Consider the following 144,179-nt stretch of genomic DNA (forward strand, 5'->3'; position numbering starts at 1 on the left):
CTCTAAAATCTTGTGTTGTGGCTCGCTTGAGTTTTGGAATGGCATGATAATCTAGGGATTTATTTATCCAGGTTGGACACATCTTATGAATAGATTAGATGGCATATACAAAGGGTGAGCCCCACATACAATTTGAAAGGTTTTTAAATCCCATCCGTTCCTGTGGGGTGGCTTACTTGAGTTTTGGGTCTGCAGGATTTTTAGGTGGCAAGAGAATATTGGGGGAACATATATGATGGATGGATTGGATGTCATTAAAATATTATGGTAGGCCCCACACGTCAGTTTGCACGTTTGCATTGGATCCGGCCTGGAAACGGAAACCTACCGTAGGTAAAGATTCCATCTTTTGTGTGAACATTTGTCTTATTATTGTTAATGGAATTTTACATATAAAAATATTACCTAATTAGTATGAAATTTATATTTCAGTACCATTTTAAAAATGTTTTTCAAAAAACTACCTCAATAAATGAAATTATCATTCCCCTACAAGCCGTCACTGCCACAAGTACTCGGCTAGGCTCTATTGTGATGTTGATGTGAAATTCACCTAAAATACCAAGTGTGTCACTCCATTTTAGGCCAATGGCTAAAAAATCAACTCTATCTATGATTAAGGTGGACCACCTAACTGGAAAGAGTGTATATGGCAACACTTAACCTCCAAATAATTTCCATTAGTGTGGCCCATGTGAATCACATATGGGTATGGTTTTTGGTGACAGATCTAAATGTTTGTGTGGAATCTAATAGTTGAAGTAGATTTTATATAATTGTCACAGTGGGCTTGTAAAAATCAAGTTTAGACATCTCTTACTCAACTGTTTAGACACCTTGGTGTGTATGCTACATCCACTTTAACCATTAAATAAGTAATTATAATTTAGGGCTAGAGCTAAAAACATGACTGACTTGTGATTCAGGTGGGCCAGACCAAAGAAAACTGTTGGAAGAAAGGCTTGCACCCTTGATTTTTACATGTCCCACCATAATAATAACATTAAATCCACTCCAACCATTAGTTTCCTTGCCCTATTTACACATGAGGCAAAAAAAAAAGGTCAATCCGTGATTTAGATGGGCCATACCAAGAGGGCCATCATTGCTCTGTACACTATTTCCAATCATATAGTCCGCTAGAATCACACGGGTGCAGTTAATTTTTAGACCTTTGGCCTAACATGAGGTGATGATCCAAGTGGCCAGGCGGACTCTACATCAAAATCATAATGGGCCCAACCAAGCAGTTAACCCAATTGCTAGGGCACCCCAAAGGCAGCTAAAAGTTAAAACCTCGTGGAAGGAGGCCGTGAAATGATACTTATTTTATTAATGAGGTAGTTTTTTGAAAACCTTTAAAAAAAGACACCTAAATGTAAATTCAATATTAATGAAGTAGTTATTTATAAAATTCCTTATTAAATTCTTGGGGTGCTCCCTAGTTGCATTGGACACTTAGAAAGTCCAATCCATTGATGTAGACTGTTCATTAGGTCCAGCGTACATTTCATGGGCGACCAAACAAACATGATACTGACCTGACAAATATTAACAATTCATCACAGTCCTCTAATATGGATGGTCAAGATCAGTTACACAAACATAGGTCCAATCAACAATTGAGCAGTCTATTTGTTAGGATCCATCATGGATTGCTTATGATTCAGAAGAACCACTTTCATCAGGCAACTAACCATCCCATCCATGGCATGGAAAGAGGACGGTATAGAGAATATGCCAAATTAAGGAAATATTGGACCGTCCAATTGGTGCCATTTTTTTGTAGTCGTTCATGACATGTGTTTTGGACTTAATGGACCGTTCAGATCAATAGATTGGACTGTTTAAGAGAATGTTCTCCCAAGGAGAGATTAAAAGAGGTGTGTCAGATGACACTCACCAATGTGGTGCACTTGTGAGAGATCTGGCCATTTACAAAGTGGGCCTCTACGTTAACATGGCGTGTCCCAAACCCAGGCTAGGGATGGGGGTATGTCCAGGTGGTGATTCTTTCTGACCATCCATTTTAGTCATCCAAATAGTGCCAACTTGATGAGTGGTGATTGACCATTAAAAACTTCTCCGGGCCACAAAAGTTCTGGATCAAGATGATAATTGATCAACAGGTTGGATGGCAAACAAACATTACGGTGGGCCCCAGGAAGTTTTTTAATGATGGGTGTTCAATCACCACTGTTTCCTGCGGTGTGGCCCACTTGAGATTGGGATCTGCTTAATTTTTGTGTTAATGCCCTAAAATGAGCTAAAAAAATGGATGGACGCCATGGATATACAACACATACATCAAGGTGGGCCCCACAGTCACAGCCTGACCGAATTCGCTCCCTGCACATGTGCCCCTTTGGCGCATTCGTAGTGATCCATTTGAGTAGATGCATTAGATGCTGGACTAGTTCTACCAATTCCATTTTGAATGATTTCAAACATTCAATTAGTGGACTTTTGCATGATGTGTAGGATATTGCTCATTCCTAGTGGATGGTGGGCCAGTCTAGCCCATTCTAAAAAGTTAGAAGGATTGGGTGACAATGCCTTTCCATAAACAGATTAAGGCCATTTTTGGGTAAGAGAAATACTCGATGTGAGAATGGAAAATTCAACTACATGATCTAAAGATGTAATGATAGGAATGAAATGGGTCATCAACACTGGAGTCCACCACATCCAAAGGGTCTAGATGACCGAACCATGGGCCCCACTTGTTCACCAAAGAAGAAATTGCATCGATATAAAAACATGGGGCCCACTTGTACGACTACGACTATCGAGACCGCAGGTTGCATAAGATGAACGGTATTTTTATTTTTATTTTCATACGCACACACTTTCCCACCCACTCACGCTGTAGTGGGATTTCACCGCCTATGGATACTCGAACCCTTGACTGGTTGTTGAAACTCCTGAGAGTCTACCACTCGGGCAATAGTAAGGATCCATAATATGAGCGGTCTAAATTTGTGCTATGTTGTCGGTGTCATGTGCTCTGGAAAGTGAATGGTAATGGCGATGGCTATGATCATGTATGCTAATGACCACTTGTGTTTGGTTTAAACAATGGATGCCACAATTAATATGAGAAATTATTTTATCAACCATGATTTTACGGATGATGAGGGATTTTGATGCAGGTGTATCTCTATTTGGGGTGGGGTGGCCTATGAGGTAGGGTCGGTGAGATGTAGAATGGCCATAGGGTGGGTCCCATTGTGGGGCTTGTGAGATGTGGGGTAGTCCACGGGGAGATCTTAGTCAGTTTACTTGAGAGGACCTAGATATATATAGGGATGATCTGATACTTCTCTAATAGCTCTGGAGCTTTTGGTGCATTGGCTGATACTCCCTACATCAAATTCATCCCGTTCTCCTAGGAAAAGGTTGTTGTATTTTGTTTCAAAATAAACATTAAAATTTGATTTTTATATTTTTCGATTTCTCTCCACATTTGAAATTTTTGGTGCTTTTGAGTTGTGGGTTTTGTCCCACATCGAATTTGATGAAGAAAAACATTTTGTATATAAGATATGCTTTTTGCCTTGGGGGAGAGGGCATGTGAATTTGGTCCTTTGGGGGGGGGCGCACTCTAATATATGTCATTGACCACACATGCACGCTCACGTGCTGAGTTGAGTTTGAGTCCGAGTCTGAGTCCGTGTGCGTGTACTTGACATGTCGGGACGCGACGCCATGGGACGGGACGGGACGGGCTGGGTACGGGTGCGAGTGCGGGTGGGGGTGCGGTGTGAGTGTACTCACGTGAGTGTGTGTGTATAGGTACTCACGAGACTTTATTTGCGAGAGTGCACTCGCACTTGCGCCTTTTCGTTTTAAACCAGAGAGATGTGACCGTTCCTGTTAGTCGCATCTGTAGGGTTTAAACCCAACGGACCTAACTTTTTCTAAAGGGTGCTCATGCACCACTTCGAAGTCTATATAAAGACTTCCGATTCATATTTCAAACATAAGAAAATCCTTTCCTCTCTTATAAAACTCTCTCTGCTATTCCAGTTTAAGAAATTTTGATGAGTTCATTGCTGAGTCAACTCAGCACTTTCAAGTTAAACTGCAAGTGGTTCGAGCTCGTGTACAGTGAATGCACCATTGGGATCGGATCATAGTCGTTGTATCTTGGAGGTCGATTGCTCTGGAAACCTGTTGCACTTGGGACGCTGTCCAAGGGGAGCAAATTCGATTTCAAGCCGAGTGACTCACGCCACGCCTCGACTCAGTTCAATAAGTCTTCTTTCTCAGATTTTATTTCCTTTTTTTGTTCTCGATTTTTTTATATAGTCTATTTAATTCAACATATATTCCAACAATCTTGAAATCGAATTTGTTGAATTACATATACTATGGCTACTGTAACAGTAAATGCTTCTGCTGAGTTAGCCAAAATCGAATCGTTCGCTGGACAATGCTTTAAACGGTGGAAATAGAAACTGATGTTCGCACTGACCGCCCTTAAAGTTTCATACATTTTGTCTGAATCATTCACTATAGATCCAGCAAATCAAACTAAAGTAGCAGATGAAAATAATTATAAAAATTATATTCTAAACTCTTTATCCAACGAACTATATAACGTGTATGCTTCTTACGAATTTGCTAAAGATATATGAATTGCTTTAGAAAGGAAGTACATATTGGAAGATGCAGGTGCAAAGAAACATGCAATTGCTAATTTCCTTCATTATGAAATGACAGACGATAAACCTGTCACTAATTAGATTCATGATTTTCAAAATCTAGTTTATGAACTGTTGACTGAAGGAATTAAGTTGGATGAAGTGTTTCTGTCAAGAGCACTGATAGAAAAGCTACCACCCTCGTAGAAAGAATATAAAAATAAAATGAAACATAAAAAGAATGGTGTTTTTTTGAAAACTATTATCGTACACATGAATAGAAGAGGCCAATAGAATCAGGAATCAAAAAGAAAATGGAAATGAAATTAATTCAAAGGCGAATATTGTGGAATTAAGTCAGAAAAATAATAAGAAAAAGAGAAAATGTCATATTTGTGGCGAACCTAAACATAATGCAAATGAATGTAGGTTCAAAAAGAAGAATGCAAATAATCAATTCAAGAAAAAGATAAATTGCTACAACTGTGGAAAGCCTGAGCATCACATTAAAACTTGCAGGCTTAAAAAAAACAAAGATAAACCGCATGCTAGACACTGGTGCGGGTAATGAGTGTGGTGTCAAAAGTCTTCCTTGTAAACAACTTGGAGTGAGTACTAGACACTGGTGCAACTAGACACGTGTGAAAGGATCGTAGCATGTTTATCTCCTACCAAGTATCAGGAGATAACGAACATGTGTTCATGGGTAATGCTAGAACATCTCCAGTTGTAGGAAAAAGAAAAGTACTTCTGAAACTCACTTATGGAAAGACTCTACTGTTGAATGATGTCCTACATGTGCATGACATTAGGAAAAACTTGGTCTTTGTTCGCTCCTCAATAAGGCTGGTGTCAAGTTAGTATTTATTTCAGATAAGCTTGTAATGACTATAATGAAACTTTTGTTAGCAAGACATACTGTACTGATGGTCTATTCATTGTAAATGTATCCAATGATAATAATAAGATGACATCCAGTTTTATTTATATCATTGAACCATTTTATCTATAGCATACTAAATTAGGTTATGTGAATGTATTATCTTTGAAGAAAATGAAAAGATTAGGTTTATTACCAATATATCTAATGAAGAATTTAAAAAATATGAAACATGTGTAAAATCAAAATTTATTAAAAAACCTTTTAAACGAATAGAACGATCTTCTGTTTTATTAAAGCTGATATACGGTGATTTAGGTGATTTTAAAAATCACATGTCTAGAGGTGAAAAAAGATATTACATCACTTTTGTAGATAACTACTCTAGGTTCACTAGAGTCAATCTGTTAAGGAACAAAGATGAAGCTTTAGATGTTTTTTTTAAGTATAAAATAGAAGTTGAAAATCATTAAATATAAAAATTAAAAGACTTAGAACGGATAGAGGAGGTAAATATGAATCTTCTCAATTTAAAGAATTATGTGAAAAAAGTGAAATAGTTTACGAAACTACAACTCCTTATTCATCAGAACAAGACGGAATAGCAGAACGTAAGAATATAACTCTTAAGGAGATGATGAATGCTATGTTAAATAGTTCAGGCTTACTCTCAAATATGTGAGGAGAAGCAATTCTATTTGTTTGTTATATTCTAAATAGGATTCCTTCTAAATCTTCTTAACAAACACCTTATGAACTTTGGAAGAATCATGTTCCTAGTTATAAATATATTAAAGTGTGGAGTATATTGCTAAAGTAGGATTGCCTGAAACTAAGAAAAGAAAGTTAGGCCTTAAAACGACCGACTGTGTATTTATAAGTTACGCATAAAACAGTGTAGCGTACAGGTTTCTAGTTTTAAAAACTAAAGATAATATTCTATATCCTAATACAATTATAAAAGCTAGGGATGCAGAGTTATTTGAGAATGTATTCCCTATGAAATCTAAATTTATAAGAATAGAGGAAGTTAATGAATCAGATATCGCGTTTACAAGTAAAAGTACTTACGAGTAGGTAGTAGAAGAGATATAACCAAGAAAAAGTACTAGAGTTAAAAGAGAAACTAACCTAGGAGATGATTTTTTCACCTTCTTAGCAGAAGACGATCTTGCAACTTATAGAGAAGCAATTAACTCTCCAGATGCAATATTTTGGAAGGAAGCAATAAATGATGCGTTAGAATCTATTATATCTAATAACACTTGGGAACTTGTAGACCTACCACCTGGAATCAAACCAATAGGCTGTAAATGAGTGTTTATAAAGAAACTAAAATCAAATGAGACTATTGATAAGTTTAAGAATAGGTTGGTAGCGAAAAACTTTAAACAAAAGGAAGGAATAGATTATTTAGATAAATATTTTTTAAACTAGAATTACAACTATTAGGGTTTCAATAGCGATATCCTCCATATATAAACTGGTGGTACACCAAATGGACGTTAAGACAACTTTTCTAGATGGAGATTTAGAAGAAGAAGTATATATGAAACAACATGAGCGTTATAAAATATCAGGTAAAGAAAATAAAGTATGTGGACTAATTAAATCACTATATGGTCTAAAACAGACTCCTAAACAATTATATGAAAAATTTGATGGTGCTTTAAAATCAAGTGGTTATCATATAAATGATGTAAATAGATGTGTATATAGTAAAATTTCTGAAAATGATTATTTTATTATATGCCTTTATGTTGATGACATGCTTATTTTTGGAACTAATATTAAATTAGTTATTACGACTAAGAAATTCTTGTCATATAAATTTAACATGAAAGATTTAGGAGATGTTAGTGTAATCTTGGGTATTGAAGTAACTAGGAAAGATGGTGTTATTGTATTATCACAATCTCATTACGTTAAGGAATTATTGAGAAGGTTTAACCATTTTGACTGTTTTTCTGTCAGCACACCTTATGATTACAGTGTGATTCTCATGAAGAATACAGGTAGTAATATATCTCGATTGGAGTATTCTAAAATAATTGGTAGCCTTATGTATCTAACAAACTGCACTAGACCAGATATATCTTTTGCAGTAGAAAGGCTAAGTAGATATGCACATAACCCTGAAAAAGAGCATTAGAATGTCATGTCTAGAATTTTGAAATACCTAAAAGGCAGTATGGCTTATGGTTTACATTATAATGGTTATCCCGTTGTATTGGAAGGATACAGTGATGCTAACTGGATCAATTATTCAGATGAGACAAAATCCACTAGTGAATATGTCTTCACTTTAGATGGAGGAGCAGTCTCTTGGAAGTCTACCAAGCAGACATGTATCGCTCGGTCAATTATGGAATCCGAGTTTATTACCTTAGAAAAGGTTGGATCAGAAGCCAAGTGGCTTAAAAATCTCTTAACTAATATATCATTGTGGCCAAAGCCTGTAACGGCCGTGTCTATTCATTGTGAATATCAAGCAGTTATAGCAAAAGCAAATAATAAAATATATAATTGAAAGAGCAGACAAATTAGACTCAGACACAACATAGTAAAACATATGTTGCGCGATGAAGTCATATCTATTGACTTTGTGAGGTTAGAAAAGAATCTGACAAATCATCTGACAAATCTTCTGACTAAAGAACATCTAAAAGATTAGTCAATGATACATCAAAGGGAATGGAGCTGAGCCTAATATATGACCTACTAGTGTCGGCAACCTAACCTATATAAGTGGAGATCTCATGAGATAGGTTCAATGAGTAAACAACAAGACACGAGGTAGACGATTGCACTGAGTTATATGAGCCCCTTATATGGTATATAGTGCGAGCAGCAATGCAGAAAGATGAGTTTTTTAGAAGTATTAATGGATCCATAGCCATATATTTAGTGGTGTATACAGTTGCTGTATACACTTGATAGAATTTACCCATATGGGTGTGGAGGTTGAGGTCGCTTCTTATGAGAATCTACGCGAATTCTCTAGAGCACTCATGAAATTCAAGTAATGGTGTATGGCTGAAACGCACCGAACTGCAGAATTACTTGCAGAGAAAGAGTTGTGTGAGTGGCATGTATTTGTGATTTACATTAAAAGGATTCAGGTTCAAGACTATGGTGTCACCTGATTCCTATAGACTTATCTTGCTTACTCTAATGTCAGTTCAAGTCTATGGTGACACTGGCACCATTGCACAACTATTACGCTTTAACCCGAAAATTTTTTTATTTTAAAACATGTGGGGGATTGTTGTATTTTGTTTCAAAATAAATATTAAAATTTAATTTTTAAATTTTTTATTTTCCTTCCACATTTGAAATTTTTGGTGCTTTTGAGTTGTGGGTTTTGTCACACATCAGATTTGACAAAGAAAAACATCTTGTATATAAGATAGGCTTTTTTGCATTGGGGCTTGAGTCCTATTTAGGAGGCATGTGAATTTAGTCCTTGGAGGAGGGAGGCTATGTCAATAGCTCTATTTTGTGTCATTGACCACAGACGCGCGCGCACATCGTGTCGTGCCGAGCCGAGTCCGTGTCCATGTGCGCTTGTGTGACGCGACGCAGCGCAATGGGACGGGACGGGCTGGGCGCAGGTGCAGGTGCGGTGCGAGTGTACTCACGTGGGTGTGTGTGTGTGGGTACTTGCGGGACTTTATTTGTGAGAGTGTACTTGCACTTGCGCCTTTTCGTTTTAAACCAGAGAGATGTGTTCGTTCCGATTAGTCGCATCTGTTGGGTTTAAATACAACAGACCTAACCCTTTCTAAAGGGTGCTTATGCACTACTTCGGAGTCTATATAAAGACTTCCGATTCATATTTCAAACATACGAAAATCCTTTCCTCTCTTATAAAACTCTCTCTGCTATTCTGGTTTAAGAAATTTTGCTGAGTTCATTGCTGAGTCAACTCAACACTTTTAGGTTAAACTACAAGTGGTTCGAGCCCGCGTACAGTGAGTGCACTGCTGAGACTGGATCATAGTCATTATATCCTGGAGGCTGATTGCTCTAGAAACCTATTGCACTTGGGACACTGTCCAAGGGGAGCAAATTCGATTTCAAGCCGAGTGACTCACGTCATGCCTCGACTCAGTTTAATAAGTCTTCTTTCTCAGATTTTATTTTCTTTTTTGGTTCTTGATTTTTTTATATAGCCTATTTAATTCAACATATATTTTAACAAAGGTGACTTTGGATACAACAATCCTAAAGGGAGAGATGTATTTATTGGATCTTAATATCTTAAATTTTATGGCCATAATAATGTAACGAAGGTTAATTGAGCATCCTATGTGTGGAGCCCAGTGACGAATTAAGATGGAAGGTCTCCTTGTTAGGAGAATTGTGCCATGGCCTTGTCCTACAAGAGTGTGAGGGTTTATGGAATTGCAAGTTCTTGGGTTTAAGCCTAGCTGAGCAATTGCATTGCAGGATCGCATAGTCTATGGTCCATGAGAGCTATCATGCCTAAATCAAATCGACTTGATTATGCACTTACTTTGACTAATCTTTCGACTTAAGGTCATATGGAGAGTATAAGTTCTTGGCATTTTGTGCTTCTGGCTAACCCTATGAGGCTACATTAGTGGCTAATACAAGCATATAATTAGGTCCATGTATCAAAGATGGAATCATGGTTGATTTGCTCTGACATGGGATCCAGTGGTTAACTCAAAAAGCTTATTAATGACCTAAATATCAATGATTGGACCATCAAGCAGTTTTCCAATTGGTTCTAGCACTTAAAAGATTTTAAATGTTTAATTAATGGTTTTAACCTCTGATCTTTTATTTTAGCTATTAAAAGTATTTTAGCATGCTTGGTAGATACCCTATGATTGGGATATTGTAGTCCACCTCCTGGACTAGCATGGGATTTTGGTCAGGAGGGCATTCCATTGGACAGTTGAAGGGGTGGGTCAATTTCAGTGCATGGATAAGGCAAGTTTATAGACAGTTGATGGTGTAGAGCAATATCAAAATCTCTAGTAGTGAGGAGCACCAAAATTAATGTTCTTTCCTAAACTTTGATTTTTCATTATAAATATATCATATGCCAAAGAGATAAAGCAAGTGAGAACTCCGAACACCTCCACCCCCAGACGTCAAAAATAAAGAGAGAGAAAATAGAGAAAATAAAGATATCCTCTCTTCTCTAGTCACTTACATGTAACGCATGTGTGGTCCACCTTATGGACGACTCTCTTGTACATATACCTAGCCCTAAAATAGGCATGCATGGGGATTTGTACTTTCTGTGTTAAATTAAAGAAATATTTCCCAGTAAGTTTGAACTAGTTTCTGAGTGACTCAATGGCTTCGGGGAGTCAAGATGATTCCCTATACTCTCTTCCAAAGCCAAACCAACTTTCCCCTCTCTGTCAAAATCCAAAAAAAAAAAGAAAAAAAAAAACCGCTATTATTCAATATTTGCCCAATCGAACTACCAAGTAGGACAATGACATGGATTGCGTTCGGCAAGGCGTAGATATACTCCATCAAATACCAATGAAAAAACAGTGTATGCCCTCATCATGCGTGGAACAACATATTAAAAAATACACTCTCTTTACATGAAATGATGATTTTGTCCTTTTGAATGTGGTACCATACCTATACATGCACACATGATGCTTTTTCATTAGCATTACATGACCACAATATGCTTTCATGAAAAGGTAAAGACTCTCTACATGATATAATTATTTTCCCCCTTTAGTGAGAGTCCCCTGTCTTTACACGAGCATATGTCACTTTTTCATTGGCATTGCTAGAAGCAATTCTTACCCAAGAACACAATCACGTCTGCATGAGGGTAGCCAAAACAGCCATGAACATGAAAGGAGTTATTTGATACTTTGGCTGCACATGACACTTGATACTTGGGTACTATTAGCTCAAATTAAGCGGACTATGGGACTCACTATCACCTAACCTTTGATTTGGGAACACATGTTCATTGAAATAGGATCGTTACATATTTTCATTTCTAAATGTCCATAAATTTCCATCAATCGCATAGTCAGCTAATCAAGCAATTGTAATTTTTGGCTCATGATATATCTAGATTGGTACCCACAATTTGGATGGTTTAATTTGAATTATTTGCATTCAATACACACAACTTCTAAGTAATGTATAACTACTTGTGTATTATCCACCACTCTTTGCCCGAGAATCAAAGTTTTCTCATAAGAAAAGGTTGCACGTATTGTTGTAGTGACCTAGAAAACCATATCTGCCCTTATCCACTAGCCACGTGGATGTGATTGTGCATATCTCAACCGTTGATCGTGGTGACCATGAGTCTTGGATTAAACATATGATATGCTTTAGACAAATTTAGTGTTGCTCTCATCTTATATTCATTGGGTTTACTAAAGAGTAATTTTTCTCGTAGTTATTAGAAACTTAAGATTGGACATGACAGACATAGACCTGGGAGAGTCATGGTCCATGGTCTTAGTACCTTGCTAGACTATAACGGTCACAAATGCTTAGGACATACTTGTGGACATTAGTTCATGGCATATATAGTCATCTTGTGTGAGGGGACTGACTTATATTAGGATGGACAGTCTCCACCATCGGGAGCCGACTTGATGTCGGTTTATGCCTTGTCCTTACCATGCACAAGAGTGTGAGTGTGCCATGTACATAGGATCAATGTTCAGATCTTTGATCACTCACATTGGTGGATCGAGATCAAGTCAATAATCAGGGGGCTTATTAGCTTGGATTGTGATCATGAGATCATGACTTGATGATGCATGAAAGATGGTTTAATCCTTATTCACAATTTTGACTAATTGGTTTTGGCTCTTCGTACAAGGTTCATGCAGGGAAAGATCATATTTCTTGACTTCATAGATCAAGAAGATACCTCATAGCTTAGAGGACCAACATCGACATTAGATAAATGCGTAACATCTAATTCTACGTATGATGTAACTTTCTCAAGTTATTTAATCTTTAAAATAGTACATAATTGTATTTGGGAGATCTTAGAATTGAGATTTCAATTTTGAATTAGGAGAAAATCATATTCCGCTATGCAATAAGATAAAATCCCATCATGTACATCATGTACACCGTAGATGCTATCATGGCACATAATTTAAAATATCTAACCCATCCATTATATGAAACTCACTATGGAAATGCCCCCGACAAAAGATAAAGGTGGTCCACTTAGTAGGTGAGCCATTGTATTAGAAATAAGTGGACAGGTTAGAGAATGTATACCGTTTTTTTTCACAGCCGTACATTTATTCAATTAGTTGTCGCCCACCTGACTAGTAGATCGACCTGAACATTAGGTTAGGGAATTTCCACAGAAGACCTATTAGAGATTTTAGAGATCCACTTATTACTTGCACCACAACAAATGTAATTTGCTTTGCGTCTATTCTCTTCTTCTGTGAAAAATTACTAATGAATGTATGAGAAATCATGTGGCTCCATGATCTAGGAATCCAAACCCATTTGGCTTGTTAGATCCACCATACATGGGCTATGAGTGAGTAATAGCCAAGAAGCCTAAAATGAGAGATTACAATTAGTATATATGAGTTGGGTTAGGTGGGTCAGTGGACCCCAACTCGACTGCAATTAAACAGGTTTGGTCTGTTGTGGTGTGGGCATATTAGTGCTTAGGTTGAGGGATAACCTGAACCCAACCTGACATCAAGAGGACCAACCAACAACCCGACCCGACCCAAATTCCAACCAGAGGGGACCAACTCAAATTCTTCTATCATACCCAAGTTCTAACCCGCCCGATCAAAATACATGTGATTATTTCCAACCTAACCTACCTAACCCAACTTAATTTTCTCAACCCAAACCTAAACTGATTCCAAATAAGTTAGCATTTCCCAACCGGAACCTGACCCAAGGACCTTGACAAACCCAACCCAAACTCAGATTGGGTCAACCTGAACCCAAGTGGCAACCGTTTCACTTAATGCTTGCTTCAGAGACCGAGTGCTACACGGTACCAAGCGACATCATGTTGCTTCTACCGTCTAACATCTTGGGGCAGAAAATAACCACCTTTTGAGCAGGAATTCAAGGTCCCACCCACCACGAGCTCACTACAAGACATTGCTTGAACTCTTGAGAGACTGGCACACGACCACCCTAAGTGATCTCTCTGCCCAATCTGATCTCCCACAGCAGCACGGACACTGCAATGGACCGGAGCCCAGTGCTCATCTATTGTGCTATACACAATGTTCTAGAGCCTTTACATCTCTTCCACAAGTGCTATAATCACTGGCCTCCTAGACAAGTAGCATCAGATGCATGCTACCATGGTATTGGACCCCAGCTCACGCCTTTGCTTCTACAGTGTCACTAGGACAAGGGCACAGGCCTTGTCCTCTCTACTAGTTTTGGGGCCCTGCTCATGCCTTTGCTTCAACTATGTGACAGAGTGCTAGCACACAGGCCTCGCCCTCTCAACCAGTTATACTCTCACAGGTAGCCTCAGGCAAATACTACCAACAACCAGTTACCCAGCCACCATGGTATTGGAATCCTTGGCTCCTGTTTACGCCGGGAAGGTTGCATCAGACACTACCCCAAATGGGTTTGGTTTCATACCCTTTTTCCATGGCTTCAGCTTTGCCCCATTTTTGGGAAGATGGAATACAATGCTGTAAATACAGAATCTCAATAGTGACAACATTAAGAAACTGTCCAACAGGGTAATCAAGCGCAATATGGTTCCTCCACTGTGCTACGACTAAGAGAGCATACTCTACACTTGTGCCCAAGATCATCTACACACGTTCAGTAGACAACGACCATCTACACTTGTGGCTAGATTAGCTATCGAAGCATCTACTCCGTTCTTTGGCCATATGAAATGCCTAAAGACGTCGGTAAATAGATCTTTGACATTCAGGGCTCGGGACAGATAATCTAACCGCCCCAATACTACATCTGAGACACATTAGCTACTACGGTCACACGCTGCACAGAAATGGCACTAAGACCTACACATGTTGCATTTGCATCATGCATACAATAGTAGTGGATTTGGTTTTTAATTGCATAATCAACAGTTTTCCCCAACGAATGTAATTAAAAACATGCTGGCATGTATGGTGCTCATGTGGGCCCAGCAAAGACCATTAACCGCATCAAACAAAACGTGATAAATAAACTGTCACCTGAAAATTGATTTAACTAAGTATCAGAAATATAAGACTAGTCATATTTGCATTAACTCAATACAATTCCAGTATTATTTCACCACTCAAAACTGAAAGCTGGTAGTAAAAATGACATGAAAAATGCTTATGGCAACCAAATCACAACCCCTGTTCATACAGCTAATGCACCGAAAAGCTCCTGCCTTGGCGTCTTGATATAACATGCAATTCTGCAATCCAAGAGCGCTACAAATTGATGGTCACAATTCTTTCTCAATGATTTGTGGTGTAGATTCCTACCTCTTCTCGTCTATACTCCTATGCCTCTCTCCTCACCTGTCAAGCAGGGGCAAAAAAAAAAACTCACCAAGTTATGGACAGAAAATCACAAACATCTGCATTTTTGTTCATGCCAGTGTTACCTACATCAAAACCAATTTTTAAACCATGATCGTAATGTAAAGTTGTATTTAGAATGTAGTTATTTACATTTTATTTTATGCAATAGCATCAATATCATATAATAGCATGTATGCGGGAAATATAATAATAACATCATCATTTCATATATAAATTACAAATAACAACTTGCACTAGAAAACAATATCGCATATTAGCCATATGCACTTTTTTTTTTATGTAGTAATCCAACCCACCACCACATATTAGAGAAAGTAGCATACTGTTCATGTGTCAACAGACTCCATCGTTCTCTCAAGTAAAACCCAAATAGGTTCCAATCCATTTTGGTAGATGATACTTGCAAATGAGCCCAACAATGAGATGAATTTCCCTTTGGCACCTGCATCTAGTTTTCTGGGGCTTGTTTGGCATGAAAAACAAGATGTCATGGAGCTGTGGGACTCGTGTGCCATTTGCAAATAGCTCTTGTGATCTGGTAACAAGATGAAAATTGAACTCAATTGAAGGGTAGATGAATATGGACCACGTTGTAGGTTAATTCTCCCCTCTTCGATACCACCAAAAGCAAAGGAAAAAGAAAAGAAAAAAAGAAGAAGAAGGTGGAATTGGATGCCCTGCAGCCTTCTCATTTGCACCCCCCAAAAGAAAATTTTGATGTAAGATTTAGCAAGCAAAGAGTGTAACCTTAAGAAAGAAAATATATGGTTATTACTTGAGGAAAAATATTCAGGAGACCAGTTCAAGTTGAAATATTGTAAATAATATGTCAACACTGAAACATCTTTTGTGGGCATTCAGATGCGTGTTATATCTCAATCTGTCAAATTCCATACCAGATTAGGGAATATTGGGAGAGACTGATGATATTGGCACAGGACAGACCTCTAGGGCGTGTTTGGGCAGTGGGATTAGAAGGGATTAGGTGGGATGGAATTGCATCTGGTCCTGTGCCAATTCCACTCCATGTTTGGGAAGAATGGAAAAGCTTGGAATTAGATTAGATGGAATTGCATTGGGTCCTGTGCCAATTTCACTCAATGTTAGCAAGTTCTGTAGGTCCCACCATGATGTGTGGGCTATATCCACACCGTCCACCCATTTTTCGAGATTATTTTAGAGCATGGACCAAAAAATCAGGTAAATCTAAAGCTCAAGTGGACATCACCATAGAAAGCAATGGGGATTGAATACTTACCATTGAAAACTTCTTTGGGGCCACATAAGTTTTGGATCTGCCTCAATTTTAGGCCCATGCCATAAAATGAGGTTACAAAACAAATGAACGGTTTAGATATAGCTCGTGTGTGTTATTCTCAGTAATTTCAAATGATGGTGGGTATATCCATTCAATGTACCACCGTATTACCAACAAAGCATGGAATTAATCTTATCCCATGGCAACAGGGGACAATCCCTGCCATGGGTAATAATTATGTTTTTTGAATCCCATCTCACCTAATCCCTTCTAATCCCACCGCCCAAACACGCCCCTAGGATCATTAACCAAGGTAGAGTTGCCTAGATTAAAAATAAAAATAAAAAATTAAAGAATTGACAACTGTTATTGAGAAAGCCTAACTTAGAAGGCTAAGATGAAAAAATTACAGCCCTAACATTGGCAGAACATTACAAACAACCACCTCCTTTAGGTTGGAAACCCATTCACGCTACAGACTGTCAACTGTGAGCACCTTCTTCCTACCCAACAGCCATACAAATACCTTAGAGAGTCGTGGTGCAAGAGTAAGTAATTATGTCTCTTACACCCAGATCCATAGCTCAACTGGCAGACTGAGTGGAGATACCTCGTTTCAACACTTGAGGTCTTGGTATCGATCCCTAGCCGGGGTGGCTAACATGGAGTGTGTGTACTGACATGGGTGTGTAGTAACAAGCTAACCCAAAAAAAAAAAGTAATTATGTCTCTTTGCACCCCAGTTTTGCTCCCTGACCAGCATGTAGAAATAATGCACAGAAAAAAGGCCTGACCTGTGAGCATGCCAAACCAAAGCATCACTTTCTCACATCTTAGGATTTGTGCTTTTCAGCCTTTCGAGAAGCCTAAGGTGTGTTTGGGCGGTGGGATTAGAAGGGATTAGGTGGGGTGGGATTCAAAAAACATAATTATTACCCATGGCAGGGATTGTCCCCTGTTGCCATGGGATAAGATTAATTCCATGCTTTGTTGGTAATACGGTGGTACATTGAATGGATATACCCACCATCATTTGAAATTACTAAGAATAATACACATGTGTTATATCTAAACCGTTCATTTGTTTTGTAACCTCAGTTTATGGCATGGGCCTAAAAATGAGGCAGATCCAAAACTTATGTGGCCCCAAAGAAGTTTTCAATGGTAAGTATTCAATCCCCGTTGCTTTCTATGGTGGGGTCCACTTGAGCTTTAGATCAACCTGATTTTTTGGCCCATGCTCTAATATAATCTCGAAAAATGGGTGGACGGTGTGGATATAGCCCACACATCATGGTGGGACCTACACAACTTGCTAACATTGAGTGAAATTGGCATGGGACCCAATGCAATTCCATCTAATCTAATTCCAAGCTTTTCCATTCTTCCCAAACATGGAGTGGAATTGGCACAGGACCAGATGCAATTCCATCCCACTTAATCCCTTCTAATCCCACTGCCCAAACACGCCCTAATGTAGTGCGCCACTTCATCATCCCCTAGGCCCTATGACATGGAGGAGACCACAACACCACACTGCTTATCAAGGAGAAGCACCGATCCACTGTTATGTTCCCCTCTGGGGTGAGATTGGCTAGCATCAGGAACTCCTGTCAAAGAGGTCTCCCCCTGCACTAAGCATCCTCCCAAAAGCAAATGCACCTCCCATCACCAACTGAGAATGACACACCCTCCTTAAATATAGAGGCCACCAGGTAAATTGATGTCCACAAACCCGAAGTCTATACCAGGGGTCCTTGACCCACATTCTCCTGTCCTGGATCCCTACAAGATGTTGCTTACCTCCACAACCTTCCTTCCACTGCAAACCTACATATCCACTTCCCGAGCAATGTCAGATTCAGATCCTTAGACTCGCTCCTCCCTCTAATAGTGGTAAGCAAACCTCTTCTCATTTCAGAAGATGAAATTTCTGTTTGTCTTCTACCCGCTCCACAAAAAACTGTTCCTTAGTATTTCCAATCTATCCAAAACCTGCCAAGGGCATTTGAAGAGAGAGATTAAGGGGCATGTACAAGAAAACCCTTTGATAAGCGTCAGTCATCCTCCCAAACAGTGATAACGGCTTTTCCATCTTGAAAGCTTCCTCTCAACCTGCTCTATCACTCTATCCCACAGGGACTGAGACCAATACGTCGCAATGTATCAGTCAGACTGATATGGGCTTAAAACCCCTTTAGCCGTACCTTCTTCCAGTTTTTCTTTTTATCTCCTTTTTGAGTTGTTTCAGCTCAAGGATTGTTGTACCCCATTTCTGACCACATCTACTATTGTCTTACAGATCAAAACAAGTTTTTTGTTCTAATTGAAGGATCGAAGGCTGGTGGACCAATATGGGGAATGTACAAAAAAATGTAATTAAAATAAAATTAAAAAAAACTGTTTTCATATTCTTGTTGTGATCGCGTTGAATCAGGGCCTAAACCCCAAATCGATCAAGTCATGCTTGATTCGTGTTCGATTTGGGGAGTTTTGCATTTTTTGTGATTTACATTGGTATTTCTTGAAATTTTTTTTTCCTTTAAACTTTTCTAAACTGATTATTGTAATGATGCATGAAGTGTGTTTTAATAGTACAGATCTACAGATTTGACAGATGTATTGTTTTGAAAAAATTTATAACGTTTTCTTGGTATTTTCGAGCCATTTTTTGGTCATTATTTTATTTTATTTTTTAAATATGTTTAGGAAAATGAATCAAATAATAAGTAAATATGTGTTGCTTTTTAACACAGATCTACCATTGCTACTGGATTTTCATTTATTTTTGTATTTTCCATCCGTTTTTGCCTTTTTAGGATTTTTTTGAAAAATAAAATAAAATTTCCAAAATTTCTTTGGGGGAAACATAAATCCAAGTTCTTTCAACGTAGATGTACCTTTTATATGTAAATGCTGCTTGATATTCATTTATTTTCGTATTTCCATCATTTTTTGGTCTTTCTTAGGCATTTTTTGAATTGTTTTCTTTCCAAAATTTCTTTATGGGAAATATAAATTTAAGTTCTTTCAACATAGTTTTACATCGTATATGTAAAATCTACTAAATTATCCTTTTTTTTTTTGTATTTTCCGTCATTTTTTTTTTTTGCCTTTCTAGGCATTTTTGAATTTATTTATTTTTTTCAAAATTTCTTTGGGGAAATTATAGATTTATGTTGTTTACTCATAAATCTAAGTTCTTTGAAAATGGTAGTGTAGGTTATATGCTATAATGTTATTTTAACGTCTTTTTGCTAATCTTTTGGCAATTTTCAATTATTATTTTTTTTACTTTCTTAAAAATCAGATTGGGAAATAAAAAATTATTATTTGGTTCAACGTAGATGATCTATTTGTTGTTTGGACATAGATCTACTAACCATGTGCAGTGATTTTGTTGTTTTACGTATTTTCAACCATTCCATAATTTTTTGAATGTTTTCAAAAATCAATTGGGGAAAATGGAGATATGGATCAACCGGTTTCACCTGTTCTTTGTTTTTTATATTTTTGTTGTTTTTTTCTTATCTTAATAAAGTTAATTCCTATGATTGTATTTTTTTATGATTGACAAGGTAAAACACCTGGACTTAATCATCAACACATGAATACATGATAGTGTATATCAGTATATGTTATGTGTTTTCCTGTTATGATTTGAATCATTTGACAGTTTCAATAATCGATGGATAATTATATTAATAATATATGATATCAACTTATGACACATATCAAATGGAAAGTATGCCAAAAGAATGGAATTTTCCAGTCTGAGATTGGGGGTGGGTTGGGCATCCCCAGTTGACAATGGGGCCTGATCAATGGTCTGGATCCAACAATGGACCCTACCTATGCAGAATCCTAAGTCTAAGCTACATTTGCAGTCTCAGGACCAATACTCACAAAGAAAAACATAAACTGTAACGAAACAAAGATGTAAAATATGAAGAACAAGGAGAATGCACAAAAGGTAAGAAACTTCTTGCCTTCTACCCCAAAACTGTTGAAGAGGAATATGCAGAGCTTCCTGAGGGGGGAAGGGCAGTAACTTTCCCAACAGCAATTGTTTTTCCTGTTAAAAAATATACTGAATGCTTGAAACTGATCTAGATAGAGATGGCAAGATAACAGCACTAATGCAAAGGCATTTTTACATTTGTTACCTTCAGAACGAAGGGTAAACCTTCCAAGCTGTGGAAAATCAGAGAAATTCTCGATGCAAATTAAGTTATTCACCTGAGAAGACAATAATGAACAATTCATCAACCTGTCCTGGAAATGCAATGTTGATGACTGATCACCAACAAACTTCTGCAGGTTAACTACAAACCATTTTTACAAGCATTTGCAAGCACAAAGGTCGAAACCAAAAATTCTGAGGCATAAAAAAATTGGTAGTTCCGTACTATGGGTTGTAGGTCATCAGTTCTCATTAACATAAATAACAGGTCAATGGGAAGACCTGAATGCGGCATACAACAACAGCTCCGTTCTTCACGAAAAGGACTTTCTTCTTCATGGGTTTCCTTGTCTTAGGATCAATTTGCTGTAGCAATGCAACAATCTCACACTCCTCAACAACCGCATGAATGTGCAATATCGCCTTGTAACCGGCCGTGAAAATCGCCTGATGCATCATCAAATGTCAATGGTATACGTCCAAAAGCAAAAATGCAAACACTCGTGAAAATGTAAGCCACATACATTGTCAAGCAACTCCAGGATCTGCAGCTGAGCATCAAATTCAAAAACTGCGGCTATTGGCTTTGCTGCATTGAACACCAAGTGAAAGAACTAAGATCATTATACCAATAGAATGAACAATTTGAGATGCATACATATTCTGAAAGGATAGCTGTAATGATATGTAGGCATATAATTTTTCTCTCACACAACTACGAAGAAATGAAATAAAATATTCCAATTTAAATAATAAGAATCATATTGAGAGTTCCGGGCACATGTGGCCCTTCATTTAATTTGCAATGAGGAAGCACTGATTAGATATAGCTTGGACTTCGGAGAATCATGCAAGTGACCTCAGAAATGAAAATATGTACTAATATTTTCTCAGTAGTAGTTGTAAAACTTTTTTCCCATCAAGCAGCCTTCCTTGAGATCCGAGATGCAAACTAATGCAGATTGAGACCCAGATATGACCGATTTTGTGATCAGGTCCATTTAGGGGGTCAAATTGTAGATCAGGCCCATCAAACTGTCCAAACTACAGATAAAGGCTATCCTAGCATCCAGATTAAATATCTAAACTACCCCCAAGTTGTCCATATTGAGGATGTGGAACATCCAACCATCCACATTGAATATATGGACCACGCCAACGGTGCAGACTCACCTGACTGAAGATATGCATCATATCACGGTTTGGACCAGATCAATGTTCATAATCAAATCTTGGGCCCAAAGAGCCAATCGGGTTGCCCCTCTTAATAAACTAATTGACCTGTGGGGTCAAGAGGCTTGACTGGATATCCCTTTGTGCTTGATATGCAAACCATGTGTTAAAAGGTCCTTGTACGTTTGTGATAAAATTGGCTAAAGCATTCTCTTTTCAGATTTTTTTTCCTAATCTATTAGTTCCCAAAAATCCAAATGGATGGCCCATGTAATGGACAGTTTTGATATGTGGGGCCCACATGTTCAATTTGGATATCCTTAAGAGGCTCGAAACCCTAATAGTATGTGTCAAAAGGCTCTTGTAGGATTGTTCAGGACATACACAACCCCATTCAGGTGCTAATGCAACTGCCTGAAGTTTTCAAACTATAGTTGCATGAAGCATGAAGGGAACCGTCAACGGACTGCGGAGAAATCATAGCTTCAACTAAGAAACATGTTGATCCAAACATGTGAAACCTCCAAATTTTGTGCCCTAGATGCATGTTTATGATGATCCAATCCAAAACCTAGATGCATGTTTATGATGATCCAATCCAAACCATGATCCTGTGGGCTTTACCATTGATGAGCCACTAACCGAAAAAATGTCTTCATTGGACCATCCTAACCACCTACTAAATGAACTTTTTCTCAGTAATGCTCCATAGATTATTTTTGTTTTTTAATGTCCATTTTGCACCCAGGTAAACAATGTCATTTTGGGACTGTTTTAAATAGCGAATAGCGTGTAGCGTAGCATTTACCCCTCTTAAGTGTGGGACATAAAATACATAGATTATTATTGTAAGCTACACACTATTTCTACACCTTTAATGAAAGTTTTTTTTTTTTTTTTTGAAGATTGAAAATTGTATTAAAGCACCAAACGGCAAAAACAAAAACAAAGAAGTAAAAGAAACAAAAACAAAAACATTAGAAAGAAACAAAACAAAAGAGCCTAAAACAACTTTAATTAAAGATGTGATTTGTTGCACCAAATATCATGAAATTTCATGATATTTTGCACTAAATTACTGATTAATAATGAAATTTCATGATATCTGGTGCAACCAAACAGAACCAAAAATAATAGGAAAAATATAGCAAAGATTAAGTATAATTTATAAAGATTAAAAAAAGGGGGGGCAAAAGCGCTGATTTAACACTGTTACTTGCATTTTTTATTTTTTATTTGAGTACTGTTAGCTGCATTATTTTACTACAATCATTAGAAGGATTAATTAATTTCTATTGCAAATAGAAAAAATGTTAGAAATCATTTAAAACATTAATTAATTTTAATATTTTATTGAAAAAAAAAAATTTAGTGTAAGCTAAGCAGCATGCAGCGTGTGGTGTATACAAATTAGCATATAGTGTAGGCTACACGCAACTTAGCTATTTTCATGAGCCACATAGCGCAAAGGCCAAGCTACACTAGGTAGCATAAGCTACCTAAAACACTGTTTTGGGACTGCCCATTCACCCTTGGACTTACTAAATGTATGGTTCCAATCTCATCCATGCATGCCATGTGCAACACAAACATGGAAGCATGGTACTTCTCATTCTCTGAAGAGGCACTGACTCAGCTTCCCCAATTATAATTTACATGCATATCCCAGTTTCTGACATATTCCAAACCCACTTATAAAGTGTCACTGTGCGATGATATCATTTGGACTCCCCCTTGTCGTGGGAATTTATCACATAAGTGGAGGATCCAGTTTGTAAGTAGATTGGCTCCAACATCTCAAGCCATCCTCTGCTGAAAAGGATTCCATAGTGGCCCTTGGAGAATTTGGGTGTTTCTCAGTCCAATCTTTCTACAAATTGTTGCATCACTCTCCTAGGGAGAAGAGCATGATCAATTATCTTTTGTTTGGTCATCCGGTGCTCCTAAAGTGGTGGCATTTGCTTGGTTGGTGGGACGGAATATGATTCTCACAAAAGATCTCTCGTGATCCCAATTGTTGTGTGTTGTGCCTAACGGGGACGGAATCAGTGAACCGATTGTGCATCCATTGCCCATTTGGACTGGAAGGTATGGCAAAAGTTCCCGGCTTTATAATCTTCAAAAAAAGTCTTTGGCCTTAGTAGGAGTGTCTTTTTTCTTTTTGACAACACAGGGTGTCCCCGCTCCATTTTTTAGGTGAGACTATTCCCTGCAGATGCACACAACCACTTGCAACCACGTGTATCGGGTAATGCTAGGGAGGGGAGACTATTGTGTCTTGGGTAATGTCGGGGTCTATTGTGGACTTCTTTTTGGCTTTTGGGGGGGGGGGGGGGAGAGGGGAGTGTGGGGGTGTTTGTGTGTGTTTTGTGGAGATTAGTTTTGATGGTTGTAATCTAGGATATTTGGGCGTAGAGAAAATTGTTTCTTTTAAAACGAGTGGGTCGGAGGTGGATGCATGTAAAAAGGCAAAGACAGATGTGATTGGGTGGGTTTCATGTTTAAAGGATTTTGGCCAAAATGCTTGGTCTTTCCTTTCTGGGCTGTAATTACTTCGAACCTTTTGTCCTGTCTTAATAATAATAATAAATAAATAAAATTAAAAATTTGGTTACCTTTTTAAGAAAATTAAGTGTCACTGTAGTAACCTGATGGAAATATCATGCATAACCACATGGCTTATCATAAATGAAAGAACCTACCAATACTTGATAAAACAAAACCAGCTAGAATATCCTCTTCTTCAACTCCTGACAATTTAACCCTGACATTTTCACCAGGCCCGGCACGTTTTACTTTATTTTCGTCACAATATACAGCCAAAACTTTCACATTAGCCTGTAGATCCACATGTAAACAGCTCAGTCAAATAAGCTGCAGAAGGGGAGATTCAGGGAAGACAGAGATCTAAACCAGTAGGTAAGAAAGAGAATCTACCTTATTGGGCATGACCAACAAGGTGTCACCTTCACGGATACTACCAGACTCTATTTTGCCCATAACAACTGTTCCCATGTCTTTAAATTTATCAATTATTGGCATCCTGCATGTTTAGAAAGTTAAGCAAGACCAACCAAATTAAGATGCAAAAAAGGCTAAACGTTGCAAACATTAATGCAAGTTGACCCGGAACTATTACCATCACTTGAAATAAATTTCTAATTGCATAACTACAAACGGATAAGAAACTGTCATTTGGATTCTTACAACAGCACAACATGCATAATATAAAATTTTAGACATAAAACCCAAAATGTTCCGTCACATTTACGAACTGCAGCATTTGAAAACAGAAAATTGAGAAATTCTAGGGTTCTGCGCATCAGCAAAGTTATGGTTTGCTGGTAGACAGGATTCCATACACTTGGGCTCATGGCTCAATAATCCAATCCTTGATCTGATGGGTCCCACAGTGGACGGGAAATGCATCAATCTTAAAGATTGGAAAATCCCATCTATTAATGACCTAAGAATAGACTGCTGAGAAGGAAATACAGAGATAGTCCACATTCAAAGAAAAATAGTCAAAGATCAAAGGGCTCTGATCTGAGAGATTCTTGAGCATCCCAACATCCAATGTGGTTCCCCATCAGATAAACATGCCCCAGATGTACCAAATCCAGCACAATAGAAAACTGCATGGTTTCCCCATGCACATGGGGCTCATGGCTCAATGATCCAAACCTTGATCTGATGGGGAATGCCTCAATCTTCCAGATCTTAGGAATTCTGGACCAATAATTCCTAAATGTGAATCCCAGCCAGCCTCCTAGTAAATAGTATACCCTTGACCTTGAATACAGTCTGAAATCAATGTGGAAAAGGTGCCCATGCATCTTAGAAATTAACCATACACCTCTATCCCATGAATTGTCACATGACCAACTCTCTATGGGCTACGCAGCTTTTATCACCTTCCAAATGCCAAGCCTAAATAAACCTTTCCTAACCCAGACATCATTTTTCAACGGTTACCAAGCATCAATTTTACAGAGTACCACCAGCAAGGACACTGTATCAAAGCTAAGACAAGCTTCATGTGATATGAATCACCAAGAAATTACTAAGCAGCTAATTTTTCATAAGCAATGAGTATCACCAAGCTATGAAAAATGACAAGTGTGGTGGGGTCCTTAAAGTCTACAAACGAAGAACCAAGGTTGGGGTGGGACCCACGAGTCTTCTCTAGGCTCCACAGAGCAGCCAGCCATTATTACGATCCAACTAGGTGGTGCGGCTGGGCCCTCTTGAGCCCAACAAGCACACGTGTGCTTTATGTTAAGTAGAGTCTTTTGCAAAGGGGTATTTATGTAATAAGTCTTTTGCAGGAGTGTTTTTGTAATGTCTCTTAAGTCAATCGGATAGCCTTATTTAGAATTTTCTTGGGGGTAAAGAAAGATTGTAACCTGATTTTCTTTTGAAGAAAGAACTTTTCCCTGGTAGAGGTGTCGACTCCTCTTCCTCATCTTGGTGTTGACTCTAAGATCGCCCCACCGGTGCTGATTCCGGTAAAATCTATCCCTTCCCTACTCTAATCTCCTATACTCTTCTTCTTCTTTCCCAATCCTCACATCTCCTCCTTAAAACCTTTTAAATCTCCGTTCTTTTCCTTTATTTTCTTTATTCTCGTTGCCCATCCGTTATCAATTTGGCATCAGATCCTAGGTCTTGCCAATGTCGACTCACATAGGCATATCCTACTGTGGGAGATTTACGGGCACGGCGAGATGCCATGCTTGCACACATGGCAAATCAATTCGACTACTTGGTGCGTCCAATGGATGCATTGGAGATGCGCATGGAGCGATTGGAGTTGAGGAGTGACAGAAATCGTGTACCCGCAAACCCTACACATGACACAGGAGATGGTGAGACGTTCGAACAGCATGTGGCAGAAAAAGGTGAGGCTCCTGCTAGAAGTCATTCATGCGGGGATGTCAAGGACATGGACTACCATAGCTGCAGTGAAAAAGGGCATTATGCAACACGTTGCCCCCGGATAGTCAACGTTGTTTGCAGTGAAGAAGAGGATAATGAACCCGAGGGGGAACAAGATCCATGTGAAGCTGATGTATGACATTAAGACACTTATGAGTTGGCCCAGGAGACGGAATATGGCTCGTCGTTTGGAGAGTACTTGTAGCTCCTAAGAAGGACGAGACCGAAGATTGGAGACGAACCGCTCTTTTCGAAACCCGAGTTTGGTGAGGTGATAAAGTATGCAGCCTGATTATTGATGGGGGAAGTTGTTCAAATGTGGTATTGCAAGAACTGATTGAGAAGCTACAATTACCAGTGGAGGCCCACCCACAACCCTACAAGATCGCATGGGTCAATAACATGACCATTCCAGTATCTAAGAGGTGCTTGGTGAGCTTCAAGGTAGGCTACTACGAAGATTCCATTTGGTGCGATGTAGTTCCAATGACCATCTCTCATATACTTCTTGGACGGCCTTGGCTTTATGACCAAAAAGTGTTTAGTCACAGAGAGGCCAACACATTCACCTTCAAATTTAATGGCAAGAAGATTTCCCTCACACCCATGAAAGCAAGCGAGCCAATGGAGAAAAGAGCCGAGCCAAAGAAGGCATCTAATGTCTTATCTATGGGGGCAATTTGAGGGAGAGGCATATGTGGAGGACAAAGCACTAGAAAAGGAAAGATCCATGAAGAATCTCAATGAAAATTTACCTTCAGCCCTCATTGGGTGTAACGCGAAAGATGATCATGTGACAAAGCATGCAAAGGTGGCAGAGGAAGCCATTGCCGGCTGGGAGCAGGTAGAAGCTGAAGCAGCCTCTTTCAAGGAAGAATTGGAGGATGCTTTGCGGAAGAGAGTAGTTGTGGAAGAAAGGATAGTTCACTTGGATGCAGCCTTAAAGGAATGTATGCAGCAACTACGATTAGTCCGAGAACAAGAAAGAGCAAAAGATCCACGATGTTGTAATGAAGACCTCAAGAGATTTCGAAAAGCCATGCATAAACCTAGAAGGGAAACTAGCGGAAACAAGGAGCTTCCAAAATTAGATGTTGACAACAATCATCTAAGTAAGGTCATTCAGGTCAAGGAAATTTTGGTTGAAGATTTAAGTGCAAGTCCCAGGCAGAGGTTGATTTTAATGCTTTAGCGGTTAGATTAGATTCTATGGAAAAAGAGAATGCTTCTCTGAAATATGGAACGAAGAAAGAGGATTTTGTTGTAAATCACACAGGCAACAACTGGAGAGTGAAGAAGATTGCAAAGTTAGAAACATAATGCCATAGATTACGTCTCCTGGTTCGAAAGAGATTGTCAGATCCTGCTGCTTTTGCAAAAATGAGAAGTGAAGTTCAATGCCTCAGAAGGGACATGGCCGAGCCAAGGAGAATAAATAAATAAATAATCAATGGGAAGTTTGACAATGAAGGATTGCATGTCTGGATCTTATGAACCAACTCTTGCATCAATATCTGAAGATGGTTACAATGAGGATAAAGCTATCTGTTCTCAAACAGCCTAGGCCTATGGGAAGTCTGGTGATCAAGGTGTCCCGTATCGGTATCAGTTGGCGTAACGGTGCCCTCCGAAACCGATACGAATGCGGGGGCGTAACGGCCCGTAATGGCGCAAAATTATTTTTTTTGCCAAAAAAATATGGATTAAATCCGGAATATTCTAAGCATTCCAAATATGCATTCATTTATAAATTGGAACATGTTTATGGTGGTGTAACGGTCCACTCTTTGGTGAGAAGTTGTATCGGACTGTCTGATGAATTTATGAACCAGATAACCCGAATTTGACTACAAAATTCATATATTTAATTTTCTAAATATCTAATTTATATACTTGACAATTTGATATCATTTCTCCCAATAGTTCTTTTAAAAAATGAAATTAAATTCAGGTAGATCGCGTTGACAATTTGGGGCTGACTTGGAGGACCAATCCATGCCCCAAATCAGCCTCAAATTCATGCAATTTATTGGCATTATCCCACTTATGAATTGGTGGACATTTATTGGATAGTGAATCATGAAAAAAAAAAACCAAAAGACCCTATTTTAAAAAATAAGCGTCCACAAATTAACAATTAAAACTATTCAAACAATTTGATTTTGGCATTTTGAGTTAGCAATTACAGTCCATAATTTAATTGGTAAATTTTAAGTTAATACATGGCTCGTGTACAATTTTTTAAGGGCCCGAATTAGGTAGGACTCAGATTGTGAAGTGTAGCGCACGAGTATCAAAGTTTTTTGGACCTCACTCGTGATGAATGTGTCATATCCACACCGTCCATCCATTTTGCCAAATAATTTTAGGGCATGAGCCCAAAAATGAGGCAGATCCAAAGATCAGGTGGACCGCACCATAAGAAACAATGATAATTAAACAACTATCATTAAAAATTTATCGGGGCTACAAAAGTTTTAGATCAAGCTGACATGTGTGTTTTCCCTTCATCCACGTTAGTGTGACCCTATTAACAGGTTAGATGGAAAATAAACATTACAGTGGACCCTAAGAAATTTTTAATGGTGAGCATTCTATAACCACTGTTTCCTATGCTGTGGTCCACCTGAGATTTGGATCTTACTAATTTTTTGAATCATAATCTAAAATGATGTGGCAAAATGGATGGACGGCATGGATAAAATACATACAGCATGGTGGGGCCCATGTGGCACGTATACAATTTTATTAAATTGTGCAACGTGCTGCGTAACGCGTACCAGTCCATTCATTTGACGCAAGCAAGTCCTGTGGGTCTGATCATGAGGTATATGTTATATCTAAACCGTCCATTCATTTGACGAGCTCGTCTTAAGGCTTGACACGAAAAATAATACAGATCTAATTATCAAGTGGACCACACTGCAAAAAGCAATGGGGGATTGAACGTCTACCATTGAAACCCTTTTTGGGATCACAAAACTTTTGGATCAATAAGAAATTTGTTTTTCCTCTTCATTCAGGTCCTTTTGACCTTTTGAACAGATTGGATGGAAAATAAACGTTATGGTGGGCCTACGAATTTTTTAACGGTGAAAATCATCATCTCGCTGCTATTTTTGGTGTGGTCCAAACGATCTTTGGATACGATTCATTTTTTGGCTAATGCTCTAAAATGATATTTAAAAATAGATGAACGGTGTAGATATAATAAATACATCGCTGTGGAGCCCATGTAACTTTGATCTCCTTTGAACCGTTCGCACAACTCGGAGCTCGAGGACTGTCAGTGCTCGTCTTAGCATGACACGTACCTATTACAGCAGCTAAGCTGTGTGGTACACCTGCGGAAAAAAAAAAAAGGAGAGGGAAACCGAAAAGAAAAAAGAGGGAAAGAAGAGAGAAAAAAAAGAGAGGGAAAGAACAGAGAGAGAGAGAGAGAGAGAAGAAGAAGAAGAAGAAGAAGAAGAAGAAGAAGAGGAAGAAGAAAAAGAACCGCAGCCGCAGCCGCAGCCGTAGCCTCAGTTGCAGCCTCAGCCGGGGCTGCAGCCGCAGCCGCAGAAGAAGAAGAAGAAGAAGAAGAAGAAGAAGAAAAAAGGTAAGTTAAACAGCTGTTACGGGTCCGTAACAGCCGTTACGGCCCATAACGGCTGTTTCGACCCCGTATCGCGTAATGGTGTCAGCCGTTACCGTTACGTATCAGCCAATACGGCCGTATCGTAACGGATACGGGACACCCTGCTGGTGATCGCATTTCACATTCTTTATCAATTTACAGTTGCCAACTTCGCCAACCGAATCAAGTCAAGATCATATTTGATTTTCTCAAGAATGGCTTCCAAGACGTTAGCAGTTACTTGGATTTATCTTTTGATGATGATTCAGTAGCTGATGAGAGGATCTCATTCCTAGCTTATCTGGCCAGTGTTCTGAAAGAGAACTCAATTTTCCCCTACCAGACTCCAGCTGGAAGCACACGATTTCGCAATCTTATTGCAGGATTTGTGGGGATATATCATCACATGCCTCTTAATTCCAATAACGTTGTTGTATTCCCGTCAAGGGCTGTAGCGATCAAGAATGTTCTTCGACTGTTTTCACCATGGCTGGCTGTTGTTGATGAACATCTGACAAGGCACTTGCCCAAGGAGTGGCTAACATCTTCAGCAATTAAGGATGACAAGACTGCAGATGATGTCCTTACTGTGATTGAAGCTCATCGCCAATCAGATCTGATGATTGAGTTGATAAAGAAGCTGAAACCACAAGTTGTCATTACAGGCATGGAACATTCTGAGGCACTCACCAGTTCTGCTTTGGTGCACTTTTCTTGGACATATCTGACCATCTGGAGCTATCAAGTTTACCTAGTTCAAATGGGGTCCTGAAATACCTTTCTGGGAATGCTCTGCCCTCACACACAGCAATTCTGTGTGGTCTACTTAAAAATCAGGTGTATGCAGATTTGGAAGTAGCTTTTGTCATTTCTGAAGAAGACAGCATATTTAATGCTCTATCCAAGACGGTTGAGTTACTAGAAGGGCATACTGCTTTGTTTAGTCAGTACTCCTATGGTTGTCTCTTCCCTGACATTCTGCCATTTCAGCTTGCTGACCATCATCCTTCTTTGCAGAGGGAATGTGCCAAGACAAAATCTGCTGAGATGATTGGCTTTGCAAATTCTGCCATTTTGACACTCAATGATGCAGAGCTGTCCATTATGGAGCCAAAGGATTCATCATTGATTCACATGGGATGTAGATCAAAGATTCATGCCTATTCCTTCCACCGTGAAGGGTACTTTCTTCAAGAATTTCACTAGACAGAACATGGGTGAATCCAAAACTGATGTTGAGAGTGTGATCTAGCAGTTTATCTAGAGCAATTATGGGTTCCAAGAAAATATTACTTTAAAGTTCATATGTGGGGACTCCCCGCTGGCTATGTTCAACAAGATGGTCCTTTGCTGTGTCCAAAAAGCTGGCACTCTGCTCTTTCCTACTGGCTCAAATGGAACTTACGTGCTTACTATAAGCGATAAGATTGAAGATGTGCACAACAATCAGTTGGTGTTTACTAAGGATGGCGGATATTATAAGTTCCTTATGAAATGGAAGGGTAGACCAGCTCCCAGTTGCACGTGGATTATAGCTTCAGAATGTCAGCGTCTTGATCCAGATTTGTATGAAAGATACCAAGCTGCCAACTCGCCGGAGTCGAGTTTTTCCAGGCTGGGGAGAGATGATGGGAGCCTTAAAGTCTACAAACGAAAAACCAAGGTCGGGGTGGGACCCACGAGTCTTCTCCAGGCTCCATAGACCAACCAGTTACAGTTATGATCCAACTACATGGTGCAGTTGGGCCCCCTTGAGCCCAACAAGCACGTGTGTTTTTTGTTAGGTAGAGTCTTTTGCAGGGGGAAATTTCTGTAATAAGACTTGTGCAGGGGTGTTTTTGTAATATGCCTCTTAAGTCAATCGGGTAGCCTTATTTAGAGTTCTTGTGGGTAAAGAAAGACAGATTATAACCTGATTTCTTTTGAAGAATGAACTTTTCGCAGGTAGAGGTGTCAACTTCTCTTCCTCGTATTGGTACTGATAACAAGACCCCCCACTGTTGTTGATTCCAGTGAAATCTATCCATTCCCTACTCTAATCTCCTATACTCTTCTTCTATCCTAATCCTCGCATATTCTCCTTAAAACCTTTTAAATCTCCATTCTTTCCCTTTATTTTCTTTATTCTAGTTGCCCGTCCGCTATCACAGAGCCAAGCCTTTCCAAGCTAAGCAAACACCAACAAGGTAAGACAAGTACCACCAAGGCAGTTACCACATTGACAGGGCAAGTTCCATAAGCAAAGTGAACCCAGCAAATTTGTGAATAGAGTTCCATAAGCCATGAACTGTACTAGTTGGAACTTTCTGTCTGATGCACGGGAGAGGATGGGGTTTGGTGTCAAGTGGCTTAATTGGGTGAAGTACATCAGATTGCTGTGTTTCTTGATCCTCATCAACTTTCTGTCTGATGCACCGGAGAGAATGGGGTTTGGCGTCAAGTGGCTTAATTGGGTGAGGTGCATCAGATTGCTGTGTTTCTTGATCCTCATCAACGTCACCCCCAAAGGATTTTTCCACAGGGCTAGTGGTATTGGCCAGGGGGACCCTCTTTCTCCATTATGGTTTACAGTGGCAGAAAGGCTCTATATAGGATGGTGCAAAAACTGGCAGATGCAGATCTGATCAGATGTATGAAGGTGAGGAGGATCTGCATATATGTCACATCCAATACACAGATGATACCCTTTTATTTGGTGATGCATCAGTTTGGAAGCATCAAATTTCGGAGATATCTTACTGAGTTTTGAGATTGTATCAGGCCTCAGAAGAATCCCCTCCAAAAGCAGCCTGGCAGGAATTAATGTAGGGGAGGATAAATGCAGCCTTCTCGGGCAGACCTTTGGCCATAATGCCTCCAATTCCCGTAATGCATCTTGGAGTTCTTCAGGTTGAAGGTCTGCCGCTGACTGCTAGAACAAGGTTCTTGAACGTATGCCGGTAGATTGGCATCTTGGATGGGAAAATAGCATCCTTTGGAGGTAGAATTCCTCTCCTTACATTATATTGTCTATGTTTCTTTTATCCATCTTACATCATCCTGTGAAAGTTGCTGCTTCCATTGAATCCCTTATGAAACAGTTCTCATGGCATGACGAGAATAATGCTCATAAAATTCCACCTTCTGTCGTGGAAGGATGTTTGTAGACCAATTGCCAAAGGGGCCTGGGGTAAGGGGTATCAGGACTACAACATTGTATTGCTATCTAAATGGTGGAGGCATGTTGAAGATGGTCTTCATCTTTATTTTTGCTCAGTTCAATCAATGAAGTATGGATATCGATGCTTGCAACAGCTGGGAGATAAACACGGCTTCTAGAAGGTCAGGGTCTTATATTTGGAGGGCAGTATCTTGGGCAGCAATCTTCTGTTGAAATCGAGCAGTTCTCCTGTCTGGTTGCCCACTTGGAAGGAATCCATGTGCTGCAATCTGGTGAGGATCTTTGTATATAGTCCCTCAATGCGATTGGTAAGTTCTCAGTTTGATCTTTATCATATCATTTGCTCGATGGGGAAAGCCAGTTGGATGGTCCTTTTGCTAAAATATGGTCAGCTGGTAGTTGGTAGTCCATTTAAAGTCTGTGTTTTGTTTGGACTGTTTGTCTGGACAAGATTCTTACTGTTGACCACTTGCAAAGCCAGGGCATGCAGATACCTAACAGTTGGGACGTGCAGGGAAAATGCCGAATCAGTCAAGCATTTGTTCATCCACAGCCCATACACATCCAGAATGAGGAATGCAATCCTGAATAGATTTGGGGTATATTGGGCCTCTCCTGATTCGGTTAAGGATCTTCTGTATGAGTAGTCTACTTCAGCATGGAGTGAAATTGGTAGAACCATATGGAAAAATGCAGTGCCTGCAGTAATCTGGTCAATCTGGTTAGAACGCAAAGCCAAAATATTCAAAGGTAAAGATTGTAGAAACAATACTCTGGTAACAAAAGTTTTCAATTTGCTACTTGTCTAGTCAAAAGGGGACGAGGTTCCATCCCATTACCAGCTCGTTTTTTTAGTCAAACTGAGAGGAAGTCTTCTATGGCAGCATGATAGATTATCTCCTTCTGCTCCTTGGTCCCCTCCCCCAATTGGCATTGTCAAAATCAACTTTGATGAGTGTTCTATGGGGAATCCAGACCAGGCTGGGCTTGGTAGGATTGCTCGAGACTGTAGAGGAAACACCACTGCCAGATTCTTTGGGCTGGTCAGGATAGGAGACTTCACGATGCGAGGCAGCCAGATTGGCTAACAAGCTTCAGACATTGCCAGTCTTAGCGGAGGGGGATTCTATGAATAAGCGGGCAACATTGAACATTTTCCGCTGGAGATTAGAGGATATGTTGGATGAAGTGAATGACTTGTGCAGAAATAGTCAGATAGTTTTGTCTCAAGTTCAGGAGGTGAATGACAGAGAAGATTATCTCACAAAAAGAGGAGCTGTGAGTTCGCCTAAAAGAATGTTATATATAACAGTAATGGTGGGAAGCATTATGGAATATGGGGCTGAAACGCCCTTTCTGGGCGGGGGCAATAATGGCTGATATGGGGCCAATACATTTTCTTCCTTTAAAAAAATCACCATTACGGGAACTGTAATGACCATTATGGCCCATAATGTAACAGCCATAAGGCTGGCCGTTACGGCCATTTTTACCATTATTGAGTAACTTGCATTGAAGAGATCAATTAACGAGTGACATGCCCTAAGCTATGCCTCCTGGTGCTTGTTTTAGTGATTGAATGTCATGATATACCATGCATGTAGATACGTTTGTAGGTCCTCCCGGTTGTGTTTGTTTTACTGCTTGATGTTGCTGCACGATTTTTGCTGTACTCGTTCCCCTTATCAATAAAGCTATCATTCAGAAAGAAATAAAAAATGAACCCAGCAATTGTTAGGTCAAATAATGGCCATTTTTGTCTCAAAATCTTTCATTCTGACAAAACAATTACTTAACTGGAACAAACAAAATATATATAAAGATGTAGAAACCTCATTTTCAAAGTGATATCCAAAAGTCAAGAAGCTTTCATTTTGGGCCACCAGATCCTGGATATGGCCCTCATAGCACACAAGTGCATCGACTATAGATACTGTGAAAAGAAGAGTGGTGCGGTTTGCAAGTTAGATATCGAGAAGGTGTATGATCATGTAGATTGGGAATTTATAGATTACATGTTGCGGAAGTTGGGTTGTGGCGCGAAGTGGAGAGGGTGGATTAGAGCTTGCATTCAGTCAGCCTCATTTTTTGATTTGGTGAACGGATCTCCAACGGGGTTCTTCAGGGCTTCCTGAGGTCTTAGACAAGGAAATCCCCTATCACCATATTTGTTCGTGGTGGTTATGGAAGCGCTAAGCTTGATGCTCTCCAAAGATGAGGAAAATGGCCTTTTCTCGAGGTTTCACATTGCGGGTCTTCATAGTAGAGTTTCCCATCTCCTTTGCATGGATGATTCTCTTTTATTTTGTAATGCGAAAGAGGAATCTGTGCAAAACCTGCAGAAGATTCTGGTTTGTTTTGTAGCAGCCTCAGGGTTGAAGATTAACACGGCCAAATTAGAAATGTAGGGTATCCATGTTGACCGATTGGAGTTGAATTATTTAGCCTCGGAGTTTGGTTGTCATCTTGGATCATTCCCCTCTAAATACCTTGGCCTTCCCCTTTGCATTGGAAAGTTGGCTCTTCACTTATGGGGCAAGGTCATTGAGAAGATCAAATGGAGGTTAGCTTCGTGGCAGTGCAAATTCTTATCCTTGGAGGGTCGCCTCACTTTGATCAAGTTTGTGTTGTCCAATATGCCAATTTATTTTATGTCCCTCTTCAAATGCTCGTAGTTCGTTATTGATAAAATCGAGATGCTTAGGAGGAATTTTCTTTGGAATGGGTCGAGGGATGGGAGGAAGTTCCATTTGTTGAGATGGGATGAGGTTTGCAAACCTAAGAAAAGAGGAGCCAGTATAAAACCTCTAAGCTCCATGAATTCAGCTCTCTTGGGGAAATGGATTTCGAGATTTTGTGGAAGAAAGTAGTTTATGGAGGAAGTTGAAAGCAGCCAAGTATGGGGTGCAGGATGGTGGTTGGTATGTTAAAGCATCTACTTTGTATAGAGCTTCAGGACCTTGGAAAGTGATCATGGCCACACAGCATATGGTAATTAGGGGCGTCTCCTGCAAGATTGGTTTTAGTTCTCACACAAGATTTTGGGTTGATGCTTGGTGCGGATCTCGACCGCTCTAGGTTAGGTTCCCAACTATCACCGCTCTTGCTCCTAATAGGTTTGTTACTGTGGCTCATTGTTATTCCATAGTCGAAGAATCAATAGTGTGGAATCCCACTTGCCATAGGAATTTGACCGACATTGAGATTGAAGAGTTGGTAGCCCTAATGGGCCTTTTACACTCGATGAGATTGGAAAGGATGGAGGATAGGGTTGTTTGGTCCATTTGCATATTTGAGAAGTTCTCGGTTGATAGTTTCTCTCCTTCATCTCTCAGGTGCCTTCCTCCTCGGTTCTGTCCCATCCATTTCATCATTGGTTTTATGGAGCTCCTCTTCGGGTGGTCGCTTGCATTTGGTTAGTGGGTTGGGAAAAGATTCTCACCATTAATAACCTTCAAAGAAGAGCAATTGCCCTCCCTAATATTTGTCTGTCTAATGTGGGATTGGGTTTGACAACAAATAGTCTAGCCTTTTGAGAGAGCCTGCACCAACCTGCCCTTGTTTCTAAAACATCCTGCATTTCTTTCCTCCCAGATGACCCATCATATAGCAAGCAAGGAAATTCTCCACAGTTCTTTCTTGATCTTCCTTAGACTCACTCCATGCCACACAAGCAAGTCTCCAGCCTCCAATGGAAACGACCAAGAGACATTAAAATGGGCTAGGAATTATGTCCAAATGGGCCCAATAAAGGAATAATGCACAAAGAGGTTCTTAACCGACTCCTTGTCACTTTTGCAACATAGGCACATATTAGGAATAAGCATCCCTCTTATGCAAATTATCTATGGTGAGGACCTTTTTTTTACCCACCAACCATCCAAAGGCAACTATCTTAGGATGAACTTTATAATGCCACATGTATTTGGTATGAACCACCTCTCTAAGCCTCCCCTTCACACAAATGCGAAAGTAGATAGACCGAACTGAGAAGGAACCAGATTTGTCTGGGTTCCATATCATTTTATCTAAGAAAAAGAGGGATCCGGAGAGTGAAGATGAATGTGATCCAAGAGAGCTGCAAATTCTTCAACCTCCTCATCCCTAAGGAGGCATTTACATTGAGGCTCCCAAGCCGTCATGTTTCCAATGATACAGTATAATGTAGGGGCATTTTCACACAGGGCTCGAGTGGGGTAGCCTATGGGATGCGGGGACACACTCGGGGTGGGCGGCCCGTGTGAGGCGGGTGGCTTGTGTGAGGCGGTACCCATGTGATGTGGGGCCCACGAGGGGGTTCAACCGAGGTCCTAACCCATGCGATATAAGGCCTGGGCTATGAGATAAAGGGATTAATTTGTCATGCTCTATCAGTTCGAGCTTTTAGAGCAAGTACAACTAGCCACAACTACAGAGGGATCTAGGACAAGACAAAATATTTAGGGGAACTCGACCTTGAATGGAAGAGATCCCACCTAAGCATCCTTCCAAAATTGAATTCTCTCCCCATTCCCAAGGGCTAAACTAACCCCTTCTAGGAACTCCAATTTCACGAAAGACACCCATTTCCATAAAATTGAGGCTCTATAGAGTCCCTAGTCCACCAACCACCATCCGAACACCCATACTTGCTTTTAATAACTGCCTTCCAAAGCACACCTTCTACAGTTCCAAACCACCAAAGCCATTTCCCAAGCAAAGCCATATTCATAGATTTGAGATCATTAATACCCACACCACCATCTTCAAACACCTTGCAAGCTTCATTCCACCCCACCAAATGAAATCTTTTATTGTTTTCAAGTCCTTGCCACAAGAAGCCATGCCTCATTTTATCAAGCCAATGGAGGACCGACACCGAGAACTTAAAAAAGCGACACGAAGTAATATAGAAGATTTGCCAACGCCGCCTTGATAAGAGTGATACGTCCTCCAAGCGAGAGGTACCGACTCTTCCATCTAGCAATCATTCTTTCGAATCCCCCCACCACCTTATCCAAAAGGCATTTAGCCAGTTTTCCAACATAGAGGCAGTCCGACATGCTTAAACGAGCATGCATGCTTATTCAACTCAGACCTATGAGATATAAAACTAAAACATCTACTAAGTTCCAATATGTTGTTAACTCAAAAAGTGTCCACATTCACCTCACCCTTAATTCCGAGTTCCAAAGTGCCCTTGACAACTCCCTTGATTCTCTCCATCAAAGTACCCTCCAACTATCAATTTATATTACCTTCTTGGACAATCCTACCGAGAAGGAGGTGCTTAGAGATTCAAAGACAATTAACCCAAGCAAGAGTGGTGTCGGGGGAAGACTTCTTAAGCATGTTACAATTAACAACCAGATAGTATTGGCCAGAGTGCTTGATAAGAAAGGAATGGTTTATTGGAAAATATTTAGTCATCAGAAAACCATTAAGAACGTATTTGATAGGGGTGCACATGGGTCGGTTCGGTCCGGTTCTGGGGTGAAACCGGAACCAAACTGTTCCTAACGGTTCTAGGATTTTCAGAACCGGAACCGGACCGTTAGCACCCTAGAATCGAACCGGACCATGAAAACCAGTTCGGTTTCAGGATTTGTAAAATCCAGCCCAATTGGTGAATGGAGAGAGAGAGAGAGAGCGAGAAAGAGGGAAACAGCGAGATAGAGAGAGGGACGGCCAGAGAGGGCGGTGGTGAATGGAGAGAGAGAGAGAGAGGGGAGGGGCCTGGGCAACTGCAGTACCGCACGCAAAGTCGCAGACAGTAGAAGAGAGGGAGACAGCGAGAGAAAGGGAGATCGTGAGACGCGCGAGAGTAGGCAAGCGAGAGAGAGAGAGAGAGAGAGAGAGAGAGAGAGAGAGAGCCACACGCCACATAGCCGCAGATAGAGTGAGAGACGGCGAGAGACGGCAAGAGAAACAGAGATAAGGTTTTTTTTTTTTTTTTTTGGTTTAAAACTTAAGTTCGGATCAACGGTTCGGATCCACGATTCGAGTCAACGGTTCGGTTCTACATGCCCTTAAACCGGAACCAAACCGTATCCAACGGTTCTTGGATTTTTGGAACCGGAACCAGTGCAGTCTAGAACCGGACCAAACCAGACCATTGGATCGGTTCCGGTCTGGATCCACGGTTCTACCGGTTCGACGTGCACCCCTAGTAATTGATTACTAACAGCCACGAATCTATCAAACTACTCTTGTGCACAGTCCGTCCATTCAATACTTTCAGATTTCAAACCTCAATGTTGAAGTGAAGACTGACATTGAGCAATGGGCTCCAACCCATCCAAAGTTTTGGATTAAAAAGAGAAGGTTCTTCACTACTAAAAGCTTTCAATAAACTATATTGTTTTGTTATTAAGCAAGGAATTTTACGTCCCAAGTTTACCCCCAGAAATGCTACCCGGTTCTAGTAAAGGAGGTTGTGGTACCGTGTTACAGTATTATCAGGGGTCAAGATTTCCTTCGCCTTAGGATCAAGTAGGCCAAGTTTGGTGAAAGCGACATTTGGAAGTGGAATCATGAGAGAGTAGGGTTTTCTCAGTGAAGTTGTTCCTTTCCCTGATGCCAAAGGGTTGCAAGTATGGAAGAACAGATCTGAAATTCACACAGCCCTCCTCAGGTTATAGCCATTGCATGGATGATTGGGAAGGATATACTTTTTTCTTGGCCTATGACCTTCTTTTTCTTGGTGTCTAGTCCAGGTTGCCTTCTTGGCAGCCCCTCTAGCCCTCTTTTGTATCTCTCTTCTGTTTTAATATAATCGTTATCTTTCAAAAAAAAAAAAAGGATATACTTCTCAATATCAACCATTTGAGGAGTAGAAAGATGATTGCCACAAATGTATGTGTTCTTTGCCCTTGCAGCAAGAAAGTGGTAGATCACCATGCATTGGGATTTTGCAGGGGTAATCTGGCAGAGGTACCTTGATCTCTTCAGTATGGACTGGGTGATGCCGGGGTCAATTTAGAGATTTTGCTCCAACTACGTGGCATGGGGATAGTGTTGGTAAGAACAGTTAAGTTCTACGGCATTTCAAAATGCTTGCTGGGATGCAATCAGTTTGGAAGGAAGGCAACAATAGTTCATTGTACAACAGAGAAGATAGGGTCAAGAGTTTTTTTAGTGGTGTAGCAGAGTCAAGATTGAATAATGTTGGGGAAGAGGTTTTCCTTGGAATGAGAGGGATGACCCCCTTTCATCTATCCCTTTTGAGTACTATGCTGCAAGAACATTTCATTTTTTTCGCTAAAAAAGATTAGTAATGGCTAGAGCAAGGTTAGTAATGAATGAAAGGAGTTACTGAAGTTGGCAACATGTACCAATATGTGTTCTAACCACAAAATAATTTGGCTAAGGCCATTTAACAATTTGAAACAGGAAAAAAAATGTACCAAAAGGAACATGAAATTTATACCTAAGTGAACCTTGAGGATCTCGTGCAGGAATTTCTACAGCATCCAGAGCTTCAAAAAGACATGGACCATCCCACCAACTACACAAGCTTTTTTCCACTCTAGTTTTCATGTTAGAACCAACGAGACCAGATATTGGAAGAAACTGAACATCTGCAAGTTGCACACAAGTAGACAGAGATACATCTTAAGCCATTATCTAATAGTACAGAAATAAGCAAGCATTATAATGAGCCAAACTGCACATATCAGAAAGAGATAAGCATAATAGCTGTAAATAAGATTGAAGGACAGGAAAAACACATATCCTCCAACACCACCATCGCTGATAGAAACAAAAAATTTATTGATAATATCCCTAGTTGATGTTCAGGGTGTGGTAAGGGCAGTTGAATAAGATTCGCTTATCTTTCCGCCCAATCATTGATGAAAATAGGAAAAGATGACAAAGTCAACTGAAAACAGACTAACAAAATCTAAACATAAGTTACTTCAATAATATTCATTTATAGATATTAAAGATTCTTGAGGGATTATGTTTCATGGAAGCATTAAGAAAATTCCATAAAGCATATTAACAACACAGAACATTAGAGACTGCTTATCAGCCTCGATCTGGAATAGCCATATGAGGAAGCATGGAAAGAAGATCAAAGAAAGAAAAAACCTCAGGTACATAAAGCATATTAACAACACAGACATTAGACAATCAAAAACATATCTCCACAAGCCCTAAGGGCATGTCACAGGACACCGCCACATCCACACATTTAAGCCTACATCTCCATGTCATTCATAACTTCATTTTATAAGAAATGAGAGAAATTGCAGTATTCATAAAGCAGATGAACAAGAAAAGAAAACCTAAAGAAAAATCATGCAGGAGAGCATTCTCTCACTAGGGAATCTGCCAAAGAATTTTGCATTGACGCAATTTTTATTTTTATTTTTAAAAAAGCATCAAGGGAATATTTTAAAGAGCTAATTCCAGACTAAAGACAACCCCAAGGCCTTGAAGCTGTATCTACTATAAACTAGCTACAATGATTGTTTCCTCTTTTTTTATTAATAATGTCAATTTGATTTATAGCGCCTCAACAATGGTTTCATGAAGGTTGAGCAGCTCTCAAGTTTAAAAATATGAAAATGAAACTAGCACACTGTCCAGTTAAATAATTCCGTGACATTGCTAGGGAAAATTAAGTTTCAAGAAATTTCAATAGACACACCAATCACCATACAATGACTGGGAATCTATAATTGTAAGCAAAATTTGATAGTTTCAATAATTGTGAAGTGACGGGAGGATCACTAGCATTGGGGATTTGTTCTTCTTAGATTCTATGACTGGGAATCAATAATCGTAACTTGTAAGGGAAATCTAATAGGTTCAATAATTGTGAACTGACGGGAGGATTACTAGTATTGGGGATTTGTTCTTCTCACATTCAGCCTTTTCTTTGGCTTTTTGAATATTTAATCATCTTCTCAAAATAAATAGATTTAAAAAAAAAAAAAAAAAGTTAACATGTTATCGAAGTGTATAAAAATCTACAAATCAACTCCAAGAGAAATCTTGCATACCTTTCTTCACATTGTAACCTGATGACTTTAGAAATGGTAACATCTTTAATTGTATTTCATCAAACCTGAGAAGGCAAGCATGAAAGGATAAAAATTAAGTGGAAACTTTCTTCTCCAACAGAATAAGTGAATAACAAAACGAACTCATTGAGGCACCTCTCTTTAGACCACTGCACAGTAGGATCGTCCATTTTGTTGACAACGACAAGCAGCTTAGAAACACCCAGAGTTTTTGCGAGTTGGACATGTTCGCGGGTCTGTCCGCCTCTCTCGTACCCAGTTTCAAACTCACCCTTTCGAGCAGATATCACCTAAATATTGAGAAAACATATGTTATAAAAGTAACCATGGAGTTCTCCAACAACTCATTCAGAACAAAACAATAACCAACATGAGGTTACCAGAACTCCAACATCAGCTTGAGATGCACCACTAATCATGTTTGGGACATAACTCTTGTGACCCTACAGAAGCACAAAGAAAGAAAGTTATGCGTGAAAGGAGTAGAGTGTGCATGATTATCAATCAATGACAACTAGGAAATGAAGCGAACTAATAAAATGTATGGACACAAGGAGTCTATCTAACATAATGTCGAGTCGAAAACCAAGCCATTTCGTAAAGAGATCTAATTAGGTTCAACCCATTTTTATGCCTTCAATTTTTTTTCCCCACTTTTGCACTTGAAACTAACATATATTTTCAAGGGAAAACATTTGCAAAGATGGGTTGTAACTTGTATGTGACATTAACCTACAGCTGGTTGTCAACAATCAGTATTCCTGAAAATAAAATAAAAAGAAACAGAAAAAAATAGATAAAGCCCCAAGTCAATTACTCATTATGACAAGTTAGCTCAACTATCCAAGTACAAATAACTGAGGTAACAAAATTACCCTGTTATCAATAAGAAAACATTATTTGCAAATTTAAAAAATAGAAATAATTAGAAATTATGTGGTTGTTAAATGGTTAAAATGCAAAGAGAGAGGGAAGAAGAGTTATTGAAAGATAACAAGACTTTTAAATTAAAAAGAGAAGGAAAAATACAGAAAACGAGGACAGCAGCCGACACTGCTGAGGTAGCAGACAGAGACTACTATCCAAGAAACAAAAGATCGGAGTCCTTCATGAATTCTACATGGGTAGCCCATTCAATAATTAGCGATTTAGCTCTAGATAATACCCAACCCGTAGAATTAGCAGAATCCCAAAAACATCTGCCGTTCCTTTCCTCCCAAACGCACCACCAAATGGTGAGAAGAGCCATTCTCCACAGCATGGATCGATTCTTTCCAAGCTTCGCCCCATGCCAGTCCATAAGAAGAGAGGAAACAGTTTCAGGGGAACACCAACTGAGGTCGAAACGAACCTGAAAATTGGCCCAAATGGAGGAAATGAAGGGGCAGTGGAGCAGCAGATGGTCCACCGACTCCTCCGCCTTCATGCAGCACAAACAAATGTTCACTAAGCACATCCCTCTCTTCCTAAGAGTATCCACCGTTAGAATTCTTTTCAGAGTTACCAACCAGCCGAATGCGATGAACTTGGAAGGAGCCGGGAATTTCCAAATTTGTGTACAATGATGGTCACCAGGGAGGGGGGATTGATCCAATTGCAAAAAAAGGGAGCGGACTGAGAAACTGCTAGTCTTGGACATTGTCCAAAGCAAGGAGTCGTCAATCAGAGGATTGGGTTGAGCCCTATAAATGCACTCGAGAAGGTCCACAAACTCTTGGACCTCCCAGTCTTGTAAGTTTCTCCTACATTCCACAGACCAAACCAACTTACCATCTGCCATAGAATAGCAATCAGCAACCATAGCATCTGAATTTGGAGTGAGAGAGAAGATTGAAGGGAATTGGTCTCTAAGCGGGATGTCCTCCACCCAACAATCTTTCCAAAATTGAATTTTTGAACCCTTGCCAAGTTGGAATTCCACCCCTTGCAGGACCTGATCTTGAGTGGAGATAATACCTCTCCAAACCACGGATGCCTTCTATCGAGAAGACGTGTTCGACCACCAACCACCAGCTGATTGACCATACTTGCCTTTGATAACTTTGTTCCACAAGCTACTGTCTTTAGTTCCTAAAAGCCAAATCCATTTGCCCAGCAAAGCCCTGTTCATAAGATTCAAGTTTTTTATACCTGTCCCACCTTGGTTGTACTGCTTGCATAGGGATTTCCACTCGACCAGGTGGAATTTATTCTTCTCACCCTTGTTGAGCCAAAGAAAGTGATGCGGACACAGGTGCATTCAAGGTGTACCAACGAAGAAAGCGCCAACCACAAGTGCCGTCCTTGTGGATAGGCAAATATTGAGGAGCTGAAGACCTTTCACATGTGATTGGACATATAGAAGACCCCACTTAGGGAAGACACATGTGAAGGAAGATTGGAGAAATAAGACCGAGCGCCCAAACTTTCCCATACTTATGTTATTTGCGCGTTTTTTGACTTAGTTAGGGGTCTTTTAGTAATCTTATATCTTTATTTGCTTATCCTAGGGGTATTTTAGTAATTTTATGTCTTTATTTGCTTATTTAAGTGGGGTAAAGCCCTAAACACGAATCTCAACTATTGATTAATGAAAAGCAAACCCTTTGGTTGCCTCCTTCTTCTCTTCGCTCTAATGGTGCTTCTTCTCTCCCCTTGATCTTCTTCTTCTAATTTCTTCTTGTGCCCCTCCAACTTCTTCAAGGTAATAATTTTCTTCCTTCTATTTTCCAGTTTTGGCTAATCCTTCTTCGATCAAAATCTTGAGAACCGATCTAAACCCTAAATCCCCAAATTCTCAAATCCCTAATCCGAGAAACTTCTTGGTTCTTCGGACTAGTGATCTTCATTGATCGATTGGGTATGACCATGCAAGATCGGGAGGTCTCATCCCTCGCCGGATCCAACCCAAGTAGTAATTGAATTCCATAACCCATGGTTGTAGTGATGGCCCGCTCCATTGCATGTTTCCTTTATGATTTTCTCAGTTCTGATGATTACTATTAGAATTTTACATCATTTATTCCTTTTATTTCCGCTGTTTAATTATCTCCATGAGCATGCATCATAATTAGGGCTGTCCTGCGTCAAATTTGGTATCAAAGCCTAGGCTTGCATGGTTTTTGTCTAGATCGAGTTATCAAATTAGGGTTTTGATTTTTAGGTTTAACTTAGGAAAGTTCCAGGTTTAGAAAGTTCCTAATCTGGAAAATTTCCAGATTTGAGTTGTTTCCTGTTTCAACTTAATTGTGTCAGTTCATAGTAGTTTTGCATTCATCGCATTCATCTTGAAAGTCATAACACCTAGTAGTCTAGTTAGGTAGAGTTTGATTCAAGTCTTCATTGTATGCCCACGAGAAGAGGTAGAGGTTTCGGACTTCAACCTACCATGAATAACGAGCAGTTATCTGAGCAACTTGCTCAATTGATACAAAAGATAACCGCTCTAGAAGCGGGTCAAAGGCGTGAGTTTGCCCGCCTTGAGAACCAAATTACCACTACCATGACTAAGGTGGAGCAACTAGAGGCGTCCCAAAAGGAAAACCCCGCTGTAGGGGAAAATGCGCACTCCCAAGTGGAAGGAATCATTGAAGAACGCGCTGCCATACGTGGTGGTAGTGAGGATAGAGATCGTGGTAACGTCGTAGTGTGGTGCGAGAGGCACGAGCCACATATGGTCATCAAGACCGTTATGATCCAGATGAGCGTGCGATGAAGAGTGTGAGAGTTGAGGCCCCGAGTTTTGATGGACACTTGGATCCCAAGGCGTTCCTTGACTGGGTTGCTGACATAGACCACTACTTTGAGTGGTATGGCATGTCAAAAAACCGTCAAATGCGGTTTGCTAAGATGACGCTTGTGGGTCAAGCCAAGCTCTTCTGGACTAACACTGAGCGTAGGATAGAGAGAGTTGGTAGAGCCCCCATCACACATTGGTATGAGATGAAAGAGAAGTTAAAGGAGAAGTACCTTCCTCTCTCATACCGTCAGAAGCTCCTTGACCAATGGCAATCCTTACGCCAAGGGTCAATGCCTGCCGCTGACTACATTGCTAAATTTGAAGAGTATGTGATGCGATGTGATATCCGAGAAGACCCTCTAGTAACGCTCTCGCGTTTCAAGACGGGTCTTTGTGCGGATCTTCAGCGCGAGCTTATTACTCGGCCCTTAACGGACTTAGATGAAGCATATCAAGTCGTGCAGGAATTAGAGCAATATCTGAAGGCTCCTGTCGTTCGTCGTTTTGAGTCCCGAGACTCCAGTGCTAGATCTAGTTCCCAAGGAACTAGACCTAATATTGGTAGTCAACCTAGGGCACAGGTGACCATTCCGCCTAGGCCTAGGGAGGACAAGGGCAAAGGGGTTCTTGGTGCCGGTCCTAGTAACATGAGCCAAGTGAGGTATTATGAGTGTGGCAACATTGGCCACATGTCTGATCAGTGTCCTACAAAGAGCCGTGGGAGAGCCTTAGTTATAGGCGAGCCCCACGAGGGTGGAGATGACCAAGGTGATTATGAAGTTGAAGAGTATCACCCTGAAGGAGGACTTACTGATGAAGAAGTGGATGGAGAAGCAACGCTTGCAGTAGTCAGGCGTGTGTTAGCTCAGTCTAGAAGTAGTGCTGATTGGCGTCGAAGCACTATCTTCTACACTATTGCCAAGTGTGGTGAAAAGAATTGTAAGGTGATAGTGGACAGTGGAAGTTGTCAGAATGTGATTTCCACTAGCACCTTAGATCGCTTAAAACTGAAATCCACACCTCATCCAGACCTGTATAAAGTTTCTTGGGTTGACAGGACATCCCTACCTGTCACCCAGCAATGTCTAGTCCCCATCGAGTTTAGGTCATACAAAGAGTTCTTGTAGTGTGATGTTTTACCTATGGATGTGGGACATGTTATCCTAGGTAGACCGTGGCTATTCGATAATGATGTCACGATCTTTGGCCGTTCGAATGCGTGTACTTTTATTTATAATGGTAAAAAGATCAAACTTAATCCCATGCCACCTGAGAATACACTAGGGAAGAAGAAGGATGAGAAGGCAAGTGAGCTTAGAGAAATGGGGAAATCCAAACCTAAGTCTTTACATATAATCAGCGCAAGAGAGTTTGAAAAAGAGGCTAAGGAGGATTCTATGGTGTATGCCCTTGTGGCTAGAGAAATTACACCTGAGGTTCCATCAGAGTTGCCCTGTGAGGTGACCTCGGTCCTGAAGGAATACAGTGATGTATTTCCTGAAGACTTATCGAATAAGTTGCCACCTATGAGGGACATACAACATGCCATTGATCTTGTCCCAGGGTCTACTCTACCGAACCTTCCTCACTACAGGATGAACCCTGCAGCGCATGCAGAGTTGAAGAAGCAAGTTGATGAGCTTCTGCAAAAGGGTTTCATCCAAGAGAGTACGAGCCCTTGTGCCGTGCCTGCATTGTGGACGCCAAAGAAAGACGGCACGTGGCGCATGTGTGTGGACAGCCGTGCCATAAACAAAATTATTGTCAAGTATAGGTTCCTTATACCTAGACTTGATGATATACTTGACATGATGGCCAGGTCCACTATATTCTCTAAGATAGACCTCAAGAGTGGATATCACCAAATTCGTATACGCCCAGAAGATGAGTGGAAGACGGCGTTTAAGATGAACGATGGGCTGTATGAGTGGTTGGTCATGCCCTTCGGCTTGACTAACGCACCCAGTACTTTCACGCGGGTGATGACACAAACTTTGAGGCCGTTCATGGAAAAATTCCTAGTGGTGTATTTTGACGATATTCTTATTTATAGTACCACTAAGGAATCACACCTTGAACATTTAAAGAAGGTCTGTAGTGTCCTTAGGAAGGAAAAGTTGTACGCTAATCTTAAGAAATGTGCATTCATGTCTAACCAAGTTGTGTTCTTAGGATTTATAGTGTCATCTGAAGGGATGCGCGCAGACCCTGAAAAAGTCAAGGCCATAGTTGAGTGGCCAGAACCAAGGAATATTCATGAGGTGCGAAGTTTTCACGGCCTAGCAACTTTTTATCGTCGGTTCATTAGGGGTTTTAGCACGATCATGGCTCCCATTACCGAGTGCATGAAAAAGGGAGAGTTCGTGTGGTCTAAAGCCGCCGTCAAGGCTTTTAAAGAAATTAAGGGCAAGATGGTGGAAGCTCTGTCATGCGTCTACCTGACTTTTCTACAATCTTTGTAGTAGCGTGCGATGCGTCTGGTGTCGGTATAGGTGGAGTGTTGAGTCAAGAAGGACACCCAGTGGCCTATTTCAGTGAGAAACTGAATGAGGCAAAACAAAAATACTCGACTTACGACAAAGAATTTTATGCGGTAGTGCAATCCCTGAGACATTGGCGACACTACCTCCTACCGCAAGAATTCGTTTTGTTTTCTGACCACGAGGCTTTGAGATATTTGCATTCTCAGAAGAAACTCAACCCAAGGCATGCCAAGTGGGTAGCGTTTCTTTAGGAATATTCGTTTGTTTTGAAACACAAGGCTGGGGTTGAAAACAAACCAGCGGATGCCCTTAGTAGGAGAGTGGCGTTGCTCAACTCCTTGAGTGTAGAGGTAGTCGAATTTGAGCAACTGAAAAATGAATACCCCATATGTCCTGATTTTGGGGGTACTTACGCGTCGCTCTCTAGTGACCAGCATATTATGCGTAAATATGTTCTTAAAGATGGCTTTCTTTTCAAGGGAGACAAACTTTGTATTCCCCGTATGTCCCTTCGTGAATTCCTCATCTGGGAGCTTCATTCAGGAGGGATAGCTAGCCATTTTGGTCGTGATAAGACCATTGCCCTCGTGGAAGATCGTTTCTATTGGCCAAGCCTCAAGCGAGACGTAGCCAAAGTTTTAGGGCAGTGTCGAACATGTCAGCTGGCAAAGCAAAGAAAGCAAAATACCGGGCTGTACACGCCATTGCCAGTGCCACATGCTCCGTGGCAGGACGTTAGTATGGACTTCGTGCTCGGGCTTCCCAAGACTATAAAAAAGCACGATTCCGCTTTTGTCGTTGTGGACCGTTTTTCTAAAATGGCGCATTTCCTCCCATGTTTGAAGACGTCAAATGCGTCTCATGTTGCTCGTCTTTTTTTTGATGGTGTGGTGCGTCTCCATGGGTTACCTAAAACCATAGTGTCTGATCGTGATGTTCGATTTACTAGCTATTTTTGGAAGACACTGTGGCACATTATGGGAACTCGTTTGCAATTTTCTACTGCTTACCACCCACAAACAGATGGTCAAATTGAAGTGGTAAACCGTAGCCTTGGAAATCTTCTATGTTGTCTAGTGGGCGAACATGTTAAGACTTGGGACCTAATTTTACCAACTGCTGAACTTGCTTATAATGGGTCAGTTAATAGATCTACAGGGTTGAGTCCTTTTGTAATTGTAAGTGGTTATAAACCTAGAATGCCCATAGATCTCTTACCTATGTCTGTTACCCAAAGGTCTTCTGAGTCAGCCGATGCATTCGCACGCCACATTCATGATTTGCATACACATATTAGACAGCGGTTAAATAAGAGCAATAATGATTATAAAGTTTCAGCTGATTCTCATCGTAAAGTGCAAGAATTTCAAGAAGGAGACTGTAATGCGAATAAGGCCAGAGCGATTCTCTCAAGGATCTGCAAAGAAATTACAAGCGCGTAGTGCTGGACCATTCAAGATATTACAAAAGGTTGGGTCCAACGCGTATCGGGTTGACCTTCCACCTGAAATGAGCATTAATCCAACTTTTAATGTGGAAGATCTAGTCCGTGCCCATACTCCCATTGTTGATACATCGTCCCTTTCATGGCCTTTTTCTGAGTTTGCTACCCAACCCCTTCCACCACCTCCTCCACCCATTACCCATAAAGAAGCAATTGAGGAAATCTTGGATGACGAGATAGTATCCACGAGAGATGGGGGTTTCCAAAGGTATCTTGTCAGGTGGAAAAACAAGCCATCGTCTGAATCTACGTGGCTGTCAGGCGACGCATTGCAAGGTATTGATCCAGATCTACTCGAGCGCTACAAAAGTTTCAACTCGTCGGAGTCGAGTTTTTCTCACCCGAGGGGAATTGATGCGGACACAGGTGCATTCAAGGTGTACCAACGAAGAAAGCGCCAACCACAAGTGCCGTCCTTGTGGATAGGCAAATATTGAGGAGCTGAAGACCTTTCACATGTGATTGGACATATAGAAGACCCCACTTAGGGAAGACACATGTGAAGGAAGATTGGAGAAATAAGACCGAGCGCCCAAACTTTCCCATACTTATGTTATTTGCGCGTTTTTTGACTTAGTTAGGGGTCTTTTAGTAATCTTATATCTTTATTTGCTTATCCTAGGGGTATTTTAGTAATTTTATGTCTTTATTTGCTTATTTAAGTTGGGTAAAGCCCTAAACACGAATCTCAACTATTGATTAATGAAAAGCAAACCCTTTGGTTGCCTCCTTCTCCTTCTTCTCTTCTCTCTAATGGTGCTTCTTCTCTCCCCTTGATCTTCTTCTTCTAATTTCTTCTTGTGCCCCTCCAACTTCTTCAAGGTAATAATTTTCTTCCTTCTATTTTCCAGTTTTGGCTAATCCTTCTTCGATCAAAATCTTGAGAACCGATCTAAACCCTAAATCCCCAAATTCTCAAATCCCTAATCCGAGAAACTTCTTGGTTCTTCGGACTAGTGATCTTCATTGATCGATTGGGTATGACCATGCAAGATCGGGAGGTCTCATCCCTCGTCGGATCCAACCCAAGTAGTAATTGAATTCCATAACCCATGGTTGTAGTGATGGCCCGCTCCATTGCATGTTTCCTTTATGATTTTCTCAGTTCTGATGATTACTGTTAGAATTTTACATCATTTATTCCTTTTATTTCCGTTGTTTAATTGTGTCCATGAGCATGCATCATAATTAGGGCTGTCCTGCGTCAGAAAGTCTCTTCTTTTGTGATCAACAGTCTTTAGGATTGAGGAAGGACATTTGAATAGGGACATGAAATAGATGGGGAGATTTGAGAGAGCCGCTTTAATAAGAGTAATGCGACCACCGAATGAAAGGAAACGACACTTCCATTTAGCTAAGAAGGAATCAAATCTAGAAATAACCTTGTCCCAAGCTGATTTAAGAGGAGCGCCAATGCACAACAGAAGGCCAACAAACATAGATGGGAGAGAGGTCGCCGAACGGCCGAAGAAGTCGGCCCATCTGTTGATTTCCTCTCCTTCCAAATTTATGCCAAAGATCTTGGATTTAGCCAGGTTAATAGACAGACCCGACACAGCTTCAAAGCAGAGAATGGAGGTGCGGAGATTGCTGATTTTGTCCAAAGCAACCTCGCTGAACATCCAAGTGTCATCTGCATATTGAATGCGAGAAATGGGAGCGGAAAGGCCCTGAATAGGTATACTAGCTAAGATCCCTGCTTCCTACCCTTGATGGAGCATACTGGAGAAAGCTTCGCCGACGATGAGGAAGAGAAAGGGGGAGAGACCCCTTTTAGTTGGGATCGGTGTTTTAAATAGCAGTAGCGTGACGCGTAGCGCTCAACCCTCTATAACGTGTAGCGTAAATACGTAGCATGTAGCGTAAGCTATACGATAGTTCTATTTTTTAATTTAAAAATAGGACAAATATAATAAATATTGGAAAAAAGGAAAATAAAAATATAAAAATGTCTAAAAGATGATTCGTTTTATCAATTATAAGCATGTTCAAATGATTTACTAGTTATCATTTATCAAAAGCCAATCCACATATATAAGCCAAATCAAATAATTATCACATCAACAATTTTCTAAGCAAACCAATTTAATTAATAAATGTTTAATTGAAACCATTGGTCACAATTATGGAAAGAAATAAAAGTGTCACAATTGAAATCACATAAGTTAACAGTATCAGTACAATACAAGTGTCACATTCCTCAACATTAGATACTAAGAAAATATGGAAAAAGTAATTAAAAAATAAAATAGTAAAAAATACATTGTAGCTTACGCTACACACTACGTAGCTGTAGCATACACTACAGGGGATTTACGCTATTTAGGATGCTACGTAGTGCTACAGCCACGCTATGCTACGTAGCGTACGCTACGGGCACTATTTGAAACACTGGTTGGAATAAGGCTTAGATGAGGGTGATGATGATATTGTTCTTCTATATTTCAAAATGAAGAGATGAGGGTTTCCGGTATTATTTTCCTCTTGGCCACCAAACATGACAAACTTTAATTCCTATTTTTATTTTCCCAAATCTTTGTTGAAATTTTCCAAATCTCCCTAATCTTTCATGGGTAATGGATAATGATTGCTTTGTTGAATTTATGAAAATATCTCGCCTTAGAAAAAACTCCCACGGTTTTCGGCATCACCCAGGAAACCCTGAATAATACGAAAAACTTGTCCCAAATCCCCCTCGCAAATGAACAATGCATAAATAGACCTCCCAACAGAGGAAGCATACATTGACTAGAGAAAGGCCTCACTTGCGAAGATTGTCGATGGTGAGTACTTTCTTCCATCCCACCAAAGAGCAAAAGCCGCTACTTTTTTTTTGGGGCTCCATATGACCAAATACAAGAGGAATGCATCTGGGCTTCAGATTGGCACAATTTTTTGAAAATATTTAAGAAAAAAGAATTTTTTGGGGCTTCAAATCCCACCGTGTATAGTGCAGGGAAAAAATAATAAGAAACAGATTGGCACGATTTTTAGAGATGAAGCATTTGATTGGGCACCCATAGCATACCGGATTCTCATTCTTAAATGAAAAAAGGAACATTTTGTTCCAACCTCAGGGAAACCTTTGAGCAAGAGGATTGCCTGATTTTCCAAAGATCTAGTTTTGTTTTTCCTTCTTCTAGAGACTGAAATTGATTCTCTAAGGGGCACCATCACACCACAGGCTTCTCTACCTCCCCAAAATGACCACCATTAAACCCAAACCGCCCAGAAAGCTAAGCGTCCCTGACGTAGGACAACTAACCACTTACTCTAAAAGCTCATACTGATAGAGCATGGCAAATCAATCCCTTTATCTCATAGCCCAAGTCAAGCTCTTGGTTGAACCCCCCCTCATGGGCCCCACTTAACATGGGTCCCGCCTTACACAAGTCGCCCACCACGAGTGTACCCCCACTTCACATAGGCCACCCCACTCGAGCCTAGTGTGAAAATGCCCTTGCATTAATCACCCCCGGTGAGGAGTCTCGAACATGAGACCTCCCGCTTTGATACCGCTTTTGATTCAGGACAAGTAATCACTTGCTCTAAAAGCTCGAACTAATAAAGCATGGCGAATCAATCCCCTTATCTTATAGCCCAGGTCGAGCCCTCGACCGAACCCCCCTCGTGGGCCCCACCTTCCATGGGTCTTGCCTCATACGGGCCGCCCACCCCGAGTGTGCCACCGCTTCACACAGGCCACCCCACTCGAACCCAATGTGAAATTGCCCCTACATTAGTCCCCCACCTACACTAATGGATGGGGAGGGTTTCGACACATCCTCTTGACCCACAATGCAAAATACATGTCAATAAGTGTTAAGAACGGGAGAGATCCCAATCTTAATTCCACCTTCTTACACTGAATGGGGAGGCGTCTGGCACCTCTCTTGATACACAGTGGTGAAGGATGTTACAACTTGCAAGTTGTCAACAATGGGCACAAAGATGCAGAATACAACAGAACAAAAAATGTTGAGGATGTTGGAATAGAGCTCCATGTCAGAAAACTCATTTCGAGAAAGAGAGGTGCACTTCAATCATAAACTAAATCTACTGGTGGAGAGGCATGCATGTGCATCGGCCCAAAAAAATACCCTCTTGCATCTATTGATTACTATAATGGCAACAATGCGGGTCAAAAGTCTATCACAAGATTGAAAGCCAGTTATCAGTTTATATACTCATTATCCTACTTCAGCAAAGGGTGAAGACAGCATATCAAGAAAGTGGTACCAGCTTATTGTCCAAACTATCTTTACATTCCTAGACAAGTATGGATAAAGAAGCTTCACCTACTTCAAAAATTAATTTCTCATGTAGACAGACCATATACCATGCTTAACCGTGCATGGTTCTTTTAGGTTTGCAGGTGCATGATTTTGATATTAGGTATGGATAAAGAAGCTTCATCTACTTAAAAATAATAATTTCTCATTTAGATAGACCATATACCGTGCTTAAATGTGCATGGTTCTTTTAGGTTTGCAGGTGCATGATTTTGATATTAGGTCTGCATTAGCTCCACAGGTGCAAATTTTTTGAAAGTGTGGACTAGGCAAATTGACTCGCCAAAAGGTTTCATGGAGTGATAGGAGAAATAGACCTTCAAGAATACAAAAAATAATAATAATAATAATAACAATTGATGAAGTTTCCTGCTCTCCATATGGCGTCTCTACCTACCATTTTTTTAGAGGTAACAACAATTTTATTAGAAAGCTTGCAAAACTAGAAAAGAATACAAAAGCAAACGAGGGCCAAACCAAAAACCAACAACAAAGCCCAACTCGAAAAAAAGGCCGATACAACCATAGCAAGTGTGGACCAATCCTTTATAAAGACACTAACTTTGTTAGTAACCTCATCGACTCCCATCTCTACATTCCTAAAACATCTCCCATTCCAAGCTCCCCAAATAGCCCACATCCCCGCCATAAGAGACCTCCATCTGATGCTCCCGGATTTGTTCGGACTCCCACCATGCCAAGCCCAAAGCAACTCCTCGACTGATCCCGGCATCACCCAGTCAATATGGATCGACGAAAAGAAATGACTCCATACTCAACTCGCATACAAACAGTGGATGAACAGATGATCGATCATCTCCTCACTTCTCATACACATCAAACATATATTGGGAGGATCAAGGCTCTCCTCTGGAGGTTATCTACATTAAGATTTCTCTTACAGCCCACTAACCACACAAAGATTGCCAGTCGCCACACGCAGAGGAGCACCATAAAACCAAAAATGGAATGGGTGAGGGGGGGGCCAAGTGGTGCATTGGAACTGACAACAAGCTAGAAAACGATCTAACTGAGAATTTTCCGGATCAGATCCTAGGCCAGATCATCAAGTCTTCAATGGAAGTTTTAGGACTAGCTTTTTGAAGGACCTGCAGCAACTCAGCTTCCAACAAGTTCCTACGGCACCTGGGGGGAGGCACCACATCCCCTCCAACCATAGAAAAGCAATTAGCCATTAGAATGTTGCGGTCGGGAGCAAGTCGAGTAATTCTCAGAAAAAGAGCCCGTAGCGTCTGATTGCCACACCAACAATCAGTCCAAATACAAAAGCGAAGCCCATTACCTAGCTCAAAAAATATCCCTCTACTAACCAAGTGCTCGGTAGCCGCCATCCCTTTCCAGATTGCAGACGCCCTGCAAATAGACCAACTCTTTGCAAACCACCCGCCCACTTGAGTGCCATACTTGCATTTGTGCATACTATGGAGTGGAAGTTGTCTTCTAATGATCTAAGCTACTAAACAAAATTCACGAAAAAGCCATACTAGATGCATATCTGCATCATTTCTTTCATGGTAACAAGAACTTTACTAAATATAATATATATATACACACATAAAAAGAAGACAAAAATAGAGAAGGTTCTTGTGAAAAAGAGAGAGGTTACCGGAGCATCCAAAATTGTGAATCTTGTACTTTCCGTCTCAAAATGAGCTCTACCAACCTCTACTGTCTTTCCCTGAAATTGGGCATTGTCCAGCAGTTAGTATCATAATTTTATATGAACAAGGGAGAGTGAAAATGTACATAATAGAGCAAACAGCATGTCCAAGTAATTCATCCAAAGATGTAAAGGTTAAAAGCATAGGATGCATTAGATCAAGATCTAAATTAGAAGGGAAAATGTGCTTTCGACATTGCTAGACGCTGTCTTCCACTAAAACACCTGTGCATATAACAAAGCAGTATCAATGCTCATACAGCATTAGGGGCATGGTTCTGAGGAATGTTGTGTTGAATTGGACAGGTAAAAAAATGAGATATGGAGCTTCAGTTCTGTTAGTGTACTTTCTGCTTTGGTTTAACAGAAATAAATAAAATAAAATAAAATTCACCCAGCCACTGATCAGAATGAATAAAAAGGTGAAATGCCGACTTGAAGGATACCTTTACACGTTCCTCCTCATTAGTGTCCATGATATATGCCATGTACCTAGCACATAACAAAAGGAAATTTGTTGAATATGAACAAAGAAATTGCTTAGACATATTCCATGCTCCAAAAATATGTGAACAAAAGAAAAGCATGAGCATTTCGGTCAGCCCATTAAGATGAAATACAGGTGAACTCATTGACAAAGCAAAAATCATGAACCAGATTCATGCCAATACGATGAAATACAGGTGAACTCATAGATAAAGCAAAAATCATGAACCAATGTAAATGCAAAAAAATGAAAATAAAAAAAAAAAAAAAAAAAATAGCAAACAAGAAATCATTCAAAAACATGGTTGTTATCCTCATTTGCAGGCTGGATGGAAGGAGTACATAAAGAAAGCAAAGCACAAATAACAGATATGCAAATATAGTGAACTTAATGATGAAATAAACTCTAGAAGGCCTGCTAAAAGAGGCCATTTCCGGATACCTACACCAAATATCACAGAACTTCACAGAGGAAACAAAATGCAATGAGAAATGGGACCAACTGATAAAAATGATTCGCCATCCCATCTAAAAGAAATAAATACTTGCCGGATTTAATGCCATTTGCAATAACAAATATGATAACCACTCCTAAAAATTCTACCACGCAGTTCTCACCAAGAAGATCAACATCATCTGAAGACCAACCAACTTGGTTCAGCTACATGAATCCTGTTCTGCCATAGCACTCTATCAAGGACCATTCCCTCAGTTAAACCAGTTCTCAAGAAGAAGATGCATCCCAAAATATGGCCAACGGTAACAACATTGAAAATATGCTTCTTATTACTTCAATTACAAGTGAGATTGTTGTCAAATAGCATAAGCGATTATATGTGTCCCAAGGAGCCTGTGCGCATATGCGATCGCATTATCACATATGCCATTGCACAGCCTTCCAAAAAATTTACATTTTTTCATCGCATAAGTGATGGCATAATTGCATATTCAATCACATAATCGCATATGCCATGGCATAATGCCTATTGGTCATAAAACCGCATATGCCACTATAGCATATGCGATCTATGCCCCCAAAATGGCATATGTAACCGCATAAGCAATTATGCGATCGTATATGACAACACTGAGTGAGAAAGATCCCTTTTCCATTGGATTTGAGCATAAATTGAGCACATCCAGTGTACATGGAGCAAAACACTTGTTACTTTACATAAGCATGAAGAATGTTAGAGAATATTCTCTCTGATATACATGAGTACCTTTTCTTTCTTTTTTTCTTTTCTTTTTTTCGAAAGATGAGGCAATATTATTAAGGCAAAAATGCCCAAAAAGGTACATGAGTACCTTTTCATATTAAAGAAAGAGCATATTATTTTTGTAGTCCTCATAACTATTATATCATAAAGAGATAAGATTTTATCCTATAGATTGTATTCAGCCCTATCTTTGCAATCTCTGAAGCATTAGAGGGCCCCCTTGAGGAAGTGGGCAATGCGTCCTCGTCTTTTCTTCTCTCCACGCCTTCATTCTTCCCCATCATTCTTCATGGTATCAGAGAATACCTTTTCTTTTTTTCTTTTTTACCAAATCCCTCCTTGCTTCCTAATCCATACTTTCTAATCCCTTTTATTTTCGGTTTCAAAGTCGTGTAAATCATCCCGAATCCCTATACCGTATGACGGTAAAAAGGGGATAAGATTTCTTACATTACCATCATACAGATTTTCTCTTCTTGCCATATATCACAAATGAGATAATAGAATCTTATGCTACTACTTCGGAAGTGATTTTTTTTACCACCGGGCTTACCAAAAGATCAGTTTTCTATACCTAGATCTCATTTCAAAGACCTGCCAGCCCCTACAGCACCAGAACATCATTCCAGGAACAAAAGCTTGGTGGATCTCATTTTTGGGGACTCCAACTGTGCTGCAATCCATTTCCAGCACTCCTATCTTTATTGAACTCCATTTCTGGCTACTGTAGCCAGCACCAGATTCATTTCCTGCAACTCCAACAGTGCTGAAATCCATTTCTAGCACCTTTATCTTCCCAGTCTTCAAAACATCCTGATCCGGCTCCTCCCACCAAAGCATTTGCATCAGTTTTGACTCCAAGCTCCCAGTATCTTTCACTTCCTTGTCTTAAAGGTCCTGCCCAGCTCTGCTGTAAACTTCCAACTCCAAGCCCATAAACTGCATCTCTGGATCTGGTAGAAGCCATTCCGAGTCTTCCAGAAGGTTGGACCACCCCTATCCATCCAGGTCCATTCTTCCCTCCATCTCACATATGAATAAGGCCTTCTGAGTCTCCTTGCCCTCTCTGAGATAGCAGATGGATTTTAAGTTGTTTACCGCACCTGTGAGAGAGTACAGATGAGCGCCCAAAGACACCTCACCACAACCTCCCCTCTCACTCTACTTGAAACAGGTTCCAAACATGTGGCACATTTTTGGGCCTCGCCTCACCATCCACCCCTTCCCTAATGACAGCCACAGGCCACATGTCTTCCATTCTCAGCTCTGTCTCCCCAAACCTGATGCCCACGCCTCCAGGTATCACCACCTCCTTACTCTCCCACCACATTTGCTCTCCGAACCTGATTGACGCCAGCTTTTCCACCACTCCTGACATGTGCTGCCTTACATGTTGGCATCTCCTTGCTGTTGTCTCTCATCGAAGAGACGTCTCCTGCTGTCTCTGTCATGTTGCCAGCTACACCGACATGTGCAGCCCTTCACGACGCCTCCCCATCACTCGAGCTCTACAAGCCTACAACCGAAATGATGTTGTCTCTTCCCCCCCCCCCCCCCCAAGTGGTACTCCGACGGACCACCGAAATGATGTTGTCTTCCCTCATCAACCTCTGTGAAGCCTCCTCCTGAAGGACCTCTAGCCATCTTCCTCTCCAAAGCCTTCCCTTCTCTTTCAAAACCTTCCCTCGCCACTCTTACCTCCATCCTCTCCTCCCCAATGGTTATGGATACTTCCTCCAGGATCGGTGTCAAGGCCTTCCTTCTTACATAGACTCTCCCCTTGGAGATATCCTCCCAACTCTCCAACGCGGGATCAACAACCAGGACCTCCCCACAGCAAAAACCGATCATCGTGAACATCTTCCCAAACCAAAGTTCAAGCGGTACCCCCCAGATTTGAATCCACGCCTCTTCGCAGTGTAGCTTCGACCAGTTAATCCATCTCCAAACCTTCTTCACTAGCACCTCATTGAGAGAAGTTCCCACTACGACCACCTTCTCAAGGATCACGTTCAGGCTTAGAGACATCCAAAGCTCCATTTCCTTTAAATATATATATAGAGAGAGAGAGAGAGAGCCGGTCTCCTACGAACCGTACCGCATGGGAATTTATGTGCGAGCCGGCTAGGATTCCACTTTGTTGAGAGAGAGAGTCTTTGAAGAAAAGACTCTCTCCTACAATCCCGGAGAGACTCACGTGAAAGTCTTTCACATAAAGATCTTGCGCAAGTATTCTTTGTGGAGCTTACTATGATGTTTGTGATAAATCCAACCTATTCATCCATTTTCTGAGATCATTTTAAGACATGCTACAAAAAATCAGATGGATACAAAAGTCAAGCGTGCCGCACTAAAGGAAACAGTTTTGATTCAGTCACCACCGTTGAAATATTTTAAGGCCACGAAAGTTTCTTATCATGCTAATTTTTTATTGTTTTCACTTCATCCCAGTGGGAATGATCTTGTAAACTGTTTGGATGGCGTAAACCGTTTGGATGGCATATAAAAATCAAGGTGGAGCCTAGGAAAGTTTCAACGGTAGAAAACTCTTTCCCCAGTTTTCCCTCTTATATGGCCCACTTGACTTTTGAATCCATATCATTTTCGGTAGCATGTCATAAAATGAGCTCGAAAAACGGATGGACGGGATGGATTTATCAAAAACATCACGGTGGACCCCGCCTAGCATCCCAACACAGGAACATCCTGCGAAGGCTTTAGCAGGAAATCCGCATCCATCCACGTCCCTCTGTGAAACGGAACGGAAGCGGATTGGCTGGTGTAGCACACATCAGCTATATAGCTGGTGTCTCATCATGAGGTATGTGTTATATCCAAAACGCCCATCCATTTGGCAAGCTCGTCTTAATGCTTGAGCCGAAAGATAAAACAGACATAAAGATTAAGTGGACCACACTGCAACAAGCAGTTGAGGATTGAACATCTACCATTGAAACCCTTTTAGGGGTCACAGAAGTTTCTAATCAATATGAAATTTGTTTTTCCTCTAGATCTATGTATTTGTCATCTTATTAACAAATCAGATGGAAAATAAACGTAATAGTGGGCCCCACGAATTTTTTAATGGTGAAAATCATTATCCTCTCTGCTATTTTTGGTGTGGTCCATTTAAGCTTTGGATATGATTCATTTTTTTTTTAATGCTCTAAATTGATCTTGAAAAATGGATGAACGGAGTGGATATAATAAATAAATCATTGTGGGGCCCATGTAACTTTGATCTGACAGGATGTTATAGCATGTGATGTTATAAATCTTGACCATATCGATGTGGAGTTCAAATCTATTGGAGGATTGGAAAAGGTTAAGCAGGCATTATAGGAACTTGTGATCCTTCCATTGCGGAGACCTGAATTGTTTGCGCATGGGAAGCTTCTTAGTCCACAGGAAGGAATACTTCTGTATGCACCAAAAACTATGCTTGCCAAGGTCATAGCTAAAGAGTCTGGTGCTATCCTTCCATTGCGGAGACCTGAATTGTTTGCGCATGGGAAGCTTCTTAGTCCACAGGAAGGAATACTTCTGTATGCACCAAAAACTATGCTTGCCAAGGTCATAGCTAAAGAGTCTGGTGCTGTTTTTATCAATGTCAGGGTATCTAATCGGATGAGCAAATGGTTTGGTGATGTTGTAGTGGACCCACCACAGAAAACAATGGACCCACCATAGAGAACAGTGGGGAAGTGATTCGGACAGTTGAAACTATCCTAATGCCCACCGCATTTTATCCTCTCCATCCATTCATTTTACCAGATAATTTTAGGGATTGACACAAAAAATCAGGCATATTAAATGTTCAAATTGACCACACCACTAGAAACAGTTGAATTGAACATCCACCTTTCAAAAAATTCTTGAGAGTTGCATAAGTTTTGAATCAAGCTTATATTTGTGATTTACCTTCATCCATGTTGTATAATCTTATGAACATGTTGGATGACAAATAAACATCACTATGGAGCCTATAAAGGGTATGATCCAATTGATCTTATGGGCTCAGCACCGTATATTTCAACTGTGGTCACTAAATTCCCACTATTTCCTCATGTCGCCCATTTAATTTTTGGAACCTCCTCATTCTTGGTCGCATAACCTAAAATGATTTCAAAAAATGGATGGACAGGTTGGATTTATCACAAACATCATAGTAGGCCCCACACAAAATCCCTTCGCATGATCTTCATGCAAAAGGCTTTCGTCGGATATACTCTTGCAATTCCAAATTTCTCTTCGTAAGTGTAGGAGTCTTTTCTTAGAAGACTCTCTCTCTCTCTCTCTCTCTCTCTCTCTCTCTCTCTCTCAACGAAGTGGAATCTCAGCCGGTCTCCTGCGGTACTGCTCATAGGAGATCATGCAATTGTCTCCTGCGGTACTACTCATAGGAGACCGACTCTCTCTCTCTCTCTCTCTCTCTCTCTCTCTCTCTCTCTCTCTCTCTCTCTCTCTCTCTCTGTATGTGTGTGTATTGGGGGATACAATCGTCCAACCCCACTCCACAACAAACCACCATCCATCTTTGCATATCTTCCATGGACGTTCCCTACCTCACAATAGCCACCAAACTCCATTGGAATGAGTATCGAGCAGAGTCAACCACCAACATGTTTAACTCTAACCAGAGGCTCTTCACTGGTAACGTCCCTCCATACCCACCTTACTGGTGGTTTGACGTGCTCCACTATCTTCTTCTCTTCCTTTTTGTCTCCCCTCCTACACCCTATTCTCTCCCTCCACATGTACATTTTGTTGTGTCCCCTGGATAGAGTTCCTCCTTGAGGCACCCTCCCTTTGAGCTTTACGTTTACCTCCATCGGTGATAACTCTCTTCCTTACCTTCCCCTCTTCTTCTTTCCTCTGTTCCCCTCCCCTCCATTCTTTCCTTCCCCTCCCAAATCCCTCATACCTCTACCCCTCTCAAACCCCTTTGTACCACATCTCGAAAGGATCTCACTCCCCTCAATCCCAATTCTTTATAATACCTATCGATACATCTATCTTCGATGTCCCCTCTCCCCCTTTCTCCCCAATTCCTTCCCTGTTCTCTTCTCCCTTCTCATGAGCAGGCTTGTTGATGGTTTCTAGCCTGTAATGAGCTCTTTGCATCAGCAACTTCCTCCCCTTGTAGATCTTCTCGTTGCAAGCTTCAATGGCATACTTCACCTCTAACATGACACCGTTCTCACAAAAGCAAAAGCCCCTAGGGATCTTCGTTTTCCCATCCATCGGGATGACCATTTCAGCCACCTTCCCACAGTTCTTAAAGGCCCTCGAGAGATGCCCTTCATTCCAACCGGTCAAGAAATTCTCCACATACAGCGGCAACAGCTCCAACAGGCGATAGCCACTGATTTTCATGTTGTTTCTCCCAACGAAATCTACTAGCGCCCTTCCTTTTCACTAGCTTCAAACCATCTTCATCCTCCAAGTTTCATGCTGCCCTTTCCCATTGCTTTTCCACCACCCTACCTTCTCTTCTTAGGTTATTTCCCGAAGGCACGTAGATCTTCTCTTGGACCTGGAGCCTCCTTCCAAACGTTCAACATCTTCCTTCTTCCTCCCTATTTCTTAATCTCACCCTCGGATACCGTTGTTGGTATCTTCTCCTCCCCGGAGCTCGAACAACCCCTTTTAGATCTAGAACACTCCCGCTATTAGTTTGATGATTACTAACTAATAATTCTCCATGATATGTTCTCTGCAATTGTAAGGCTTATGGGGTATGCGACTTCGCACATCACACTAGAGTATGCTTTGCAGACACATCCAAATGGGATTTTTTATTTTATTTTTTTTTTGAATGAAAGATATATTCAAAAGAGCAAAGCACAGGAAAAAAAAATAAAACAAACAAACAAAACAGCAACACAAACAAAAGGAAAAAAAAAAATGAAAACAAAACCTAAAAGCAGCTACACATCTCGAGACACAGGACTAAGGCTCCTCCAAAGTAGGGAAAGTCAAAATAGTCGAGGAAGGATGGATGAAACAATAGATTTGTCTATGAGATTTAGGCTGATGGACCATTCCTTCAAATCCCAGGAGATAAGGCATATAAATGAAGAGGGAGAGGAGATGTACTAAAAGCAATGCTAGTTCCTTTAACGCAGATGGCCCAGAGAGAAGCCAAAGCGGCCAACTGCCATAAGGATCTAGTGTCTTTAACAAAGCTGACATTGTTCCAAGTGGGAATATCTTCACCATGATCTGCAAAAATACTACTTAGAACATGGTGTAGAATTTCAGTCGTCTTGTCCATATATACCACTTAGAAAAATGGTATTGCAGAATGTAAAAATCAACACCTCTAGAAGTAACGCGATCCTTACTGCTTGGCATGTCAGTACCGAGATCCTGTTGGGATGAAGCCATTCTTGTTGCCACCTATGTTATAAATAAGGCCCCCACTACCATTATACAAGAGCAATATCTATAACAAGTGTTGAAGCCAGATACCCCATTGTTTTCTCTTCCACCTCGAGTGTTTGCTCGTACTTGTTTTGTGTATCTTCCTGGAGCAAGTTCGGACCCCAATCCATAAAATGTAGATTTTTAGGGTATTCACATTCTCAAAAGGGTTACAAATGCTACTGTCTGATAACCAGAAAATGGTATGTTTCCAAAGATGTGACGTTCTTTGAAAACATACCATATTTCAATTCAGCGGACAAACCTTACACTCTTCCAGCTTCTTTGCCTTTTCCAGTCATTGATGATACTCTTGAACCTTCCATCCAAGACTCTGCACCACCTAAAGAACTCAAAAGTATAATCAGCAAGGGAGAAAGGTCTCACAATTCAATCTGACCACCATCCAACTTCAATTTCTGACCCAGACAATTTACATCTTCCTATCACCCTATGTAAAGGCACTAGGTCTTGTACCTCTCACCCTATTGGTAATATTGCTTTGTACAACTCTCTGTCTCCATTGTATCAGTATTTGTCCCGACTCTCCTCTGTTTCCCTGCCCTCTACAGTTGCAGATGCCTTTGCTAACCCTCATTGGAAAGTTGCAATGCGTGATTGTCTACTGTAGAAAACAAAAAGATGTGGGATCTGGTTATTCTTCCCCTGGGCAAATGTATTATCAGGTGCAAGTGGGTGTTCATAATGAAGAAGGCATCATATGGTTCGCTTGAAAAATTCTCTTTCTCATCATCGTTCAAAGAACATGTGATATGTTGGACAGACTATCGAAAAATTGTTAGAAAAGATGACACTATGTGACTGGACAACATCAAAGATTCTGTGAGAGAAAAGAGATGTAAATGGTAGCACTTAGTGACTCTTTAGGTAATACATTTTCAAATACTTCTATCAAAATCATGAATATTTTGTCTTATTTTGTGCTGTCATAATACATCATGCAACTTTATAAAACTGAAAACTATTGCATATTGCATAAGACCTATGCACCCATGCCCCCATATACAACATACATACAAATGAATACGCATATGAATATACATGTGTAGGTGGAGGTGATGGTGTTCACAAGCTTCCCCAGTCCTGTAAAAACATGAGAAAGATTACTGAACTCTCCTACAGAGTCACAACAGAACTGCTGCTGGTGTTCATAGGTGCATGACTATATGCCTGGCCATCCTCCTAAAAAAGAAAACTCTATGCCTGGCCTCAAACACCTCTGTCTAAGCAGAGAAAACATAGAATAATGGTCAGAGTTGAAGCTATGTCGAAAAATCTGATTAAAGCACAAGAGAATAATGAGAAAGATAGATCTCTCCAACCTAAAGCAACAACCTCATAGAAAAGGCACAGCATAGCACAAAGGGTGGGCAAAAGACAGACTTCAATTTATGAATGAAGCTCTAAGGAATCAACCACATGCAATAGAGTCATGTATATGAAACAGAACCATGCAATGCAATGTGTTGGTCATTGTTTTTAAAAAGGTGTTTCTAACATTCTCCTTATTTGAACAAGACAAAGTTACCATTAGGATGAGACTTAAGTGGTAACCGTCAATTTGTGAGCCATGGTATTAATAGCTGAGAATGGAATGAGATCCAAATGTGTGATTCAAGCATGGAAATGCACAGTGGGCAAGTAATTCTGCCAAATAATCATGATTTCTTTGATGAATTGATGTAGAAGCATTCACTTCTAGAAAGTCCACAAAACCACTGTGAGGAGCATGCCGAAATCCAGGTAGGAAGTTCATCTTTGAAGCATAGGTGGATAGACCTCATCAATGGTGGGACAGCATACCTAACACACAGGCACAATTAAAGCTGACAACCACATAAGCACATGAAGACTGTGGCAAAGGGTTAGACCAATCCCCTAAATTGTTTGCCCAATGTGCTGAGCCTCAAGTTGTAGCTCAATAGAAGCTCCACAGAAATGCATTCTACAATGTCTATACCAGCCGAAGCCCCATAATGGATGGTTGAAATCAATCCAAAGAGCTCCTGAAGAACCAGTGGAAAACCACCTCAACCATGAAATATACCATGACGTGCAGATTTAAGATTGATATCTCCATGGAAATTCCAGTCAATGGAAACTTAAAACTGGAAATAATTTGACAAATCTAAGATATCAAAATGATCCCATCTACAAGGAATTGTAAGAAAGCCTATGGCATGAGCACCTCAATTGGAAATAGACAAATGAAGATATAGAAATCATCACATCTACAACGAATTATACAGCACGGGGATCACAGTCGAAGCCTAGCTTTTATTTTTGTTCTTTTCTTTTTGGAGATTGCAAGAAATTCATTAAGGAGCCAAGATTGAGAATGTCGTGTGAGAGAATGGGTGTTCTCAACAGCAATCACCATGTTTTCGACACGCCAAGTCTATCGATCGTATGCTGTTATGAACTACTAACAGGATTCGATATAGTTTAGCTAACTGGTTTACTGCTTTCTTGAAGTGTCTCACATAGATATATATTAGATTTTTATTTTTATTTTTTTCTTCTTTTTTTTTTTTGAAGATTGCAAGAAATTCATTAAGAAGCCAAGATTGAGAATGTCGTGTGAGAGAATGGGTGTTCTCAACAGCAATCACTATGTTTTCGACACACCAAGTCTATCGATTGTATGCTGTTATGAAATACTAACAGGATTCAGCATTGTTTAGCTAACTGGTTTGCCGCTTTCTCGAAGTGTCTCACATAGAAATATATCAACAAGCAATTGGTTCAAGATTTGCAGAGATTCAACCACCCAAAAGACCTCTAGATATAATGTAATTGATTACCCTATAGCAGTTAGAAGGTTGCCTCCTGTGGTCGCTAAGGCAATATCACCATGTTCTAAGCAAAATGCACAGCAGGAGATGTCCACACAGCAGCTGGAGTAGGGTCCACATCTTCATGACTGAAACTAGGGATAAGCAGCAATGGAGGATCACAGATTTTTATTTTTTTTCAATGAGATGAAATCATGCTATCAACAGTTGACTTCTAGGTGTGTCAGGTCATTAAGGAAGTTAACAGCATAACCAATTAGCTAGCAATAATTTGCGAAAGGTCAACATTTGCTTTTAAGAGAGGATCTCAAAAGTGCTGATGAGGATCTTAATTGAGGCAGATTGAGATAAATAAGTGTGACTAGGTAGACCCCAATGCAGCGGATTATGTTGTATCGATCCATGATATGGTGAATTAGTCAATAAAACATCAAACACTACAGTTTATAACCACTGCAAATTTGAGAATCTGCAACCAGAACTCACCAGCTTTCTCGGCTTTTGTCCTTAGCTTCCTTCTCATATTTCTGAATCGTTCTATCATCAACCTGACCACTGAGGAAGAGTATCTGCCCACCAGTGGTTGACTTACCAGCATCTGACATTCATATAAAACATATACTTGTGAGTCTATAGAGTATGGAAGCAATGAGAACCAATTAATTCATCACTTGTTAGAATGGATAAGGCACATTTAAATCCGATTCAGAAGTTTGTCTATAATCAGTAAACGCAGATAAAAGTGGTATCCGTGATTAGAGCTACTGTTTGCCATAATGAGTAACGACAACATTCATGGAAGGAGTCTAGAGGTGTGGTGATGAAGACGATGATGGAAAGCTTAGAGCAGATCAAGCACATATATAAAACTTCTTGGAGAATGATTGCAATAAATATCACAGTCCAAAAATGAAATTAGTGGTCAATGGCCTAAAAGAAACAATAGCACAAGTTTAAATGTGAAAGAATACGTATAATTAGGGGGGAAATTAATAAAAGGAATATGTATGACTAGATGGACATGCAGACCCATCCTTTCACTGAAAAGGATAGACATCACCTACATAACAACAACATTTTTTTGAAAGTTTTCCATGTAAAAACAGGCATTGGCATGATGTCTATTAGGAATGAGAAAACATTCATTTATCTCTAATGCTTATATTTAGATGTATTTAGACATTACTTACGTAGTTCGAATGCCTCTATTTATGGGCAAATAAGTTTCAATATCTTATACATTAATGGACTACAATAAACTTGTACCATATATAATGCCAATAGCCATGGACGATTTTACCCATCAATTATTAGTCTTCGAGGAGTCATGAACTGTCTTTTCCAAGGACATGGACAGGATTTCAAATACACTCACAGCATTTAGGTAAATAAGAGGCCACAGCGTAGAACTCCATGTCAAAAGCCGAATATCGTGTCTGCGCAACATTGAATTTCTCATAAAAATATGCAACCGGATGCCCTTCCTTAAGGACACCACATCACATACCACCTCAAAGACTGTCAAAATCTGGCAGGCATAACCTTTAGTCATCTTCTCAATCTCCTTGAAGGCAGCATATGCTACTTTGGTCTACTCAGAATGCATACTTTTGTCATTCAGTAATTGGGGCCTGACAAAACTGAAGCTCCAGATAAACCTTTGGTAAAACATCGCTAGCCCATGAAAACTGCGAACCTTGTGAATGCTTGTCAGTAGAGGCAAGTCAATAATAGCCTTTTATCTTTCCAGGATCAGCCCTCACACCTCCTTTTGATAAGATAAATCCCAAAAAGACCACATTGGAACTCATGGAGGTACACTTCTTCAGGTTGACACAGAGTTTCTCTTCATGCAACACTCACATCACTTGAACAAGATGGATCAACAAAGGTTGGCAGACTCAGCAACCCAGTTTTTAAGCCCCATTGAATCAAAATTGATGCCGACTGGGCTGGGGTGAAAATAGGACTAGAACCAGGCGAGTTTTCCCGAGTTTAGCTATTGTTGTTACAGCAACCAGTGTTCGAAATATCGGTATCGCGTTACATATCACACCCTTGGGATATAGATACGTATCGGTTATTACATGGGATAAATCGGTTGTATTGCGTAATGCATCTCTATTGTTGGAAACATGGAGAAACACTGGGAATCTGGTCAAATTTTTCAATGAAACTCCAGTGATTGTTAAAAAAGACATCAATACACACTTATAAATCAAAACATTACGACAAACAGGTGCACATAATAGGTTTTCTTTGTATGGGGCCTTAATCTATATGTTGTCTAACTAAATTGATGCAAGATATTCAACGTCTATTCATACAATTTATAAATGTAAGAAGATGTGTGGAAACACAAGTAATATATTCAAAAGCAAAAGAACAATCACTAGATCAGGATACATACATGTTTAATTTTATGTTTGGACACAACAATTGCAACCGATTTGAGAGAAATTGGGAAATTTTGATTTTTTCAATTTTCTGCAACTCGGCCCATCTCCTCCAAATCTCGAAATCGAAACTCCCAATCCATGATTTTTCATATAAAACATGAAAAAAAAATGGATTTGTAACAATTTGACACTGATTTAACATGATTTACAAAAGAAGCAGAAAAAAAGATCAAAAATCGGCAATGCTCACCGTTTCGAACATGTGTGATATATCATACTACTTGTGCGTTTCATATCACACAAGGGGGATACAAGATATATTGTGGGATATATCGGCCGATATCGACAATATTAAGACTAGCAGCAACTCACATTCAACCCCAAACAAAAGAAGTTATATAATACTCAAGCTGTGTATGATACTTGATACACAAGCACTCCGAAATTGTACACGTGGCATATATTAACTCAAGGTAAACAGACACTAGATTGTGCAGCCCACTATTGCCAAGTAACAATCCCAAGATCAGATTGGTTAAACAATTCTAACCTATGATTGATGGACACTTGTTTGTGGAAATATGGCAGCTGGATTTCTTCATTTTTAACCGTCCAATGGATGTCCACAAATCCAGTAATCAGATAATCAAATAAGCAAAATTACTCTAGTGATAACTCACCACCATTTTGAAGAAGGCGTGGACTAATCTTCTTCCTATCATAGCACTATTTAGAAATGGATTAATGCCCCACCCTACAGAACATGACTTGCCTGAGTCAAAATTTATAGGTCAAATAAGTTGAGTCCAAGTCCCGAGTTTGCCAACCTTAGGATCAAATGATCTTCTTTTGAACGGCTATAGATCAGAATGTCATCAAAGCACACAATGACATTAACATGCTAAATGTGTTCATCGGGCCAAAGGGCATGACTAGCCACCTGTACTAAAAACCATCCTTCTATCTTAAAAGCAGTCTTCCTTTCATCCCGAGGATGAATTCTTTCTAGTGATACCCACTTCACAAATTGATCTTGGAAAAGTTTGAAGCTTGCAACTCATATCCAGCATGTGATCTAGGTGTAGAATTGGAAAACGGTACTTTACTGTTAAACGACACAGTTATCAAAGGTGTCATTAGGTAATTGTAATGGTAGCAAGCAGCCAGCCACAATGCATTACAGGGCCGTAACAGCTTGCCCTTATGGGGTCATAACGGCCGGCCCTTGTTATGAGATCGATACAAGGTTTTTTCAAAAGAAGAAGAAGAAGAAGAAGATAAGCGTAACGGCCATTATGGCCCATACTGTAACAGTAATGGCTGGTACTGTTATGGAATCGATTGCATGTTGAATGCCACACATGCATGGAAGCTCACTAGGCAATTCATTAGGGAGTAAATCCAAAAATTGGAGCCGAATGTTGATCGTTGAGTGGAGCTGTGGGGGCCTTGATCTCAAAAAAAAAAAAACGTTGCGGTTTGGTCGTTATGTCTCTTGATCTATCAGCGTATTCTTTCTTCCATCTTTAGGTTGTAGTTGGTGGGGCTCTTTTCTCTGCCTCGGCTTTTGTGTTGTATAGTGTTTGTTTAGGTTTTGTTTTCTATCTATGTTTCTCATTTGCTTATTTCTCTTCTCGCCCTTGGCATTCTCCTTAAGAATTTGTCAAGCTTAGAGGGGGCAGCATATCAAGTGGTTTGGACGAAGCATTCATTAGTTGGATCGATCTTGCATTCACGTCCAACTAGATTCCACAGCATACATGATTCCTTGTTATTGAATTTCCTCCACAAACCGGGCCATATCCAACACTATGGCAGCCGACTTGCCTCTTCATATTCCTCATCTCTCATAAGGATGAGAGTGTAGGCTTCCCATTGTACATGAAGCTATATGTATTCTTGTGAACCTTATGAGTCTCACATCTCTTTCATATATCCATGCGCACCCCAACAACAAATGTGTGACTCTATTCAAAATGATGTCATGCCAAATTCATCGTAATCATTCTCCCCTCGTGTATGGCTTCGAGTCAAATGGCTAATCCTCATTCTCCCCTCCTGAGTAATACGTGTTGTGATGCGCTTACGCCTCCGGACCCGATGGATGCCTCTCTCTCCCTCCCGGCCTCGGGTTCCTCAGCTATCACCGCCTCCATTCCTCCCACCTCGTCACCTCACCCATGGCTCGAAGATGCTCAATCTGTCGGGCGCCTTCTGTCTGACTATAGTCAGTCCGATTTCTAGTCCCGGGCTTCCTCACCTACCTCTCATTCCTGTTCATCTCCTCCTGTAGATGCCTTAGAAAAGGGTCCGATTACTCTTTTCCAAGATGATGATCCCTCGCATATCCTTATGGCGGAACATTTGCAAATGATTGCTAACTCTCAGACAGATCTACACTTGTCTGACACGAACAGAGCCGATTTGCTGACTAAAATTCAGAAGAAACGATGGATAAACGATGGATCAGAGAAGCCATCGGAAAGGTGGGGAGATCCCTTGGACTCCTTCGGGGACAGATTGGAGGATTATGTCTCTTTATTCCAATGTATAGAAAATAGAGGCAGACCTATTGAGAAGTATCGATCTTCACCTAAACAACTTCTAAAGATCACAGCCAGTCGTGAGTTGCAATGGCTAGAAGCGAGTCCTGGTTTCATAGCGGCTTCTTCGTCAAAACCAAGGCGTCAGGGAGTTCAGGGAAGTGTAGTGAGCCAATGAAGATCATCTCGTGGAATGTCAGGGGAGTGGGCTCTAAACATAAAAGGAGCCTGATTAAAGCGTCCATTAGCAGAAAAAAGCCGGATGTCGTGTGTTTTCAAGAAACGAACGTCTCTCAGTTTCCAAATTATCTGTTGGCTTCCCTATGGAAAGAAAGTGACGCAAAGTTCTTAACGTTGGATGCGGTGGGTAGCTCAGGAGGGATCCACATCGCTTGGAAATCTTCCAAATGGGATCTCCTCTACTCCTCTGCTGGCACCCTCTCGTTGGCAGTTATTCTCCAAGATAAGTCTTCTTCTATAAAATGTTTGCTGACTGTCATTTATGGGCCTAACAATGACTCTCTCAGATCTATTTTTTGGGAAGAGATCACCCAGTCTAGAGAATCATTCTCGGGACCTTCGTGTGTCGTTGGTGACTTCAATGTCACCCGTTTTGCGAAGGATCACTCTAGAAGTACACAGCCTTCCTCCGGAATGCTGCGCTTCTCCGAATGGATCCAACAGGAGCAGCTCATTGATTTACCTCTTCTGGGGGCCAGATTCACTTGGTCAGACGGGAGGGCTAATCCTAATCCAATCTCGGCTCGATAGATTTCTTATCTCTCCGGAGTGGATCGAGTCTTTCCCGACGGTTAAGCAAACTGTTATGCCCCGCACTACTTCGAATCATTGCCCTCTCCTCTTAAGCGAGGATGAAGACAATTGGGGTCCAAAACCTTTCAGATTTAATTCTGCGTGGCTCCAGTCGGAGGATCTTCGGTAGAAGATCATTGCTTGGTGGCAGTCTTTCCAGGTGGAAGGGTTCGCTGGTCATCGATTATTATGTAAACTCAGATTTCTCAAGTCTAAACTCAAAGAATGGTGGCAGGAGGAGAATCAAAGGAGAGTGATTGCCATCGAAATCCTTCTATCTGATCTCCAATCAATAGACGTTGAATCGGAACCGTTGTCGAAAGAGATGTTGGTCAGGCGCATTTCTATAATTCAAGAGCTTTCAAGTAAAGCTCAGGAAGAGGAATCCTCGTGGAGGATTAAATCCAGAATCAAGTGGATTGCTGAGGGGGACAAGAACACTAAGTTCTTCCATAATATGGCCAACATGCACTCTCAGTCCAAAGCCATCCTCAGCATTTTCGATAAGGGAAACAGAGTTGAGGACAGAAAAGAAATTGCCGAACTCGCAATATCTCACTTCAAAACCCTTTTGTCGTCTGAAAACTAGGCTAGACCGAAATTAGATAACTTGTCTTTCAATTAATTGCAGGCTGCTGATGCCAACCAATTGGAGTCTCGGTTCACTGAAGATGAGGTCAAGGCGGCAATGGAAGCTTTGGGCGCTGACAAGTCTCCAGGTCCAGATGGCTTTCCAATCAGCTTTTATCAGACGTTCTGGCAAACTGTTCGGATCGATGTTCTCACCTTCATTCAGGAATTCCACGATAGAAGCAGATTATCTAAGGGGTTGGGAGCTACCTTTATTTCTCTCATTCCTAAGGTGGCAGGAGTTGCTTCTTTCACTGAATTTAGACCCATTAGCCTGATCGGGAGTCCGTATAAAATTCTTTCCAAAGTTTTGTCTGCTCGTCTCTCTAAAGTCATTGGTCTTCTCATTTCCAGCAACCAAAATGCTTTCATTAAAGGTAGGCAGATTATGGATGGAGCCCTTATTGCTAATGAAGTTCTCCACTCCTGCCACGGGTCTTAAGTCCGAAGGGATTTTTTGTAAATTGGATGTTGTCAAGGCTTATGATCACGCAGATTGAGAATTCCTGTTATACATGCTAACTCGGATGGGCTTTGGTCTCAAATGGAGAAGGTGGATCGCGGCATGTATTGGTTCGGCTCATTTCTTTATCATCCTCAACGGTACTCCCGCAGGCTTTTTCAAGAGCTTGAGAGGCCTGCGCCAAGGAGATCCTCTTTCTCCCTATCTATTTCTTATTGTGGCAGAGGCGTTATCCCAAATGTTGAAAAAAGGTCAAGAGCAAGGCATCCTACGAGGCATATTAGTGACAGGATTGGCTGTCCTTCTCACTCATATCCAGTTCGCAGATGATACTCTTATTTTCTTAGAGGCATCTCAAGAGAAAATCGATCATCTTTCCATTGCTATCCGCTGTTTTGAAGCTGTCTCGGGCCTTACGACCAATTTTTGTAAGTCCAAACTGCTCGGAGTTAACGTCCCCACCCACAACTTACAGAGATATGCCGACACTTTGGGTTACCGAGTAGAGTCCTTTCCAACATACTTTCTGGGCCTGCCTCTTTGCATCGGCCCCCCGCCTAAACACATGTGGGATAGGGTCATCAGCAAATTTCACAAGTATCTGGCTTCCTGGAAATGTCGGTACTTGTCCCTTGGTGGGATACTGACCCTCATAAAAGCAACCCTTTCTAGCCTTCCTCCATATTTTATGTCATTGTTCACCTGCCCCGGGTCGGTTATTAGGAGCATCGACGAAATTAGAAGGGATTTCCTATGGTTTGGCAAGGAAAATCAGAGGAAGTTCCATTTGCTTGAATGGAATGAAGTGTGTAAAGTGTTCAGTGAGGGCGGCGCAAATGTGAAGAATCTGAGGCTTATGAATTTCACATTGTTGGGGAAGTGGACCTGGAGATTTGCCTCTGAAAAGGAAGCCTTGGGGAACTCAATTTTTAAGGGAAAATACGGGGCATCCCACGGTGGTTGGTGGCCGAAACAATGCTCCTATTACAAGGCTTCCCACATATGGAGGGGTATTCTGAAAGCGAAAGACCCTGTCTGTTCCAAAAGTAGATTTGTTCTGGGTAATGGTGCCTCCATTAGGTTCTGGGAAGATATCTGGTGTGGCGACAATCCGTTCAAGTCTCTATTTCCTCAGATATATAGGCTTGCTCCCGACAGAAATATTTATATTAACAAGTGCTGCTCTTCTATGCCCGATCAGTCAGTTTGGGATGTCAGATGTACTAGAAATCTAACTCAAAGTGAAACTGATGAATATATGGAGCTTCTGAAATGTATCTCCCAAGTTAAGACTATCAATTCTCAGCCTGATAGAATTGTCTGGCCTCTGGAGAAAACAGCTTTATTCTCCGTTAAGTCTCTTTCCACAGCAATCTATCTTACCGCGCGGCTCACGAGTGAAGTCTCCTCATTCATTTGGAAGTACAAGGCCCTGCCTAAATATATTTGCTTCGGGTGGCTGGCAAGCCATAATAGGATCCTCACAATAGATAACTTGTCTAAGAGAGGCCTGCAGCTAGTTAACGTTTGTCTCTATTGTATGCGTAACGCAGAATCAGTGAACCATTTATTGGTTCATTGCCCTTTCATCTCCTCTATTCTTGAAGACTTCTGTCAGCAGTTTTCGGTTAGTTGGTGCACGCCAGAGTCTGCAGCAAAGATGTTATCTGATTAGAATGGATTTGAGCTTGGAAAAATTATCTCTATCATCTGGCGTATGGCTATCCTTGCCACTGGTGGGCGGTTTGGGAAGAAAGGAATGATAGGTGGTTCAATGATCGGTTGTCCTCTAGTAGGATAGTAGGTTCTAAGGCTAAAAAGCTGGTCATTGAATGGGTTGTTAATGTAAATAGTTTAAAGAGGGTCGATTTGTCTTTTTCTTGGTGTCTAGGAGCTTCATGCTATCTCAGCAATTCGCTTCTTTTGCGTTTTTTCCCTTTTCCCTTTGTAAGTTTTTTTCTCTTCTATATCTTTAAAAAAAAAAAAAAAACATCGTAATCATTCAAAGGAAAGCTCACTAAGCACTATTAGTCACGAGGATGAACATATCGTTCACCCACACAATCTTGTAAGGCTTGGGATGCTCTTGAGCTTTCAGCTTTAACTCGTCCATCATGTTTTACGAAGCCACATTCATATTGTTGCTTCATTAATAATGACCTTTGACAGCCTTACCACCGCAAGAGTCATATATGGAAGATATCAATTTTCAACCATTCTTAGGCTACCTCTTTCGATACCGTCAAAATTCTCTTGAACACCAACAATAATTCATTTTCCTTATGGGCATCTATGCCTCCCTCAAGTTCCTAATCAAAACCTTCTAAAGCACCTTCATGCTCACCTTCCTATTGGTATTCTATAAAGTTTTTTTTGGAATCATTTACCTTCTTGTCCCTTGTAGAATTGGAGATTGCAGGAGGGAGACTATGCCGCATAATGTCCTGCAACAAACTCTACCTTTGTCAACGTTTAGGGTCTAATTTGGGTGGGTTGGGGGGGAGGAAATGCTATGGAGTTGTTGGCAACAGGCAAATGGGTGTATTGAAGGCTACTGGGTCTTGCCACCAACCTTCACTCCTACACTTTTCGCGTGCTCTATTATGCTTCATCCACACTGTTTAGCCGAACAATCTCCAATTCTCTTTAAATGTCAAACCATAGCCCATTGCAATAACACACTACTAGTTGCTTCATTGTCTCAATTAGGCAACAACAAATCGACCATTCACTACATCTATTCCTCCACAATCATATTGTCTTACTCTTATCACAATGAAATGAGCTCATGGAAACAAGCTGTCTCATAATATAGCAATACAAACCTCTACTCCAAGCCTTCATTTTCTTCCAATTGCATATAGAAGGAAAGTAGCAAAGCTGCAACCCTTATTCAACAGTGTAAGGCTATCTTGGGTCATGCCCATAAGTTATATGGCATCACAACATAGCATAATGGCATCTTCCATGTCGTACCAGCAAAAATGACACTCCATTGACTTTAGTCAATCATTGAAAACCTCAGGATCCAGATGGCCATCATAATCTGAGATCTCAATCTTGACATGCCTGTTGTGATCAACAATGAGAACATTCCTTTCAAATAATTTGGCCAGTCCTATCAGAAGTAGTTACGTGCTCTTAGTCCGAAGGTGTATTGTTGCGGTAACGGTGAACGTAATGGTGCCCACCGTTACAAATATGGTTAAGGGCTGTATCAGCCATTACAGCTCCATAACGGCCAATTTTCCCCTTGTAACGGTTAGAATTTCTCTTCTCAAAAATATCCATTACATCCATAAAATTCTAAATATTCCAAATATGCATTCATTTATAATTTCGAACATGTTTCCAAATATGCATTCATTTATAATTTCGAACGTGTTTATGGTGGTTTAATAGTCCACTCTTTGGTGAGAAAGTTGTATCAGGTAGTTTGATGAATTTATGAACCCAACAGGCTGGAATTGACTACAAAAACTCATAGATTTAATTTTCTAACTATCTAATACTAATGATAGATATATTAAAATGAATTTAATATCAAAATATCTCACATGTGTAGGTGTTTGCTAATTTTTAAAAATTGACCGAAAATAGTCCGAAATTTTAAAAAAAATACACAAAAAATAGAAAATTAGTTCCATAATATATAAAATGCACATTCATATGTTTTAATTTGAATAATGCATCATATTAAACCATAACAACCTCAGAAAAAAGGAATGATTTTCCCTAATGTTTGCATATGCTGCTTATCCTCTGAAGAAACTATCGACCATTTGCCGATCCACTGTTCCTTCACTCGCTCTATTTGGACCATCATTCTCTCCTGCTTCAAGGTCAATTGGTGCTTTCCTAGAGATGTGGATACGCTCCTCAAAGCCTGGCATGGTGTCAAACTAGGCAAACCAAAATCTAAGGTCTGGCGGATGGCGATTTTGGCGACTTGGTGGGTTGTTTGGTTAGAAAGAAACAACCGGTGTTTTCGGAATGAATCGAAGCCCTCTCAATTAGTGGCTTCTTTTGTTAAGTGTTCGATTGCTTAATGGGTTTCCCATACGGATGGGTGTAATGTAGATCTCGCCTTTCTTGAGGCTTAATTGGTCCTGCTACCTCAACAGTTCCTTCTTTTGTTTCGCTTTTTGCCTTTAATGCAAAGTTATCTTTCAAAAAAAAAAACCATATCAACAGAGATTTTTTTTTTTTTTTTTTTAAGTATAAATACCCATTTTTAAAGATTTTTCGAAAAATGGCCCATGGAGCTTCAATTCAACAAAATCTTGATCCTCAAATTCAAGCTAAGAGTCGTCAGAATTTGGGAGAGAAAAATGGCAAAAAATGAGAAAAATCGCAACTTAAAAAGACTAAAAAAAAAAAAAAACTAGCCGTTTATGATCATTACACCCTAACCGTTATGGGGCAGTGATGGCCATTATGGGGCGTAACGGCAGTTATGAGGCGTAATGGCCATTACGGCCTGCATAACGGCCGATCCGAGCCAAAAACTGGGTGGTCACTATTTCGACCCTCGTATTGCATAAAGGACCTGACCATTACCGTTACGTATCGGCCGATACGTAACCGATTTGGTACACTTTGCTTAGTCCTGATTGCACATAGCAACATTGTTGGACCTTACTCATCCTCGTTGTGGCAACCACCACTCTAGCCAGGTTGCCTTGAGTTAACTTTCTTGAATTCAAGGCCTCCCAAAAGGCCTCCCATAAATGTTTAAAGGCTTATATTACATCCCTTTCTTGTTTCTTCAATAAAATTAACATGTTTTTCAAAACTACTTATTGTGGTCATACTCACCATACAAGCCTCCATAATTATCATCTGTTTCATGATCAAATCAACTGCTTGTTCCAAGGCCCACAATGTCATCCTAAGGTCTAATAATGAATTAACAATCCTAAGATTGTAAGTCATCCCATTTCTGATGCACATATGACAGCAAATCTTGGCACAATGTATGAGGAAATGGCAAACCCAATGTCTACAAGTAGATTTGGTCATTGTTGCAACACAATTCACTAACCAATACACTGGATTGCAAAAGATTACGACTGTGAGTTTAGGGACAGATTTGACCATTGATCTAAATGACCCAACAGTTCGCCGTGATTAAGTATAGACATGCGTCTGCTCAAATCTAACCGTAAATCACGACTGGTCCGTCAACACACATTCAAGCCCCACATAACGAGTTCCTTTCCTAAGATCTTGCAATAGTAAATTTTGATATGTTTACTTTGAAAGCTAGAAGATGCCGTTAGTTGGGTTTTTGGTGTAAAAGTTGCGGACATTTATCTTGTCAGCCATGCTTGGGTTGTAATTCCCGCCTTAGCGCCTTGCTTGGGAGGTGGTTTGTTTTCAATAAAGTTTCGTTGTCTTTCAAAAAAAAATGTCTACAAGTAGATTTGCTCATTGATCCAACGCAATTCACTAACCAATATTCCGGATTGCAAAAGATTACAAACATACGTTTAGGGGTATATTTGACCGTTGATCCAAATGAGTCCATCAATCTGTCACGGTGAAGATAGACACATCTGGTCAAATCTAACCATCGATACGATCAGTCCGCCAATATACATTCAAGCCCCACATAGCGAGTTCCTTTCCTAAGATATTGCATTAGTATATCTTGATATGTTTGCTTTCATTCCTTTGTGATCCTTTGTGTTGGTTTAAGTTATCATGCCTTCCTACCCATTCCCATCCCAAGACCCAATTTATTCCTCTTTCTTCTTTACCAAAACCCATCAAGCATACCCATTACCCAACCCTACCAAAACCTTCCCAAATTCCCAAATCCATATATATATATATATATATATATATATATATATATCAAACTCATTTCTACTTCTCAAAAACCATATATCTAGAACCCAAGCCTAAGGTTTGGCCCATGTTTTCTACAGAGATGTCATCAATAGGAAGATGTTTATATGCCTCATACGATTATCCCTTTCCTACATTTTTGTCGCATTATTCCTATCTGACTACCTCAACAATCATCATTCATATTGTCCCGAGTCTTACCAACTTACGTGTCTTATGACAATTCCTTTCAACAACATCCTTCCCCGTTGTTATGAATGAGGCCAGCCCCATGTCAGCTCCTCAAAAGAATCCTATTGCACGGATATGTCAATGACAACCAAGAATGTTCAAGACACGCAAGAGGAGAATCTATAGAAACTCAAGGAGATTAAGAGTGTTTAAAGAAGATTTTGCAAAAGAATTGAAGGAACTCAAGGAGACAAATGTTTAAGACATGCAAGAGGAGAATCTACAGAAACACAATAATGAGATTAGAGTATTTAAAGAAGATTTTGCAAAAGAATTGAAGGAACTCAAGGAGACAACGAAAACTTGCTTCAAGTCCTTGATTGAATAGGAAAGCATAATGGATTTAAATCCATTATATCTAGAGTCCCCACACCGTGGCTGCAAAAGGTGCAGCAGTCCAAAAGGAATTCCTCATTGGATTGCTCGATAAATTTGTTGATGGATCACTGGCATGATCGAAGGAAATTCCATTCAAGCCAGAAAATCAATTAGTGTACGACCCAATTCAAAAGACTAAAGGATTAACCCATATTGACTCCTCAATAGTTAAAGAAATGGCCAGTGCTTGATCATAGTGGCAAATTCCATGGAGATTGGCGCCATGTATTGTTTCAATGTCCATCAACCTACACAAATTGAAAGTTGACAAAGAAGCCACAATCGTAGATCTAGCCTTCCACATCAACAAATCCACTTTTCCGAAAGAAAGGGAAGTTGATACCTCCAACTCGAAGGATAAGAGATAGCATGTATTCCAACGTCGTCCTACATACAACATTACCGACTCAACGTGTACGGTTACACCATCAATTTGTCGTCGAGGCCGAGGAAGATACAATCATCACAATAGACAACTATTACCGTTAACTTGAAGAGGAGTCCCTTACGAAATCGAGTGCCATTGATGCAACCAAATGGCCACACAAGATGCTTGATCAAAGATCTGACAAATCCTACCGTTCAGATTGTCTTGCTTGATGATATGGACCAAATCAACGATCAAATGATCAATTGGATGGGATTAACAATTAGCTTGCACCATAGGGCCTACAGGATCAATCAGGGGTTAGTAAATTTATAGGGCATAATTCATTTTCAACATTTTTTTAACCCTAAACATTTCAACATTCGATTGGGCAATGAATTATTAATAAGTTTCCTTCATATTTTCATCAATTGTTGTGGGCAACTCTTGGGGCAGCACTAGACGATGTCAAAATGATACAAAATTGGTCACGTTTGATATCATATTGAGTAAGATTTCAAACTAGCCCAAGATCAAGCGATTATGATATTGTTTGAAAGAGTTACAGCCATGTAAGGAAAAGCCCATATGGTGGTGACGAATTTGAAGAGTAATTTAGTATTTTGCACAATTAAGGCTTCTTTCTTTTATCTAGGACTATACAAGGCTATGTTTGGAGTTGTAAACAGTGTTCACAATATCGATACTATCGGCCGATATTATCAGTATCGCTGGCCAGCAACACGAAACCAGCAGGAAGTTTTCGAAAAAGAAAAAATATTTGTATCGCACGATATATCATACGATATCACAGGATTTTCTTCGATATTATCAAAGTTTTTTTAAAAAAGAAAAGAGAAAAAAGGGGATTTCGATACCTGGAAATGAAGATTACGTAATCGGAGATACATCAACGAAGATTCCGGCAAAAAATCTGTAGAAATTTGTGAAAGTTGGGTTTGATTGAGAAGGATTTGGGGATTTTAAGTTCCGGAAGGTCCGGAACCCTCCCTTTCTTCAAAAACGGCTTCCGCCCTCTGTTGAAATCAGATTTCGTACCGAGTCCGGTAGGCTCTTATTGTACGGAGAAAACTCAGTGGGGCCACTGCGAATGTATGTGGTTTATCCACGCCGTCCAATCTTTTTTCCATCTCATTTAAGGGGTTGAGCCCAAAATTAAAGCGTATCCAAAACTCAAGTGGATCATACCTTGGGAAACAACGGGAATAATGATTTCCACCATTGAAACCTTGCTAGGCCCCACAGTGATGTTTATTTGTCATCCAAGCTGCTCATAAGATCAAAAAAACATGGATGATTGTAAAACATAAATATAATCCTGATCCAAAACTTCTGTGGCCCTCAAGAATTTTTCAATGGTATACGTTCAATTCATACTGTTTTCCATGGTGTGATCCATTTGAGATTTGGATATACTTCAATTTTGGGCTCAAGCCCTAAAATTATATGATAAAATGGATGAAAGGAGTGGATAAAATATATAAATCACGGTGGACCCCACAGAGTTTACTCAATGTGTGGTTACATGTGGGGCAAAGATGAGCGCTGACATTCTGAGTTGTACCAATGGTTCAAAGGAGATCAATGTTACATGGGCCAAACAATAATGTATTTATTATATCAACCCCGTTCATCTATTTGGCGAGATCATTTTAAATCATGAACCTAAAAAATGAGTTATATCCAAAGCTCAACTGGACCACACCATAAATAGCAGTGGGGACAATGATTCTCACCATTAAAACATTTGTAGGGCCCACCATAATGTTTATTTTCCATCCAATCTATTCATAAGGTCACACATATCTAGATGAAGAGGAAAAACAAATATCGTATTGATCCAAAACTTTTGTGACCCCAAAATGGTTTCAATGGTAGACGTTAAATCTCCTATTACGTTTTGCAGTGTAGTCCACTTGATAATTGGATCTACCTTGTTTTTTAGCTCAAGCCATACGACTAGCTCGCCAAATGGACAGACGGTTTGGATATAACACATACCTCATGATGGACCCACATAACTTGGACGTCAACACACCAGCCAATCCGCTTCCATCCCCACGGGGAGGGATTAGGTGAGACTCCACGCGGATTTCCTGCCAAAGCCTTTAGCAAGAAACCTAGGTGGGGCCCACCGTGATGTTTGTGAGAAATCCACTCCGTCTATCCATTTTGTGAGCTCATTTTATGACTTCAGACAAAAAGTGAATGGGATCCAAGACTCAAGTAGGCCGCACTAAAGGAAAAGGTGGGTAGGGAAATTTCTACCGTTGAAACCTCCTTGTGGTTGACAGTGATGTTTACATGCCATCCATACCATTCATAATATCATTCCTACCGAGATGAACTGAAAACACAAATACTAACCAGATTCAAAACTTTCATTGCCCCACGAATATTTCAACTGTGGACGTTCAATCCTCCATTTTTCAGCACACTTGAGTATTGAATCCAGCTCATTTTTGGTTTAATGTCCTAAAATGAGCTCATAAAATGTATGGACGGAGTGGATTTCTCACAAACATCACGGTGAGCCCACCTAGGTTCCCAACACACGAACTTCTTCCAAGGCTTTTACATGAAATCCAGTGATACTCGAATCCACCTAGGTGGGTGGAACCCTGATTATGAGACTTAGGGTGATGTATTTGTCTTAAATCTACACCATCCAACAATTTTGAAAGATTATTTCAGGATATGATCTCAAAAATGAAGCATATCCATGTCTTACATGGGCCATACTAAAATGTTTATTTGCCATCGAACGGTTGATAAGGTCGCAAAGATCTGGATGAAGAGACCACACAAATATCAGATTGATCGATCGAGTACCACTGTTTCCTATATTATGGTCCATTAAGATTTGGATCTGCTTCATTTTTTTACTCATTCCCTAAAATGAGCTTTGAATACGTATGGACAGTGTGGGCCATATGAGATTTGGATCTATCTCATTTTTTATCTCATACCATAAAATAGACTGAAAAAAAGGATGGATGGCCCGGATAGGACACATACATCATGATGGGGCCCACATAGCAATGTCAGTAGCCACCTCACTATCAGTAGGCAATCCGCACTAGGGTCGTGGCCACATCATAATGGGTCCACTTGAACTTTGGATCTCCTCATTCTTTAGTTCCTATGGGCACAATATTGTAGATTTGTGGAGGAGCAATAATATTTCCAGCCCTATCAAGATGGAGATGATGATTACGAGCCACCGTGCAACTCTGTGTGGGTCAAGGGCCTCTAGGCCACAACCAATTCACATCATTGATATGTATATTTCTCAATTTTTAATTCTTCTTTTGCTCTTTAATGAATTGGTTGTGTTTTCATGCATGTCTTTGATACATTTATAAATGTCATGCATTCAGTTTAAATATATTTGCATTAATTGAGTTAAACATCACATGGCTTAGGACCCTATACAAAGGAAACTTATTAGGTGCACATTTTTTTTTAGATGTTATTATTTAAAAGTGTGTATTAAGGTCTTTTTTAATAATCCCTGAAGTTTCATTAAAAAATTCAACCACTTTTCCAATGTTTCCCCATGTTTCCCAAAAAGTGCGATAAATTATGCGATACAAACGATATATCCCATGCGATAACCAATACGTATCTATATCCCAAGGGTGCGATACATAGCGCGATACCAATATTTCGAACACTGGTTGTAAAGCATTATTATTTATAGAAAATAAAAATGTCTTTTCTTTTGTTTTTCTATGACTTGAAAGGAGATTTGTAGAAAGGGGGTTTTTGTGATCTCGTCTCCACTAGGGCTTGTGGGATTTTTCCCCAATCTTTTTCTTCTTTTCTTTGATCCATTTGCATACCCATCTCCGGTTGCATCAATGAATGGATTTAAACGAGGTTTGAAAGATTACGAGGAACAGCTTTAAAACTTACCAAAAGGGGTTATCTAAATAATCGAAACTTTGATGTACAGTTGGGCGATGTATATTGAGCGGATCTCTATTTTTGTTTGTGTTAGGGGTTGTATTCTCTATCCACTTTTGGGGCGTTTCAATAAATTATTGTTAGCTCTCACAAAAAAAAAAAAAAAGGACACCAAAATGGAGAATTTGAAATGCAGCTTTATTATCAATAGTTAGAGAACCAAGGCTAAAGCATCATAGCCACACATCAAGCATGTGTACTCAAGAAGGTCAAACGGTGGACCAACTTGTAAGAGATTGTAGATTAGAGTTATATAAGGCATCTGGTTGGACTGTGGGGGCACAAATCGAACCAGATGGCTTAAAACAAGAGCCCGTTGGACTGCGGAGTCCAAAAGCCATACCATACAATACAATCTGTTAGGCCTTACACAGAAATGCAAGGTAGTTGTAGGGGTTTTGTCAAGCCATACAGTTGTATATACATGGCGATTTTAGCAGATTTTGGTAGATTTTAGTAGATTTTGCTCTCCTTCATTTGTTTCTCTATTTAGTTCTCTTCCTTTCTTTATATTGCTTCGATGAGTATAGTCTGAACTTACTTGAGAAAAATTATGAGCGCCAATAGGAACTTAGTATGGGATTTATTCTAAGAAAACTAACTATATTGAGGTCTACATAAAGCAAGGTTTAAAGTATTGTCTGAAACCAAAACACATCACCTGATACGTACTGGTATCACCCATGAAAGATATGGCTGTATCAGCCTGTATTGGGCCCAAACAGCCCAATATAGGGCTGTATCGATGGTGAATGACACAATGACTGATACACCAATTTGAAACATTGAAAACTTGATTTTAAATTTTTTTTTATTTTAAAGAAGCCTATGAGTCTCATACGTATGGACTATTCTACTTGTTGATCATTGGAATAAAGGTTTTGAGATATTCTTTGTAGAGATGACAGTTTCTTCTAGTAATTTCTAGTTTTTGTCTCAATCTTAAAGGCCATTGGTTCACAAATAGTCCATTATTCGGCTTTATTTTTCAAGATTTTCCTTTTTCTCTATTGATACTTTATTTATCAACATTGTAGCATCTTTAAGAGGCGAGCTAAGGTCGAACTCAAAAGTCAAAGACCTCAATGTTAGAACACGCCATGTCTGCCGCTGAGCTGGTGCTCAAACCCAACATTTTTGCATCTATTGCAAGATATAACTCAACTCCAGCCATGCGCTACATCAAAGGATTTATTTGAACCATGGCATTATAGCCCCAAAACAACTTCATTGCCTTGGCTCTGCAATTCAAAAGATGAAGGTGTCAATTAGATACATCCAGTAGAATTTTGTTGGATGGATTAAGTGGAGATGTGCCTCTAGAGTGTTGTTTGATCTCCACATGCAAATGAAACTCAAGCAGAATTTGTAGGACTTATTTTACTACTAAAATTATATAATTATGTTTTTCAACTGCCTTTCAAAAAAAGAATGTTTTTCAACTGAATATGCTACATGAGGGAAGACTGTTGGGCGATTCAAAGGCAACATGAGCAGAGAACATGTTGCAAAGTTAAGATGTTGAGATAGATGAGGGGGAACATCGGCATGGTAGATTTTAAAATGAGGTCATCCAAAGCGTAGCACCAGCAGGTGATAAAATGCTGGAAAGCATGTTGAGATGGTTCAATTTCATACTAAGGAAACTAGAGACTTCTCCAATATGGAAGGAATTTTGATTATGGTTGAGGGGCATGAAATGAGGATGAGGGAAGACCTAAAAGCACTTGGACGGAAGTGGTGCGAAAGGGATATGAAAACTTGTTTCCTAGCACCGGATTTTGGTGAAGGAAGGTGCAGGCAAGGTTTAGTTGTATGTTGGAGACAATTATCCATTGTCTTAATGATACTGTGTTCCACATTTTCGTTAACAATGCAGAACTGTTATTTATCAAGAAAGGGGATTCATAAAGCCTAACCAAAATGGAACAAGATGATGCGATGATGAATTTGTGAAAGCTATAACCAAAGTAGCTGGAACAAAGTGATGGTGATGATGAATCAATGACAATGATGTAGGCAAGTGTAACTTGCTTCAGATAAATTAGCAATCATAATGTACAAACAACAACCTCCATCACCATCATAAACATGAGCATATGCAAGCACCTGAAAACTAAAAAGAAAGAGGTACATTCAAGAACACATTTGCTCGGCCAAGTATGACAAAGCACAAAGAGTACAGTGGTAAAAATAATAAGGCATCGCCTTCCACCAACCAGAAAAGGCAAAAAATCAAACACTTGAAAAAAAAAAAAAAGATCAGGGAGAAAACAGCATCCAAATAGGATCAACTTACCCACGTGACCGATAAATACAACATTCAGATGCCGCTTCTTATTATCTTCCTTTTCATCTTCTTCAATAACTTCTTCAGTCATTTCCTTGTCTTTCCCTAAAATTCAGCCCATTTAGAACGTACATCACATCAGTGCAGAAAATTTCAACAAACAGTGGACATGCATGATGGACTGCCCTATCTTTATGCTGCTTAGATCCTATTCAATTATTCCAAAGTTTAGTTATAAACATGTGCAGCATAATAATAAAGCAAGATTAAAACACCTTTTGGCTCCAAGTGCAATGACTGCAAATTTGATTGGATCTCCTCCCGAATAACTGGGAATCACAAATCAAAGCTGAGTTAGAGGAAGCATTTTATTTGAAGCAGCCTCGATTAGGCTAAACTTCAAGGTACGCCATGTCCTTTGTAACAAGAATAAAACCACTGAGGCTTAAATAACTCATGTGCATGTGTGTGCCGTTTGAAGTAGAGAATGTCATGATTGCTGAATAATACACACAATGTTAATATAGAATAATAGTAATAACAACTAGCCAGTATGGAGACGTCTCAAACACAACTAGTAGTAGATGTGGTCAGGGGGAACCATGCAACTAGCTGTTTGTGGGCCCATAATACGGTATGTATGGCACCCAATCCAGCCAACAGGGTCCCACCATGGAACAGGAAGGCCCCAAAATTATGCCAATCCAATCATCAGGTGGGCCACAGCATAAAAACAATGGACGACCACCCAAAAACCTCCAATTTCACTTGATGGACCACATGATCACTGGATCGGCAACCTGATTTTTGTGGTGTCCCGCTTTCATGGTGAGGCAACCCGCGAAACAGGTAGGATGCCATACACCACTGTGGGTCCAACACCCCAAGTAGTTGCATTTACAACTAGTTGTAAGTGGGAAATTTCTCAAAAAAAAAATATACATATCATAATTATTTTTAATATTATTGTTGTTATTAAGCTTAAAAAAAATAAAAAATACAATAAAAAGAAAAACTTCAGATATTCCAATAAATAAAAATGCATCCAAATACAACGACAGCTTCTAATGCTGAAGAGAGAGAATGGGAAATTTCTCAAAAAATATACATATCATAATTGTTTTTTACAATTATTATTGTTATTAAGCTACGAAAAATTAAAAAATACAATAAAAAGAAAAACTTCAGATATTCAGTCAATAAAAATGCATCCAAATACAACAACAGCTTATAATGCTGAAGAGAGAGAATATGATAAAAATAAATAAATAAAGAGTAAATTGCTTTGCCGATACTTCCATCAAAAGCGGAATGGACGAACTTCCGAAGTTCCAAACCGAGATCGGTAATTGGCAAAGCTGATCAGATCTACTTCAACCGTCGAAATTCAATCTTTGTTAGCCTTATAATACAAGCGATAGCATAACAGTGGCAGAAGAGAAAGTGATGGGGAATTATTATTTTAAAAAAAAATAATAATGAAAAGAACTAGGGTTAGGGTTTTTCATGGACCAACCTTCCGGAACGGGAGATGGGGCCTCGGTCTGTGATGGAGGGTGGTGATGATGATCTTCGTCCATGGCGTCGTCTTCCTTGCTCCAATCGTACGGCTCACCGGCATCCACGACGGCCGGATGACCCGGAGCGGCGTTTTCCGCCTCCATCGCGCCTGCGGCGAGTGCTTGCTTGGTGGCTGCTGCTGCTGCTGGGGTTTGGTTTTGAGAAGAGATTTCGAGGGTTTCTGTGGCGTCGGGCGCAGGTTAGCGATTCTCAATCTCCCTTCTCTTTTTCTCTTCTTTCTTTGCTTTTACAGCTTCGCTACGCCACACGTGTACAGAACACATGCCGTTATCCGACCACGCATCCACCACCCATTGTAGGCCGCGGATTGCCTCCAGCCGTAAGCTTTGTGGGCCCACCGTGATGTATGTGTTATATGGACGCGGATTGCGTACAGAAACCGCGAGTAGACACGTCCCTACAGGACGGTGCTCTGTGGGCCCCACGATGATATATTTGTTTTATCCACACCGTCCATCTACTTTGGATCGTTATTTTAGAGAGTGACGCCAAAAATGAGGCAGATCAAAATCTTAGGGAGAGCACGCCACATAAAAACAGTGGTGATTGAACGACCACCGTTAAAAACTTCCGAGTCCGCTAACCAACTAACCCATTGGTAATAAAAAAGACGGGATGAACGGAAAACACGTATATTAGCTTAATGGTGAGTACTCAATCGCCATTGATTCCCGTGGTGTGGCCACGTGAGATTTTATTCCGCACATGGATGACGTGGATAAAACAAATACATACTAATGGGCTCGTACTACTGTCCAATAATGTCAGTGGAGTCGGCTAACATAACTATTAATAAGAGCCTATCTACTCGTTCAAAAATTACAAACTTTTATTTTCGAAATATTGATAGGTAAAACTCTAATTGTAAAGTTTATTTGTTTTAAGAATTAATTAAAAAACTCTAAAAAATTAAGTGATGGAGATTTATTTTTTTTTTCTCTAAGTTTATTTAGCTTAAGTGTATAGATATTTTTTATTAATTTTTTGACAAGTTTGTTGTTAAACTTTTTAATTACTTTAAATCTTACCCTCCTCTCTTCTATTTACAGTCCCTCTAAAGTATACCCACGTGATGAGCACCTCATGTTAAATGTGGGGCTCCACACTATGAATTGTCCATGTCAAGGTGGACTGACATAATGTGCAGTAACTTTAAAACTGGACCCCATGTGATGGATGCCCCGCATCAAAGTGTAGCTCCATGTAGTGAATGACTCACATCAAAGGTGGGACCCACGTGGTGAAAGGTAGATATTGAAGGTGAGAGCATATGATGGAAGGCTTGCATGGTGAACATTAAAAGTGGATCCCTCATGATGGATGGCCCACATCAAAATGTGGTCCACCTGATGGACTATTTACATCAAGTGGGACCCACGTAATGTGTTGTCCATACTAAAGGTGGGACCCATGTGATGGATGGTGGATATTAAAGGTGGGCCCGCATGATGAACGACCCATATCGAAGGCCCCCCACATGATTAATGGTCCACATAAAGGTGGGCCCACACAATGCACGGTTCACATCAATGGAGGGCCCCATGTGATGGATGACCCAATTAAGGCATGGCTTGGCATAATAGACCATCCATGTTGAGTGGGACCCACATAAATGAATGGTGTACATCAAAGGTGGGTCCACATGATGGATGGTTGACATCAAAGGTGGGCCCACGTGATGAACAATCTGTATTGAAAGGGGGCCCCACATAATGAATAATCCACATTAAGGTGGCCCACATAATGGACGAAGTGGGCGATACATGATGGATGGGCCACATCAAAGTGTGGCCTCTCATGATGGACAATTCACATTAAGTGGGCCCCACCTAATGGATGGTCCACATCCAAGGTCTCGCATAATGCACAGCCCATGTCCAAAGTTACCCAACATGATAGATGATCCACATAGAAGGTGCACACTACACAATAATGGTACACGGGTGTTACCATTATGGATGATCCCCAATGCGAATAGAAGGTGCACACTACACCCTGTACCTCTGGTACATGGGTATTACCTTTTACACATGCATCAACAAAGATTGAAATGGATTAACCAACTAGCTTAAAATCAACACATGCAGGATGGGAATTCTGGTCGAAATTAATACCACCCATCAAGGTCTCCAGGAGCCAGAACACACCCTACAACATTCAAAAGGGTGAGGTTATCCAAACACTCTAAACTAAGACCCTTATGTCGATGGTTACTGTTACAACACACATATTGCCAACACCTGAAAGTTACTCAGCAACAAATCAAGCTTTCATCATAACCAGTACCTTATATTAACCGTTGAAAACAAGTATCAGGCCCACCGGAACGACAAATCACGTCATATGGGCCGATAATAGCCCAAAGAAGTGTGTAATGGCCCACCTGGGCCTCACCATCGACCCAAAATGAGCCAGGATCCCTGTGTAGGGTCCCCAATGCGAATGGACGGAGTGGATTATGATACTGATGTTTCAGTGGGCCCCTACACGATGCATACACACTGAAAACACTCGTGTGCGAAGTACACTGAAACCTCTGGCACCTCTAGCTCGGTCAAACAAGCTTTGACCAGGCCCTTTGCAAATGAAAAAAATCTCCCGCCATCTGGAAATTTAAACCAACCACCTTTGAGCTCCAAAGTGGCCCACCACGGCCATTTTCTAAACCATCCAAACCGTCCATCTTGTCCACGGGCCCATGCATAGGGACGAGGAAGATCATGTGAGACCATTCGGAATCCTCTGTGCGGCTGAGATTTGATATGGTGGACCCATCTGCGACCACCTGGGTGGCCTAAGATCGCAGTGATCAGGCAATCCCATCCATCCGACCATTGAAGGGATGTTTTGTCCTTTGCCAAAAACGGTCGGACACCCACCTGTAGCAAGGAAAGGACGAGGGAACTTTTCCCTTTTCGGAAGTCGGCTGCCGACCGTCCGATGGGCCTCATCCAACCGTCGAAATCCCTCCCTCCATAGCTATATATATGGGACCCTGTAGCCCTTGGGATGGGCACAAAGGAGAGAGAGAGAGAGAGAGAGAGAGAGAGAGAGAGGAGAGAGAGTGGAAAGAAAGAGAGAAAGCAACAAGGAGATCGACCCCCTGTTTCAGCTTAAGTGAGGCAGGCAGCTGCCGTCTCAGGTAAAACATTTCCTTTTCTTTCATTTTCCTTGTAGCACCAGCTAGATAGAGGTGATACTTGCCTGGACCGAAACCAGGCCAAGCAATGGCTGAGTTCAGTCCAGCAGCAATGGTGTTTGGGTCGAGCCAAGCATTGGCCCGCTTCAGACTACAACACAGTCGATCAAGTAACACCAGTTCGGGTCCCATTCAAGGTTTGTTTTAAGCTCTCTGTAGAGCTTCAAAACCAGCTCAAGGAGAAAGCCAAACACGATGGCTGTATCAAGTTAAGAACCAGCCAAACAATGACCAGGTTCAGATAGACAACAGGCCAACTGATGGCCGTTTTCCAGGATGAGGAACCAGCCAAACAATGGCTGTGTACTTGGATTGAAATCCAGGCCTAGTTCGGGTGGAGGCCAGCCAAACGATGGTCGTGCGTCAGGCCAAAAACCAAGAAGGACTGAGGCTTTGCTTTGAGCTGAGAGCTGGCCAAGGAACGGCCATGTATCATGGCTTGCTGCAGGCCTATCTGGAGCTTTGTCTTATGCCGAGATCAGGTCAATCAATGGCCAAGATGGGGGCCCGGGATGATGCAGAAGGTAGGCTCCGGGTGGGCCACGGAGCAATGCAAGAACCTGTCCAGCGGCTGGACACTCTCTGGATAAGGAGTTGGCGAGTGAATGGAAATAGCTCTCAGCAAAGCTGAGAACGGGTGTTGGGCCTCACCGAATTGCAGGTGGGCCGCACCCTGTAATAGCAAGTGGGCCGCACCTTGCATCAACCCATGAGCTGCACGCTGGTTTCCTTTTTCAGACCAGGTGGGCCACCCCCCATGTAAACCATAGTGGGCCACACCTTGCCAACGTGGGCCCCAAAAATCGCAAGTGGGCCTCACTCAGCATCAAGTGGGCTGCAAGCTTTGGGCCGTCCCAAATGGACAGAAGACTCCTTAAACGTGCCTCCTAAAAGCAAATAAAACAATACGTTATATAAATATAATGCATATAATATTATATGGTGGGCCCCATGTGGGACCCACCATGATGGCGTTTTACCTCACTACATCAGCAGTCGTGGGACCCACATGTGTGTGGACCCCATGAGATGCGTGCACTGCCCATCTGCTTTAAACCTATGGCGTCAATGCACCCTAACTGTCTGACGTCAGCAACTCTGTGGACCCCACCTTGTTGCATATGATTTATCCAAACCATCCATCCAGTAGGCGAGCTCGCCCGTCCTAAGGGCCTGAAAAGAAAATAAGACTGGTCTAATGATCAAATGGACCACAACAGGGATTGAACGTCCAGTTTTAAAGCCTTCTGGGTCACAGAAGTTTTGAGCCAATATGATATTTTCCCGCTCGATTTGGGTCTACACGATCTCCTTGGACGGATCATATGTTGCAGTGGACCACGTACATGGACCCCACCATGATATAAGTATTTTATCTGCATGATCTGTGCAGTGGATCCCACTATAATATAAGTGTTTTCCTGCACCATTTGTCCCAACCTGATGTAAATGTTTTATTTACACCAACCATATGACGGTGGGCCCTACCATTAATATATGTGCTTTTCATCCACATCGTCCGGCCCTCTGAACGGGTGGGGCCCGCCTTATGATGTGTTGCATGTCCGCACCATCTATGGGACTTCACTGTGATGTATCAGTTAATCCAAGCCGTCCATCTAACGCTGGGCCAGCAGCCCACCACCTATTTAGATGTTGTATCGATGGCGGCAAGTTCTGGGGCTTGCCCTGATGCATGGGACCCACTTGATACATATGAGGTCCATGTGTGAGGACCAGTTCAACCCCTGGTAAGGAAGAGCTTAAGCCCAGTTGGACCACCTTGCTTGAATAAGTACATGGTGGGCCTAGCACAAGCCTAAAAGGCCTTCCTGCTGGATTCCTTTAAACCTTCTTGTTAGTTGGACAAAGTCATAAAAATACCTAACAAATATAAGCTGTAATTTTAGGAGATTCCTTGAGTGACCTTAGACTGTAAAAGGATGTAGACCGAGTTCGCAAACACGACCCTACAAGTGATGATTTTCTTTCCCTTAAGCTTTCCATCCCTAACTAGACCAGAAATAGTAGCTTTATTAATGTAAACGACAAGCCAGACTAAAGATAAACTGTGTGTGGAAATAGACCGCACTCACTTGACCTATCTATTTAACATAATGATTCTCATGCTTACTATCGTTTAGGTTCTTGATTTCTCTGAACTATCATGGTGAATAATCTAGTCATTCATGTTATGTATCTTATGTTAACTCAGTTAGGGTGCATTGGTATAAATATATGTATTGTTCCTTACTCCCTTTTCATATTTTAATCTATGTTGTTATGACACACATACTGTTGGAATCTCTCTATGGGAAGTTCTAAGTAAGGGAGAGTCTGTGCTTAGGGTGTAATCAGACGAGTTGTGATGTGGGTAGGCCCCTGACATGGAGGTTTTAGCTATTAGTACTTGATCATGGGATTTATCATCCATGTGTGGTTTCACCTAACTGACTCGGGATGAACTTTACAACCTTTCCAATACCGCTGTTTACTCGTCTTTGAACCATTCATGCTGTCATGTTTTAATCGCCACATTTGAAATTTTCAACATTTCACTCCCAATCGGGATTAGTGGTGGGCCCTTTATGTTGAATTGATTGACCACATGTTGGTGGGTACTACATACACCCTAAGACGGTAGCCTCATGTGCTGGGAACAGTAGTTATGGGATACTACGCCTGAGTTGTCGGCCTACGCTGGGCCAAGGGCTCCCCGTAGTGATCGTGAGCTTATTTAAAATGGTTGAGTGTAATTGGATTATTAATGGACTGGCTAATCATTCATACATGGCACAGGCCAGCATCTATTGCTATCATACGTGATGTACGTATTGTTCCGACTATATGATTTTCCCAGGTTCGATGATTGCATGGGTGACGAGCCCACTGTTCACACGGATGAGCATCCCCGGGGCGATGATTGCATTTCATTCATCCACACACTTATTAAGACTTCATCTACTGTATTTTGGATTACCCGTATGTTTTTATGCTACTCCTTGTTTAGGGCAGCCGTGTGTAATCTTAAGGGGAGATCACACTGAGCCGATCACTCATTCATCAATGTTCAACTGTACAAAGGACGCAGGTATAGCAGCCGATGAGTACGCGGCTGACTTGGAGGCGGTGGCGGTCGAGGAGGAACTCTATGACGAGGAGTCGCAGCAGGAGGCGGCCGCCTATTTTGGGCTAAACTAGTAGATTAGCTCTTTATTTTTATTTTCAGTACATTTAGGAACTTGAGAAACTTGAGGCTATGTAATTGGCCCCCAGTTGGGTGGGCCAGAATATTGTTCGTATGTTTGTTTAAATATATATCTTGTTTCTTTTCCCACTATCTGCACTTTGATTCACTCGTTAATTATCATTATCTTTAGCTAACTCCTGGGTTCTTGGAATTCGAGTTGTGTACTCAGGTTCTGCAAAACAGGGGTGTTACAGTCCATATGATGGACGGTTGACATCAAAGGTGGACCCACATGATGAACAATCTGTATTGAAAGGGGGGCTCCACATAATGAATAGTCCACATTAAGGTGGCCCACATAATGGATGAAGTGGACGATACATGATGGATGGCTCACATCAAAGTGTGGCCCCTGGTGATGGACAATTCACATTAAGTGGGCCCCACCTAATGGATGGTCCACATCCAAGGTCTCGCATGATGGACAGCCCCATGTCCAAAGTGACCCAACATGATGGATGATCCACATAGAAGGTGCACACTACACAATAATGGTGGACATCAAAAGTGGGTTCTACATGATGGACAACCTACTTCGAATGTGGGGCCCACACGATGAACATATCAAATGTGGATTCCACATGGTGGGTAGTGGACATTGAGGGACCCCACATAAAGGACAATTAACATTTATGGTGGGGCCCACATGATGGATGACCTACATCAAGGTGGTCCCCACGTAATGGATGGTCCACGTTAAAGGCCAACCCCTAATGATGAATGGTCAACATTCAAGACAAGCCTCACATGATGGACAACCCACTTTGAAGGTTTGGCTCACACGATGAATGATCCACATCAAAGGTGGGTTATGTATATTGCAGTATCTACATCCAACATTCGCCATAATGGACGGCCTAAATGTCTCAAAACATGCAGGTTATAGCCATCCATTCTTTTGTCATTTTGGGGACTGTAATTCCATAGATTTTGTAACCCGAGTTTAGTAATTGTTTTCTGAAATTCCGAGTATTAAACTTCGAGGATAGCCCACATTTCACTCCGTGTACCTATAAAATAAGTGAGCATCGCAGCGGAAAACAAAGCAAGCATAAAAAGAAATTTCAAAACTAAATAATGAATAAACTAAAATATAGCTAGTCTTAAGCTAATAGATCATCTAGCTCCATATCAACGAATACCTGACCATCGTCTATTCCCTACACCAACTGAATATAGTTTGATAACATTAACAACTATCCCGGTGAGGTTTACCCTTAGGATTTACCATACCACCACAACAACTATTAATAGTTTCCAGGACTATTTCACAACAACTAATTCATAATGGCCATTATAATAATAAGACAAATTTATAAGATTGTCATACATCATTTTAAATAATATACATTAATGCTCTTGTTGTCACGCCCTAAATCCAAAAATCGGATTCACAGGAATCCCGATCTCCGAATCCAGTGCCAACAACTTTCGTAGTACCCCATTCTCGGCTTCTAGCCTCCATACGCCAGATTCCGATCCTGGGATCCTACAAGGAGGATTTTCCAATGTATATTTAACTCGTAATAAGCATAACCACAAGTATACCCAAATCACAAAGGCAACATCATCATCACATATCCACTAATATAATCATTTGAATACAGTGCTGAAAGGGAAATACATATGACAAAATCAAAACTCCAGAGGTCCGCCGCATACTCCAAGCTCAACACTGCTGCAACCTGACACCACCTGCACGCATCTATCGTGCATAAGCTTATAGAAAGCTTAGTGAGTGGTGAAAGTGTGTGCACAAGGTAAGTGCTAAGTAAGCAACATCAGAGTAATCAGAGTAAGCGGAAATACTGACAAGCTCATAAATCATACAATATCAAAAATACTGGAAGTTCATAAATCATACGATATCAGAGTAATTCAAAAATATATTGATACGCACCATAAATACCATCAGCCTTATCCAAGCTATGCGATGCAAGAATATAATAAAAATAATATCATATACTGATGAAGCAATATAAATCAACTATGTAATGCGGAGACAGCAAGCCAAATATCAGATGTCGATAATGCAATGCAATATGCAAATCCTGATAACTCCACGAATACCATCAGTTGTATCTAGGCCGTATAAATGCATAAACATAGTAACCCAAAAATGCCATATGCTGCGGATGTAATGCGATATGCGGTGCGAATGGAATGACCATGCTGGAGTGTGAAATCGGGATGATAGTACATAGTATCGCAGGCTATGAGGTCCATCACAAGGGACTTTTATCCAAACTAGTCCCATACCTAAATTTGGATAGTCATATTCAATGTGGTAAACCCCTGATCTCAGGTTAGTCCCGCGCCCAACCAAAATCCTTGTCATTACGAAGGTATATAATAATTAGTTGCACACCACCAACACGAGTGGATAGTGAATGAATGAATGAATGAATATGCAACTTCTACTCGATAAGTCCACATATCAGTATGGTTTCTCTTTAGGATCATCACCGGGGTCTATTACACTCTGCACCAGCTTGTCGTCCCTATTCGAGCGCACAACTGGGTAAGTGGAATAGACCTTACTATCCGCCTGCCAATATCGGGCCTGGCTCATCGACAGCGGACCCATTCCTCAAGGTGGTCAAATTCAACCTAGATATTGCCCCCTCACTCAGGCGGGTAAGGTTACACCCCCTCTCAACCGACCACGACACAGTAGGAGATGCGGCCTCCTAGATTTGACCCTTATACGTTCATATATATTCACTCGGTCTCAACATTGGAGTGTCTCCTGGCCACGGAGGTTTAGGGATTTTCACCCAGGGACATATATGGCGCCCGTATGCTAGAAACAAATATTTCCGGTGTCCCATCTGGTCATCCACGATATGCCTATAGAGGCCATGACCTTGATGTCACTAGGGCACACAATGTAAGATGTATGAGTCATGCACCAATCCTGCGTATACCGTGTGCTTATGTGAGATAACCTCCACCTACCAGGGAGTCTCATAACAAACTGCCTAATGACATATGCAATGGTCAACCACATCTTATAATAAACATGCAGATGATGCATATGGGCATGTATCATGATGTTATGCTATCTTATACTCATAAATCGGTATCAATAACCGGCATCAACAACCGACCTCAACAATGTGGACATTTAACCAACATTGCCCCCAAGGAATGGCCCACATAGAGCCTAATCATATAGTGGACCCATGGCCTCACTCAATGGCCAAATATACAACACCATGGGCTTCACTTAAGAGCTTAATACACATCACGATGGGCATTTCACATGGGCTTAACATATATCACAATGGGCTCTATCGTCTGGCCCTTAAATGCATCACAATGGACCTCATCACATAGGCCTCATATGCGTCACATTGGGCTTTAAACACGAGCTGAATACACATCACAACGGGCCTTTAATACGGGCCACATTTACATCACATTAGGCATCGACAATCGGCTTCAATATCCGGCCTCGACAATCAGAATAAGCCGCGATAATTGACCTCGACAATCGGCTTATACATTCAGAATCGGCCTCAATGATCGGAATCGGCAATCGGCCATAACAATCGGAATCGGTAATCGGCCACAATAATCGGAATCGATCGATAATCGAAATCGATAATCGGCCACAACAATCAAAATTGATCGATAATCGAAATCGGCAATCGGCCACAACAATTGGAATCGGCAATCAGCCATAACAATCAGAATCGATCGATAATCGGAATAGGCAATCGGCAACAACAATCAAAATTGATCGTTAATCAGACTCGGCAATCAGCCACAACAATCAGAATCAATCAATAATCGGCCACAATGATCGGAATCGGCAATCGGCCACAAGAATCGGAATCGATCGATAATCGGAATCGGCAATCGGCCACAACAATCGGAATCGATTAATAATCGGCCTCAATGACCGAAATTGGTAATCGACATCGATGAGAGTGGCCTAACAAGGCCTAAGGGAAGGTCACAATGTGGACATCCAACCATCATTGCCCATCAATGTGGACATTCAACCAACATCACTCCCAAGCAGTGGCACAGATAGAGCCAAACATAAAATAGGCCCACAGCCTCACACAAAGGCCTAATATACATCGCAACGGGCCTTGTATACATCAAGTCGGGCCTCATCATATGGGCCGAAAATATATCATAATGGGCCTTACCAAATGGGCCACAAATACATAACAAGTGGGCCTTGCACATGACCCTCAAATACATCACAATGGGCCACCTCACATGGGTCGAAAATACGTTACAATGGGCCACGACATATGGGCTGAAAATACATCTCAAAGGGCTACGACCTATGGGCCTCAAATACATCAAGTTGGGCCACATTAATGGGCCACACCAATCGGTCTCATAACATCAAGTGGGCCACATCAATGGGCCGCACCAATGGGCCTCATATACAACAAGTGGGCCTCAAACATACATCACAGGTGGGCCCTATCACATGGCCGGGCGGTGTGGATGAATCACATCCATCAAGGCAGCACCGGTGGAAGGATGGCGTGGACATAAAATACATATGTCATGGTGGAGTCCTCATCACCATCCAAACATGTCCAGCACCGTCCAGATCATCTGGACAGTGTGGATGGACAAATACATCGCGGTGGGGTAGCACAACACTGTCCAAACTGCCTAGCACAGATGGATAGAGTAAATACAACACGTACATTACACGGGGCCCACGTCCCAGCTGGACGGACGGTGAGGATAAGGCCCCTTCATCTGGTGGGCCGCACAGATAGGCGGTGTGGATCAATCCCATGCGCTGCACATAGCAGCCATATCACTGGCATATCAGCCAGTCATTATGCTAGACAGGTGGGTCCCACATTGGGCCCACAACATATACGTGTTATATGTATATCATATATACTGATTATATTATACATATAATATATATATATATATATATTTGTTGTTATACATATATAATATTATATATATTATATGTATAATATAATTTGTCCAGGTGGTGATCCCATCTTAACAATGGACGGTGTGAGTGAATCACATGCACAGGGGTGGGTCCCACCATCTAGATTGCTGGATGGTGTGGATAAGACTCATACATTACGGTGGCCCTACCTGACACGTCCAAAATGGACGGTGTTGATGTAGGATATGTACATCAATATGGGCCACACCGTTCTCAGCTGGACGGTATGAGTGAAACACATACACTGTGGTGGTTCCATGTGACTTGGACGGTCTGGATGGCCCACAACCTCAAGCAGGCCCCACTGTCCCATGTGGACGGTGGGTGAAATACATACATCAAGTGGCTGCTCAGAGCTCCTGCCCGTCCCATCTAAGTGCATGGACGGTGTAGATGAGACCATACATCTCAGTGGGGCTGATCATGGCACCATCCAGATGGACGGTGCTGATGAAACACATGCACCATGGCTGTGGCCCACCGTCCAGATGCTGGACACGTGGATACCACACATACATCATATCAGGTCCTCACATGGCACCTATCCCAATAAGTCTAGCACCGTCCAACGCTGTCTAGACGGTGTAGATGGAATACATATATCAAGGTGGTTCCCACCTGTCCGGTCCATGGATGGTAAGGATGGTGGGACCTACAACACTTGATGACGTCAGTGGGACCCACCGAGCTTGGTGGCGTCAATACACCAACTATATGACTGGTGTGAGATACCCAGCCAATCCGTTTTCAAGGTGGGGTCCATCGTGTGGACGACATGGATTAAGTGGGACACACTCCATCACAAAAAGAAAATGGAGAGAGAGAGAGAGAGAGATTGGAATAGCGGAGGGACCCCGCCACTATGGGTCCCTCTTGATACAATCATACACCAAAATGGGTCCCACCATATGTGGGCCCTAAATCAAAAGAAATAGTACTATGAACACCCACCATTGTCGATCCTACTTGGTTCAATGAAACCCCTAGCTCCTCGGCTTCGACTTTAATGGAGGATGATGGACATTGGATGGTTGGATGGTGGAGATGGGAGGTAGAAAGTGGGCCATATAAAGCTTCTCTCAAGGAGCTCTCTTGCTTGGACGTTGGATGCTCCCTTGGTGCTTGGGATGGAGTGAGAAAATGAGAGAGAGGATGGGTTGTTGTAAGGGAGATGGGATGGAAGGTATGGTTTCTTTTGACTTTTGGTAAGAAGGGGATGGTTAGGTATGGGTGTTGTTGACTTGGTGAAGAGAGAGGTATGGGTGTGTGATGGCTTGTGATGGGATATACTTGACTTATGATTGATGTGATTGATAAGATATGTCGTAGAGATTCTCTTGGGTTTTGCGACTGCGCGGCGTTTTCCTCAAACTGAACGTGGGCCCACATCTCCTAGCTTGGGTATCGCCTCGGCGCGTAATATGCTGTGTTGGAACTGCAGCGACGGCGTGGTCGCAAGGGTACAAGTCTCAAGTCGAGCCGACTCTTGAATACGGGATATGACTCAGGGCCGCGCGCAACTACTGATTATGGATCGCGGGTTGCCGAAATTCGACCGAGAGAACCGTGGAAGCCTACAGAACAGTACGGTCTAGGATACGGGCCTCACACTTGTTGAAATGCATGAATGCATGCACATACACATCAACCTCAGGATGCACATCTTGTTGACATTGGGCAAAAAGCCATAAGTGAGACAAAACCCACGTACAATCTCAAGTACGTAGTCAACAGCGAAAGTACAATAAGTATAGGCTCAGGTGTGTAGCTCACACAAATTACGTTAATTAATAATAGTATAAGAGACAACGAAAATACCTCGAGATAGGGTACATGCTACAACATCCAAATTAGCCACCCGATATGACCCTTATGCCACGAAATGCATGATTAACTCAATCGTTATTAGTCTAATTATAAATAACCATTTTAATAAGCTTAAAAGTCAATATAGAGGGCTCGCCACTTGGCATAAGACGACAACTCGGGCATAGTGTCCCATACCACCATCCCTAACTCTTGAGACTTTAATTAGTATGATTATAATGCGTTTTATTGATTATAAGTAGTGTTCGTAATATAATGAAATCATGACAATCCATTTATATAAGCCCATACAGCTAATGGCCTATCATGATCCATTAAATAGTCATCACCGTCACAAATTCATACATAAGCCAACAGAATGGGTTCATCTCAACCAGCCACATTAGGTATCAAGTCCGTTTAAGGACACCATAAAAATAGTTCAACACACGAGCCAAACGAGTATAAATAATCTACGAGATGGTAAGGCTACAACCAAATAATATTTAATCCATTCAGAAAACGGCTACTAGTTCAATAAACCTCCAATAATATCATCCAATAAATTCCAAGTGGTAAAATAAGTCATAATCAATTAAATATATATCATCAATGGCAATATATATATATATATATATATATATATATATATGAAGTACTCATCTTTGTTCATAACTGAGAAATTTGAGATCCATAACACACTATAATACTTAAATTGATACATAAACATTAATCATACATAAAGAATTATTCAAATAAAAACTAATATTTATCTTTCATTCCACATAATACAATATTAAGCAAGTAATAATAGAAATAAATAAATAGACTAAACTAACTATCATAATGTAGGAAAGCTTGAAAGGTAATGCTTACCTTTTAAGTAGATGCCCTTAGATTTGAATGTGCATAAGTGTGAAATTTTGAGAAAGTCCACTCCTATAATCAAATCAGTGTTAAATCCATATTTTGCCCCATCATCTCTAATTTGATTTCAATGAGAGTTGAGAGGCCTGTGAAAAGGCTGAGCTATACGTCCTAGAGGGGGGTGAATGGGACTATGCCAAATTAAAAAATAAATGCGAAATTTAAAGAATGATAGCACAATCAAGTAATAAAAAAACGCAAGCAAATAACAATCTCAATGTACTAGTCTTGAGAGGTGGATACAAACTTAATTCTAAAGACAACCTAACACCAAAAACTAAAAGCTTATGCCAAGACAACCTTACTAAAACATTTGTAAGTATTAAAAACCCAATAAAGAGACAAAGAAAATAACAAATAAAATAAACTAAGTTATTAAAACATTCGCACAAGTGCATAAAATAAATTACATCATTCACCACAGATGCTTAAAGAAAATTACAACATTCACACACATGGGCACATTTAATCACCCACCACAACACCAGGAATTATAGTTGTTCGCTTGTGTGTACACCAACTGTTAGAAAACAACCACACAACTACTCCACTCATAATATTCACTCCCTCGGGATATTAGCGTTTACTATGAAAAAAGGTTTTTCAAGGTTTACCTTAAAACTTTTACAATTGTGTCTTTGATTGGGCTTACACAATCACAAAAACCTCATACTTTGAGATTTTCTGGATCACCTTAGACAAACCAAGAAGAGATTTTTCTGGCACAACCTCAAAAACTAAAAAAGAATGTATAAAATGTAAATTTACTTATCTGGAAATTCTCCTTTGAAGAAGCTCAGTAGAACCTATCCGATGTAGACGAAAATATTCAATGTCCAGTCTCACTGATGAAAATGTTTTAGTTCTAAATGATTTTTAAATTAAATAAACCTGGGCTAGCTTGATTTGATTTTGATCTCAAGAAATGGGAAAACACGAGTCCCTTCTTAAAGTAAGATTGGAATAAAGATCTCAAAATCAAATAACAAAAGCTAATTAAAGAGAATATTAAATGAGCACAATATAGCTTAAAAATATCACAAACTTATCTCTCAGAGTGGTGTCTTGATTTCACTTTAATGAATGAATAAACTCTAAAATTCGTGCTCTATATATAGGTGAAAATACTGTTCACTTGACTGGTCTTAGGGTCGGTTCGACTGGTCGAATGACCAATAAAATTTCAAATTTTCTGGAGCGATAAGATAAGACCGTTACTTGACAGGTCGAGTGGGACAAAAAAAAGCTTGCTGGACTTTGAGTCGAGCCTGCATGACCGGTCGAGCACTATTCACTCGACTGGTCGAGCAGTCTTCAGGACTGGTTGAGAGTCCAACAGAAAATTTCAAAAATTGGCAACAAACCTTGGACTGGTCGAGAAAACTCTTAGATTGGTCGAGCCAGTACTTGGACTAGTCGAACAAGGTCTAAGACTAGTCGAGAAAATGACCTATAAACATATGAAATGACCTACATAAAATATGCAATGAATATGACACAACCTAAGGTCAATCTAGGGTCATCTAAACCTGTTTGTGAGTAGGAACAAATGAAACACCATTCGCTTTCGAATTTTGATATCTTGTGATACTTGAAGCTTGAGTTCAATCACTTGAACTTGAGCTTGAGTTATGCTTAAGTTCTTGAGTCTTTAGCGTATAAGAGTTGAACTTCAAACTTGAACTTGAGTTCTTGAATTTTAGCTTAAAACCACGAACTTCAACACTCTTCACTTCAACTTGAAGATGTAAGCAGGTTCGATGAAGATCCAGAGAACTTTGAGATGTACGAACCTGATCACTTCAACTCAAAGCATGATACAAATACTAAATGGTTTAGCACAGCAAAATTTAACAACACAACAGGTGCTAAATTTAACAATAGCATTTACATCTGGCTCACCTTAACCCAACTCAGGAATAATTTGATTTAATTCACATAAGTAAACAATTCACGACATGAGGTTTAAGAGTTGTACATTTGGTTAACAATAGAAGTATCACTAATTAGTTTAGAATCCAATTAATGTCATATAAAAGGTTTATAGATGTCGATTTACTTTAAGTGGATCAACTTGATTTTGCCTTGAACCCAAACACGATGAATTTAGGAGACGTTTACAATTCCTACATACTCAAATAAGGTTTAGAATTAGTTACTTCAAATTGTTATTAATTTGGGATTTAGAATATGTAGCTTCTACTTACTTTCCTCAATGAATCAACCTAACTCGGTTTCAACTTGAGCACAACTCGGTGGAGACTCAGATATTCTCAGCAAATAGCTATGATAGCTGAAACCAATCATATTAGAGCCTATATTCTTGTCACGGTGGTAGATTCTGTCACGCCCCAAACTCGGAAACCGGGCTCACAAAATTTTCGATTGCCGAATCCAATGATGACAGCCTCCATAGTACCTCATTCTCGGCTCCCAGCGCCTATACGCCAGATTCCGATCCTGGGATCCTACAAGGAGGATTATTTTTTTCCAACATACATTTATCTTGTAATAAGTATAACCACAAGTTTACCCAAATCACAGAGGCAACATTATCATCACATATCCACTAATATAAACATTTGAATACAGTGTTGAAAGGGAAATACATATGTCAAAGTCAAAGCTCCAAAAGTCAGCTACATGCTCCAGCTCAACGCCGCTGCAAACTAATGCCATCTGCACGCATCTATCATGCATAAGCTTATAAAAAGCTTAGAGGGTGGTGTAAGTATGTACACAAGGTAAGTGCTAAGTAAGCGATATAAGAAAAATAAGAGTAAGCGGAAATACTGACAAGCTCATAATTCATACAATATCAGAAATACTGGCAAGTTCATAAATCATACAATATCAGAGTAATGCGAAACATACTGATAGGCCCATAAATACCATCAGCCCTATCCAGGTTATGCGATGCAGAAATATAATAAAAACAATATCATATACTGATGAAGCAATGTAGATCAGCTATGCAATACGGATACAGCAAGCCAAATATCAGATGCCGATGATGCAATGCAATATGCAAATCCTGATGAGTCCACAAATACCATTAGTTGTATCTAGGCCGTATAAATGCATAAACATAGTAACCCCAAATACCATGTGCTACGAATGTAATGCGATATGCAGTGCGAATGGAATGACCATGCTGGAGTGTGAAGTTGGGATGATAGTACGTAGTATCGCAGGCTATGGGGTTCATCACAAGGGACTTCTATCAAACCAGTCTCATACCTAAATTTGGATAGTCAGACTCAATATGGTAAACTCCTGATCTCAGGTTAGTCGTGCGCCCCAACCGAAATCCTGGCCATTGCGAAAGTACATGTAACAAATAGTTGCGCACCACCAGCCTAAGTGGATTGTGAATGAATGAATGAATGAGTATGCAACTCCTGCTCAATAAGTCCACATATCAGTACGGTTCCTCTCTGGGATCATCACCGGGGTCTAGTACACTCTACACCAGCTTGCCACCCCATCAAGCGCACAACTGGGTAAGTGGAAGAGACCTCACTATCCACCTGGCCAGTAGTCAGCCAATATCTACCCGGCACGTCGATAGCGGACCCATTCACGAGTTGGTCAAACTCAGCCTAGCTATGCCTACTCCCTCAGGCGAGTAAGGCCACACCCCCTCCCAACCGACCACGACACAGTGGGAGACGTGGCCTACTGGTATACGGCCCTCATGCGCTCATATATATCCACTCGGTCTCGACCTTGGGGCGTCCTTTGGTACCAAGAGGGTTTAGAGGATTTCACTCAGGGCTATCTATGGCAGCCCGATGCCAATAATAGATTTCCAGTGTCCCATCTGGTCATCCACGACATGCCTGTGGAGGCTACGACCCTGATGTCGCTAGGGTGTACAATAATCACAACACACAATGCAAGATGCATGAGTCATACAATCCAGTCATGCATCAATCATGCGCATACCGTGCGCTCATGTGAGACAATCTCCGCCTATCAGCAAGTCTCATAACAACCCGCCCAATGACATATGCAATGGTCCATCACATCTCATAACAAACATGCAGATGATGCATATGAGCATGTATGATGATGCTATGCGGTCATATACTCATAATCGGTATCGATAACTGGCACCGATAATCATCATCGATAGTCGGCCTCAACAATGTGGACATTTAACCAACATTGCCGCCAAGGAGTGGCCCACATAGAGCCTAACATATAGTAGAACTATGACCTCATACAAGGGCTTAATATACAACACCATGTGCCTCACTCATGAACTTAATACACATTACGATGGGCCTCTCACATGGGCCTAATATACATCACAATGGGCTACATCGCCTGGCCCTCAAATGCATCGCAATGGACCTCATCACATAGGCCTCATATACATCACATTGGGCCTTAAACATGGGTTGAATACACATCACAACCGGCCTCAAATACGGGGTGCATATACATCACATTGGGCCTCGTCAATCAACCTCAATATTTGGCCTCGACAAACGGCCTCGACAATTAGAAACAGCCTCGACAATCAGAATCGGCCTCGATAATTGACCTTGATAATCGAAATCGATAATCGAAACAACCACAACAAACAGCCTCGACAATCGAAATCAGCCTCGGTTATTGAAATCGGCCTCGATAATCGGAATCATCGGAATTGGCCTTGATAATCGGAATCGGTAAATCGGCCACGTTAATTGGAATCGACAATCGGTCATGATAATCGGCCTCGATTGCTAATCGGCAATCGGCCATGACAATCGGAATTGGCAAATCGGTCAGGTCAATTAGAATCGGCAATCGGTCACGACAATCAGAATCGATCGATAATCAGATCAACAAATCAGTCACGACAATCAGAATCGATCGATAATCAAAATCGACAAATCGGTCACGTCAATCGGTCATGATAATCGGCCTCGATCGTTAATCGACAATCGGCCACAACAATCGGAATCGATAATCGCCCTAATAAAGGGCTTAAGGGAAGGTCACAATGTAGACATTTAACCATCATCGCCCATCAATGTGGCCATCTAACCAACATTGCTCCCAAGGAGTGACCCACATAGAGCCAAACATACAGTGGGCCCATGGCCTCACACAAGGGCCTCATATACATCACCATGGGCCTCACTTAAGGGCCTAATACACATCATATTGGACCTCATACCTGGGCCTCAAATACATCACAATGGGCCACGTCCCATGGGCCTCGAATACATCATGTGGGCCATAAATACATCTCATCAAGCCTTGCTTAGGGGCCTCGAGTACATCACAATGGGCCACAGCCCATGGGCTTTAAATACACAATAGGTGAGCCCTACACATGGGCCTTATACACATCAAGTGGGCTACATCAATGGGCCGCATTAATGGGCCTCATACATATCATGTGGGCCCTATCACATGAGCCTCAGATATAGCACAATGGGCCTTACTCATAGGCCTAATACAATCAAGTGGGCCTCATGTACATCAAAGCGGGACGCATCCCATGGGCCATACATACATCACATCGGGCCCACCGTTATGTATTTTTGAGATCCAACTTATTCATAAGTTAACATAGAGATAGATAAAGTGAAAACAAAATATCAGTATGTTTGGAAACTATTACAGCCCTTAGAAGTTTGAACGGTGGATGCCACTGTCCACTATTTCAATGGTGGGGTCCACTTGAACTTTAGATATGACTCATTCTTTCACCCATGCCGTAAAATGATATTTTAAAATGGTTGGACGGTTTGGATACAACACATGTATCATGGTGGGCCCCACCGTCCAAACAGTGGAGTGGACGGTGTAGGTAAAACATATACATCATTGGGGTCCGCAGAGCGTGCTGACATTGTACAACAGCTAGGTGGGGTCCCCATAGTTGGACGGTGTGGATAACACCCACACACATCAAGGCAGGCCCCACACGTCCAGCTACTAGATGGTGTGGGTAAACAGATTCATCAGGGCAAGGCCTATGATCTAGACGGTCTGATGACCCACCGTCCAAATTCATCGAGGTGGGTTTCACAAGCACCGATGGTGCAGATGGAAATACATCAACGTGGGTCCTATATGGGCCCACCACACACACACACACACACACATATATATATATATAATTACATCAACGTGGGTCCCACATGGGGCCACCACATATATATTATTATAATAGTATATATATATATATATTATAACACATATATATTATATATATTTTTAAAACGCGCCAGCATCTAGCGTCCTAGACGGACAGCCTGGATGCAAGGCATATACATCAAGTGCGGCCCCACACGTGGGGTGGGTCCCAACATTTCAACGGTGGACGTCAATCCTCGCTGGTTTATAGCGTGGTCCATTTGAGCTCGGATCTCCCTTAGTAGCATGAAGGATGAACGGTGTGTATACAACGTACATCAAGGTGGACCTGACCTCAGCTGGACGGTACAGGCAAAATGCATACATCAAGGCCCCATGTCTCACATGGATGGCCACCACGTGGCTGACCTCACGTCCACCCTTGACGGACAGCCAGGATGAAAAACATCCATCAGGTGGGTCTCACCGTCCAGATTTGCTGGACGGTGAGGATTTCTCATATACTCCAAGGTGGGCTCTGCCATGATGGATGGCATGGATGCACGCATTAGGTGGGCCATCAAATAGTAAAAGCGAGAGAGAGAGAGAGAGAGAGAGAGAGAGAGAGAGAGAGAGAGATGGAGATTGGAGTAGCAAAGGGACCCCACCACTATGGGTCCCTCTTTGATACAACACATACATCAAGATGGGTCCCACATATGTGGGCCCCTAAATCACAAATCAAATAATTAAAATCACCCACCTTATGATCTTCTTCTTCCTTCTTCCACCAATACGTTCAAGAGCTCCAAGGGGTGCGATTCAACGGTTGAGATCGATTTTGGAGGGTGGGATTGGATGGTAGGGAGTGGGCCACACCTAGTTTCTCTCATGGAAGCCATGGACGTCCAAGCTCTCATGGTGCTTGGAGAAATGAGAGAGAGAGAGATGATGGGAGAGAAGTGATGGGAGAGAGGGATGGTGAGTGATGTAAGTAGGTACTTTGTTGTAAGAAAAGGTTGACTTTTGGGGAGGGTAGTTGTACTTGGGGATGGGTGTGAGTGATGATGAGTGATGGGAGTGTACTTGACATTTGATGTGATGGATTCTCTTGGGATTTACAATGCGCGGTGTTTTCTTCGAACTAAACGCGAGCTCACATCTCTTGGCCCGGGTATTACGTTGGCGTGCGAGACATGACATCGGAACCTCGGCGATGGCGCGGTCTCTAGGGTACAAGTCTCGGGTTGAGCCAACTATGGAATATGGGACACGAACAGCCAATAACAGATCGTGAGTTGTCGGAATTCGACCAGGAGGACCGCGAAAGGCTACAGAACAGTACGGGCTAGGATACGGGCCTCACAGATTTCCTGAAATTTCAACACGAGGTATAGGGTTTGATACCCATAGCTGGTGAAATCCCACTGCGACATGAGTGTGGGTGTGGGGGGTGCTTGTGTAAAAAAAGATAAGAAAAAAAGAAAAGAAAAGAAAAGGCTTGAACTGGGCGCTTTACCCAATAATAATTCAAGATACTAAGTCGTCAACTCAATGACGCGATGGCATGCTAGACAGGAAAACAGCTAGATAACTCGGTTTTAAACCGAGTTATCTGAGTTATCAAGTCAACCTGTCGAGCAAAGATAGAGGTAGGTCGTAAATGATTTTACCCAACATATCATGGTGGCAAATGAGCAACTCAACATCAGATTGTGCAACGCAATCATTCTCAAGCTTGGTGAGACATAAACTCCAAAACTTGTCCGAAAATCGACCCTTCAGAAATCAATTATTGTGGCTGGAATCAAAAGACCAAGAACCACCCACAAAAAAAGATGAACTCAGTGAAAACCCACCGAGTTGACTCGGATGACACAACAGCGATGCAGCCACACCATCACCCCCACCACTCTCCCTCCCTCTCTCTCGATCTTCTTCTTTTCCTTCCTCTATTCCTTTCTCTCTGTTTTTCCTAACCTGTGCTAAGAGATGGACGCTAGATTCAACTCGGTTGAACGAGGAGTGAGTTAGACAAACTCAACCGCCCATCCCTCTTTCTTTCTCCTCTTTTCCCAATCAGAAAGTTCTGAATGAACTAGAACCAAAGAAACATTAACTTCGACCAAGCCAATCTTGGCAGCGAGCCAGTAAATAACAACACAAGCGTTCTAAACTCATAGTCACGCCATCAATGTCTCTCCCCTAACTTCTCCTTTTGCTTTCTTTCTCCTTTTCTCTATCTTGCCCAAACACTTGGAAAACAAAGGGTGAACTGACTCATACTCAACCAGACCTGAGTTTGCGACTCGTTATGATAGATAGAAACGACGCATACCCTCTCCCCTCTCTTTCTAACTTTCTATTTTGGGATGGATTGCCCTAAAAGTTTTTTTTATTTTTTTTAATACTCCATTAATTATCTTATAGAGAATTCACAACTAACTAATCTTTGAATTAATTACGATGAGTCAGGAATAATCTTTGAATGCAACATGACAATCCGCAAATCTCAAATCATATGTAATTAAACTAGCTTGCATGGCTGAAATCTAGTATTGTAGATGGTCATCTGGTGCTACGGGCCACCAAATGGACATCTTTGATCAAAAGATGGGACCTACCTAAAGAAAATGGGTTTTTTCGGCTGATCGAGGAAGATGATATAGTCATTAACGATGGACCATCATTGGATGGTTGATCTTACAATTCATTGCTCTTTGGTCCAGATGAGTCACACGGACCTTGTGGAGCACACATTATGGATGTTCGAAGCGGATTTCTTGATGGTTCATGAGATTATAAGTTGAGGGCGATATCTCGCGAGTTTGTAAGATCTCAAATGAGAACTTATGACAGCCGCGAATGAGGCTATGAGGATCTCAGAGGTCTTATAGAAGCATATGAGTGACTAAGATCGTGCCAACGCTTGACAACCCGAAAATAAGAAGATTCTTTTCACCTTTCAACAAGCAATGGAAAAACCCTAATTCGAGGATGTAAGAAGGGCTGAGATGCGCAATGAACCTGCCCAAGGATCGCCATATCGGCAACTCTAAAACAGGATTCGTTTCCGGAAGTCGCTCGAGCATACGTCATCTTGTGCTAGTGATAATGGGTACATACGTGCTTACTAACATGTGGGGTCATCAGGGTTTTGGTCGGAACAATTGTTCGAACCAGATGAATGGTTCATATCACTCTTAGGGTCACCAATGTTGGGCTCGGATCCAATCAAACGGACATTGTCCACTTCAAACTCGTGTGGTGGGAAAGACAAAAAGATACAGGAGTATTCCTCTTTGAAAATACTCAGGTTCATATTTGGGTTTAGTGTGCCACGAGTGCACCACACGTGTACACAATTTTAAGGTGGGGTCCACCATGATGATGTGTGAATTCCAATTCATCCACTTGATCATACTGACCTTGTTAGGATATCAGTCTACAGACAATATAGATCCATAGTTTAGGTGGGCCACGCCATGTGTATTTGAAGTTTAATCGACGATCCTTAATGCTTCAATAGTCGGATCCTCTCTAGATATGGTCTTCAGGATTCTTAAGGGTTGCAAGTTCATTATAGGGAAATTTAACAATTGCTTTTATAATTAAATGGCCTTACATCTCAATTGAATGAACGATCGTCAATCTCAACAGTAAAATTGCTTCAGAATAGATCACCAACGGTACTAGGAGTCCTTTAATGTATCTAGATGAAATCTAATAGTTGGTTTGGATTATCAGACCCCCAAGTGGATAATGAGGTCCTAATCCAATGATCGATCTTGGATCTAACAATTGATTTTCAATTTCAACGGTCGGATCTATGGATGAAGATTACCCCAAACAGTTAGATTTAAGGCAAAATGAATGTGGACATTCAATTAAGCCACATTTTTATTTATACTAAGTTAGGTCTTCATGATAACACCCAAGTACTGAAAAGTACGGGGCGTTACAGGCACAATCAATCCATGATGAAATCAGCAAAAATAACTGTCAGAATTGCTCTTATAATGGAGTTGTCATAATATTTCAAAATGACATCAACTACCCATATAAAAGCTCTTTTTTGAATGCTTTACTAAACTTATTTCATATAAGAGGTTTTTTTTAAAAAAAAAAAAAAACTTTAAAAACCTTATTTTATCAAATGAGCTTATTTAGAATAAGAGCTATAATAAAAATAGCTTATTAATGTAGGTATTATTTGAAAAGCTTTTATTAGATTGGAGCAGAGATGCCAAGCGAGCCCTGAGCAATTTGCATCCTTATTATATCCACATTGTCCATCTAGAATTAGGTAGACCCAAAGGTCGGGTGGACCAAACCATCGAAAAACAATAAGAATAATAACACCCTCATTGAAAACTCTATAGGGCCACACAATGGATGTGACGTCTTGCCCCAACCTAGAAGAACCTGGTCCAAGCAAGAGCTTTATGGGGCCATCACTGTGTATGTTTCTTATCCACGTTGTTCTTCTATTTTACCACATCATTGTAGGCTATAGTCAAAAAAATATGAGGTAGATCCAAGGCCCGAGTGGGTCACATATCGGGGTTTAAATGTCCACCATTAAAAACTTTGTGAGAGTTCTATTCAAGTTAATATTTGTGTTTTTCCCTTATTTAAGTTTATGTGGCCTTATGAAAAACTATGATGGCATATAAATATCACATAGTGCTTACGAAGGTATGGAAGGTGGGTGTCATTATCCCCCTACTTCCTACCATGATGGGACTTAGTTTTGCACTCATGCCTTCAAGTGATATGTCAGAATGGATGGAGGATATAGATAAAACATGTACATCATCGTGGGCCCCATAGAACCCCTGCTAGGGATGGGGGCAATTTGGCTAGTGACCCCACCACCAACCGGCTAATCGGTGTTAAAGCTTTGCGAGCCCCACTCTAGTGTATGTGTTCTACTCATCTCGCCCATCTCCTTTACCATCTTATTTTAAGGCATGAGCCCAAAATATGAGGCAGCTCCAGATCACAAGTGAACCACACCACAGTAAAAAAGTATTGATTGAGAGCCCACCATTAAAAACTTCTCAAGGCCCATTGTAATATTTATTTGCCAGCCGACCTATTGATACGGTGATCGCTTCATCCAAATTTTATGCGGCTATCAAAATGTTTTTAACAACAAGTGTACAATCCACACAATTATTTCCTGTGATACAGTCCACCTCAACTTTGAATCTGCCTTATTTTTTGGTTCATGCCTTAAAATATACTAGCAAAATAGAGAGACAACGTGGATAAACACCTATATCGGAGTGAGGCCTACATCAGACTGATGAGTGGAGTGGATACAATACAGTGGGTCAATCAAGCCTAGGGCTGCAGGCAATCCAGGTCTAACTATAGAAACCATCCACTAGCCATCACATGTGACGGTGTGTCAGGGGCTTATTATATCCAAGCGGTTCATCAAGTGGGTCCCATCTTACACATGTTCTTGTTTTTTTTAAACAAAGGAATGCCCAGTAACCCTAAGCCATGTAAGGCTACCAAGATGCATCCGCTCTTTCCATTGGTTTCGCTAGCTGATGTTAGAATTTGATACGGAAGAAAGACGTATTCAAAACCCAAGTGGGCCATGCTACAAGAAATAGTGGGATTGGACGACCACATTTCAAACCTCCTTTAATGAGTGGATATCTGTGTTTTCCCTTCATCACCGTGCAAAGAACCTTATGAACGGTTGGATGGATTGTAAACATCGCGATGGACTCAGGCAAATTTCAAAGCGGAGATTACACCCCACTGTTTTTAATCGTGGCCCACTTGAGTTTTAGATCTGCCTTATTTTCAGGCCTATTTTTCAAAATGACCTGAGAAAGCAGATGAACGAAGTAGATGATACACAGAGAGTGTGCTTTCATGTTGTGTGGATGTCCTAGCTTGGAAGGGTGCACAAGAATCATATGATAGTTAGGCCGTTTAAGAAGAAATTGTACACTTGTCACGTCTTACCTCAAATTTAAACGGTCTGATTTTTAGAATCAACGGCCGTTAAATCACAACCCCAAATTCAGATTGGATAGATAATCGTAAGCTTTGATTCTGGGACGCCTACTTGTTAAAATTAGACCATTGGATTCTATTTTTTAAAATTTTTTTGACCGTCCACTAAATGTCAGCAATCGGATAATAAATGATTAACTAAATGTAGTTCTTTCTTTTAATTAATGATGCAACTAAAATGGAAACTATGATTTGGATGGTTTATTTTGACTTACATGCCAGGAATGCAGTCTCTAAGTAATTTCCATGTGTATGATCCAACTGCCCGAGTATTTCAAAGGTTTTCTCCGTGAATGTTTGGTGGGTGTCACTTTCACCAACAAACAGCCATGTGAGTGGAACTTTCATGACATCCACTGCAGCCATCAAGTAAAGCTGGCTCATGTTCGCCCATTCAAAACTGAGATACCCACACGGCAGGAAACGAGTGGGACGTGCATGCCTACCTGGTGTTTATATGCCATCCAATCGATTTGTCTGACGTGGGTGAAGATTCAGTCAGGATGGGTTGTGACCATGGGCCCACCTTGATATATGTGTTTTATGTTTACTCTGTCCATCCATTTTTCCAGCTCATTTTAGGACTTGGGCCTGTACCTGAAGCATATCCAAATCTCAGGTGAACCTTATTATAGGAAACAATGGTAATTGAACATCTATCATTAAAAACTTCCCATGGCCTACTATAATGTTTATTTGCCATCCAACCTATTGATAAGGTCAAACAGACCTAGATGAAGGGAAAATACAAAAATCTGCTTGATTCAGAACTTTTGTGGCCCATGAGAAATTTTTAATGGTTACTCACTGCTGTTTACTGTGGTGTGGTCCACTTGAGATTTGGATCTTCTTCATTTTTGCAAAACACATCTGAAATGATCTGGAAAAATGATTGGATGGAATGGATATATAACATATACACCAAGGTGGGCTCCACTATCGTGATTTGTCCGAACTACGGAATCCGCGTCCATTTGATGTGCGTCGTACAGATAAAAGAATTAGGCAAAAATCACATCATTTGCTATATAGTACGTGAATTACTGAATTAAGTGTTGAATCCGGTTGATATCATTTGCATACCCACTCTAGTTGACCAAGCGCTTTTGATTAATGAGTCGGTCTTTTGGATGGCTGGCCGTGATGTTAGAAACATGTGGATGGAGTAGAAAACTACAACAAGGTTCTCTTTGGTACATTTGTTTAAAAATTATGGTGCACGTTTATCATGGGCCACCTGCCCAGTGGACGAGCATGAATCTTGGTTTAGGGCCGTTTGATTTTCTAATTGCAATGGTAATTTAAGGTAAATATATGTAAATAAGAAATTATGACTAATTTCACCTGTTTAAAATCCACAGGAATTACATTTCCAAAACCAGTATGAGTACACAAAAACCATGTTATTACCGATTTAAACATTTGGGCCCTGTCATAATGTATGTGACTTATTCACACCATCCAACCTTTTTAACAACACATTTTAGGGCGTGAGTCTAAAAATGAAGCAAATCCCAAGGTCGATTGGGCCATGTGTAACACCCCGATTTCTAGAACCCGAGTATGAGACTCGTTCCGGAAACCCAAGAGTTAATAAACCAGGGATCTAGCGGAAAATTTGAAGTCAGAGTGCGATAGCATAAGCAATCACGAATTATATCAAACCCGAATATTTGGCCCACACAGCTGGGGGCCACAATTACAAAATTTATAAGTTTTTTGAGTACCAACAACTGCACAAGAAATACTACATCTACTAGTTGAATCCGAAATATTCAGCCGCCTCCTTTTGCACCTCGCCTTCGTAATATCCGTCTTCAGGCTCCACCCTTTCGCCTTCATGACCAATGCTACTGTCCTCTCCGTCTACTTTTGCATACTCTGTACGGTTGAATATTCGATGAATGAGTGACCAGCTCAGTGTGAATTCCCCTTAAGATTACACACTACCACCTTAGTAAATATAGTAAAGGAAAACAAAGAGGTAATCCAAAATAGGCAAGATGCAGTCTTATTTAAAATGCATGGATGTATGAATGCACATCGACCTAAGGGATGCTCATCTAGTCAGACTTGAGCTCGTCACCCATGCAATCATCGACCTGGGGATGTACCCAGTCGGACTTGGGCTCGTCACCTGAAAATAGGCCGATGGTCTGTGGTATGGGAGCTAGCGAAACGATACCTCGATAAGCCGAGGGTATGTGCTACAACATCCAGAGTTAGCCACCCGTCATCGCCAATATGCTATGAATTCATGACTAGCCAAACCATTATTATTCCAGTTGCAATAGCAAATTTAAGTATCTCAATGGTCACTATGGGGGGCTTGTCACCCATCGTAGGCCAACAACGCGAGCATAGTATCCCATAACCACCATCCCCGACTCATGACGTATTCCACCTTAAGATGCTTGACGGAACCCCTTCACAATCGGTTGATCAAAGTATAATTCAAGTTAGGGGTTCTACTTTTCATATTATCATTCTAATTGCATCCCAAGTGTGGTCCGCATGCAATAGTGAAGTTTCTCCACTTGAAATGTTGTGGGTTAAATTCTATGGCGACTCAAGACAATCATTTAACATGTACAGGTATATGATAGTGTTTGCGCTTATAAGGAAGCATTAACCTGTGAAGACATAAGATGATATTTGCGCTTGTAGAGAGACATTATTAAATCGGAATATGACTATCAAGCTTATTAATAATAAATCATGGGAATTTAGTGACCATTACGTACTAACATCATTCATGGGTTATTAACATGAGGGCCTAGCAAGTAATGTAAGCATAATTCAACATTTTATTGGGATAGAATATTGTATTAGGATAGAACTATTAATTTTTAACGACTATGCTTAACTAATTTAGAGATGGGAAGCTCAAGGGGAAAGTCATCACCTAAGTGGTTGTAATCCTTCCCTTGGTTCGAGTTCCCGCTCGTAGTTAGTGGCCCCAGGTTACGCAAGTAGCCTCCTAGAGGATTAGCTTGCATTAGACAAAATGTTTTAAATATATGAAAGTTGGTGGGGGTTTGAAGAGCCCATAATCAAGATTGTTGGGGCTTGATTTAGAGTGGTTAGGCCCACTGAAAATTTGTACTATTGATGGCCCAGATTGGGCCTGGAATGTGTTCCAAGCTAAGGTCTGAATTGGACCTGGTTTGGCCCAACTAAACTACAACTTTAAGGTCCTCAAAGGCCCATTTAGGTGGCTCGAATGGGATTGGGCTGGACTAGCTGTGACGCCTACTATGTGTTTGGTGTGGCCTTCTGAGGTACATGGGGTGGCCCACTAAAATACATCACTGGTGCGGCCCACTGGTTGTGCGCCTAGTGAGGCCCACTGTGATGTGTGGTGTGGCCCACCTGATGTACACAGGGCCTGGGCCAGCGGCCCCTACAGTCCACAGGTACAGCTGAGCCTCCCAACTCGGCCCACCTGATGCTATCGTGAGGCCCACCAGTTAAAACATGGTGCGCGGCCCACCTGCAGTGTGCGGCCCAACTGCTGGAGCATGCGGCCCACTTAGAGACCCATTTTCTGGGCCATTTCTCGTCCCAAAATGCCATTCAATGCAAGGCCTATTTGAGGCTCTCGGCCCAAAATGCCATTCAATGCAAGGCCTGTTTAAGGCCTGATCCTAGCCAAAATCAAAGCCCATTTCAGACTAATTTTAGGCCCATTCCAGGCCTGGTTTCAGTTAGAAACAGGGCCCATTTGTTGGAACTTTTATGGTCCAAAGTGCAACCTGTTGTGGCCAGACTAAAGGCCCAAAATACAGCCATTATTTGGCTTGGTTTTGGCCTAGCTGAACCCAATTTCAACTCATTACAAAGCCCAGTTTAAGGCATGTTTCTAGTTCATATTTAGGCCTTGTTTGAGAGTTGATTTCGGTCCCTAACATGACCCATTTACAGGCCAATTTCAGCTCATCCCCAGGCCTAGACAGGGGCCCACTTTTTGCCATGTTTTTGGCCCAGCTGAGGGCTGAACTTGGTCCATTGCACGGCCCAAAACTTAGCTCGTTCACTGTCCAGTTCTGAGGCCGAATTCAGCCCAGAACGCAGGCTGGTTCTGGCTCATTTCGTGGACCCAATGAGGGCCGGTTTTCAGTTCATTTTAGAGCCCAACAGAGGCTTGCTTTCTGTCATTTTTCTGGCCTAGTTGTGGGCCCATTTTCAGCGTTCCCATGACCTGGAGATTGTCGGGTTTCAGGCCATTTACATAGCCTAATGCAGGCCTGATCTCGGCCTAATCTGGAAGCTAGTTTTTGCCCACAAAAGGTCTGGATCTAGCGTGATCTGAGGCCTGGTTTCAAGCTTGTTTTCAGCGTGATCTCAGGCCTGGTTTCCAGCCTGTTTGTAAGCCCAGCTGAAAGCCATTTTCAGCTTGAATCATCTCTCTCTTTCGAGGCCATTTTCAGTCCAAACAAGGGCTTTGCAGAGGGGTGGTTTCAGCTTAGTTTGGGAATGAAGGAGATGGAGGGAAGGGTTACCTGACTCGACCTTGGGATGGAACGCACGCACCCACTCTCGCTCTCTCTCTCTCTCTCTTTTCTCTCTCTTTCTCTCTCCCTCTCTCTTTTCTTTCCCTCTCTTTCTTGTGTAAAACCCGAAGCAGGAGTGTCTTATTTATAGCTTGGAGGGAGAGGTCATCAACGGTTGGGAAAAGACCTCCTTTAACAATGCCTGTGATCGAAGGATGGCTGTGTATGGGGTCAATCTGACCCCAGAGATGAGTTGTTAATGCTCTGATCTCTTAGAAAAGCAGTTCTTTAAGTCTGGTGGGACCCATCTCGTGATCGGGTCCAGATGGGTTATTGGGGAAGATGATTGGGTCATTAATGGCAGATTATGATCTCATCTGTTTTGACATAATCTGATCTATTTGAGCGAACTAGATGTGTCCCCTTATCAGTGTGGGGCCCACCTTTTGGGCCACAAACGCACATTCTAGTTTATCTCATGAGAAGATCTGATTTTTCTTCTTTTTCTCATGAAATGAGATAACTCAGCTTCTCATTTCGTACTACCCACAAGGAGGGGCTAGGATCATGCCACGCGGCCCCATGAAATGGTCACAATTGTGCCAGCCTCCCTAATCCAAAAAAGGAAATTCTCCTTTTTCCTTTCTTTTGGTTTGCTTGGCCATTTCTGGCTGTGAGGAGACTTCTCCTTAGCTAGCTAGTGGGTGGCTGTAACCCCTTGGATAAACTGGTGTTGGCTTGTCCACCAAGCCATCTGATGGTCATTCATCTGTGGATCCTAGCCATACATAAGGAGATGGATGGTTCAGACCCAACTTTTCCATTCCTAGTCATTGATCTAAATCCCTATACAATTTTTGTTGGGCGGACCCCACGAGCAAAATGGACAGTTTGGATCATTTAGAAAGTGGCCAGGGTGGCCCACTTTGGGGCTTAAAATCTCACAGTTTTGAATTTTAAAAAACGACGGGAGAAACCTTGCTGTTTGCGATTTTGCTCGGTCTAGGGTTGTTTGACCATTTTGCTTGGTTAGGTGCACATGCAATGCGTATGGGGGTCCACCGTAATGGTTGTATTAAATCCTCTCTGTCCAATTGGCTTGGGGGCCGCACTTTGGGGTCTTGACCTAATTTGGGGTGCAACCGAGGCCCAGGTGGGCCGTATTACACGTTTCGGGTCCTATTTGGCTAGTGTACGTTGATCCAATGGTTGGATTAGGCTGATGGTTGGTTTCAACGGTTAAATGGGGTTTTAGAATACATCGATTGTTTGGTTGGCCGTTAATTAATCCTCAAGAGTCACTAGTAGGTGCATTGTCCCACATGACTTAATTAATTGATCTATAAGCTGTCTCATCTTGAAGTGTTTGTTGAGTTTACCTCTCTGATCGGTGTTGGGCTCAACTTTGCTTCTATAGCCCTTGATGGATGGCTTTAATGGCGTCTGGAAGTCCCATCCTACATCGATTGGATTTAAGTTGTCCATTAGTTGAGTGTTAGCATCCTTAGTTATGGGTTTAAATGGTAACACCCGTGTATCAGAAGTGCGGGCTGTTACACCACGCCTTAAAAAATAGTGATTGTAAAGATGTCAACCGTTGAAAGCTATTTTCTCCCTAGGGCCCACATTGATGTTTATTTGTCATCTGACCTGTTCATAAGGTCACAGAGTCATGGATAATGGGAAAACAAAAATATCCGGTTGATCCAAAACTTATAGGGCCCTCAAAAATATTTCAATGGTAGAGCTCAATTCCCATTGTTTCCTATGGTGTGGTCCACTTGAGCTTTAGATCTTCCTCATTTTTCGGCTCATGCCCTAAAATGAGCTGGCTAAAGGGATGAATAGTGTGGATAAGACACATATATCATGGTGGGGCCCACAAATGTAACCTTTTTTCCTTAGGTGACGTGAGAGTGCTATAAATGAAGGCGGTTGTCAACATCACCTTGAAAATACAACCGGAAATTCAAAGGTAAATAATTATTACCCATTTACCTTGAATTATCACTACAATTAGAAAATCAAACATCCCCTTTATGTGTTTACACCCGATTTCACAACGCTAAATCCGACGACTAGTAAAATTGACATGTGGTAGTACCACTCTATGGAAAAATCAAGATGAAATCCTCTCAGCCGCGATCGGCTAGAAGAGGTCATGAAGCACGAGGAACATTGATACCACGAGGCCGGTGTTATCGTACCTAGGTAAAAGTTGTTGCATGATGTGTGACAATATAGGAGAAGCCATACATTCCTTAGTAACTTAGAAAGAAGTCATGACCATTATTTGGTGATGCTTCTCATGACACATGACAAAATGTGAATGGTTGCACATACATGAAGCCATAAGAGGAGATTTGATACGCATGCTAAGGTGGTTATCAATAGAGATATATTGCTTAATATGATTGGCCAAGCATATTTGAAAGCATGATCATCGTCGAAAATCACGAAGGATTATTTTAAGAAAGGAATACAACCAACCATGCTTACTAAATAATTAGCCGATTGAAAGAAAATCTCACAAACTCGCCCTAAATTAGAAGTGTAATTGACCACGTTAACTAACTAGCCAATTAATCAACAAAAGATCTTGGAAGCTGATTTCAATATGTGCCTCCAACAAACCGCCTTACACATGTATAAATTAAGTATAAAACGAAGAGCTCAGGTCCACATAAATCCAATACAATAAAACACTACTTTTTTCAGTGTAACGTTGCTTGTCCTTCATCCACCATAGACAATTATCATTATTATTATTCTTCAATCTAACTCATCCACTGCCAAGCCCGCACAATGCTTCAAAATTAGTTTGGATTGAGTATATTAAAATAAGGTAATCAAGCATCCTATGTCCACAATCGTGTCGTTAGACGTAAAATGATCTATAGGTCTCAAATCGATGGTCAATGGGGCCATCATGCCACATGCTTAGAGATTTCACTCGACCGATTTGCCACGAAGTTTGCCAAGTTACAAATGAGTCATTGTTTAACTACGATTACCTTAGCATAAAGCTCAGTCGAGCAAATAGAGTTAGGATCAAAGTAGCGAACAGATGGTTGTTCCTATGACTATCTCGTCATGAAGTGAAGACACGAAGCAACGAACAGGTTGCCACCTTGCCAACCTTCTACCACAAAGTAACGTGGCCGAGTACAAAATTTTAAAGTATGTGTAAAGTTGGTGCATAATTTTTCTATTTAAATGGGTGTTTCATGCTATTTTAGATATGAATTATGGCTTGGGAGAAAGACTATGGGGTTATGGAGCTTCTACAGAGCCTCTCTTCCTTTTCAATCACTTAATTATAGTTTGTCTTTTATGTTTTTCTTTTATTTTTGTTCTACGATGGTACCCATATTAGGCTAATTTCTTAGCTAAGGTTAATGGATGAAACTTCTAGTTGATTACAATATTTAGTTTATTTGATTTAACAACAATAGTTTAAATGATGATAGTAAAATGATTTGACTTGAATTTTACTTTAAAGCCTTTGAGTTATTTATTTATGAATTTGTTGTGAACAACGGTTACAATAAATGCATTGATGTAACAATTGCTTAACATGATTAAAGAATGAATCAATCTGTATAATTGATTGATTCATTGTTGCCTCTAGGTACATTAGACGCTCTTGCTTCCTACGATTGATGTCTGAGTGCTTGATGTGAGAATTGTTTAATTGAAATCATGTTTTATTGGTGTTGATTATTAGTTTAATATAATTATTTTCTGATTGGATAAGATATGAATTCAATTTCATTTGAGTCATAAGATTTGAATCACTTAATTATTGTTATAAGTGGATTCTTGGATCCTTAGTCTTTTATTATTTGTTTTAAAACCCGTTCTATTTTACTTGATTAAAAACACATACAAACCATTTACCTTTAAAGCAGTTCTAGTTGTGTTTCCCCTTCCCTGTGGATCGACCTTAATTTCACAGAGTTATTACTGCTTCACAACCCTGCATTTGGATTGTTAATGGTCGAGGGTTAAATATTGCATAGTATCCCTCATTTATATCTTGGTTTTATGAACATGATAATGCTTAATGTTCTATTTTACTCATGTTTGTGTTGCAAGGTGAATTTAAGAGTTTGGATTGAAGATGGTGCTAAAAGCATGGATTTGATGCTCAAGAATCACTAAGGCAATGGATGGATATTAGGAGACCAAGATTGAAGAATTCACATGCTAAAGATCCAAGAAAATCAAGTGAGGAATGAAGAGAATCAAAGATTTGAAATAAAGAAAAGGAATGCTGTAATCGTCCTGAAAAAACATATTTTAAAACTCTGGGTCATTTTGTAATATTGCGCAGAGTGAAGTCTATTTTGAAAAACTATGCAGAGTGAAGTTTATTTTAGCAAATTGTGTAAATTTGAGGCGGTTTCTAAAGTTTTCCAACTAGGTGCAAAAGTTGGAGTTCCAGAACTATAAATAGGACTCCCTAGGATGCTCCAAGGCATCTTCTAAGGTTTAAGGAGTAAAACAAAAAGGTTGTAACAACTCACTCCTTAACTAAAATTCCTAAATAAAAATTTAAAATAACTAAACTCCCCATATGTCGTTGCAACTAAGATCAGCCACCTAATACCATAAATTAATGGTCAAACTATAGTTAAAACACCTCTTTAAGAAATCTGATGTCTCTGATCCGTTCAAAGGATCGGGTGGGACCCGTTTTAAAACCCCACTAATACCTGAAAGACCATAGGTTCCCCTAGAATGGACATTTTCAACGAAATTCACCTATGGTGGCCTACCAAATCTTTAGATCATGACCTTGAGTGATCGGCGATCGCCCCACAAACAAATGGATAGTGCAGATCAGCTCCGGTCATCACGTGGACCCCATGTATGAGTCGAGTGCACACACCGGTAGCGTGCTCACGCTGTACATGAGACTTAGCCATTGGGTCAAACGAGCTTTGACCCGATGGAATTTACATATGTGAAGGAATTTTGAAATTCATTTCCCGCCCAGCGTTGCTCAAAACAGGTTGTCCGTTTGATGATACGATCGACCATCATTTGAATAAGGAATGGTGATCCAGACCATCCATCTGATTGGTGGGGTTCCACCGACCCCAATCATGCCTAGATTTGCAATTGAAAGTCACCTGCGCCAGCTCAATCAGTGACTGATCAAGTGTTGCTAAGATAGGGCACTGATGAGGTGGAAACCTCCACGTCCGTAGTTGTGTTGGAAGATCCAGCCGTTCTGATTAGTCGGTTACCACCCACGCATGCGGGGGAGTCCTCGTCACGCCATCTATTTGTGAAAACAACCCCTCCCATAGCAGAAAGCAGAAAGAATCTTTCCGTTTATAGGAAAGATCCATCTCGACCGCTCATCGTCCTCTGGAAGCTTCGCTCAATCTGGGACGTCAGAAATAGGGCAAGCAAATATCTTTCGTAGCCGCCGAGAAATTTGTGAGAACTTGATACGGCGGCTCATTTTTTCACTTTTAGCGAGTTGTCTTAAACAACGGCCCTCCTTGTGCCATAAAATGGACCCCACATCGCTTTTAGGTCATATCAGGACCGTCCAAACGACCCTGATCTTCAGATTAGCCACTCAGTCGAAAGTTGCCATTTTTGTCAGTCACCTTCTTTAATCTAACTGTGAGACCCACTTTCTGCTAAATCGGACCCATTCACTGATCTGGTCTATCCATCATGTGGCCCACCACATTTAATGTCCATAAGGGGCAATCAAATGGACCCCTGCATGAGATCTAAAACATTGGGAGATCCTAGTGCCAAGCCGTTTTCGGTTAACTTAAGTAATCTCTGCACTAATCCTTGTGATTAGCTGTGGATATTTTTAGAAACGGTAAGGCTATAAATAGCCGTGTATTAGGGCAAATTTCAAGGGAGAAAAAGGAATAGAAAATGCTAAGAGAGGGATTTTTAGGCGCTACTGAATCGAGTTGCAAGTTTTGTAGCAACTCCACTCAGCTACTTCGCCATTGAGTCGAGGTCGGGTCCTAACCCAATCCGTCTGCTGTGAAGAAATCAGTGGGAGAGAGAAGTAAGATTGAGAGAGAGGAAGAAGATATTGAGAAAGGAGTGGAGAGAGAGAACGCTGGGAGAGGAGTTCAGCTACAGGAGCAAGCTCTCAGCCGGTCGTCTGAGACTTCTCAGACCCTGTTCGTCTAGACGTGGTTCCAGCCCCGGTTCAGGTAACTAACTCAAAACCCACTCCTTGTCTCCACTATTCGTCAGGCACGTTAATGACCCAACCCAGTACTCTGTTAACACAAGCCCGAGTCACCAAAACAACATTCGGGATCGAGTCAGGGAGGCATAGATTCGAGTCCTGTCAGACCCGGAGCAGAGCACGCTGCATGTAACCCCCTTCCGGCATCCAAACGATGTCCCTGATCAAGGTAACCACGTCCGTTTCCTCTCAGTTTGGGAGTTTTTCACCAACTCGGTCGATGGAGTTCTTAGCCACTCCCAACTCAACCACAAATTGGGTGAATCAGGTCCACACTTCAGGGTGAACACCCTAATTTGAATCCATGTCTGAGATCAGTTTGCCTCGAGCAATGATCAGCACCTGGAATTAGTCGTAGATATGTTCACAAGGTTGCTCGCTGCTAGTTGAAGAGACTCGGCTGAGTCAAATCGCTCCCGAGTCAGTGACTCAGGGCCATTTCATGATTAGAGGGCTTGATTCAGTTGCGCCTAGTAAGCAACTCGCCTAGCTGAACCTGGAATCAGCTAAGGGCGTCCCAGATCTACCCAGTTTGGGGGCTGACCCGACCGTTTTAACCCTACTGAGTCGACTCAATGCTTATAGTCGAGCTGACTTGATCAGTTTTCTAGTTGAGTACAACTAACTCCAGCCTGTTGTGCATGATTCTGAGAAGCATTGGGTTCAACAGACTTTCAATCTAACCCTGAGGCTAACAAGACCCTTGAATCGGACTCGACAAGTTGTTAGTTAAAAACCCAGCCGAGTCAACTCAATACTAACTCACTAGGCTGCTATAATACTCTATTCATGGGCTGTTTGCGACAGATATATGTGAAAGACATTTTCCTTCAATCAATCTCAAATTAGTAGCTCATAGACTCACCTCATTCAATCAAGGTGAGGGATATCCCCCATGGCTTCTTCATTATATTAAATTCTAAAAATAGAGTTAAGCTTGAAATTATAGAGATATTAATTGTGCATGTGTTAGTCTTACTTTCTTTGAATAAATTTCACTAATCATGTGAAAATGTTTATATCTCATTACTCAAAGGTATCTTGTAGAAATTCACATCATACTCTTGGTCTAGTTACATGTACATTTCAACAAGTACGTTAAGAAGTAGTAAATCTTGCCTCCACTTAAATGGTAAGTTCACTCCATAATCCATTTCATATGCTAGGATTATTCTAATTTGAATCTAATACATATGAAGTCTTGGAGTAGTACGCTATTTCTTTCATTCTTAATTGGTTATGTTAAGTATGAGTTAATATGAAAATGCCTATTTACTTGATTTCTATATGTGACGGACATGTTATTGGAACTTGGTATAGCACTCTCTAAGTCATGTTAGTAATGGTCCAACTTGGAGTTATATTCTACCAACTAATGAAATATGACATGATGTATCAATCTATTATCAATGTTGTATAATGAGGCCTAAGTGTGAAGTGCCACCTTTAGTGGGATGTCATGAGAACTTGGTAAGATATGCTACATTTATGGGCTTCAGTTGAACCTTGATCATGTTTGTGAGAATAATCTTGTCAATCCTATGGAATGTATGTGAGTATCATGAAGCATGACATTCACGTGTGACATGTGAGCTTTTCCGAGTGCTTAATGTAAGTCACACTCTGCTCAATTTACTGATAGATCAGTTGAATGACCAAAGTTTGTGCATTTGAGCCACTTTGGGCGCTCTTATTTTACATGAGGCTATTCCGGGATCAGACCTTCCTCGGGCGTACCCTGTGTATTATTCCAAGAGTCAAGTCATCCTTGGGCGCATCACCTTCATGGCCTTTTCCAGGTAGTCTACCTATCACGGGTGGTCTTTTATTTTGGCAGCTGGATGTGCATACCCAGATCTGTGACTTGAACATACATTCATACGTTCATGCAAACGCATTAGTAGTTGTATTGCTTTATGAATTAAATATGAATTGTTAACCTATTTTGGAATGACGTGTTATGATTGAATATATGAGGAAAATTCCCAATGAGTTTTCACTTACCTAATCATGCGGTTGCACCAAATAGATACAGGCATGATAGAGGGAAATGGTGCCTATGACGATACCCCTGGTGCAGCTGAAGAGGAGTATGGAGAGGAAGGATAGTATGTCGACACGGTTGAGCCACTGGAGCTCAACTGATGACATATGACCTATTTACTTTCATGCTTTCAGACATTATCTTAGCTTTACTTGCCTTGGGAAATTGTAATTAAAAATCCCCTGTTGAGGGATCTTTCTTTACTTCATACTTTTATTCATGTATGTTGAACTCCTTTTGTTAGTTTATACAGTGGTTATATCATGTGACTATGGATTGTGTTGGCAATTAGCTGAATGATAATTCTATTTCATGACGTAACCCTCGGGTTCTCGTACTCGAGCGATCGTCCTCAGGTTATGAGAACCAGGGTGTTACAAGGGTGGAGAAGCCATCGCTAAGAGTTTTTTGTTCTTATTCCTTAATTGTTTTCATACTTTCTTCTACGGTTTTAGATCCAATCATGTCTATGGTTAGTCAAATCTCTTAGCTATGGCTAAGAGGTGAAGCTTGTAGTATGATAGGATGTTTCTATTGCTTTGATTCATGTTTATGTTTAACTCCATTGATTCTAATTTGATATTTAAGGAATAGTTTCATTTTTTAATAGTTTATTGTGACTCAAATTACAGTAGATCTACAATAGCTTTGAGTATCTTCTTTTCCTAATTTGAGATTGTGAAATTAGTAAGTCCTGTTGTTCACCATTGTCCCTTGGGCATGGTAGGGTGATGGAATCCTTCCTAATCTTCACAATTCTCCTGCTTTGAGATTATGAGATTGGTAAATCCTATTGTTTTTCATTGTCTCCTGGGCATGGTTCAGTGATGGAATCCCTGCCAATTATCATAGTTCTCCTTCATTGAGAATTAGGTCAATGAAAGTTCAGATTTGGTTTTATTGATATACTTTCCAATTGGATAGGATAGGACTCTAATTCTAATTGTGTTACTTGAATCAAGCAAGAGGGCTCCATGATCACTACAAGTGGATCCTTGATATCCTAGTTCCCATCTTTAAATTCTTAGTTTTAATTACTCTATTCACAATTACTCTTTCAAATACTTCAGAATTAGTTTCATATCTTCTACTTATACTTCTAGTTAATTTCAGAAACGTACAAGTTTCAGTCCCTGTGGATTCGACCTCGGTCTTACCGAGATTATTACTACATGGTGGCCCTATACTTGGGGTTGTGAATAAGTTTTTGGCGCCGTTGCCGGGGATTGACGGTTGAGTTTTTTGGATTTGATTAGTTTTTGAATTAGGTTAAGATTAGGATTTTTCTACTTTCTATTTTTAGGTTAGGGTTTTTTCAGAATTATTTTAGAAACTAACTTAGCTTTCTATTTATAGGTTTAAAATTATTTATTTATTTTTTTTGTTTTTAGAAACTAATTTACTTTCTAATTTTAGGATATAAACTTTCCTATTTTATTTTTAGAAACTAATTTTTATTTTTTAGAAACTTTCCTAATCCGTTTTTAGAAACTAATTTCCTTTCCTTTTTCTGTTTTTAGAAACTAACTTACTTTATATTTTTAGAAGCTTTCCTTTTTCTTTTTTTTAGAAACTAGGTTGCTTTCTTAGTTCTTTTTTAGAAACTAATTCACTTTATTTTTTCTTTTGAAGGATCCTAACATAGAACTCTCTAAACTGGTAAACTCTTTTTAACTTATCTTCTACCTACTTTCCATATTGCTATAGGATTTTTTTTTTCTAGGAATTTTTTTCTTTTATTTTATGTTAGGATTAGGTTCAGGATTAGGGTTTCACCATGTATATGCAGGAGTAGGAACGTCAATATGTTGAGCTAGTTTTAGAGAATGCGAGAAATTATGAAGTGCTATCAAATGATTATGTTAGAAAACAACGTACGTCTCAAATTGTTTTGGAAACCTTATCGAGAACCAAACGGAATACAATGCTCCACCGGTTACGAAATCCTTACGCGATCATATGTAGGAGAATAATTACACCCCATGGATTAAGAAAACAGTACGTGATTGTTGGGGTCATCATAACTATGGGAGTGAGAATTATTATCACCCATCAGACAAGAAGAAAATAATGAGAGATTATATTATGGGTGATAATATGTATCAACAACCAACAGATTCTCCCAACTATGACCCGTATGACTATAATCAGTGGAAACATTAATATTGGAAAGATGAACCAACAATACATCATAGTGACAATTCTCTTGGGTCTTTTACCTTTGAACTTCAACCAGAAACGATTAAAGAGGATTCACTTTAGGGTTACATAGACGATTTGCTGGCATTAGAAAAAAACGATAGAAGTGCTTGCATCGCGCCTCGATAAGCTAATGGAGGCTAGTTCACCCCAGCCTCAACCCAATCCAATTCTTCATTCCCAACTCCCTACTTATGATCAGTGGAAACATCAAGATTGGGAAGTTGAATCAACAATGCATCATAGTGACAATTTTCTTGGGTCTCATACCTCTGAGATCCAATAAGAAATGATCCAAGAGAATTCACTTCAGAATTCCACACAAACTCTAGAGCTCATCCAGTAAAACACACTCCAAAGATTACAAGAACTTATAAAAGATATATAACAGTTAGGTTCATGTGATCCGATTATGGAGAATACTGAAATTGAGAATGAGAAGTTGGATTCTGTTAATGATCATATGGTTCAATTTCCTAGAGAGTCTATCTCAATGACTGTCCAAAGTAAAGATCAAGAGACGTAGCTATCTTTCAAATATAATGATACTAACAAGCTTCACTCACATGATACACTTGGCTTCAATGAGCAGGAAGAGGCTAATTTATTCGAGCCTCAACCCAACCTAGAGACAGATGTGAGGAAAGCAATCCCATCCCACTTGTGAACTATACTTAATTAGAAGATGGTGAGTATTGGGATGACAGTCATGAGTTTACAGTCCATATTCTTCTGAAATCTATCTCAAGTATGGTTCAGGAAAGTGATCATGAGGTACAAGAAATTGTCGACCATAATGATCTACTTTACTCATCTGACATGTCTGATTTAAATGTGAAAGATGAGCTATCATGCCCCGAACTCAGAAACCGGGCTCACAAAATTTCCGATCGCCGAATCCGGCGCCGATAGCCTTCGTAGAACCCCATTCTCGGCTCCCGGCACCCATTTACCAGGTTCTGATCCTAGGATCCTACAAGGAGGATTTCTAATATCGATTTAATTCATAATGAGCATAACCAAAAGCATAACCCATAAACAATAACTATAAGAACACCATCACAAAATCCACTATAATAAAAAACTTTTGGATACAGTGCGTATGAAAAGGAAATACAATATGACGAAAGTAACAAAACTCTAGAAGCTCGTCTGCACGCTCCTGCTGCTACTATGCTACGGCTGCGTCCTGGCGTCACCTGCACGCATCAATCGTGCATAAGCTTATAGAAAGCTTAGAGGGTGGTGTAAGTGTGTGCGCAATATAAGCGTACTTAGAATGCAAGGTCAGAGTAATGTAAAATCATGATGATGAGTATATGAATGCAATCAGCCGTACCAAGGCTATGCGGTGGAAGATATGAATGCTATCGGCCATAACATGGCCATGCGATATAAGATGCAACTCAAGCATGCCAATCCTCATCATATATCAGTACAATTCTCATTTTGGATAATCACCGGGGTTCAATACACTCCAAATGGCACTGTCGCTCTCCTAACCGCACAGTCTAAGTGAGCATAATAAACGTCACTATCCGCCTGGCCAATAGTCTGTCAATACCTATCCGGCACGTCGATAGCAGACCCATTCGCGAGCTGGTTAAACTTAGCCTAGATTACCCCTACCCTCAGGCGAGTAAGGCCACACCCCTTTCCAACCGACCACGACACAGTGGGAGACGCGGTCTCCTGGTATTCGGCCCTCAAGTGCTCATATATCCACTCGGTCTCGACGTTGGAGTCATCCTCTGGTATCATCGGGTTTAGGGATTTTCACCCAGGGACATCTATGGCACCCATATGCTAGAACCAAATATTTTTGGTATCCAATCCAGCCACCCACAATGTGTCTGTGGAGGCTTTGGCCCTGATGTCGCTAGGGCATACAATGATCACACAAATGCAAGTGCATGAATCACCCTACCAAACATGCAACAATCCTGCGCGCACTGCGCGCTTATGTAGGGCAACTCCGCCTATCAGGGAGCCCATAAACAATCCGCCCGAAGGCATATGGTATGATCAGTCACTTCTCATATCAGGCATACATATGATGCGTATGATCATGAATCATGGATCTATACTAAACATGTATAAAGAGATGGGCTTTGTGTATAACAGAGATGGGCCTAGACGGCCTACTTACTACAAGTATGGGCCTATCAGTGGGCCTTAGGGACAGTTATAATGCAGACATTTAACCAACATTATCCATTCAATGTGGATGTCAAACCATCATTGCCCCATGGCGTAGCCCACTACAATAGTCAACACATGAACCATGGTAGAATCATGTTGTAATGAACCTCATGTACAACCCATTGGGCCTCGACCCATGGGCCTTCAATACATCAAATGGGCCTCAAACCATGGTCTTATATATATCAAAGTGGGCCTTAGTGGGCGACCATGAATACATTAAGATGGGCCTCAACTAATGGCCTTATACAAATCAAAGTGGGCCTCAATGGATGGCCCATAAATACATCAAAATAGGCCTAGTCACATGGGCCTCATATGGCAGCCCATGATTGGCAAAATTAGAAGGACAGAGGGTCCGACACACTCATCACGGTGGACTTGCCTAAGGTGGCCCATATTTAGGGCACATTAATAGGGTGGAACCCACAAAATAAATGAACAGTGTGGATACAAAACATACATTAGTGGGTCCCATGTGGGCCCACCATAAACGTTTATTTTCCATCCAATATGTGGATACGGTCACATAGACCCTGGGGCCACTGTACTATTTATTTGCCATCTAACGGTTCATACGGTCACGTGGACCAGGGGGTAGGACCCACTGTAATATTTATTTGCCTCCAATCTGTCCATGAAGTCAAGTGGACCAGGGCCCACCATAATGTTTATTTGCATCTAAATCGTTGATAGGGTAACGTGGACTAAGGGGTCCACTGGAATGTTTATTTGCCACCTAAACCGTTCGTAGGGTCACGGTCAGGGGCCCACCGCAGTGTGGTTCGCAAATCCAGCCCACCCATTATGTGTGTCCCACTTTGCTAAGCGTTCAAACCAAGTTTCAGCCGCATCTAAATTTCAGGTAGGCCCCACCAAGTGTTTTTATTTGTTTAGGCATGTCTTCATATGATTTTAAATGGTGTGGCCCACCTAAGTTCCGGATACAGCTGATTTTTGGGGACGTCCCATGGACAAAGGGGACCCATCAAATGCAAGGTGTTGATGGTCGAAACGCATCAAGGTGGGGCCCACAACTGGGGCCGTGAGGCCCTGCCAGACCGTCCGCCTGCCAGCCACAGGCGCTGCCTGCGTGTTCTGCAATAGCAGCGTCAGCGCTGGCTCCTCTCTTTTTTTTTATTTGGCATTTTCTTGGGGTTTTGCATAGGCGGGGCCCGCTTTCCCAGATGCGGGCCCCGCCATTGATTTCCATGTCCCCATACACACCTATCAAGCCCAATATTGGGCAGGTTTTGGCATACCCAATTATCTGGCGGTATTTCAATGGTAGAAACATAATTTGCTATACAATGGTCCACCCGATGATCAGATTGGTCTCAAATTTTGGCTCAACGCTTAAAATGATTCGAGGACGAGGATGGTCGGCTTGGATTATAAACATTCATCAACGTGGGGCTTGGATGAGCAGCCCACCTCAATCTTTAAAAAACTAGATTTTTTTTTTTTGTGATTGCTGTCAGCACACGCCCACGTCAGTACACGCCTCCATGTTAACCACACTCGTCCAGCGTCCAGGGAAGCTGGATGGTCATGGGTAAATATTGCATCATAGTGGGTCCCACATACACGTAGCCCACCTATTCAAATCAACATAATATTTGTGCTTTTCCATCAACCAGGTTAGACCCACTGGATGGAATGGATGAAGCGGATGGACGACATTAATATAATACTTCCATCATGGTGGGTCCACGATCGGTGTTGATCAAGTGGACCACACCCATAACAAAAGAGAGAGAGAGAGAGAGAGAGAGAGAGAGAGAGAGAGAGACACGATGAGATAGAGGGACCCCGCCACTATGGGCCCCTCTTGATACATCACATACATCACAACGGGTCCCACCAACATGTGGACCAAAAAAAGGATTTAACGGTGGATCGCCCACCTTTAAGCCTCCTCCTTGCTCCCTTGGCCTCAAATGTTCCTTGCCTTTGCCTTGGACGGTGGATGATGGGGTTTGGATGGTTGAGATGGAAGATGAGAAGGTGTAGATGGAAGATGAGAAGGTGGACCACACTTGGGAGGGAGAGGGAAGCTTGGACGTATGGAGTGTCTTGGGTTGCTTGGGAGAGAGCTTAAGAAAATGGAATAAAGGAATAAAATAAGAAAAAGAATGGATGGTATGGGGTGGTTTGAAAAATGGGTAAAAGAGGGATGGTTTAGTTTGAAATTTTTTTAAAGAATGAATGGTGAGGGAGAGAGAGGTTGGACTTGTGGGAAAAGGAGGAGTGGGGTGGTTGTACTTAAATAAGGGATGCATTTATGGTTGATTGATGAGACTTGTTGTAGAGATTCCCTCAAGATTCACAACGCGTGACATTTTTTCAGAATAAACGCAGACCGACATCTTCTAGCCTGGGTATCGGGTCGGTGCGTGAGTCATAGCGTTAGAACCGCGGCGACGGCACGGTTGCCAAGATATAGGTCTCGGTTCAAGCCAACTTTGGCATACAAGTCTCGGCTTAGGATTGCGTGCAAACGTCGATTACAAGTCGAGGATTGCCAGAATTCGACTGGTAGGATCGCGGAAGCATACGGAACGGTACGGACTAGGGCATGGGTCTTACATGAGCCCCTTTCAACTGACCCTTCCAACTCTTTTGAGGCATATTTAGACTACTTCCTTGATTTGGATAATGATTTGATTAGGGAGATGAATGACTCACTTGATATGACTCTGATATTTGAAACTACCCAACAGAGGCCACTAATTGAGCATTCATCCCTTGATAATAAAAAGCCTCTATTGATTAGTATCAATGAACAGAGTCTTCACATCAATGCGCCTACTAATCCACAATCCGTCTATACAGGGCAAGGCAGGATACATCCGGTGATGATGTATTCTCACCAAGATAAAGAGCAAGAGATCATGTTTCCCTCTATTCTAAGAGAAAATGAAGGAATCATTAGGCATATCATCACATACCTCAATGTGGAAAATGAGCCTCTCTCAACTGACTATCTCAACTCTCCAAAAGATTGCTTGGCATATTTTATAGATTCAAATGACCCCATGATAAAAGAAATAATGATGCCTTGTAAAACAATACCTCGGTGGTTGTTATTGACCAAGAGAACCCTTATTCTGAGGCTCCTTCTTCCACAGATTTTGAATGTTTACCATTAAGGGAGGAGGAGCTGAAAGTTGAATCGAATCCTGAAACTTTGGAATATGTTGAGACTATATCACTTACTAAGAATTTCTCTAAATTTTATCTACTTGTAGTCTCTGATTCACCATGTTGTGCTAACTCTGAAACTTTTCCTGTCTCAAGTGAATCATATGTACTTTGGACACCTCAAGAGATTAAAAAGAAACTTGATGCCAAGGTCCATAAATTTCTCTGGAAAATTATGGTCCAGGGCATCCAAGCCTATTGCAAAAAGGGTTTTTGGATGATCTTATTACGAAACTTACTGAGAAATTTAACAAGATACTGGCTGGAGGAGGAACCTTGCGGCATGACTAAGTAGTTTTCTCCTATTTTCCTAGTTAGGTTTATTGCTTTAAAAGAATTTATGATTGAGATAGTTTGTTTTTTGCCGCTTAGGATGGTTTTCTTTTCGCTGTTTAAGTTTACTTTCTGATGGTTTAATTCTTGTGCTAACACATCTTCACTTTGAGATATTTTGAAAAAAAACTCTCAAAATTCCTTCTTCAGGTACTACCTTTCTACCACTTCCTTTTTCTTTTCATTACCTCATTTGTATTAAATGCTTATCTCGTTTACATTGAGGATAATGTAGATTTTAGGTTGGGGGTGTGGATTAGGCAGGCTAATCAGTTGTTTTCTTAGTCTTTGGGCGAAATTGTGAAAAATTGAGATTTTTTTTGAAATTTTTATAAATTTAAGTGATCTCGAAGTTAATTCATGAATTAGAATTATAAGATACTTAATGTTGATGCCTTATGTCTCTTAGATTTTAGTCACTTGGGAGATCTCAAAATTAAGTTAAGTCATTGATCCTTGATTAGAAGTTTAAAACATTAATTGAGTCATGATTTTACATGTCACATCCAACTTACACATTAAAGTGTCGGTTTGATACTGAATTGTTAACTTGATGATTATTAAGCATGGAAGAAGCCAACTTGGGGAATTTTTCCATTATGTTCAATAGGAAAAATTGAAAATAAAGAAACAAAAAATACCCAGCTAAAAAAACGGTTGTCGCCGAAAATGGCTACCTATTAAAGATCTTTAAAAAGGTTGACATAGCGTGAAAGTCATCGATAGAAAAATCAAAAGCTAGAGGAATAAAAGAGAGAACTAAAAGATGAACTATAAGGCAAGTTTCGGTTTAAGTTTTGGTTGTCCTGAATTTTCTTTTAATTATCAATATTATCATGAAAGTGACGAATTGAATCTTTGATTGTGATAAGTCTAGACTTCATTATACACCCATGAAATTCAATATTTGGAATTGTTCTAATTGGAGGATTAATGCTTTGAACTTGATTATGAAATTTATCGAGTGCTAGAGTTTAGGAGAAGGTAATATCTAGATTGTTTTTTTAAAAACCACTTGAGCTTGTAGAAATTATCCTGCGATTCTCTAAATATTTTTCGCATACTTTTTTTGGGACTAGCAAAATGCTGGTTGCGAATTGTGTTGAGAGTCAAATATTGCATATTATCTCCCATTTATATTTTGGTTTTATGAACATGATAATGCTTAATTTTCTATTTTACTTATGTTTGTGTTACATGGTGAATTTAAGAGCTTAGATAGAAAATGGTGCTACAAGCATGGATTTAATGCTCAATAATCACCAAGGCAAAAGATGGATCTTAGGAGACTAAGATTGAAGAATTCACATGCCAAAGATCTAAGAAAACCAAGTGAGGAATGAAAAGAATCAAATATTTGAAGTGAAAAAAAGGAATTCTGAAATTGTCCCGAAAAAATATATTTTGAAACTTTGGGTCATTTTGTGAAATTGCGCAGAGTGAAGTCTATTTTGAAAAACTGCACAGAGTAAAGTCCATTTTAGCAAAATGCGTAAGCTTAAGGCTGTTTCTATGGTTTTCCAACTAGGTGCGAAAGTTAGAGTTCCACAACTATAACTAGGACTCCCTAGGATGCTTCAAGGCATCTTCTAGGGTTTAAGGAGTGGAACAAAAGGGTGGAGAAGTCGTCACCAAGAGTTTTTTTTTTTTCTTCTTTAGTTGTTTTCATGCTTTCTTTTAGGGTTTTAGATCCAATCATGTCTATGGTTGGCTAAACCTCTTAGATAGGGCTAAGAGGTAAAGCTGTAGCATGATGAGATATTTCTATTGCTTTGATTCGTGTTTATGTTGAACTTCATATATTTTAATTTGATATTTAAGAAATACTTTCAGTTTTTAATGGTTTATTGTGACTCAAATTACAGTAGATTTGCAATAGCTTCGAGTATCTCCTTTTCCTAATTTGAGATTGTGAAATTAGCAAGTACTGTTGTTCACCATCGTCCCTTGGGCATGATAGGGTGATGGAATCCTTCCTAATCTTCACAATTCTCTTGCTTTGAGATTATGGGATTGATAAATCTTATTGTTTGTCATTGTCTCTTGGGCATGGTTTGGTGATGGAATCCCTGCTAATTATCGTAGTTCTCCTTCATTGAGAATTAGGTCAATGGAAGTTCAGATTTGGTTTTATTGATATACTTTCCAATTTGATAGGATAGGACTCCAATTCTAATTGTGTTACTTGAATCAATCAAGATGGCTCCCTGATCACTACAAGTGGATCCTTGGCATCCTTGTTCCCACCTTTAAATTCTTAGTTTTAATTACTTTATTCATAATTATTCTATCAAATACTTCAGAATTAGTTTCACATCTTCTTTTAATTTTACTCCTTTTTAATTTCAGAAACGTACAAGTTTCAGTTCCCGTGGATTCGACCTCGATCTTACAGAGATTATTACTACATCGCGACCCTACACTTGGGGTTGTGAACATTAACCCTTGGGTTCAATCGCCCACATAGACCTTCTAAGGTCACCTATCCAATGTGTTATGGTCTCCCAAGTCTCTAGGGAGGGAAACTCTAGTGAAAGCCATTAGAACATGCAAGTATCAAATGTTTTCATCATTAGGGGAGTCTCTTGAATTAGATTTGAACTCCTTTGTATCATCACATGTTGCCGCCATAACTCTTATAATTGTGACACTGGATATCTCTGGTCCTTTTAAAGAGTTTACATATGCACTTCTCAACCGTTTTGTCATTCTTATCACAACTTTTTCCTCTATTTAATTTGAGAAATTTCTTGTCATTTTCTCTTCCTCATTTTTCTCACTGTCATCTTCTAACTAAATTTTCATATGTTTGCCTGTGTGAAGTTTCCATGACATTAAGTTTCTTTTTAATATAGGTGGTATTAAAATGTAGTTCATATGCTTGTATGGAACCTATAAATCGTATACTTTCATCTCATTTAGGTTTATACACTCTTCCGTGGAGGTTATTCTGGGAGTAAACCTATCCAGAAGGGATTTAAGAATTTTCCTACACAATTGGCTCTCTGGGATCTCTTCTCCTAAACCTTATATGGAGTTATAAATATCGTTTACTTTGATATAAAAGTCCATGGAAGTTTCACTTTTTCGATTTTATTTTTAAATTGTGTGGTCAATAGTTGAAGTTTCGAACACTTTACTATGCTAGTTCTCTCGTGGGTGGTTTCCAATACATCCCACACTTCATTTTCTGTTTCATATGTATGAATCCATTTGAATTCATTAGGGAAACCGCACAAAAAATTGCATTGAGAGTTTTGTCATAATAAGTATATCGAGCTAGTTCATCAACACTCCATTTACATTGATCTTTGGGAGTGTTAATGGTTATACCATCAACCACGACTTGTTCTACAGACATAGTCTATTCTTGTATGACAATAACCAAAACCTAGGGTAATAGATCTAAAAATACCCTTATTATAACATTCTAATAGGTGTAGTTAGACCTATTAAAATACGCTGGCCATGTGATGGTATTCCCCTCATGGGTAAACATAATTGTAATGCTCATTTTCAAATATTACTCTAAACGGTTAAGTCCTTAAAGAGTAACTCACTCTGATACTAATTGAAATTGGGTGAATTTTTTACCATGACGCATGTGGAAGCTTGGCGGAGCTTAAAATTAAGGCTGAGTCCTAAAGATGGAGGGGGGTGAATAGGATGTAACACCCCGAACTTTTCAATACCCGAGTATTGAAAGTTCTCGAGTGTTACCACAAAATTTAACTTATGAATGATATCAATCTAGCCATCTCAACCATACATCTATTCTCCAACACGAATTTAACCATCAAGAATAATCTCCATTCATAGATCAAGACATCTGATCATCGATTGTGAGATGCGATCATCATATACCCAAGTATCCTTGCTTGTCCATCATAACCAGCCGTTCAACCAACTAATCCACACATTAAGGGTTGTCTCCATTGATAGAGTAAGCCAATCGAACCATTTATCCTACGTTCTAAGTGCCCGAGTCAACAGATCCATCATTCATTTAGTGCGATTAGGTAAGTGGACTACTAAACTTACCGATGATTTTTGCCTAAACTAGGCCAAGAACCCTAAGAATCATCGATAATCATATTTAATAATGATATGACCGTCAGACCTTCATAGATCGCAAGATAACCCTGTATTTAGAAGTATGACCCACTTAAGCCTTAGACCTGCCTCATCCTTTGGGTCGGGCCTTAATATGAGCTGCCAAAATGAATGAATAGAGTGGATTAATCAGAATATCACTGTTGGCCCCACATCTGCCGAGTGAATATAGACAGCCAGCGTGCACCCGATGTGCACTATACCTAAAATCAGGTCAAACCAGTTTGACCCGATGAAATTCTAAAGAAGGGAATCCTTCTCCTTCCTTTGCTTCCGCCAGTGACAGACAACCGTCTACTGTGCTGGTTAGTGGGCCACCGACCATCATCCGCATGGATGATCCGGACCATCCATCCTATAGCCAAATAAATTTCGAACAACCCTTAGGTTGGTTCATATGAGGATGAGCTCACATGTGGGCACAATTTAGCCATGAATGGATTGCGTGTGGAAGGATAACATGGAAACGAAATCTGTTTTGAATTGCCTCGATGGCAATATGCATTCTGATAACATCAGACGTTGGACAAAAATCGAACCGATCCCAACCAAGGGGGTTGGAAAATCAGGAGATCTCCTCAATCCCAAAAAAGGAGGAGTCCCTGCCGCTTGCGACATAAACGGACAGCGTCCATTTAAGAGCCACTATGACCCACCAGCATGATCATCTAGGGTGATCTGAACCATCCAATGTGTCCACAAGATAAGTTCGATCAAACCCCAACCCCTTCCACATCTAACCCAATTGAACGACCAAACAAGTTCCTTCCACAAACGGTGCCAAGAAACCAAAACGGTTTCAAACTCTACTGCGTAAGAAGCTCGAAGAAGGCTATCAGGACTCTGATCTGGATTGTCCAAAGCAGAGAGGAGGGACTTCCGATCCCCTCCACTGTCTTTGGTGCAAGTACTATGTTGGAAATCTTACTTTTAGCAATTAAATAAATATAGTGGACGTAATGCGGTTCGGGTAGCAGCCCTTGGGGCGACATCTAATTCCATGTATCATAGGTAGTGGTGTAAAAATCAATGTAAGTAATTCACAATGGATGTCATAAATAGTCTCTCCATGAACAAATCGTGTCACGTAATTCATCCAATAATGTATTGCGTCGTCTTAGGATAACAGCGTAAATTCATGTTAAACATGGGACACGCTGGTGAATCTCTGTAGAATGGGATGCGGGGTGAGCCAGATAACTCTAAATCATTTTCCACACTGCGACAATCGTTAAGTGTGATGAACCGCATATACGTTGCTAGGCATGCATCTCATGTTGATTGCTTGTGCATATCAATACCTCTTGTAGTTGTGGAGTACAAGATATATCAGAACCTTTACATTATTTTGAAGAATCTCTTGAATTATTGTTAAACTTAAAGGATGACCATCACTATGAGTAGGGCGTTGACCCTCTCCAACCGTATAGATGATGTAGGTGATGTACAGATTGAAGACTTAGAGGACCATCTCCCTATAGAAGATTATATACTGAATAAATAAGAAGATAGTTTTATGATTTAGTTTTATACTTCGCTGCAAACTTGATAATGTAATAAGCTTCCATTGAGAGGGCATCTTATATTTTATTGAATTCTTTTACTCTAATAAACACAGTTGATTTTATTCTCATGAATGATTACCTTTATGAATGTAACTGGATGTGATCTTTTAAAAAGAATATTGTGCAAATTTTAAAATATCTAATTTATTCAATTATTAACTTAGGCATGAGTATAAACTCTGACCGTGAAAATTCGGGATATTATAGTTGGTATCAGAGCATGAGAATGAGAGTAACTGGGCCTGAGGGAATGGACCCCCATAAGCTTTACGCGATCAGGACATATAATGAATTAGATGCATACACATACACTCAATTGAATTTCCAAAGGAACTAGGGAGTTGAAGAGTTAAAAACCTATTTTCAGGTTCCCCATTGAAAATATCAAGTTAGACGTGGAATTTAAAAACTACTAATCTACGTGCCCCCGGAAGAAATCCCTAAAATCCCAAATAAACTTTTTCTAAACTAAAAGTCATCCTTAAATAGAGTCACAATCACGAAGAACAAGTTTCCCTTATGGGAATAGAGATTTTTAAATTATTCTATGATTTTTTACTAATTCGATGAAATTTTGACATGTGGTAAAATCTCCATTAGTTGTAGAAAGAAGACAAATCAGAAAATTTTGAAAATTTTTCAATAGATGACTTAGGTCTCCATCAACCTTTCTCTAAAAGATCATCTCAATTGGGTCTATACAAAATTCCATAAATATTCGACAGTAGCAAAAATCAGTAGAAATTGTTGTTGGACAACAAACTTTTATACACCTCACAAGGGTAAGACACCCTCCAAACTGTTGAATCTTGCCTTGTGAATTTTTCTGGAGTGTCAAGAATAAGTTAGAGGCTTAGGCTCCAAATTTTGAATAAATTAGTTGCATGGATCCTAAATTAAAATTCTGGAATTGACAGGCTGGCAATATAAAATAATTTTGAGAAATTACAATGTTCATATAAAGGACGACACTAAAAGCTTAGATTTAACAAGGAATGGATAATTAGAGACTATCCCTACTCTTATGATACAACGAAAAATTTCATGGTATTACCCGATGATTTAGAATAATCGGAACCGTAGGGTTACGGAACCATATTCAAGTAAGGCATAAGCGGTTTAATTTAATTCCCAAATCTCGAGGTTGATATTTTTATATAAGGGTGGTAGGTTGTAGCGTCCCGATTTTTGGTAGCCAATTAAAAGCATGCCTAGACATATACATCTACCTCACGAGGAATATAGTGAAATATTAAACATAATGGATCAATGTAAATGGAACAAATAAATAAATTATGGGGACGAAATTTTGTTTAAGGGGGGTAGATTGTAACACCTCGAGCTTTTTAATACTCGAGTATTGAAAGTTATCGAGTGTTACCACAAAATTTTACTTATGAACGATGCCAATTTAGCTATCTTAACCATACATCTATTCTCCAACCCGAATTTGATTGTTGAGAATAATCTCCATTCATAGATCAAGACATCTGATCATCGATTTTCAGATACAATCATCATATACCCAAGTATCCTTGCTTGTTCATCATAACTGACCGTTCAACGAACTAATCCACACATTAGAGGTTGTCTCCATTGATAGAGTAAGCCAGTCGAACCATCTATCCTATGTTATAAGGGCTCGAGTCAACAGATCCATCGTTCATATAGTGCGATTAGGCCATTGGATTACTAAACGTACCGATAATTTTTGCCTAAATTAGGCCAAGAACCCTAAGAATCATCAATAATCATATTTAAGAATGATCTGACCATCAGACCTTCATAGATCGCAACATAACCCCGTATTTAGAAGTATGGCCCACTTAAGCCTTAGACCTGCCTCATCCTTTGGGCCGGGCCTTAATATGAGTTACCTAAATGAATGAACAGAGTGGATTAATCAGAATATCACTGTGGGCCCCACATCTGCCGAGTGAGTATAGACAGCCGGCGTACACCCGCTGTGCACTATATCTAAAATCAGGTCAAAGTAGGTTTGACCTAACGAAATTCCAAAGAAGGGAATCCTTCTCTTCCCTTGCTTCCGCCAGCAATGGACGACCATCCGATGTGATGGTTAGTGAGATATGCAAGATAGTGATCTTGTGTATGGGATATGCTAACTATTCAATACCTAGTATATATCTAATTATGCATTTATATAATTCAACAAATTAAACTCACAAGCATAAATAAAAATATGTACAAATAACAATCCCAAATGCAATAATGTATAGTGGTTCGACTACTTGCCTACTCAACTCCCGCCAAATGCACTCTCCTCGAGTGTACTGAAATTTTACCATTAGTTGTATTAAATTAAAATAACATCTAACCTTTACAAGCATGCACTCTTGCTGAAGGCCTACACAAGGACTTAACACATATATACTCACGTGTTTGAGGAACACGTTTCCACCCATGTCGGTGGTTTCTACAAAAGACTTTAGTTAGTTTTACATCGGCTGACCAACAACCACTAACGGTTCTAATCAAAGGCCCTACGTACACTTCTGTCGGAGGCTCCCTATGAAGAGTAATGCACACACACTTGTGTATGGTGAATGCGGTCCTAATCTAAGGCCCTATATACACTCCCGTCTGAGACTCTCCATACAGATTAATACTTACACACCCGTGTTTGGTGAATTCAGCCCTACACAAGAGTTTAGGTCTTATATCGATTTTGGGTCACAAACTCTAAACTTAATTTTACATAAGGAAGGAGTTTGAAATTGACTATAATAGATGATAACCTTACTTGTCGGATTGAGCCCCTTTTATAGCGCCTACTTGAGATGCTTCTTCAATACTCTCCCGTGCTTGAATCAACTTCTCGATTGCTCCCACGATAATTGATGTCAATGATTTAACTCCACGATTAAACACCTTGCATGCGATACTCCGATGAGATGATCAAGTTGATGGGAGTTGGGTTTAATATCTTACAAATAG

General features: G+C 40.6%; 1 protein-coding gene across 1 annotated transcript; it reads right to left on the reverse strand.

Annotated features, from left to right (window-relative positions):
* Positions 1 to 19,462: 19,462 nt before the first annotated feature.
* LOC131234394 (uncharacterized) lies at positions 19,463 to 88,850 on the reverse strand. The gene is made up of 16 exons (XM_058231233.1): positions 88,507 to 88,850; positions 87,266 to 87,319; positions 87,000 to 87,095; positions 67,520 to 67,631; positions 56,532 to 56,577; positions 56,032 to 56,103; positions 42,788 to 42,850; positions 42,543 to 42,697; positions 42,387 to 42,451; positions 40,805 to 40,955; positions 24,620 to 24,725; positions 24,385 to 24,520; positions 21,034 to 21,098; positions 20,792 to 20,956; positions 20,493 to 20,565; positions 19,463 to 20,401 (listed from the first exon to the last, which is right to left on the reverse strand). The coding sequence occupies exons 1-16, from the start codon at positions 88,652 to 88,654 to the stop codon at positions 20,319 to 20,321; spliced, it is 1,590 nt and encodes a 529-aa protein (XP_058087216.1). The 5' UTR covers positions 88,655 to 88,850; the 3' UTR covers positions 19,463 to 20,318.
* Positions 88,851 to 144,179: the final 55,329 nt, after the last annotated feature.

The sequence above is a fragment of the Magnolia sinica genome, chromosome 19, assembly GCF_029962835.1.
Source record: "Magnolia sinica isolate HGM2019 chromosome 19, MsV1, whole genome shotgun sequence".
NCBI lineage: Eukaryota > Viridiplantae > Streptophyta > Magnoliopsida > Magnoliales > Magnoliaceae > Magnolia > Magnolia sinica.

What these genes read in the sequence shown, in the direction of transcription:
- LOC131234394 (XM_058231233.1), bottom strand. Translation starts at nt 88,654, where the DNA reads ATGGAGGCGGAAAACGCCGCTCCGGGTCATCCGGCCGTCGTGGATGCC. An exon ending in ATTGCACTTGGAGCCAAAAG is followed by an intron (nt 87,096 to 87,265) that starts GTGTTTTAATCT and finishes GCTGAATTTTAG; the next exon opens with GGAAAGACAAGGAAATGACT. An exon ending in GATCCTCAAGGTTCACTTAG is followed by an intron (nt 24,726 to 40,804) that starts GTATAAATTTCA and finishes CTAAACATGCAG; the next exon opens with GATGCCAATAATTGATAAAT.